Raw genomic sequence first — 143,271 nt, 5'->3', positions numbered from 1 at the left:
GCACAGATTACACCATATTTTTGGGTTAAGAGAATTTGCTCTCCTAATATATTTATTGCAGGGCAATTTTTACAGTGTAGTAATATTTTCATGCCACTTTTTTTTTTCTAAAGTGCAGATTTTGAAGTGTAGGTATGATTTACAGGCTTGATTGTATTCTAGTGAAATAAAAATGGCACTCTCATATGAATGGTGCTGCAGGAAAAATACCTACATGTAAGTTCTCACATAACTTTCCACAAGTGCCCTCCACCCATACTGCAGCAGGTGGAGGGTGATATCCCAAGCAACATTAGTTAAAACACCTTAGGCTGACCTTGTAATCTCTTAACAATTTTCGCGGCATAAAAATCCAAACAAACTCTTCACATTCTACTTAAAAAAAATAGTTGAAGTCAGGAGCCTGTCTTTCTAGATATAACCAAACATGCTTGCTTTTCTCTACTTGGGCATTGTTCATATAACTTCAGGTAAGTGAGGACAGGGACTTTCTGAACAACACATTTAATGTTATGTGAAGATCAGTGGTGATGTGCAAACTCTGGAATTTCTCTTCTATGTGTTCTTGACCTTTCATAAACCAATATTACTGAATTCTTGCAATGGATATAATTCAATAATTTTTCTTACAACAATATAAGAATAAAAATAATGCCACAGACAATTTAAATACAACAATTCAACACCCTTTAAATAAAATTTCCAGCCAATAAAACACAAAGCAGAAATAAGAATCTTCCAGTTGATCACTTTCTCCTTGGACAATTTCTAAAACAAATATTAAGGTCAGCATTCAGCTGCTTGAATCTTTTCGCAAATATTCACAGTAATCATTCTAGTGATGCTAAGTCTCTTGTAAAGCTATGACAGGACATCCAGTAATGAGTAATCCCTAAAACTGACATTTAATAATCCACTAAAGAAGCTAAAACATTTGCAGTTGTCACATGCCACACCTCAATGTCCTTTTTATTTCTTTTAAACCTGATAGAATAAGCCATAAGAAGAATGATTTTTATGAAGTTGCAATAGGAGTCTCCATACTCATGAAAACAAAACCATTGTAAGTACCTGGTCCCATTTACTTCAATACCTAAACCAAACCTTCACTGCCAGCCTTTGATTACTGTCCTGCATGTCACCAAAAGAAACAGAGTAATTGTTCTCAAATACTACCAGGCAGGTGAAGTGAGCATGGACAATTGTAGTGTCAGAGAGATGACATATATTTGGATACTTTTAGGAATAAATGATAAATGAAAATTATAGCGCAGTATGTTGAAATACTCTGACATAAACCCCGGAGTTTATGGAGGAACGTTTCATCTTTAGAATGTGTCTGTGATGTGCTAGCCTGATTTTGACCTCAAACTATCTGACTGTAGACACTCTGTTCAACACATCCAGATCTGCTGATCCTCAAACCCCTGAGTGGATTTGTTGGTGGTTACATCTCATTACTTCTGATTTTCAGCCACCCAGAGAGAAGCAAATACCTGACACCTTCCAAGGGAGCTTTTCCATGTAAGCAGTAGCTCCCCTGGTTATCATGGAATGGTTTAGCCCAGGATGGATAGAAGGCAGGGCTTGCCTTTGAGGCCACATGTGTAAGTAGTCCAGTGAGGTTCAGTGGACCTTTTTGAGGGAATAGGGTGAGGATCAAGTCCTTGAATGGTATCATTCCTGCCATCCCACTCTCAGACTGGGTTCTGCCCTGCTGGGTCAGCACTATGGCAGACAATACTGTGAACATGAAGACCTTCAGGAGCAGCAACCTTTGCTCCATTGCCTGCTGAGATGAGACTCAGTCAGGGCAGAAGGGGCAGATGTGACAATAGCCTTCCTGTTAGTCATTTCTCATCTCCCTGTCAGCCCCCAGGCCTCTCCTGGCTGGGTCTGTCTGTGCCATCTGCCCTGGGCAAGGGAGAGAGGGTGGCTGCTGGCATCTCCTCAATATCAGCCACATCAGCCTCCATGACTGTCTCTCTAAAGGTGATCCTAATCCTCTGTTGCCCACTGGAAATGTTTTGATACAAGACCAAAGGTAGAATTTTATTACCATATCAGTGGTCAGGTTTTTGATTTTTACCTTAAGCTATTAAAAGCATGTTTTTTGGTACCTTGCCAGGTTGCATCAGTAAGCCTGACACTGGTCTCCTGGTCACTCCCACAGCTGTACATTTAGGGAAGCCCAGTCCTTAAGTTTACGTCCATCCAATCTGGAGAGATTATGGAGAAAAATATTACACAACCCAAAATGCATGGTAAGCAGGAACAATGCCAGGAAGGGCTTTACACTGAATAAGCTCTGCATGACAAATGCTCAAGAAATGTCTGCAAGGTCAACCACCCGTGGCCATGGTGCAAACTGTGGGCAATAAATAGGTGGGTGTGCAAGCCTGCCTTTGAGGGAAGGCTTTAATCACAGGTAAAGGTGCTTTGCTTAGTGTTATCAGTGACATCTGGTGGTAAGAGACAGTAAATGAATTTCAAATATTTTTAAGATTGAGTATGAGTTTAAATGGCTTATCCCAAACGAAGTATTTTATAAGGATGTATTTCCCAAAGTGTATTTCTTTCTGACAAAACCATATGGTGACCGTGCTCCATGTCAGGAGCAAACACTAAGCAGGTCTGTATATTGCATGGGATATTTGGTGGTGGGAAACACTGGAACCAAGGAAGCCACCAAAATATTTAGTGTGCCTAAAAAGCAGTTGATAAATACCTGTTCTTTGTTACTGTTAGTTACATGTAGCCTTGTAGGTGTTCCAAATCTCATAGTCCTTCTGAATTAATGAACATGGCAACAATTCAAGAGGTGCGGGTGGGGGAGCAGTGTCAGCTAAGGCAGAGAGAATCATGAGTGCTGCTGGGGGCTAAGTGGTGAGTGGCTTGGGGTGAGACACCACATGCCCTCCCACAGCCCCTGTGGGGACTGCCAGGGAGAAGCTGGGCACTCAACTGGACCCTATTTCTGTGTTCCCAGTCCCTTCTTGGGCTGGACATGTTTTGTAAGGGATAGCATTTCTCAGCACTGTAGCTCTTAGCTGAAGGCAGCAGAAACAGTGCACATGGAGACACATCATCCTTAATTTTGCAATTCACGGTGTACAGTGAAGACTTTTGTGTTTCAATGCCTTCTGTGAGGAGAAGTTCCTTTCTGATTTTGCCCCAGTTTTGCATCAGAAGCTTGTTTCATATAGGAGACTTGTTTTGATAGTGGCTTGGGAACCGCACCTCCCCTTTACCTATTTGCATGGCCACATGTACTCATTATTCTTCTTGGGTAAAAAATGGAGAGGGTTGTCTGTCCAGAAGGGCACCTTTCTCACTCTCTGTGTGCCCCTCTGTTGCTGCTCTTCTGAATGCAGCTCTAGAAAGAAAAACTGCAGGACTTTTCTGTGATTTTTAAACCTGACAATTCAGTAAGGTAAACATTGTCCAATAAATGAACAGTAAAATGAAACAAAACCCCCAAACTCAAAAAGCAACTAAAAACACATCATGCATCTGTGCATGCTGTAATGTCATGTTCTCTGTAAAGTGTTCTGCTCTTTGAAAACGGTTCTTGAGAGGACGTTTCACACCACAGATTTCTGAAGCCAGCATTGAAACCTTCAAGTTTCATCTCACCTCGAAGAACAAACAGTTCTTGAAGCAGTTAACTTTGATAAGGCAAGTGCAAAAAAAGGACATAGATAGGGTATCAGCTATGCTGAAAATGTGTCTTTTCATAGCCTGTTTCTCCTGAGAAGCAGTGACAAAATAAAGACCTCTGTTAGGCTGGGAGAATGATGTTCTCTTTTAAGCCTGTCAGAAAGATCCTTGAAGTCTCAGCACATCTGTGGCAAAATGCAAAATATGCTTGAATCAGATGTTTAACATTGGGATTTAATTCTGTTTTATAAGTGTTGTAAGTTTGAACTTCTGGAAGGTGTTCCTGTAGAGAAACATGTTATTAGCATACTGAACTGTCAGCACCTCTATGTTTCCACATATATATTCACATAACAAATGCAATAATTTATACCAGCAGCCCCAGTCCGTGACATCCCCAGTCCATTCTCATACCTGTGGAGCTGTCTGTGTGCTCTGGTGACTCCTCAGCCAAGGCACAGGTAGGGAAGGCAGTGTCCTCCTCAAATATTTCTGAGCAGCTGTTTATGAGGAACTCCACCAACACTGTCACCTGCACACAGAAAACAGCCCATTTCAGTCAAGAGGGATGAAAACATATTGAAGACTCTTTCCTGCCCCTGGCTGGTGTCTTTGTAGGAAGGACAGCAGAGAGCAGCCACAGCTCTGGCCTTGCTGCCCAAGGGCCCACAGGTGACAATGCCCATGGATGCCCCTTGCCCTCCCCATGCAGAGTCTGCAGGAGCTGTGCTGTGACTAGGGGAACTGTGGGGCAGCTGCTGCTTTTGCTCAGAGGAGGCAGGCAAAGGGCAGCCTGGCCCATCCCGTGGCAGGCTGAGGGACACCTGAGCTGAGGGGTACCCCAATGTGCAGGGGTGCTGTTCTGTGCAGCCTTTGCCACGGCACTGGGATCCCTAAGGATGGCTCTAAATCAGCCCAGAGGGAGTGGCTGCTTGGTGAGTTCAACACACCTTGTCATTCATCTCCTTCTGCACTTCCAGTGGGAGCACATTGTCCGTCCCTGGGCTCAGCATGTTTGGGCCAATGCAGATGGCCAGGTTGCTGGAGTCCATCCTGTTGGTCTCAGCATTTTGGCTGATGTGGTGGAGCAGGGAGAGCAAGTGCTTGAGCAAGACGAGGTTTGGTCTTGGCAGCTTGTCAGCCACCCTGCACAAACACAAACAAAATGTGACATTAATTGATAGTGCAGTGGCCTCTGCTGCTTTATTTGAGCAAGTCTGTGCTCAAATAAACTCTTTCTTCAGAAAGGGCCATGTTTGTGCTCATTGTATGTTCCAGAAATCCCCAGCTGCCCCTGAGGGTGTGGTTAATTATGAGACCTTGAATTATAAGGTCTTGACTGAAAGGCATCATTGCAGAAGCTCATGTCCTGGAGTAGATGGGATGACATCAGCAGATGTCACTGGAGGCTTCCCAATGCCTGTTGTTGTTCTGTGGGGTTCTCAAAGCACTCCCAGTCAGCCTCCACACCTACTCTTCCTAAAGTGCAAGACACAGTGGTGGTGTGCATGTGCCCAGCTTCAGCTCCAGCAGATGTGAAGGCTCTGTGTCAGTGCCTGTCCCACAGCACTGTGACTGCGTTAGCTAAGACACTGCAGCCTCTGCCCTCTTCCTGCACCAGTCATTTGGTAGGGCAGCCACCAGCAGGGTCTGTCCTGGACAAAATGGAGTGACTGTTGAAGGTGTTTTCCCATCCTCACCAGTCAGAGGCTCTCTGGGAGGATTACAAAGGACTCAGAGTAATGTAAGTAAAGCAGAACATTGTGAGCCAGAGGACAAGAATAGGGAGAGGGATAGGGATATCCTCTTCAGAAAGTCTGTGGGCTGCCACCACTAAGCCTGAAATAAAAAAAAATCATTCAGACCCTCAAGATGCTTTAGAAAAACAGACTGTGATGATGTGATCCATCACGCCAGAGCTGAGGAGACACAGAAATGAAGGTAGGTGGTTGGGTGTGGGTCTTGGTTTCTGGAGGGGCTGCTGTTCCCCAGGGCACGGGGTCTGGCACAGAGCCCCTGTCTGCACATGGGTCTGCACAGCCAGGCATAGGTGCCACAGGTTGCCTGGCTGCTGCAGAAGTTGTCAACTGCAGGTTTTCTTGAGCACTGAGGAAAATTGCAGCCCTGGATGTGTCAGCTGGAAAGAAACAGCTTGGACTTTGTGTTTGATCAGAAGCCTTTAACTTTACCACAGAGCTTCTCCTCCAGTTTGGCTCTGCACTCAGCATTGCACGGGGGAGGCTCCAGGGGTTTCCAGCTCCTGTTCCCTGCTCAGAGCCGCAGCATCATCCATTGAGTGTGAGTGTGCGTGAGCACAGGGAAGCGGAGAGAGGACAGAGGGAGCTGGAGCTGCAGGCGCTAGAGGGCAGGACAGCCCACGGCAATCCGGCTGCCCTCTACTCAGTCCACACTACGATTTTGGGTTTCAGGGCTTTTTGACTGCATGTGCTGAATGTTTCCACACCACACCTCAGCTTTCAAAAATTTCAGCACAGTTGTTTCAGTCTATCCTTTGAGTGAGGAAAAAATACTTTGCCCTGCCTATATTCAACCATCTTTTTGGATGTCTCAGTAAGTAGCCCTTGTCACCTCCTTGCCAGAATTTTGTGCTTTAGCTTTCCATTACCATTATGAGGTGACTCAGCTGACGGTGGGAGAAGTTGTGCACCATAGCTCCAGCACACTTTGTGAGAGTGAAGTAGAGGCTTCAGCACACAGATAGGCAGGATGCTGGATTTCTGCTTTTTTGTTTGTGGTTGTCACAGAAATCTTTCTGCAATATTCATGTAGAAAAAGGATGTGGCACAAGGAAACCACTGAAAATCAGAAGTTATTCTCTGGAGCAAATCTTCCAAAAAGTGTGTATCCCACATGGGCTGCAAAAAAAACCCTGGGGAAATATTCAGAAGAACTTAGGCTCCTGGCTGTTTTGAAAATATATCCAGAGACATTGTCCATGTGGAAATCTAGTCCCACATCTCAGTGGAAATGACAGGACCCCTTCTTTCTACTGTTTAACTTCTGAAATCAAATACATAGCCACAAACCCCAATTACATGTAGAGCATGCTGTATAAAACCAAGTGAAACACTCAACAGCCACCTGAAAAATGCATGCTGTACCTCAAAAAGCCCAGATTATTGTGGGCTCATTACCAAACCCTGTGCAGGGAGCAGCCTTGTTCTGTTTGCACACTGCATTAAACTCATTTAGTCTGCAGTCCCAGAGCTGTCACTGGTGATTCATTTCCTCCAACATCTCTGGCTGCTTTCCCAAGAGCAGAGCTCCCTGCACAGACCCTTGACAGTGCTCCTACCCCAGTCCCCAGTTAAGTAGCTGCCTGCATAAAACTAACATTTTCTCCTCATGGAGACCTGGAGGGAGAGCTCAGCAAGCATTATGAGATACACTTGTAGCAGTGTTTCCAATAGGAATGCATCCCTGCTGTCTTGCTCCTCAGGATCCACCAGCAATTCCTATGGTGCTCTTTGGCCTCAAGGGACAAATTCTGCCTCTTGCCATTCTTGCTGCCTGATGCCTGTTTTCCTCCAGACCATGAGGGATTGGACTGTCTGCTTTTGCAAACAGCTCTTGACAGTCAGGGCTGGCAATAAGAAAAGGATGCAGATGTTCTTCTTTTCCAAAATGTACAAACCCTTCAAGATACAGTTCCTGAGTAGTTGTCATGGAACGTCCTGGCATATGTAGATCCAAATCGCTTGCAGTGCCTGACCTATGCTCAGCATAGGTATGATCCATGGTATCTGGGTATGATCCATAACATGCCTCCACCTTGTTAGCTGACCTGAGCAGAAAAGTTAATCTGGGGATGACATAAACTCTGGACTTGGAAATAAACACCAGAAGAGTCCCTCAAGAACAACTGGGCAGCTGAACAAACCAACCTAGGCACAGAGGTTGCTCACCCACACTGCAAGGTGCTGGCCACCAGCACTGCAGTGAGCATTTCCCCTAGGTGTAAAGTGTCCATGTGGCCCAATGCAAGAGTCAGGTGCTCCCCATTGCTGAATCTCCTTCTGAGCAGAGACCCATTGGGCTGCAGAGGCACACCCTGGCCCTCAGCACACACATGAAGTTAGAGTCTCCTTTACTGCATGGTCCCTGCCAAGGGCTCAGTAGCTCACACTTCCCAGCCCTCTGATCCGACCCACAGAGCAAACGGCACACAAAGGAGAGGTTGCACATCTCTTTTAATCAAAGCTCAGGGAAAGAAGGATTATGGTGTTTGTTTTACCAAGCCACCATTATGTGTGCTGAGGCTCTGCTTCCCAGGGACTGGTTAGACATCTGCCTGCTGATGGGAAGCAGGGAACAAATTCCTCTTTTTGCTTTGGTCGCATGCACAGCCTTTGCTTTTTTTATTAAACTGTCTTTGACCCTTGACGGTTTTTTAAATCTTATTTTCTCTCCTGTCTTATTGAGGGGAAGTGGGGGTTTGAGAAAGCATCCAGGTGGATGTCTGGCAGGCAGCCAAGATTAACCCACCAGTCCTTTTTCTTGGGCACGAGATAACACCAGTTTTGATCTGGGCGTATTATAGCTGTGGTAGCTGATAACTGGCAGGCTTCTGCGTGGCTCCCAGGGCTTGCTTGATTTACAGTGTAACAGAGCCTAGGGCTCTGCAGTGGCTGCTTTCAGCTCCTGTCTTTGCTGCAGCGCTTATCTCTGTGCTTTCCTGTGCCTGGAAATATTCTGATAAAAGCAGCAGTCCTGCACTTGGCCCTGGCACGGGCACTGCTCCTGTGCCAGGAGGGCTGTCCTGTGGAGAGATGAGGGATCACACCTCTCTCTTCCCATCTGGGACTGATGTGTCTGCCTTCCTTTGCAGAGGTCCTCACCACATCCTTATCTAAGCTGCTTGACTATGTCATCTCTTTGTCATTTGCATAGAAACTAGTTTTGGTCTGGTGTTAAGAGGAAAGAGTTTGCCAATGAGGTGACAAGGAAATGTGCCCTTAGGCCATCGATCTCTGGGTGCCTGCATGGAATGTGGGAGGACTTGGGCGGGTGCCTGGCATGGTTATCACCTCCCACAGCCTGTGATCTTGCACCTCTTCAGGCGTGTAATACCATTGAACTGGCACAATTGATGGAAGGGTGCCTTGCCTGCTCCAGTGAAACACAGCAGCTCTTGGGGCTTTCCTTGTGCTTCTTGAGCCTTCCTTCAGCACCATCAGGGTTGAGACAGGGATCCAAAACACATCTGGGAACACCACGGATAAGATAGGATCCAAGCCCCAACTACAGTTATTGCCTTAGCAGTCAAAAAGAATCACTGGATGCAAAGGTCAATGGGTCCTTACCATCAGCTAGTACAGGACCAGGAAGAGGAAGAATCTGATCAGGCAGCTGGTCCTTCAGCAAGGAAGCAAGAGGAGGAAGTGAGACAAATGACCAGTCCTGAAACTTGGACAGACTTCAAAATATGCCGAAACATTATAGCCACCAGCCAGGCAAGCAGATTGCTGCCACTACCACTGAAGAAGGCATCCAATGTCTGAAACAGCTAGCAGTGCTGGAAAGTCTTCCATAGTGACCTGGATGACAACCATGTCTCCAAAGATTTGGATGACCACTGCACATGGGCAAGTGCAGACGGGTTGTTCAAAATTCACCAGCATTATATTCCATCTGCCTGGATGTGATGGACTGACCAGACTTGAATATATCAGCTGTGGAGAGAGCATCCCACTGACTCTGATTCAGAGAAGTTATTGATTCAGAGAATTTTAAATATCTGCATGCCTTGCCCAGCATCCTGGAGGACCCCTGTGTTGTGGGAGTGCTGCATGTCAAAGAACAGGAGGTGCCTGTGGCTGCCACAGTGGTGCTCCATTGGCAATATGCATCACCCAAGGCTCCCTGGTTCCCATCCATGATCCATCAGCTGGAGAGCCAAGGATTGATTAGGAAGACTCACAAAGTTTTCTTTTAAATCTGCTTTTGTCCCCCTGTCCTTTTCAGGAGGGAAAATGAGAAAGCATCTGGGTGGGCTTCTGGCAGCCAGCAAAGGTTAACCCACCACACTGCTGTGCACATACAAGCTCACAGGGGTACAGATGCTCATATACCAGAACATATATATGTTCTCCTCGGAGCTAATTCACTTAGTACCATCAGACAAAGAAGACCGAGTCAGCTTCAGATGGTGCAAATAAATGTGAGAGAAACTCCAGGTTGGAGAATTTACATGAATTTTAAAAAATAATAATAATAATAAAAAAATAATGCTGTATTGCATAGAACTTCCAGGGAGTGAGAGCAAGCAGTGTTGAGTGAATGTCAATGAAATGCTGTCCCAGTTGCAAGGAAAACCTGAGGGCTGGCACAGGTCCTGCACTGTTCAGGTGGTCCGAGCAGTGCTGTTGGGGACACCTGAGGGGACCTGTCAGCACAAGTGATGGCAGCAGAGCCTGGGTCTTAGTATGTACAAGACGTGGCAGATGGAGTGCAAAAGCAATCGGGCTGGGGAGCAGCAGGCACTTTGGTAATGAAGAGTCACAGGAGCTCGCAGGCTCCTCTCTGATTTTACTGGGCTGTGTTCCAAAGTGCGTCTTCACCTTTTTTTCCCTTAAGTATCTGCAAATGAAAACCTGCTAAGCTCTTGGATGTCTCTTTAACTTCTCAGTCTCCTATGAATTTCAAATAGCATTTTTTTATTATCTTAACTGGTGACTGCTTGTTTTAATTAGGCATCCCAGTTAACCTTACACTGCTAAAACATATGAGGCTTTGTGCAGATCAAAACGGTTTCTTTTTTTAGCATAAGCATCAAAAGAAATATGAATTCTAAGAAGTAAGATGACCATGTTTGCAATTCTGATTTCTCTCACTGTAATCTTCAGTTGTTGCCTTTAAATTATCCAGTATTTTACATGCAGAAAGGTCCTGGCCAAGATGTTGTGAGCTTAGGAGAAATTTCTTCCCTTTGCAGCAATACATAAAATGTTTCTGATTTAAACAGCAAAGCAACAGTCTGTCTCACTTCTCTGGAGGTCTCTTATCTGTCCAGTTTGAGCTAATGTAAAATAATAAACACGCTTGTAAATTTAGAAATCAATCACTACTGATCGTGCTGTCCAGGAACATATTGCAACTTCCTGAAAAGCTGGCATGCATTCATGTCCTGGAGGGCTGAACTGAGCCTTCACAATAGTTGCAGTGATGATGCCAAATCTCATGTAACTTCCCTGTTGGTTTTTTGCAGACTGCCAGAGGATGTCACAGTGAGAACCCAGCAGCTTGGAACCAAGTTTTGTTAATATTTTATACAAGGGATGTGCTCAGTAATAAAGCTGAAAAAATACAAGAGGAGAAAACCCAAACAAACCAAAAAGCCCTCCAGAAATCCCTGGATCACACAGAGCCAGTCAAGGGGGGAAAGTGCTGGGAGAGCCAGGTGGCTGATTGGCAGCAGCTGCTTTCATTCAAGGCAACTTATGTGGGTGTCTGTATCTACCTGTCCTTTCAAGGGTCTGAGTGATTTTGAAAGGTGCTACATTTTGCTGTTTTGTTTGCTTTTTTTCCCCCTAAGGGATGCCTTGTGGACCTTCAGAAGCATGAAAATTCATCCCTCCCCCTCCTCAAGGACAAACCAGAGCTCTCATTAACCAGCCCACATTTGACAGGACATTTGTCCTTCTCATGGGAAAGAGCAGTTCCTATGCTTTTTTTCCTAATGAAAATGCCATAATTCAGACTGCAAGAGCAAGTGTCCCATCTGGAGACAATTCATCATTACTTGAAACTAATCCTTCAACTTTATCTCTAGCTGCCAAGCCACACAACTCAGAGAGAGCAGGTCACTTGTAAAATGTGATGGTTAAGCACAGGCAAGCCTGTAGAAGAAATAATCCACTTTGAACTGATAAGGCTTCCCAGTGCTTGGGTCACTTAGATTTCAATAAGAAGATTGAGAGTGTTGTGTAGTCCCAGTTGCTTAGGAGCTCTGTGCAATTCTTACCAGAATTAAAAGGGTGATTCCCCAAACCTGTGCCCAGGAGGATGCTGAGAATATGTTTTCCAGACCTAAGTGGACATTTGTATGGATGACGAGTGCATTACAGAGTCTTTGCATCCAGGCCACTGGTGACACAGACCCCTATCCCTTATGCCACTTGGTCCCATCCCTCATTCCTTCCTGCCTTATGGGAGCAAATTTGGGCTGCAGGTTGCCCGGCCCTGGTGCTGGTTATTTGTGACACCCTGCGGTGTTACATTCATACCTGCCACGCTGCCTCAGCAATAATCCTGGCAGGGAGAGCTTGGCTGTGAAGGGCTGGCTGTGAAAATCCCGTGAAGGGTTTTCTCTTTGTAAGTCACTTTTCACTTTTCAGTTCATTTCTCCCTATGTCTATTGATTTTTGCCTCCCGTTTGCAAGCCCTGCCCGCGGCCCGCTCGGCATCCCTGCGGACCCCCGGGGTTTGCTGCGGGAGGGAGCAGCTCCTCCCTCGGCGGGGAGGGCCGGGGGCGGCCGGCGCTGGGGTCTCCCTCCGCTCACTCGCTCCGGCTCGGCTCCCGCGGCGGACCCGCACCCAGACCCGCACCCGGACCCGCACCCGGACCCGGATCCGCACCCAGACCCGCACCCGGACCCGCACCCGGACCCGGACCCGGACCCGGGCCCGGCGCTCCCCCGGCCGCCTCCCTGCGCGATGCCGGGGCCGCGGGCAGGCGGCAGAGGATTCCCCGCGCCCGAGGCGGTGAGTGAGGGGCGCGGCGGGGCGGGAGCGGCGCGGCGCAGGGCCGCGTGGGAGCGCGGGGCAACCCCTTGCAGGGTGTTAGAGGGGATGCGGCTGCTGCTGCCCAGGGTGGCTCGGGTGTAGGGATCTGCCGGGAGTCTGAGCCTGGTGCTGAGTCTGGTGGCAAACCCCAGGACTTGCCGCGCACAGCTCTGGAGATGCGCTCCCAGGGCACCGGGCCAGTCATGGGCTGCTGGGCTCCGCGGGTTCGTGGCCCAGCCCGGCACGGCAGAGCTCTCCTTATCCCGACACAGGGACCACGGGAGCCGGGTGGAGTCAGGATCAGATGGGCAGGGGCCAGGTCGACGTGCAGTCCCTCACTTCTTGCCAGAGATGGAATTTAAAGAGACTGCTTGATGTTATCACTGAACTGTCAAACTGCTCTGGCACCGTGTTAGGGCAGCAGAGTCTTGAAAAACAGAACAAACAGAACCCTCAGCCACGAGTAAATGGACCTTGGTTAAAATAAAAGTGGAAGGTTTCTTGGCTATATTTATGTGAGGGGAAGAGTTTAAGATTTTGTTGTTGTTGTGGAGAGGTTTAACATCATTGCAAGAAACACGTTTGACGTTAGTGCATGCTGTGAACTCTGTCCCTTAGCACCTGGCAGTGTCCTGGTGTGAGCCCAGCACCAAAGCCTGGTCCCCGGGGAGGTCTCAGCTGCAGCGAACACTCCTGTCAGCAGGGAGAGGAGCCCCGGCCACCAGCCCATCGATTGGGAGGCCAGAAGGGAGCGTTACATCATTTAGTCTGACCTCAGACAGGAGCGAGGTGCTGGCTGGGAAACAAAAAGAAAATTGCCGAGGACTGAGTCTCTGCACGGAAACGTGACATTTCTTTATGACATTGTCAACTCAGACAAATAGACTTTCCTGCAAAAAATGAGGGGCTCTCTGCATGGTCCCCTTACACAGAGATGCATGGGTCATAAGTGGTAGCTTCAATGCTTCCAGATATAAAGCCTGGAAGAGTATTTTACGTGACAACGGATCTGGTTTTCCATTGTTCCTCCTGCTCTTCAAAACGAGGGCTGCTAGCAGAAATGGACTATTTTCCAGTAAGAGAGAGTTTACGTTTAAAAAACAAACCAAAACCAAAAGGAGTTAAGAGGGAAAAAGAGGACCAACTAATAGTTACATTTTCTTCAAAGTTGTCTGTAGCAACATTGTAAAAAAAACCCGAAAATTTCAGATATGCATGTATTTCTCTCTCTTCTTCCCATTTCTTTCTTTTTAACTGCTCTTTATTTTTCTGTTTCTGGTGAGAAAGTAGAGAAGATATAAAAAGAAAAGAATAGGTGATTATTTAGCAGAGAATGTTGGGATGCTGGCACCCCCATGCAATTTTTATGTAACTTTGTTTAAAAGTAACCTTTCAGTATACATTGAAAAAAATTGCTACTTTCTTTAGACAGAAGACATCCCCAGTGCTTGCATTCATAGTACAGGGGTGGATCCATCTTACTACACTGTGACGCTTCTCTCCTAGTTTTGTTGATCTATTTTAACTGAGCCTGATGCTTTTTTAGAGTACCAGCAGTCTCTGAAAATGGGCAATGGAACAAGACAGTACCAAATAAAGCTGTACACTTTACCTCCCACTTCGTTCAGCATTTACAATGTCCACAAATCCCTTGCAGTGGCACGGGAATGGCGAGTCACAAGGAGCTGTGCTGGGACATGATCCCAAGAGGCAAGGAGGGTGACTAGCCTCCCCAGCCCTGTGCATCCATCAGTCCAGTGCACCATCTGCCGCAGACCTGTGGGTCCTCCTGGGAGCTCGAGAAATGTGTATCTGCTGCCGATAGTCATGGATGTCTGGCTTGCATGGTGTGGCAGGAAAAGGGACGACAGTGTTTGCGGTTAATGAGGTCCAGTGCAAAGCTGCTTCCCACAGTAATTTATTACCTTGGAAAGCAGGGGTGTGATGCCAGACAAATAACTGGCCCCGTGAGAGGTCAGGACACCAGGAAGGCAGGATCAGGAGGTTGGGAAGATGAGGGGGAGGATCAAGGTCCCTCCAGCTGCAGTGCCCAGCAGAACCTGGAGGGGGTTGCACAGCTGGGTATTGGAGAGCCTTCAGCAAGGCCCCTGTGGAGACTCTAAATCACACTGATTGCACAGTCAATAAAGGAAATCTCATCAGTCCCCATAACCAGGCTGTCAGCTTTTAAACCTATTTAGATAAAAATCTGTTTATTGCTGTGTTGTTAGAAGTCCAGAGTAACTGCACTGACTTGAGTGATGATAGTGGCACAAAATAGCTTTGGAAAAGAGTTTTACTGTAGACTACATCAAGGCAAATTTCAGTCTGGTTTATTTTCTATAAGCCTGGACCCACACCTTGGGATGGCTAGTTTAAATTGGGTGCTGCTGCTTATTTCAGAGGGACCATTCTGCCCACACTGATACAACCAAGACCAGAAATCTTCCTCTTGCATGTATTTGTAAGTTCCTTCCCAGTCTGCTTGACTGAGCCAAACCAATTCCTAAGGGAACATCTGAAGGGCAGCTCTCATGGGTACTGCTGGGGGCAGTGAGGCAGCAGAGCACCCACCAGATCCCAGGGGATACAGAGGTGTCCTGGTCCATGAAGGACAAAGGAACCAGACAGTGCCACATATCCGTGTGCCACTGAGAAATACTCACAGAGGGCTTCCTATCTGAAATGTCAGCTAGTGTGACTGGCTGCAGAAATGGCCAGGACATACACCAGTCAGGGTTTATCTGCAGACAATAGATCAAGAAGCACGTGGGAGTGCTCCCTGGCACTGCAGCATAATTATCTAAAATCAGTATAAATTATAATATCACACATAAACTGTTAAAAAGCCAACCTTGAACGTTGGTCCATGCCCACTAGCACTGCCATGCTCAACCCTTGCCCTCTTCGAGGCAGCACTGTCCTGGGATGTTCTCAGTGGGAGCAGAGCCCTGCCTCAGGATGGGCAGCACTAACCACAAGCACAGCCTGAGCCATGAAACCAGCAGCATATGCAAGTGGTTTGGTTTGGCAGTGCAGCACTGCCTTCTAGAGTGTCTGGATGGCACCCCTACACCTCTTGTTACCTCCTTGCTAGTGACCTCAGGTGAGAGACAAAACTGGGAAGAGGTCCAGGCAAAAGCTCATCTAAAGGACTCATTGATTTCAGGAGCCCCTTCTCCTCCCCTTTCTGGCAGCCTCATGTGCTGGGGGTGGTCACAACTGCCCCTGCCCCAGCCTCCTGTGCATGTGCATGACAGGAAAGTCCCTGGGAAAACCTGGTCAAGGAAAGGCAGGTTTATCTGCCACCACATATTCTAGAAATCCTCTGGGCTCTCCTCTCTTCTTCTGCTTCTGATGTCTTATGGGCTTTGGTTTAGGTGACCTCTTAATGTGAGCTGTGTTTCTGCCAGTGGTGGATTCTTTCAGGAGCAGAAGAAAGGACATGAGTTTGCTGTTTTCACAAGGACCCTCACCTGGTGTGGTTGAAGGGAGTAAAGAGGCCTTTGGTTTTTCCTTAAGGACTGTAGAAATATGTTAGTAGATGCGGGGGCATTTCTGAAAGTCATGATGAAACAGAAGTCCAAGGTTTTAGAAATGGAATTGGTTTTCAGCTAGTGCCACTTATTACTTGCTGAAGAATCTGGCTGCCCAGAAATCTCTTCAGATGGCAAAATCATGTCCCTCTATACACACTTTGAAGGTTTTCTAAATGAGTAAAGACAAGCAATTTATTTGCACCTATAAACCAGTAGAATGTGGTTAGCTCATCTGAGGAAGAATGACTGAGCTCTGGATTTTCAGGGTTTTTGGTGGAGAGCGTTGAGATAATAAAAGATATTTGATTTTTGTGCCAGTTTCAAAAAGGAAATAATTTGGTGCCAGCATTGTTCAGCACCCTCAGTAACTTATATCCCACCACAACATGCAGAGCACTGAGAGCACTTTCCCTCCTGTTTTTCTGCTTATGGTTGAGTCTTCAGGCAGCTCTCCTTGTGCCTTGGTGCCTGGCGTGGAGTCCTTGCCTGGGGTGAAGCCCTTTCTTGGTGCATGTAGGTGATTTCCTGGAGCCAATGGCTCCCAGTGAGTGCTCCTGAAATTCTGCCATCTGCAGATGCTATCCTTGCATTATCTGTGCCTTGGAATGAAAGCAGGTCACAGGCTGGAGTAAGAAGGGCTGGAGTTAAACTTGTGGCAGAAACTGTGATATCCTCCATGAAGTAAAAAAAGATTTCTGTTAAGTGGAGGAAAACCCCTGAAGAGAGAAAGTATGATGTAACTGATAGTGAATACTGACATAACTGTATTCAAATTCTCCCAGGTCTTGGAACACAGGGCGAAGTTAATTTGTCCTCTCTGCACCTGCTGCAGTCTTTCAGTAAAAATCATGTGTTGGTTTTTTTCCACCAAAATAGCAGCAACACTAGGGAATAAAGTTTTTCTTTGTGACATGACATTATCTTGTTCAATAAATCAAATAATAAGTCCCTTGTATTTGGAGTGAGGGAAGGAACATGAGGCCCGATATTTTCACTTGTGTCAAAATGGGCATGTGTGCAAATATATCACTTCGAATATACAGCCTATTTAATCTTTGCTATGTGCATTTGGTAGATGAAATTGTGGCAACTCCAGAACAACAGGAATAACAGTAACAGAAATAATTTGCTTTACACTGATTTGGTGAGAGGAACAAAACTCTTCTTCCCCACCGTGCAGTGCTCTTTCCTTGCTGTCCTGGTGACACATTGATCCAGACACCCTGAGCATCCTGCTGCCACCAGCTGTAACCACCATGTCCACCCTGGGCAGATGCCAGGAGGGCTGCATTTCCCTGAGCATTCCTGGTCTGCTCTGCAGAGACTGTGCCTCTGGCTGGTCCCAGGTGGGTTCAAAAAAGAGCCCTGGCCAACCTCTTGGCTGTTGCACCAGATTAAGAAACTCCCAAGTGTATCTTGTCTGGGAGTCTGCACTGAGCAGTCCTTGTGGGTTTAAATAGAGGTGGGATGACAGACAGCACTGACAGTGTTGTAAAGTGGTGTGGTCAGAGCTCAGGATACAAGGAAAAAAGCTGGGGAGAAAATGGGCCTCTGCCTGGGTCAGGGGACAGTCTCACTTCCTTTGCAGGGTGCAGCTATTTCCATTGCACTATCCCTAGGCTGGTGTTTTATCCTGATACTGCAAAACCAGTGATGGATAAATCATGCCTTTCATGTATTTTAAACTGGAGCTAGGGGACTATCCCCAGCAAGAGTCCCAGTGGGCTCAAGCATGAAAACAACATCTTACAGCATCTTAGGATGATCTTAGAAGAATAACCTTTCCCCAAAACACATTTAAATCTGTGAGCTCTACAGTGACTGCTGTGAGGGCAACACAGGCTTTATCATGTACTGACCTTTTGTTGAGCAGCAGAATGCAGAAGAATTTCTGGTAATGAGTCAATACTTAGAAAAGACCTTCTGCTATGATAACAGACACATGTATATAATTAGCAATTTCAGTGTTCATTTCTTTGACTTCAGATTACATATATTTAGGTATTTGTCAGAGGTAGGCGGCAAAAAGGGCAATGATAGTACAGGCACAGGAACAAACATTCCCTTCAGAAATGAGCTGCTTTGCATGAAGCAGTGTCACCTACTCCTGTCACACAAGGTCCCACACACAGAGAGGCCACTGGATTAAATATACCAGTGTCGTGGTATAAACCAGGAGTAAATATACAAAGTAATTCCTGCCTTTCACTGTTCTTAGCAGAAGGTGGTTTGCTAGTATCCCACTGCAGAGCTGCTGCAGCTTCATGACCATGCATGTTTTACCTGCAGCTGGAGCAAGGTGACTTCTGCTGCTGCTGCTTTACTTTTTTTTTCTGCTGAAAATAATGGGGAACATCACCCGTGTCCTTTGGGAAACTGCATTTACTTTGGATTACATGGGCCATGGCATCATGGGGTGGTCTCAGCCAACTTGATTCCCCACCACCCTTCTCAGGGCTTGGTGTCAGACACCTTCAGGGAGCACACAGTGCCTCCAGCTCTGCTCCATGTAGTGCAAGTGTCTGCCCTTTGTGCTGGGTTGATTTGCACTGACTTGGTGAGATCTTGGTGGAGAAGGTCTGCAGACACCACCAGCAGGGTTTGTTTGCCATTTGTAAACTGCATGGGGTGGTATGCTGCTAACATACTTTCAGGAGTAAAAATCAAGAGTTATAGATTAAATCTAATGAAATTCTGATAATTTGTAACAAAGTTCAATAAAAAGCAGATGGTGTTTTTAATAATTCTTTTTCCACTCAGTTAATGAGGCCAAATGTTCAGAAAGTTCTCAGTAAATATATCACCCTGCTTTTCAAGTATCTCAAAAAATTACTGTAAATACAACTTTAATAAGACAGGCATCCTCCCAAAGGGCGGTAACCTGCCCTTTATTGGCCTCATGTCAACACTTGGCAACAAGGAGCCATTTCTTGCCTCTGATACTCCTCTGTTGTGTCACTTGTTCCTAAAATAGCCTCGTTCCTTAGCACTCATTGCTTGTGTTCAGATGGCGTGCAGCCACACAGAACCTGCTGTCCCAAAGCACAGATTGCACAGATTTTAGATCTTCAAGAGGCAGGGAAGTTCCCTGTGAATTTGGAGGAAGCAGCTTACCCACCTCTAATTGAAACCAGCTTGGTTGCCTCTGTATGCTCACCAAGAACAGCCTCCTCTCACTCTGCATTACAGCATGTGGAGGTCTATATCTAACCCTGTTGCTCCAGGGGCCTTTTACAGTCAGCACAGAGAAGTAGGCACTTCTGGGAAAGGACATGGCTCCTGCTCTCCAAAGCCAGCTGCAGAAGTGGGGAGGGAAGAATGGTGCCCTGCAGGTGTCCATGTCTCCCCACTGCCCGTAAAAGGAGCTTGGGATGAGCAGCACCTGTGCAGACACTGGTGGTTGCCCCAAGTTGAGCAGACACTTGCCAGGGTGCCTTGGATGGTGGCCCCAGGGCTTTGCCTACAGTGCTGTGGCTCTGCACCAGCCTTGACCAGTGCTGCTGACCCCAGCTGGCCCTGTGTGACAGCAGCTGTTGTGCTGACCACTGTGGGGCTTGGAGCCTTGAAACTTGAGGGGGAAATTGGCAGCATCCAGGAGTTAGGAGCACAAACACATTTTATTCTGCTCCCAAACATGGGAGTCATTTGTAGCAATGACTCCCATACATGCTCAAATCCCTCACCTTTGTGGGAGCTTTGCTGGAGGATGGAAACGGATAACAAACTTATTCTTGTTTTCAGCCCCTCAAGACTGTTCCTTCCCGCCGGTGTTCAGCACCATCACTCTTATTCAGCAAAGGTTTGAGCAAGCCATGGTTGCCTTCAGCCAGGTACGTACATCGAGTGGCTGCACAGATGTTTGATGGCCAGGAGCAAGGCGATACACCTTGGCTAGCCTGTGCACATGTCATGTGGCACTGCTGTCAGTGTCCTGCACTAGAGGACCCCAGGCTAGTCCCAGGTGTGGGAGTGTACATGTGGTGCCTGGGGTGGCTTAGCTGGCAGAGTCATGGGTGCAGTGGGGGCTGCTGGTGTAGACAGGATGGACAGGAGAGGTGGTGGGAACTGCACTTCATGGTGTTGCACCCAGCTGCTCTTCTCACCCTCTCACCAGGCCTGTGTGAGCCTAGCAGCAGATGAGCCTCTTCTCGCCATCTCTCCTACCCCATGCCAAGGGCTACCAGTGCTGGCTCCTTGTTCATATTAGTTTCTGCTAGTGCTGTTGAGAAGCCTCCATTAAGAGTTTCCCCTGTGGTGCATTCTGATTGTTTTCCTGTTGCTTTTCTTTCTTTTGGATAGCAAAGCCTCCAAAATGGGCAGAAGAGTTGGCTGTGATAGCATTTGCTGCCTTATTTTGCTATAGGTCATGGCTTACCTAGACAAACCAATGGGAAATACCTGCTGATATTAGTGGCAGTGCCCCCTTCCTTTATTAAACTATTTCCAAAAAGCAGATCACTGTTATTTGAACTGCAGCTATTTCACTGCAATGCCCTGATTTCCCCTCTAATAAACCCAGTGCAGTTAGTCAAACAGGGCACGGTGGTGTTGCAAGTAGGCTCCTTATCTGTTACAAAAAAATCTTTCAGGGGAAAGGCAGAAATGGCAGTAATATCTCGGGTCTTCAGCTTATAAAAGTCTGAGGCCTTGAGCACCCCTTGCATGGGGAATGGGGCAAGTTGGGCTATATGACCACTTATTAATTATTTGTCAGTTAAGTCTCTCTTCAGAGAGAGCATTTTTTTCTGCATTCATTTCTTGACATGAACATCAGGAGCTGTCAGACTGTGAGAACGGCTGAGTTTAACACTTTTTTTTTGCTGGAAACATTCCTGATTGAAGTCTGTGAAGCGGCTCTGTGTGACACCTCCTGGCTTGCCATACGGCTCCATCTCAGAGCCCAGAATCATCCTACAGCCTAGGAGGACAGGAGGAACTCAAATACTGAACAAGTGCCTAGGACTAACTGCTCTGTTTTCATTGATGCCATAATTTGGGAGGTGTTACAAGTGAAAAATATTATCACAAACCCAACCCCACCCTCCTCCCCACAATAGCTACAAACTCCAGACGTCTGCAGGAAAAAGGGACTGTTGATGTCACTATAGGAAGGAGACAGCAGCATCCCTGTGTGTTAGCTGGTGATGGGGGTGATCAGCTGGAGGGGCAGTTGTGCCTCTTGTCCAGCCCTGAGTTCCTCCCTTCTTCAGCCTGGGGCTTTGGTTTTGGGACCTCTGTCCATGAGAACAGACCGTGCTTGATGAGAAAGTGGGCCTAGTGCCTCATCCCCACTTCATGCTCAGTATGGGCCATCTCTCCCATTTCTGCAGGAGGCAGCATTTACCAAGAGCTCCTGCAGAGCTTTCTCAGTGGTCTAATCCATATTGTTGCTGGTGCCATCAGCTAATTTGCTGCTTGTGCCAGCACCTAATTTTGCTGCTCCAAGCAGCTGCTCTGCAGTAGCTGGTGTCTCCCTTTGCCCCGAGCCTTGCCTACACATCACTCTCCAGGCAGTGTGGGCAGGAGACCTGTGACGTTTTTCACACTCTGCTCCTGTGGGTGGCTGCTGCTTAGCCTATCCCACGAGCTGTGCTAATCCCAGTAGCCTGGATGAGCCCCAGCTTCTCCAGTGGCACCTTCCTCGCAGCACGAATGGCCATCAAGGCTTTGAATCAGCTCATCTTAAAAAAGAAGTATTGTTTCTACTGAATGCATTGGAGTCAATGAATGCACAAAACCTCTGAGGTGCAGAAGAGGCTGTTGTGAAAGTCAGGTCAGACCCAGCTTCCTTTGTGCTGCACACAGAGTCCCTCCCCGAGACCTCACAGCCTCGTGACCAAGCCAGTGGTGGTTTTACCGTGACATGAAGCAATGGAGAAGGCTCACAAAGCCCTATGGAAACTGATTTTTGAGTGTCTGCAATCAGCACAACCTAATCAGCCTTTCAGTGAATAATGTCATGTGTGTTCCAAAAAATGCTGCTCTCTTGGGCAATACTCCTGCAGACTTGCTGTCTGCAGATATAGCCAAAAGCCTCTGCACCTATAGAAGCATAAAAAAACTCTATTGCACTTCTTAGCAGGAAGGTAGAATAGTTACAAGTAACCCACGTTCATAAAGCTGTCACCTTTCAGGATGAAGAGCAGTCACAGATTAAATATCCCCTGATTTTTTTTCTGTGCAGTAAGCTACACCAGCACCATGGAGCACTTACTGGAACATATCCTGCACAGCCACTATACACTGAGGATGAATTTCACATGGCAGCGATAGCCTTTGTGAGTTGGTTGCCAAACTGTGAACCATCCACTCCTGACTGTTTTCTGTATAAATGTGATTTTGCCTTTCCCCTACAGAAATTCACAGACAACCAGACTGGGTTAATGCAGGTGATTGTTGGGACTGAACCATAAGTAGTATTCTGAAAAATGATGAATTTATTCATCCTGCATTCAATTGTCTAGAAAGTGGTTCCTTCCAGCTCTCAAACCAATTCCTTGTTGCAGTAGCTTACAGGTAATATTGTATACAACTAATACAGGTTTGAAGACATTGCGTGAAGAGTTGGCTTGTGAGATAAAAGTCACTGAAGCATCTGGTTTCTCAATCTATTGAGCAATTATCAGTAGCATTAGAAAAAGGTAACATAGGCATAATCCTGTGCTTACTTTCTGGTTATTAACCAACAGGCCAATCAGAAATCCTTTGGATTTACGTTGGAAAACTACCAATGACAAACAGCAGGAAGTAAGTAGGGCAAACCTTTTGCTTTGAAGCACAGACCCTCCACGGCAAACTGAGACCCTGAAAAAACTTATTCCTTAGAATGTTGTCTAGTGGACATTTTCTGACAATTGATGTTTATTTTTGTGCCAGGCATCTTCTGTCCCTCTGCAGCTGAGTTTGCATGTTGCTCATTAGGTGCTAACTCCATTGCTCACTCCTGGCAGGGAAGACATTGAACAAGGTGTATCCTCTTCAAATATTCATGGGGACAGGATTCCTACCCCACAGGTTTTTCATTGAATTTTTCACTGATACCATTTTGGAGAAGTCAGTGGACGCAGACCAACTCTTGCTGTGACTGCAGATGCAATTGCAGGAGCTGAGAGGAGCAGTGTACTGACGACAACACTCAGCTGGGTTTCAGGGAGTGAAGCAAGTCTGATTGCAGCCCTTAGTGTGACATTTAGGAAAGCTATCTAAGTAATCACTCTCTTGATATCCAACCTGATAATGAAACAAGCACTGCATTTCCTTGTGGAGGGAAACATCAGTTTGGGGGGTTCTTCACACTGAAAGAACAAGAGATGGGGGAGATTGGGCTCTGTGTGGTCTTTTCTGTGTTACCCTGGCTCCTTCTCCTGCCCAGGCAGCCAGGCCTGAGCAGGGAGGCACAGCATGTACTGAGCTCTCCTACAGAGATGCTGGATCCCATCCCAAAACTGAAGATCTGATTCCTGTCATCATGCAACCACATTTATCTGCCTTTTTATTCTTGCCCTACCGAGCTGAGAAAGGCCAGGAAAGTGTCTGCAGAGATGCAGAGGGAGCAGAGATGCAGAGGGTGTGAGTCCTGCTGAGCCTGAGGGCTGACAGCAGAGACCCTTGTGTGGAAGGCTGTGGTTAAGGGAGGTAGGAGGGTTTCTGGCTGGCCACAGGACTGAAGTGGGCAGGTGTCAATGAGTCAAGTGAAGGTTACTGCAAAACACAATCTCTGAAGGTGAAATCAGTGAGGTTGCTGGTAACACCACGGAGTTTTGTGGGTCAGCTTGAAGCTTCAATTTCCTTTCCATATCCTCCTACGACTTCTTGGCAGCCATACTGCTCCTGCCCATCACTTTTTCTCTTCATTTGCTTCTACTGTCTTCCATTTTCCACCCTTTGTGTGCTTGTACTAGCTAAATGTTTTAGCTCCCTTGAGTAACCAGCTGATGATAGTACTGTGAGTTCTCTTTCACAGGCTGTCTGATGGGAAATTAAAGAACAAAAATGTAATACTACCACAGCAGCAACTGAATGGAAGCATAGCAGGCAGGGTGCTGCTTTTCAGGGGAAGAGTGGGCATCCACCCCTGCTCTGGTTCAGACAACCTGCAGCAGGACATTTCACCTCTGCACCACAAGTCCCCACCTGTGACACAGGGTTAATAATGCTGCCTTTCCTCATAAAGATAAAGATATGGTGAAGAAAGGAGCCATTAAGAACTCAATAGAGTTATGGGGCTGATTAATTTGGAGGTTTAATTATAAGGCAATCAGGAACTGCAGAGACCTGAAGCAAACCCAAAAGATGAGACTTTTTCAGGGTAAGACTTGTCTGTTTATTAACTCTTAGCATAAAAGGACTCTGATCTATACAAGATACCCCTCTTTTTACAATACAAGTAATAAGTAAGTTAAGAGCAATTTCCTTGAGAAAGAGTTTTATGAACACAGATCCATTAATAAACACAGAATAATGTATCCAGCTTGTGTGGGTTGGTTCAAAACAATTCATAGAAATTGTTCTGATGAGAAACTCAGAGGCTGGTTGACATTATTATAGAAGGTGTCTTCTTTCTTTGGAAAAGTTACTTTTGTGTTGAAAAAAAGCAATGCTGAAAATATCACCCAAACTAAAAAGCTTCTCAGTGGGAAAAATATGTCATTGTGGTTGGTAGAGACCTTAGAACTTTCATTCTACCTATGATCTAACTTTAATGTGGGCTTTAGAAACTTGGCCTGTGTGATTCCTCATTGTGCTTTTGATAAATTACAGTTTCATGGAAGCTGCAACCCAAACATAATCAATAAACTCCAAAAACATGGAAAGAAAATATATTTTGAACAATATTGCCCTGAGACTGGTTGATGTTGCCACAAACATATCTGTGACTCCACGATCAGTCCCTGTGGGCTCTGATCAGATGAGTCAATGGGGTGAATTGGGAATGTGTCCCACACAGGGATCAGCCTGCAGCAGGATGCCTGCAGAGTCCATGCAGCTGTGTGACAAGGGATGTCCATGGTGTAGTGGACCATCAAGGCATCCATGCAGCTTTAAAATGGCTGGAGGGTATTCAGGTGTTACTGCCCTGTTGCCATGTAACACCATTCCCTACCTTGAAGTTATAAACAGCAGCAAGAGCTGGTGGGTGCTCTTGTACCAATTCTGCTACTTCTGTATTACAATGCTGCATGATGGGGTTTGAAGTAAGCTGGAGATTTCCCACTGGAGAAGACCTGGGAGCACTCACTTGCTCTGTTTCACCTGCAGACAGGTGGGAGCAGAGTGCTCATGACAAGTCACATCCAGCTGCTGAGCAGCAGATGCTGACCTGAACAGCTATTCCATGCAGGGCAGAATCTTTACTTCCACCAACACATCTTGTTTAAAACAGTAAAACTTTTATTATGTATCCAAGCCTCAGTCATAACCAGCTCATCTCTAAACAGCTAATAATTTCATTTTACTTCTAAATGAAACTCTGAGGCAAGCCAGAAAAGGTTTTCATGACCTTTCTGCATACACACAGCTATTCCCATCTATGTGCCTCAAGGAACGTGCAGCAGCATGTGCAATGTTGCCTAGGATTTATCTGAGTCCATCAGCACTGCAGGCATTTGGACAAACTCCAGAAATGGCCTGTGGTGCTCATGGGATGCTTGTAGAATACAGGATTCTTCATTAAAAAAAAAAAAGTTGCACCTAGAGAAGACCTGAGAGGGATGGGGGCTTCAGTGCTGTGACCCTGTTAAAAGCTGGGTGTGAGAAGAGAGAGTCTCAAACCGAAAGATGTGCTGATGAAAATTAGGAGCATCACATTGTGGGCTCATTAGCATCCGTGACAGCTAACATCCTGTCTGCTGCTGGAAAGGAAACATGCTGTGGGTGGCCCGAGGCTGACACTCATGCCTGCCATTTCGCCTGTGTTGCTGCTGCAGGGTGGGCAGCACAGCCGGCAGTGTGCCAGACATGCAGACCACTGGCACCATGGGCACTCCAGAGCCTCCATCCAGGACCCTTCCATGCTTGGCAGTGTCAGGCAGCCCCAGAGGTCTCCTGGGGCTTGCCAAGGCACCTGCTCTGCTAGCAAACAAGGTGCTGTCAAGAACTTTCCCCATCACTGGCACAGGATTGTCCCTCTCAGAAATTTTTCAGGTGTTCCCAGCACAGCTCTGCCCAGACCAGCCTGCCCTTGCCAGCAGCATCTTGGCACGATCTGGAAACTGGCAGAAGCTGGGCATCCCCAGCAGGCAGTTTGGATAAGATCTCCTTTGCTTGGCAGGGTGATAGCCTTGGACAACAAAAATGTGGACTGCCCCATGCCAGGTCACCACAGAACCAGGCCCATGCCAGTATTGCCATGGTCCGTGTGTGACATCTCCCCAGCCATCAGGTGAGGACACTATGAAAGAGCACACTCTGCCCTGAGCCCAGGGTATGGGCAGGGCCCAGACGTGCCAGCAGTGCAGCTCTGGTCTCTTTAGCACCTTTCTCCACTTCCAGCCATGGAAGGATATTGCTAATCTGCACGGACACACCCCAGTGCCCCAAGCTGATCTAGGTGGGACTCCAAGCTAAAGCCCAAGCAAAGCCACACTAAATGTTTCAGGCTTAGGAAAGTTCGGTGTTTTCGTTTTCCACATTACTTCTAGTCCCACATGATTTCCTGCATGCCCAGAGGAAGCTCACTTTGTCATCCTCCTCAGCATTCTCCCAGGGAGGAATACTGAGATTTATGGGCTAGTGAAAAGCAGATGAGAGTTGAATCCTGTTGTTATTGCAATGCAAAGACAGTGTCTTTGGACATGTGGCATGTCCTTGTGCAGCTCACTTGTGACAGTGACAGTGGGCACCTTTGAGATCAGGAAAGATCATGGGTTCCAGGGCCATCCCAGTCCTGTGAAAAGCCCCAAGACTGAGCTGAGACATGTAACACTCATCCTCCCCTTGCTCAGGTGTGCCTGAAGCAGTGTCCATCCCCTGGCAGGGAGTTTTTGGTGCTCACTGAAGCTAGGAGAGCCAGATAAGCCTCATCTCATTGGGGTGAGATGGCTGCAGGTTTGTTTGGAGATCAGCTTCAAATTATGCCATGTGTCAGCTTGTGTGGGATGTTTCAGCCACCAGCATGAACGGAAACAGAGGTTTTCATCCCACTCCCTGCCTGTGCTCTCACATTTGGAAGGGATTTTAAGCCCAGTCATGCAGTTATCCAGTGCCTCTACTGCCAGGCAACCTCCTGCTAGCCATGCCTAGGAATACTTAGCTCCCAGGCTTAACCAAACATGGGTGCCTGCAGTCTCATGTGGCTGCGAGGGACCCAGAAGGGCTCTGTCCTTATACAGCCAAGGTCAAAATGGGAAAACACTCTCAGACAGCTCTTACTGCATGACACCTGCTACTCCTACTCTTTCTCCTTTCCACACATCACCTCCCACAAGCAACACCTTTTCCTTCAGTCTCCACAAAACTGGTTAATAGTTAAATGTCAACCAAAGCAGCAAAACCTTTGCAGTTCTCCACAGCCCTGAGCTCTGTGCTAGCACTCAGCTGGCACAGCAAGCAAGGGCTTGGGAGGATGCAGTGTGTATGTGGGTGTGCTCTTGTTGCACGAGACAAGGGTGTTACTGGAGCATCATTTGTGTTTTTCATTCTACATGTCACCCTGTCACCTGCCCTGCGGAGGAAGAGTGAGCTAGGCAGGCAACAAGCAGATGAAGCTGCAGCTGGCTGATGAAGGAGAACCCTCACCTCACACCTCGAAGGCATACTCCACTCTGTACTGCTCTGACTGCTCTCTTTGAGGCGCCTGAAGGTTTGAGTGTCACCTGGTATGGGAACCTGGTGTAAATGAGATAGAAAATACATCTGCACTTCTTAACCCTACATGAGGGAGGGCAGACTGGAAAGCACAAGATCCTGAGATGGTCTCTCAGCCCAGCTCACTGGATGATTTGCAGCCATGGAGGGACACACAGCTTGCCAGAGGCAAATGTCCTTTTTTCTGTTCAGGACAAGTGCAGGCATCTGGAGGCCACCCAAGCCAATGGAAAGCCCTGGTGTACTGCAGACAGGCCCACGTGTTTGGGTTTTATGTGGCAACACAACCCAACTGCTGGACTTGTTACAGTCTCAAACTCCATCCTCTTCTCCTCTCCTGTCCCAGGCAGCAGTCCCTTCCTGTTGTCCACCCACTGGGAAACTGACTAGGCAGGTCCCTAGCCTCCAATAAGATCTTTTAAAACTCAGGCATTGAAGGAACCAGGGCTGGGGTGCAGTCTCAGTAATTCCACTGCTCCACAAATATTGGTAGATTGGTAAGAGGTGACATGGGCATGGAAATTAGCCCCATGAAGGTGCAGCCTGAGAAAATACCACTGCTTTTGGAACATGAAAGAAATAGCAGTTGCTTAGATTTCAAGGATCCAGTGAAAAGCAAGGGACTCGAGGAGCCCACTGTGGAGGACAAAGTATGTCTTTGGTGCTTCCTATGCAATACCCATCCTTTGGTGGATGGACTATTTAATTTTGAATCAGTTATAGCCACAAAAGCAAAATTCCACTTACTTTAATATCAGAATGAAGTCTCACTGAGTTGCCCACCTCTGGCTAAGAGGAGAGGTTTTAGCCAAACTCATTGTATCTATTTCTTACTAAACAATAGAATCCAGAAAAAAAAAATGTATACAGTCAGCTGTTGTATTTCTAAGCCTCTTGTACTCAGTTGGACCCCACAAAACTCACTCAGGAAAACATCTTAATCCTGTTCTCACTACACACCAACTGTGTGCAAGCTCATCTTAGAAATGCTCTTGATTGAAAAGAGTCATCTACTCTATGAGTCCATCTCTACACTCTGTAACTGTATACAGGAGTTTTATCAACATTATTCTGCCTGGGTATGAATTTGGGTTTCCATGAGACTGCAGTTGTGAAGCTGCTGGGGGACCTGGCATCCTCAGAGTCATGGGAAAGCTTTCCCCAGCTCCCCTGCAGCCAAAGGTCCACAGCATCTCTGGACAGACCTGTCCACCAGTGTCTGCATGGCCCATGGTACCTGGCCTCAGCTTTCCTAAGGAATAGCATAGCTCTTTAATCCTCTCTGTGTCCATGGTCCATATCCAGCTTTAATTCAGGTAGATGATGGAAAGTGGAACAGGTAACTTGTTTTAAAGCATCTTTCAGGTGTTTATTAGCAAAACAATCACTTGTAAGGAAGCTTTTATATACTCAAAGCTTGATGTGACCTCTGGGTATGTATAAAGCAATTAGCAGAAATTAGTAGATTAATTTTAGGCTAGAAAAGTGTTTGAAACAGTGGAACTGAAGGATGTCTGACACGTTGGTGTCTTTATTTTTTAAAGGATTTGAAAATTTGATGAAACTGCAGAAAGATCCCGTAAAAACTGCTGAAGAGTTTGAGAAAGCTCTGCAGAGCAAATCTGAAGGATATCAGCCCAGATAACATAGTAAAAGGAAGATCATGAGATGACTCAGGGTATGTGTGGATTTGTTGATGTAGGGGAAACAGCTGCAAGAAAGGAGCTCTTGGAAGTAGGTGAAATTGGTGTTGGGAGAGGAGGTAGCTGTGCAAACTGGGAAAAATAAAATATGGAAATAACCACACTGTTAATAAGCCATTGTGAGAGTATGAACAATGGTGAAAAAAAATCGAGGTAAATATAGGTCTCCACTGAGATCACCAGGTCAAAAGGAAGAGCCTTTTGGGGCATGGAGGGGACGTGAATGTTTTCACTAAAAGCAGAAGCATTTTAGTCAGACACACATTGCTGGCTGGGTTCTCTCCAAGACTAACCAAATGAAATTCCAGTGTGGACATGCAGCCAGACTAGATGATTTCATGGACTATTTCCTGGCTTTGTGGATGAACCTATGTGTTCATGCTACCTGTTTTCCTAATGAAAAAAGAAAAACATGTATCTTCTGATTGTCATTTCCTCATCCTGCAGTCCTCACCTTGGCTCTTCTCCCAGCTCAGATCATGGATCAGATATGTCACTTCCACAGCTTCATTGCAAAAATTAGGGCTTGGTTGCAGAATGGCAAAAGAATAAGCATCTAAAGGGACCAAACACATCCAGGCGCATCTAGAGAGACAATTCCTCACTTTCTTGTGCAAGCAGGAGTATTTAACTACAGCCAGCCACACTTTGCTCTTTTCCACACCATAAGGTTTGACCCATGGTGATGTTGGATCACAGCTTTCCCACCCAGCATTGAGAAACCATCTCCCCTTAGCTAACAGCAATAAGCCTACTGATTATGTCTCACAAATATAAAGTAAAATGGATTTTCTTACTTCTTGTATTTACTTTTCTTCATATATCTAAAAATAATCCCTGAAACCCCCTGCCTTAAGTGTTTTTTGAAAAATAACAAAAAACCCCAAGAAGCTCTATAGTCAGTTATAAACAGACAATGGGAAAACCCTACACTTGACTAATTGTCGTACTGTGGCTGGGCTTTGTCTCTGGGGATTTCTCAAAGTTCAAGTTTGGCGTGAGTGAGCTCAGAGCCAAACTGAAAGTAAAAGTCTCTGCTTGGAGTCATGCTGAGCCAATCAGAGGTGAGCTGGGTAAATCTGCTACTCTGCTTCTACTGTGGTCTTTCCTTACAATCAAACAGGTATTTTTGGTGCTGGCTTGAAGAAGAAACTTGAAAGGAGCTTGATTTCTTAAGAACAGCTGCTTAAAATCTTATTTTTGGCAGGGTGCTGGGAACTGTGTTCCTAAAAGTGGAAGAAATGCAAGAAGTTGTCTCACATTTCAAATAGTTGGTGTTCAGCTGAAGAAATGTTATTTTTTTCAGTTTAAATCATTTTATGTTCAGTTAAACTTTTCATGATGCAGAAGTAATTTCTGAAATAGTTTCAATCTTTATTTTGCAAAAAGACAAATCTCACCTGGTTATCGTCAACAAATTTACCAATTTGGCCCTGCCAGGGTCTCACCGTATAGATTGCTGGGGGTAGCAGCACAGTCAAGCAGCCCCAGCTGCCTTCTCAGCACTTGTCTCATCAACCTGGACCTGCTAATGGGTTTGTCACTGCCCCCAGGGAAATCTGCCACATCCTAACTTCAGAGAGCCTGCTCACGCCACAACCCTCCAGAGTGTTGTACTTTGGATATAAAAATATTTCCCAGGAAATTGGTAATAGGTTCTTAATTTGAAAAGGATTACCAGATTCCTTCAAGCTGGTAACCTTCTCCTCACATAGACCCCAGGTATCTGCTGTGTCCAGGTTATACCCTGCTCAGGCAGAAAGCTGGTCCCTGTGTCACCTGTGGGGCCCTGATTTGGCTGAGCCCCAGGCACTGTGCTATAATAAGCAAGGTCAATAATAATCATGCTGATGGCGAGATCAACAACAGCAGAGTCAATCAAGTGTGCCCAACCTCGGACCATAAACCCAGCCTTTCTGTATACATATAAAACATACTGACATTGTAACTCTTCCTTATCAAAACAGTCAATTGACTCTCTGTAGAATCAAAGAATCATTTAGGTTGCAAAATACCTCTAAGATCATTGAGTCCAACCCTTAACCTGATACTGCTAAGCCCACCACTAAACCCTGTTCTCCACATCTACACATCTTTTAAATACCTCTAGGGATGAGGACTCCACCACTTCTCTGGGCAGCCTGTTGCAGTGATTGCTAACACTTTCAGTGAATCTAGCACTTAAACCTTCATCCCTGAGTTTCAAATAAGCCATCTGATGTTTCCTGATATATGTAAAGATGCAAGCTTTCACTTCAGAAGAATGACTTGCATAAAGTCTGTGCTCACCTTGAGGAAATCATTGATATCCACTGCTGTTCCACACTGGGCTTCAGCCACAGGCAGCTCTCCTCCTCCTCCTCCAGCTCTCCGTTTCTGGCTGGATTTCTCCATTCAGACCCTGTTAGTACAGTCTCTGGTTCAGATGTTATCTAATGAGCAGATCCTTCAAAACAAGTGGAAGTGAGAGTGCCAGCGTCTCTCTTTAATTGAAGAAACTTTGAAATATGATCATTCAAGAGAATACTAAAGGTAAAAAGGGAATTTCCATGGACAGTCTTAGTGTGAGGGGGACTGCTAGCATAGTTACAGGGAAGTCCACATCACAAAAAAGATGAAGTCAAACATTTAAATGCATTTCATCTGCCTCATGTATCATAAATGTTTCTCTAGCCTCTTTACTGGGTAAAGTGCTAATTTCAGGATTCTACGTCTTGTTTGTCGTAAGCTTGGCAGATAGAGGAAAATGAAGGACACCAGGCAGTCAGAGGGGGACTATGCTTTTAAAGATCTACATTGTCACAAAAAAATGCATCAGGAATCTAGGACACTGTAGACCATTATTCAGAAAACACTGCCACTGTAAACAGGTGCCAGCTGGATGCATTGCCATCTAGTATGTAAATCAAGCTGACTAGCAACTCTAAGCAAAACTTTTGCCCAGCGGACCAGGACAGGTATCTTGTAGCAACAGAAGGAAAAGTTTTCTGTACCCTAGCAGACACAGAATGGGCTATGAAGTATGATGTTCCTGGCATCTGCTGTTTGTTTTTTACTTGGGTTTTGGGGTTATTTTTTTTTCTCTAACTGTTTTGCATGCATGCATCTAAAATCTGTGTAGCTCATACATGTAGTCAAAAATAATAGCATCCTCCTCCTGTGTCCTTTTCAGGTAACTGTGCTTCATATTTAGAAAAGCATCACAAATCAGACTAATTTTTCTTTTCCTGTCAGCTATAGAGAAAGGGACTTTGAGCATTCTCCAGAGCCCAAAGAATATGGTTTGGTTTTCAGGAATACCCTTCCCTTGGGTAAAATTATCAGCCCAAGCTCTAAATTCTTGGCAAAGAAAATGTACCAGCTTTTCTGAAAGACTTTCTGCCATAGTCCTAAACAGCAAAGACCCCTGAACACCTTTTCTTTTCACAGAGGCAAACATCCAGCCCACGCACAGGTCAGCCAGGCCACCACACTTCACTGACTTCTTGCTTTCCTCCTACACTCAAACAAGTTGGTACTTCATACTTTTTAAATTACTCAGGGGATGAATTAATTTGTCAGCCTGAAGTTGTGGGAAATAACATAGGCTGCACCTACTGATTCAGCCTCAATTGCAGTATTTGTCTTACTAAAGGACAAAGAGCATCTTCTGTTTCCCATAAATGCTATTTATGCCTGCTGAGAAGTGACTTAGAAAGAGATAACTGAAAAAGAACAGAAAAACATAAATGTATTATTATTAAATTCTTCTTATAGCCAGTTCAAATGTAGTTTTTCATTTCCATTGTTAGGAGTAATTTTAAAAGTTTCAATTATCATTTAGTTATTGTATTAGTGTACTAGATATACTTCCCATCAGAAATTCCCCTAGGAGGTACTTATAGGCAGAATTTCTAAAAGCAATAAATCAATTTGCAATGTCACCTTTGTGATACCATGATATAGGCTTGTGGGTTTTTTGCCTGTTGAAAAGCACAAGGAAGAGCAGCAGTCTTTCCTGGGTATTATGTGGTTCAGGAGCCTGATTCAACCTCTAATGGCAAATGAGGCTACCTCCTTCAGAAATAGTTGCAATTCTCATAACTTTTTGAGAAGCTTTTTCTTCCAAGCCTCTAGTTTACTAGTTTTATTTACTTTTGAGAAAAGCATATAGGAGTAGGCTGATTTAGTTTCTTATTTCATTAAAGACTGCTTCCCTAGAAAAAGCTGGAATAATAATGTATTGGTAACTGCTAATTTCCTACATTCCTATGTTTTATGTACACTAGCTTTCCCCAACAAAATGGCCCACGCTGAAAATTCAACTGTGTTCAAGGCTTCCATGAGCTGCTGAGTATTTGGGCACAGAGGTGTGCTGTGGTCATCAGTAGGGGCTTACCACCACCACACATCTTCACAGATCTTGGTTTCAATTACAACTACAAGCAGAAGTTCCAAAATAGCCCAAGAAAGGAAATTCCCCAAGTGGTTTTTAAAATCAGGAAGCAGAAGGATGCTACTAAGACTCCAGAACTGATATCAATGCTGGTGTCATTCACAGGGTATGCCATTCTTATTGAGTGCTTCTGTAACTCGGATTTTTCGGGTTTCCCCATCCTTGAGAATGTTTTAAAGACAATGTAATGAGACTGTGCTTGGCTGTTCAGAAAACCACAGCCCCTGAGGATCAGACTGCAACAAAGAAGCCTTCAGATGAAGTGTTGCCCGGTGATTAGCTCTGTAGACACCTCAACACAATCAGCATGGGGAAAGGGTAGGGTAGTCCCCTTAAATGGACATTGTATTGCTCAGAACTAATATTGATGTGAATTATAAATATAGTCTGCAAATCTGCCCTGGATGTCCACACTTCTTTTGCCAAGCAAAAATGACAGAATCATATAAGCACCCAAATGCTGCCTGTGTATATGGATGTCTGCATTTATTGGGATTGATGCTGTAAGTTTTTTCCTTACACAGTGCACTTTCATAATCAAGCAAAGGTAACAATACTCAGAGAGACTGTGGCCAGCTTCCTCAAAATCTATGTTTTCTTGTTCAATTTGGAATAAATAGATAGAGTAAAAAGAGCTTGTTTAGTAAAATATAATCACGCACTCCAGAAGCAGAATTCTGATTTATCACCATCAGCTCAGAGCAGTGGCCAGGAGGTTGTCTGTTACAGTGGCTGTGAATCCAGTGCTGCCTGATAGCCATGGAAGGCCTTCCTAAGTCTGGTTGCACTGTCTGCACTTCCCAGCACAGAGTACACAGGCTGATGGCAGCTGGTCACTTGAGAACCAGTTACAACTCCCTGACCTTCCTCCTTGCCCTGGGGTTTGGGGGTCTGGCTTCAATGTCCTCCAGGTTAGAAAATATTTGCAAAAGGTTAGGTTTCTTACTCTGAAAAGAATACTTGTTTGTCTGATTTGTTTGTATGTGTGTTTTCTTGTTTCTGAAGGTCTCCAAAGGGTTGAAGTAATCTGTGAAAGCCCCAGATGAATCTGTTAAAACCCCCAAGTGAAAAACGTCAAAAAAAAAATAGCTTGGAGTCACCCACAGGTGGTGTTGACAAACAAGTGTTTCCCAGGGGTCCAAGAGAACTTTCGCCTTGGTTTGGGCTGACTGCATGCTGCTTGGTGAGGCATGAATGTGACAACCATTCTTCTCTCTTTTACCAAATAATCTGAAACCTTTTTCTGACTTTTTCAAGTTCATTGTAGTTTGTAATCACTAAGTCAGTCAGCTACTGTGAGGATGACACATGCGATGGTCATCTCAGCTCTGGGGGAAGACCCAGTGAGGAAATGATGACCAACATATCCCAGAAAACAGAGAATTCTAGTCATGGGAATGAGCAATTCAGCAAATTTCTCAAAGAACAAAAGGCACAGAGTTGCTTTCAAAAGAAAAACACAAGCCAAGCTAAGTCACTTGATTGGCAAAAAAGTGAAGAGCTCATTTAAAAGAGCCAAGTGTATCTGAGTTGTAGAAAACTTTCATGCTTGCGCAATAAGCCGCTAGGCACCGAGGCAAGACATCTTATGAGGCTGTCAGTCATGTGAACCAGGTTTGCAGAGAAAATCTCTCTGATGTGTCTTTTAGGCAGTTACTCAGCAGATCAGCTTCCATGGCCCTGGTGGAAGGCTTTCTATGCCCCCCATGTTGTATCATTCTGTATACTCAGACCTTTGTTCTCAGGAGTCCTTAGCAGCTTAATGAGAGAAATGGGCAAAGTCCCCCAGTCTCAGCAAGGTGAAAGTGAGCAAACTTTTACCTTTCTGTACTCCCTTGCAGATTGTTGTAAGTCTAAAAGTTACTACAGCTGGTCAGATCAAAGGGACTGTTTCTTCCCTGCTTCCTTGTTTAGTTTGTCACATGGAAGCAGACCACACTTCTAGTTTTATCAGCCTCCCACACACAAACAAAACGTGTAACCCCTCAGAACCTGCCAGTTCCTCTCTGAGGAGGAGGATGGCATGAAGAAATGTCACCAGCAATTACTGTCTGAGTGCACAGTGGGCTGGAACATCCTCTCACTGGCACCTGCTATTATCTAGCCTTCACAGGAGGCCCTTGCTAACATGTGCAATCCCATCTGCTGATCTGCCTCTGCTCTCGTTCCTTTTTTGCCTGCTTTCTGCTTGTTCTGGAGGCATAAACCCAGCTGCTATCCTGGGAGTATTTCACACTCTCTGCCCTGGGCAAATCTGAGGAGGACCCAGCTTAGAGCATCCCCAGTGGCACGGCAGGCACCTAGTGCAGCTATTACAAAACCATCAGGAGAAACGAGACATGGGAATCCCAGGCTTCTTTTGTCATAAGGGAGGCATGCAAGTGGTACAGACTCATGCTGCTGAAGGGAACCTAGGCAGGTAAATGAGATGCACTTCAGGGCACAAAAGAGCAGAGTGAGAACTTCTGCTGGGAAGAACAGTTTAAGAGCAAGGTGCTACTGTTAAATACTGCGAGCAGAATGGGTGGAATGAGAATGGTGGTGCTGCTTCCTTGCTGTTTCCTAATTGTCTTTGACAATGTTTGGTACTTTCTACCTCCCCAAAAGCTGAGTGGGCTTGAAGGAAATAATGCAAGGGTATTTGTATCACTCTGTCTTTAGCCCCCTTCTACAGAGAGCTACAGTCAGCAGGTACATTGGAGGTTTGTTACTAGCTGCTCTTAAATTGAAGTGTAACCATTCCTGGAGGTGTTGAGAGAAGTGTGAACATATATGTACTCTGGCATAGGACAGCTGGTTAATAGAAATCAGGTTGGCCAGCATTAACAGGATGATGCCCAGTGACAACTGGGGAGTCTATAGTACAAATCAGCTATGACATGTGCTAGTGCTGCTATCCATAATCAGCTGATACAGTAGGATGGCTTCTTGGTTTTCTCTACACCTTTGTTATTGTTGCAAATTGTATGGGAAGAGCCAAACTCCTCCTGAATTCCTGCAAGACCTTAGCGTGATTGGTATCTTACACTTTGCATTATAACACTTTTCATGAAAGAAAATTATTCCTTCCTCATTTTCCTGTGGTCAAACGCATCTCTTTTAATGCCTCAGATTTGTAGAGGAGGAATAGTTTTAGCCTGTGCACAAAATTATTAGCATGCCAAAGTCCTGTTAAAGGCTTATACACATGGTACCATGGTGAGGATGTGCCACAGGATATCAGTGATCCAGTGCCCACTTACAGTAAAGGACATTCCACTAAAGAAACATGTCACTGTGGCCCTATAAGCTAGTCCAAGGCAGAGTTCATTCAGAGCAGATTTCCACTAGGGACACAATGAAATCTCTTCATTCATAAGATTTTGGCTGGAACTAGATCTTTGAATCATACTCATTTTTTTAGAGACGAGTCATTGACTAAAACTTGATTCAAGCACTATTTAGAGCAATTCATCTCTGAATCCCAGCTTTGCAACGTTCTTGTGCAATATTTCTGTGACAACTCAAATCAAAACCTAGATGCTGTGCCACATCCCTTTTCTCTCTGTGTCCCCAGACCTAGAATTCCAGGCAAGCACCCTGATATTAAATCCATCCTCTGTATTATCAGATGCAGTCTAGGTCACGATTTTATGATTTTACCATCTACTTTCTAGAGATGATTTGGGGGCTGATCAGGTAGACTCCCTGTACATCCTTTCACTGGTACTGAAAATAAAAGGGATCATGAAAAGCACTGCCTAAGTGGAGATTAATTTTTTCTCAGCCATGTTTAGTGCACAGCAGTCATGAAGAAGAACAAACTGAAAGGAGTTACACCTCAAGCTGCTGGAGCCTGCCTGCCCTCTCCCTGACATTGACTTCACCCAAAATTTACCAAGGCAGTTATGTTCTCAGCTCCTGTTTAAATTCAGAGTGAGCAGGAGATTAAAAGGCAATAAGTCCCTAAGTATCTTTGAGGGTCTGGTCCTTGGCTCCACTTCTTCACCAGAGCCCTCAGTGTTAACTCCCCAGCACCAGGACGCCCACAGCTGCCAAGGCCAGCTCCAGCCTCCTCCTGCTGAGACAGTGCAGAAGTTGTGGCAAAGGAGATCAAATCCCACCAGTGGGCACATGTGGTTTGCATCCCCTCTTCTCTTCCAAGGAACAGGGACTAGGATGATACCCTGACCATATAAAGAAGAGCCATCATACATGTGTATCATTGTGAAACCCCCATGTCTGTGGTTTCTAATGGAAATTCCCCATTTTGGGGACCGAAATTTTAACTGAAAGTGGCAAAATATTTAATAACAGCAGGCTTTTATAAGTATTCTCTTGTAAAGCCACAATCCAAAAACAAAGGCCTGGGACTTTTTCCCCATTTTCTGTTGCAACTGATCCCTGTTTAATTTTCACCACCACATAGAGAGAATTGTGGTATTTTATACCTGGGGTGCCCAGAGAGCCAGGCTGCAGGAGTGGGACTCTATTTGGTTATCCCTACATGGATACAGAAACAGCCACACAAACCACTGTGAGGGAAGGCATTTTTTGGCGGGAAAATTCATTCTGCAAGACTGGTGTTATCTTGCACACTGAGAAAAAGAGAACGAACAAAAACTGAATTTTGAGGAACTAGAACTAGGATCTGCTAAACAATAGTAAAGAATAAAAAAGAGAAGGAAGAGAAGAGCACAACCACAGTGTCTGGCTGTAATTTCCTTTTAATGAATTACCTCTGTATAAGAAATTGAGCAACTGCTTTCAAGATTATGAAACTTTTTCTTTTTTTTTTTCCAAGAAGTACAACATTTATAAACTAAGCTGGAAAATACAGGCATCCTTTCCCCCCTTATTTTCTCATTAAAATCAGCTTATCTACATAGAATACTGGCCAAACCCCAACCAAAATTCTCTAAGAAAAAATCACTGGTTGACCAAAGAGAGCATGTTGTTCTCATTGGTTATTGGATTCTTCCCCTTCTCTTAAAAAAAAGTAATCTTTGGGTTATAAAATGGGCCTTTGTCTCTCAACCAAGTACTACAGTGTACTGAAAGAGCAGAATTTCAAGCTCCGAAGTGATACATAACTCCAAATTCCATTGATTTTCATTTGCTCATGATGACAGTAGAGGAAAGGGACAGACCTATTAATTACAAGCATAAAGCAGTGATTTCTGCCTTGGTACCAAACTAGCTCAACATGTTCAACTAAGCACTTGTCTGTTCACTTTGCTGAAAATTGATGAACTGAATCAAATACTTTGGCACACTGAACCTCTCTACATTCACACAGATGGGGTCGCAGTGGTGGAAAAGAGTGTTCACTGGCTTGTTATTGGGATATAGAACAAGTAATCAACCTCCATACACACATCCCTCCAGTCACTGTTCCAGTGATTTTTTTTTAAGATTAAATATGAAATTTATTAAACTGGCAGCTACCTTCAGCACTTCTTCTATGATTAAATACAAGGCAAGGACCTGCTTGGGAGGCTGAAGGTACACAGCAGGTGCAATTCCTTCAGTGCCATGCAGCCCTTCCCAAGCTCACTTTGAAGGAAGTGACTCCTCTTAGACCATGTAGACATTGAGTGACTCCATTTCCCACTATTGGCCTGATGATTAAAGAACAGCCTCTGCTGTGACCATGCTGGAGTCCCTGTGTCTGATCTCTTCCCAAAAGTCAGGCAAAGGGAGGGGAGTTCATGCTCAGAAATGTTTTTGTTACACAATCTGGATAAAAAGACTGGTTCAGTCACCGTATTGAATGGATATTTCATTGTCACATTATCATATCCTATCCTGACAATGAGCTGCATGCCTAAAATAAATGTGTATGTGACATGGCCAGACAGTGACTGCTGTATTCCGATGTAGTAAGTAGAACTGCAAAGACCTTGGAGGGACAAAAATAATATCCTGAAAAATAACTTATTTTTCTCATGGGTAATGCACTTAAAAACATACTTTCATTCGTCAAAGATTTGCCAGGAGGGCTAAAATTAAGGTCTTCTCTTTGCTATGCAGCACATAGGAGACAGGAGAGGCAACATCTTCTGAACTCTTTACAGGGTTCTCCTGTATGGACCAGTTTTCAACAAAAGATACCAAAGCACCTTACACAATGTAGTGATCTTTTATTTTCAGCACATTATTCATGAAAAACTGAGGCAGAAAGAAGGCAGGCTACCTTTCAGATGTTGCATGGAAAACCAAAGGGCAAACTGAAGCATTCCCTGGAGTTCACCCACAAAATCCCAACACAAAGATGCAAATACAGTCTTTGGTCAGCCTGAAAATTCCCTAATAGGGGAATTACTGTGTTGTAGCTTGTTTACATTCACGGGTTGATTACTGAGCACCAAGTAACCCTGTTCAATTGTTAAAGTAATGATTTTTTCCATGCTTGTGATGTTCATTAGGACTGTTCCTTTAAGGCCAGAATGAAAATATTATCTGCATTGTTTATTCATGTCAGTCTCACAGTTATGACAGGTTTACATTGCAGCACACTCTCATCCAAAGAAAACTGTGGGAATATTTGGTTCTGGAAGCAAAAAGAAATATTGCAGGGAGGAGGGACAACCACTGGGACATAAGGAAGGCCTCTCAAACGCCTCTTCCAGCAGTCTGGCTCTCCTAAAACAGCACAAACAGGAGTCAATTACTTTGATATGTTGTATCTTTAAACCTTGTTTTGCTGAGTATAGCATTGGAAGTGACAAACTTAGACCAATAATAATTCCAGTGGGTTAAATTTGAAAGATAAACTCTGGGGAATCTGTGTATGATGCAATAAGAATAGCCACTTTGCCTTATTACATACTAAATGGAAGTAGGACCCCCTTACACATGTACCAGCATCTTAAGTTTGGCATAACTTACAGGATAATGAGTGTTCATGTTTACTCTCTGAATACTAAGTTCAATTAAGTTAGACAAGGAAAAGGTTGGTTCGCAGTGTCACACAAGCAGTACTAAAACTCTGTAGCAAATGTGGTCTTTGGTTTTCACAAGTGTTACAGCAGTTGCTGAACTGTGTATCTTTTGGCCTAGCATTTTTAGGTCTTATGGTGCCTAAAGGAAAGAGGATTCCATCTCTCTTTGAAAAGACCCATCTTGAGGTACTTCTGGGGTATCTAATATTATCTTAACAAATGACCATGTAACCGATAAATGGATCTAGTAAAATTCAGAGCATTTCTTCTCAACTTGTCCTGAGAGTGAAGACATACATTTCTTTTCTGGTCTGAGGAAGGGTTTGGTACCTGTAGCTATCAGCCTGGTTAAATATATATCTTCCCCTCGCAAACTTTCTTGCCAATTCTGAATAAGGCAGTTTGTGACTGTAACCACACACACAGATACTATTTTCAGAGAAAAAAATCCCCAAGAAACATACTCTGATAAATGGGAGAAAAGGTAAAGTTCAAACAAACACAAACAGACCTTTAGAAGGAAGTGGAAATGGAGAAAAATTCTTCTTTTCAAGGCTCAGGCATCACTGAACAGGGAAATGGACACTGGGCATGCAGGGTACCTTCTCTGCATACTCCTTAGAGTCAGTGACTGCAGGACTGAAAGCAAATGCAGGGCTCAGATGAAGGCACACACAGGTGGAATAAGTAAAGGCAGCCATAACAGCACCTGGTCTGCATGTCAGCAGCATAAATTAATGGCCAACTTTGCAGGAACGCAGTCCTGAAGGGAACAACCTGGCCTTCAAGCTGAGCCCTCTCCAGCAATGTGTCAAATAGCCAAACTCAAACTCAAAAACATTTTTTCTTCCTCTGATCCCACTCTCAAAAGGGAGAGATCCCAGCTCCTGCTTGGCCTCCAGGGTGGGAATTCCTCTCTTTTTTCCTGGGCTGAAAGTGTCACCATGCTTTTGCAAACAGGAAGGTGAGGACCTGGCTGCCCTGGCTCTGGGTGTGGCAGCCCTCGGTGCCCTCCAGTTGTGCCAGTGAGAGCTGATGCCCGAGGCCAGCCTGGCCTGCCCTGTGGCACCTCTACTCTCTGCATGTCCTTTCCTCCCAGACACCTCGTGATGCCCTGTGGTGGGAGGCAGAGCCCATGCCACGAGAAGCATTTGCTTTCAGAAATCCTCATAAGGTAGTCATGCTTTAAAATGGGATAGCAGCACAGAAGTGGAGTGTTTATATAAAACACTAACAGGGCAGCTGTTGCTGGTAGCAACAATATGGCAATCACCAGCTAATATGGAGATGTTTGTTTCGAATTTATCATCTTGATTTTGATGGGTGGCCAAAACTTCACAGGAGAACATTTTATTTTGCAGTGTGTGGATATGAATGTGCATGCACAAGCACAGCACATGACAACAAATAACCCTCCCAAAGCATGGGGTCAAATGTTTTCAGGGGAGTTCAGCTGTATTCAGCAGAGTTGTCCCTGGAAAGATTTGCTTTGCCTGACACTGCTTTTGCCTGGAGAATGGAGTATAGATCCGTGGTCATAAAAGTTCCTATTCTTGGTTAATTTAGTGGTGTTGAGGACCTGGTTACTGGCAGTTCTGCTTATGAAGCAGGTACAACAGAGGAATGACAAACTCACAAGGGCAACACAATGATGAAGAGTTTGGGGATGTTCCCATCATACCACTGGGGCTTGGAGGAAGACAACAAGAGAGAAATGACAAGGAAAGTCCAACTACTTCTGGTTGTTCCTCCTGGGCACCTATGGTGACAGCTGTGTGGTGCTTGCTATGCCCAGAGCAGCTCCCATGCTACCAGGGCAGTGCTAAGGTCTTGCCATTCTTGAGCCTGCCTTTCTTTTCCAGATTTTGTATCAATGGGACACACATAAAATGAAACCCCAAATTACTCTTGAGCCAAGTTTTCTTGGTCCTATTCCAGACTGGCTGCTAGGCCAGTGCCAGTCCGCAGATCGTATTTTATGTGAAAGCTAGATGACTTATGTCTGAAAATCACATGCAAGTTAGAATTCAATGTGAAATCCAGATTCTCTCTGGTTTCCCCTCATTCACATTTTGAGATCTGAGATAATTTTGATGCTGAAATTCAAAGCAAAACACAAGGTGCAGAAACAAGAGAAATACAAGCCTACATTTAAAAAAAAATCTAAAAGAAAACATTCATATTAATCCTGAAAAGCAAAATCAAGGTTCACACCTCTCTGTATTCGGTAAGAAGCATAATCTGTCCCTGATAGAAAATGAGCTTGGCAAAAAGTTCCAGCTCAGTTTCTGATTTGTGAATGATCCACATAAAGAAGCAAATTAAGTGAAAAACCTGCTGGAGTAACAAAAAAAGTAAGCATATCACCTTTCAATATTGTTTGAGTACCTTCAACCAGGAATCTTGAAAAGAATAGATTTCAGACTGAATTACGCACAATCTCTACTATCTTTATGTAAGCAAGTGAAAGTTTAGATCTGCATCTGCTCAGTCAGAAATGATGGGCAACTTCAATTCCCCAATTCCTTTGTGCTAGCCATCTCAGGGAACCCAAGGAATGAGTAATACCCAAGTGTCACAGAGATACAATAGCAGGATTAATTCAGACACAGCTGAACAGCAGCACAGACCCTTTGGAAAAATGGCCCATTTACACATGCCCCCCACAATTAAAAAAGCACCCACTGGAACCAGTCACCTGAGGGTGAGTAAAAATCTTTAGAGCTGCCAACTTAGTCTCAGGGCAAGCACCCGTGAAAGCATAAACAAACCATCCTGCAAAGCAAATGCAACCAAAATGGTGCCATGGGAAGGGCATAGTTTACACCTTGGGCTGTATTATAGTGTTATTTTTGATTTGTATCTTTTTCCTGTTTAATAGTAGCCCAGTGTGTTGAAGGGTGGTGCAATCTAACCACACTGCAATCTAACCTTGATATCTAATTCAGTATAGAAATCAGCTGAACGGATCTGGGAAAAACTGACAGTGGGTTTCACTTTCCAAAGGCAGGTTTAGCATGAGCCCAGATTTTACCTGACTAAACCTACCTGCAGGAATTCAGCACCAGCTGAGTGATGGATCTCATTCTGAACTGTTACAGGTGGGAAGTAGGGACTGGTCTGATCAAAGGCTCTTTTCTGTGATCAAACCCTGAACCATCCCTGTATGTCCCACAACACACTCTGGAGAGTGGTAGGAAATCAGAGCTGCCTTCAGAAGGCATCTATAAATGTGGCCTGTTTCCAGGAACCCACTTGCTACCTTGTTCTTTGAGTTCATGGACAGATTGTACAGAGCTTTCCCTTCCAAAAAGCAACCCAACAGCTCTCTGACTTTGGCATAACTGCTTTCCTTATTTTGGTAAATGCTCCTATTGTTCCCTGGGGAGACTGCAGCTGTGGCAGTGAAGACAAAACTGGAATACAATCCCTTTTCCACATGGAGAGGCACTGATGAAGGTTCTTTTTGCTCTATATGGGCTTGAAAGGATTCCTGCTCCAGGCGCATTCTGCTGTGCCCTTCTCACAGCTCTGTTGCTGCTGTCTCCTTCCTGGTATGATAACAGGGCGAAGGCGAGTTTCAGGATTCTTTCACACACCCTCCTTTCTAAAAGCCACGGTGTCAAACATTTGCAAATATAACAGAACTAAAAAAAAGTGAACTATGGCTGGGGTTTTCCCATTTGTGATTTGATGAGGAAAGAAGAAAACAGACACTCTCCAGTCACAGCAGATTTATTCTTTTGTTCTTTTTTTTACTGTAAACTCCTGACTTCTTTCTCATGCCAGTTGATGTTGCTCTTTCATTGCTATGGTCTAGAGTCCTTCACAGAGTCACAGTGTAAGAGGAGAAAACAGGAGAAAATACCTAGCTTGACTGGAGCTCACACAAAGGGGAAAATCACTCTTTGGTCCATGTTGGCAGCAAGTGCTATATAAGCCCTCTCTCTAAACATTGGCTGGGAAAAGGGCTTGGGAGTGGACCACAAAAGCAGCCATGATCTGGGAAGGGAAAGGGACTGGCAGGGACCAGGGTGAAGCAGAGGAATCCAACTCATATCTGGACCTCTACAAAGAAAATGCTTCACATCTCAAGGGGCAAACCCAGTCCTGAGAGGGCTGGATCCACCCAGACTTGGCTGCTCTGCAGGACCTCCCTGTTCCTGCTTTCTCCAGTGGATGTAAAACACTTCAGCTGCCATACTACAGGGGAAGAGCTTCTACACAGGTTAATCCTACAAAACCCTTGCAAGTCCACCCCCTCTCCCTCACCCTGATTTTTGTGTAAACATCCAGTGTCTTTGAAGGACAGTGCATTCATTTAGCCAGGGATGGACTGGGAGAAACACACCACCTGCAAATAGCTCCAGGTGTGCCCAAGTCACCTGCCATCTATCCTGCTTGCCCCAGGGCAATGGCTGTGGTACAACAAACACACTGCTCTCATGCATCATGGTGTAAGATCCGTACCAAATGGAGGGAGGAGCAAACCAGAGCAAAGGTTTCAAGTCTGCAAGGAGAGAAGTTGTTCATGTGAGGGAAATGAATTGTAAATGACAGGCGTTTTCCGTTAATATTCAGTGTGGAGACTGACTTTGGGCACTACATGTGTGTTACCTTTTCCACAATGATGGGGAAAACTGTGAAGCTGCTCTGGCTGGTAGGTGTGAGAGCAGTTCTTCTGACCCTGGAAGCCTGGACACATGTCTGCAGTGTTAGGCAGGATCAACATATGCTTGCTTGGTTTTTTTTTATAAAAACAGGCACAATTCCCTCTGTGTTGTCAAACAATTACTGTGCCAAACCATAGCATTTTAGGATGTCTGTTATTAAGATGGGGCATGACTGTTTGCAATAAAATAAGCTGCTTTGAAGTAATTTTGGCATGATTTAAGTGTTTGGGATACACACCATAAAAAAGCTATTAAATAAAGAATTATATGAGGAGGGTAAAAAAAACCAAAATGTTTTTCATATGGGCAGGCAGGCATTTACACACACCTTCCACATACAATGGCCATTATACCCCCACAACTTTTAATTGATGAGAACTAATTGGATAGAGATACAGCAATGTGTGATAGTGGACACTCTGGTGAGGTGCTATTAATACACGACCCATTACTGTATCTTCTCCTGGGAAACTCAAAGCATTGTGCCTTGTGTACAGCTGGTGCCTGAACTGTAATCTAAGCTTCTGGCCTGGCTAATCACCACCCATTAAGCTCACTTTTTATGCACAAGTCACACATTTTCCAGATCAAACCCTGTGTCTTAATCATGAAAGAGACTTAGCTCAGAAATACATCTATGAACAGTGCTGGAAGTGAGGACAAGGCAGAATTGAACTGCCTCCCTAAGCCTCTGAGTTACTTAACAGACAGGTATGCTTGGATATACACTTAACAGATGCAGTGAAAAATATATGCTTCTTGTTGAGGAGTCCTGCTGAAACTATCAGCAGTGGTGCTGCAGCTGCCAAGGAGACTCAGTAAAAATTCTCAGGAGAAAGTGGTGTAGGATGACAAAATTTCTGCAAGCATGTGCATCAGCCCATGAAATTTAGTAGGGAAATTACAAATGTCATGGGATTGATCATTAACAAAAAATCAGTTACAGCAATAAGTAAAAGATCAGTGGTAAATGCATAGGGCTGCAGACTAATTGATCGAGATTGCTGTAAGTTTCATCCCTAAACAAGTCTACAGACCAGTGTCACTACAGGAGCATGGAAATGATGGGCCTCAGGAGAACTTAAAAGGTGACCTACAGCAACTCCCTCTGCAAAAGCAGGGCAGGTCCCCATTTGCTCTTTTGAGCACATCTCTATTGAACCAAAAGTGAATTGTGCACTTTGGATTCCTGCCAGAGTCAAGCAGAGATCACCTTTCTGTTTCACATGAAACAAGGTCAGTACTGCACTGGCCGAGTCTGATGTGGTTACACAAAAATGGCTTTGAGGGTGAATTCAGCAGTGGACGTAGTCATTACATGGATCTGCAAAGAGCTGGGCTGAGACACAGCCCCATCCTCTGCACATGTGAAACAGAGCATCCACGAGAGAAGCAGCAGAAAGACCACAGTTTTACAAGTGCTCTTTTTCACCTCAGTCCTCTACTGAAAAATCCCCAGCCCTGTCCCTCAGGCTTAACTCCCCTTTTTCACAAGATCAGCAGACTGGCACAGAGAACACAGTTGTGATTTGCCTCAGCTGATAAATCAACAGAAATAATATTGTGTATTTAACATCAAACATTAATGAATTTTCACAATGGCCTGGTAGAGTGAGCATTATACTCTTGATATGCCCAAGTTGGGGGGCAGACAGCAACAGAAGGGTACAGGTCAAGCAGAGGTAGATTTTCCCTGGATTTTTTAATCTCTTCTGTTGATGCAATATGTGGAAGCAAAGTTCTTATTAAAATATATTCTAAGCAACACTTTTAAATCACATATTGTTCATATTGTCATACATTAGTAAATTACTACATTATACCACTTAATTTATAGAAGTCCAGTGCCTAGATTCTCAAGAGCTACTTAACACTGACAAAATGTGTCTACATCTGCTTGTAGACAGTAAATTGCTGCATTTAGCTTTTAAAAAGTTATACAGAAACATTTCTCTGAATCTTGTCTATTCCACCTCCTTGTTGTTTTTACTCTTCTTAGTGTAACTTGGTCTGGTGGTTCATCTTTAAACTGCCAAATCTAATGTCTCTGAGAAGGCAAAGGACAGACTGTACCCACTGCCCTTTAATGGTAAAGAGAAGCTGCCCACACTGCAGCCCCCTCTGCACATCTCACCTCATGCTGGTGATGATAGCTGGAACCTTTACCTGGCAAGCGTCTCATCTTTTCCATCCAAAACAGCTACCAGAATTTTTTTTTTCTTTAAGGGAAAAAAATAGTAACTTCTCTAAAAGGAAAGAGGAAGCCAGATATTTGGTAGCGTCTTGGTCCTGCCCCATGATGCTTCTTCCTTCCTGTGAATTTCCACCTGCCCCTTCTGCATTTATAAGGCAGCACACGTGGTATACACTGTTTAGTCGCTTGCCTCCGTCCAAGGGATTAGTAGCAGTGGGGAATGATGCTGTTTCTCCTTTCCTCTGCAGTTCATGGGATGTGAAAGAGCTCTGGCTGGACTCACTCCTTGGGTAAGGACTGCCTTTGATAAAATCTGTGGCATCATGGTTGAAGTCAGTGGAGAGCTTCAGAGGCAGTGGTACAGAGAAGTACAAAAGGACAGATGGGGAAGAGGTGCACCCACTGCTAAGCTGAGCTTCTGGGCAGAGCTGAGTCGCTCAGCCTCGGGTGTGCAGATTAATGACCATATGTAGCTGTCACCACTTGCTCACTTTTTGCATGGATTAAAAATGGAAAGCTGCTTTTGTTTTGTTTTAATCAGGAGGCAGATAGGGCAGCAGGGCTGAATGCCCTTCCAGAGAAGGGCTTTATGGTTTACTTGTGTGGCAGATAATGCTGCTTCTGGATCATACAGGCTAGATTGGCTTGCAGAGGAGAAAGACAAGAAGGGTGCAGTTTTACGAGACTCTTTTTTTGTCCATTCCCTGTTCAATAAACAGGCAAACAAAAGGATTGAAGGAAACCAGGGTGTCCAGAGCTCCTCCGATCAAGCTCCTAATGAAAGTGTTAAGCAGCTGTAACACTGTGAGTATTTTAATTATTTCAGCTCTGTCAATATAGTGATTTTGAAAAGCTCTGATTTCTAAAGCATAGCTCACACTGTGTCTTTGTTTTCTTGCCTAGTCAAAGACACTAAATGCTGGGAACATGGAGAGTCTGATTGAGTGCCAGACAGAGGTAAGCAGCCCTTCCATTTTCCTGGATCCTTCTTAGGTACTGGTGTGAGATATCTTAGCCAAGTGGGGATGGCTCCTCCAGTAGCTGCCAGCTGCCTACCCTCACCCAGGAGTGGGCAGAGCTCTTCAAAGGCAGCTCTGTGCTGCACTGAGTAGAGGGATCTGGGCATTGCTGTGTGCAGTCCATGCATTTCTCTGGCTCCCAAACAGCTTTGCTCGGGAATCTTGCAGCCTTGAAAGCCATGAAGGCTCCTTGGAGGAGTCTGGGAGGAAATTTCCAATGCTGGGGAGGATGCAAAAAGGGAAGCTGTGTCCAGCTGTGGCTTCTCTGGATCAAAAGAGAAGCCTGAAACAGCACAGGGTTGTGACCCGCCAGGCATGACTGGGGTGTCTGGATGCAGGTTTACCCCAGACCTCTCTACTAGGCAGCAGAACAGTGTCAGTCCTGGGCCAAGGCACCTCTTCAGCAGGTGTTGGGCTTGTCTGGTTATTTGCCAGAGTATCCCACAGATTTCTGAGGTGCTGCAGCATCTTGCTGGCAGCCCTCACTACTGTGGCAGCTCTGTAACCCCAAAATGCTTTTTGCAGGCTGATGCCAAGAAATGTCCCCTGTCAGTCCCAGCAGATAATGAAGATGGACTTTGCCTCTCAAATGGTGAGTTTCAAAAACAAACTGAGTAACTGCCTTCTTATATAATGCTTGCAAGCTGTCACTTGTGCAAAACCATCTGAAACTGCCTGCTTCCCCTCCCTGAGAGCAAGCCACAGGCATCATCCAGGAGAGGGCTTCAGCCCTGGACTGCCACTCACTTGCAAACTACTTCTTTCCCATATGCTCAGTGGCAGAGGTGACAGTGCTAAGTGCCAGAGATCTTGTATTCCCATTCCCTGGTCCTCAGAGTCATATTTCATTGAGTTTCTCATTAGTAATGGGAAGTAAATGTGTTTCTTTCTCACTCGAGCACCCCCACTGAGGTGTGGCACTGCAAGCAAGTACCAAGTACTAGCTGTTGCACGCTAGAACAAATAAACCCTCTTGGCAGCAGCAACAGCACTTGTTTTTTCTCACCATGAAAAACCTCAGCACCTGCAAACAACCCAGAGGAGACCATTAACAGGGCAGGGTCAGACCATCATATCAGACCAGCTTTCAGAAGTATGAGAAGCAAATATTGTATATTACACCATAATGTTAGGTGACTTTCTCAAATTTTTTTAACCCCTACCTACCAAGAGCTTGTGCTAAGTAACAAAGAGAGGTCCTGAGAACTTCTGAACTGTGTAAGACAACTTCATTTTGGAGTAGAAGGCGTGACATATATTGCAAATTTGCAGAAGGCAAATCCTTTAGAAAGCTTTCTAGCAAAAGCATCCTTCTCTTGTTGTTTCTAAAAGCAAAAAAAAAAAAAAAGGCTCACCCCACCCAAATCCAGCTATCACCTTCAATTTCCTAGCCCTCCTCTTTATGAAGCAGATGCAAAACCCATTCTAAGAGATTTCTAACCCTGAAGCCAGTGAGGCCCTACTGTGATGCTCCCATCCTCTGGAGCAAGTATCACCTTCCACTGGCTGGCTGGCAAGGGGCAAGCACTATCTCTAGAAGGAGCATTGTCAGAGCTGGCTCCAGAGCTGGCAGAGCTGGAGCTGTGTGTTTTCATTTCAGGCTGTGAAAGAGACCAAAAAGTAGGAGCCCCTAGTTCCACTCTTGCCCTAAGGCTGGGGCACAGTCAGACAACATAGTGAAAATTGTTGTCATTGCCAGCTGCCCAAGCGGCATATCTGCCTCAGAGTTATCACAGCAACTACTGCAATATCAAAAATCTCTATAAATGTTGTTATTTCTGTGCCTTGTATGTTCCCACTGTCTAAGAAGAAACAGTAACTAGAATGTAAAAAACACCCAACCCAAAACAGGAAAGGTGGTGGCCTTAGGGGGATGGCCACAGTTTTACAGTTTGGGCAACTGTTTCCCTAGTAACCACTTAGTTGTCTCTCAGTTTCTCCCCATTTGGTTTGAGTTGTTTCAACATACATCTCTGTGCTACACACAGATGAAAGACCACAAAATGCTTGTTTTTTTTATTTTAAATCAATCTTTTGTGTTCCTTTTACTTGCAGCAGATGGAACAAAGAAAAGAAAGAAGGTGATATCGCAGTCATTTACTCTGAGACGAAGCCTTACCAAAAGAAATTCCTCAGGACAGCTAGACTCGGGTGCCAAAATCACTCTGTTTGGCCAGCCTCTGGCACTTATCTGTGGGGAAGATGACACACTGCCCCAGCCACTCCAGGTAAGGAGGTACAGTTGTAGAGGAACTGTTTACAAGGGCCTGGAGTCAGAACAAGGGGGAAATGGCTTCACACTGGCAGAGAGAAGGGTTAGAGTTGACACTGGGAAGAAATTCTTGGCTGTGAGAGAAGTGAGGTCACCCAGAGAAGCTGTGGTTGCCCCATCCCTAGAAGTGTTCCAGGCCAGATTGGGTAGGACTTGGAGCAACCTGGTCTAGTGGAAGGCGTCCCTGCCCATGGCAGGGGCTGGAATGAGATGATCTTTAAAGTCCCTTTCAGCCCAAACCATTCTACGATTCGGTGGTACCTTTGACTTCAGTGTGAGGCAGGATCCCCAGCACTTCTGCTGCATCACCCAGGAGATGAGTGATTTTGGTCTTTCCCCTCCACACACACTCCTGATGAGTTTCCTTCTGGCAGTAAGCAAGGATGACTCCACTGAAGTTCGTGGAAAAATGAAGGTGAATTAAGGAAAAAGTCAGACTATTTCCCATGCAATCTACTTGGAGCAAGAACTAGATACTGAACTAATCATAGCACAGTGTACCTCCAGACAATTTATATTCTCCTTCTAAAGAAATACTCATCTGCAAAAGGACCTTCCTTCATCCAAATAACTGTTCTTCCATTCCTGTCTGGCTTTTTTCCCTGCAGGATCTCCTAGCTGTACTGTATATGAAGGGACCTTCTACTGAAGGGATATTCAGAAAAGCTGCCAATGAGAAAGCACGAAAGGAGTTGAAGGAGGACCTAAACAAAGGCGGGAATGTTGATTTGAAAAGCAAATCTGTGCATCTCCTGGCAGTGGTTTTGAAGGTGAGTCATTCTGAGCTGCACTGGTAGGAGAACATTGCTTGCATGCACAGGCCCAATCCAGCTCTCTGAGCTGACCTATGTGGGACTCTTGGCTAAGGTCAGAACAAAGCCAGGCTAAATGTTTCAGGCTTAGGAATGTTTGGCCTTTTCCACATGAATTTCAGTCCCACTTGTTAGGCTGCTAATTTCCTGCATGCCCACAGGAAACTCACTTTGTGCTCTTGCTCAGTATCCTCCCAGGGAGCAATAGTGAGATTTATGGGTGAAGGAAAGGATGAAATGTGAGTTCTGTTACTGCACAAGTGCAAGTGCATTTGTGTGTTGCACTGCTCTGTCAGTACTGATGGTCAAGTAGCTCAAGTCAACCTGCCTCCTAGAGAGCTCATGTGGCAGTAATGCTCCCTCTGAGCTCAGGGGTAGTCTCAAAGCTTCATCCAAATCTCTTGGCCTTGCAGGACTTTCTCCGAAATATTCCCTCCAAACTCCTGTCAGCTGACCTTTTTGAGAAATGGATGCAAGCTCTAGAGAAGCCAAGCAAGCAAGAAAAAATCGAAGAATTGAAAGAGTAAGTTTTTCAAACAGGAAATTTTGTAACAATCTCCAGTGTAATGGATTGGCTGGTAGAGGTCAACAATGTCTTTCGAAATCAAGAATCTCGTTTAAAAGCCTGTCGCTTATATCAGCTTCCTATTCTTCCAGGGGGTTTGGTTTAGAGGGCTCCAGCAGCACTTCCTGAAGTTACTTGATATTGCTCTATGAAACCACCAATGCAGGAAGAGGGCAGAGGCTGCAGTGTCTCAGCTAACGCAGTCAGCTGTGGGACAGGCACTGACACAGAGCCTTCACATCTGCTGGAGCTGAAGCTGGGCACATGCACACCACCACTGTGTCTTGCACTTTAGGAAGAGTAGGTGTGGAGGCTGACTGGGAGTGCTTTGAGAACTCCACAGAACAACCACAGGCATTGGGAAGCCTCCAGTGACATCTGCTGATGTCATCCCATCTACTCCAGGACATGAGCTTCTGCAATGCTGCCTTTCAGTCAAGACCTTATAATTCAAGGTCTCATAATTAACCACACCCTAAGGGGCAGCTGGGGATTTCTGGAACATACAATGAGCACAAACATGGCCCTTTCTGGAGAAAGAGTTGTCTCTCTGAGACTTGCTCAAATAAAGCAGCAGAGGCCACTGCACTATCAATTAATGTCACATTTTGTTTGTGTTTGTGCAGGGTGGCTGACAAGCTGCCAAGACCAAACCTCGTCTTGCTCAAGCACTTGCTCTCCCTGCTCCACCACATCAGCCAAAATGCTGAGACCAACAGGATGGACTCCAGCAACCTGGCCATCTGCATTGGCCCAAACATGCTGAGCCCAGGGACGGACAATGTGCTCCCACTGGAAGTGCAGAAGGAGATGAATGACAAGGTGTGTTGAACTCACCAAGCAGCCACTCCCTCTGGGCTGATTTAGAGCCATCCTTAGGGATCCCAGTGCCGTGGCAAAGGCTGCACAGAACAGCACCCCTGCACATTGGGGTACCCCTCAGCTCAGGTGTCCCTCAGCCTGCCACGGGATGGGCCAGGCTGCCCTTTGCCTGCCTCCTCTGAGCAAAAGCAGCAGCTGCCCCACAGTTCCCCTAGTCACAGCACAGCTCCTGCAGACTCTGCATGGGGAGGGCAAGGGGCATCCATGGGCATTGTCACCTGTGGGCCCTTGGTGGCCACAGAGGCCAGAGCTGTGGCTGCGCTGTGGCTGCTCTCTGCTGTCCTTCCTACAAAGACACCAGCCAGGGGCAGGAAAGAGTCTTCAATATGTTTTCATCCCTCTTGACTGAAATGGGCTGTTTTCTGTGTGCAGGTGACAGTGTTGGTGGAGTTCCTCATAAACAACTGCTCAGAAATATTTGAGGAGGACACTGCCTTCCCTACCTGTGCCTTGGCTGAGGAGTCACCAGAGCACACAGACAGCTCCACAGGTATGAGAATGGACTGGGGATATCATGGACTGGGGCTGCTGGGACAAATTATTGCATTTGTTATGTGAATATATCTGTGGAAACACAGAAGGTTCAAGACTGTTGAAGTGCTCTTCTGCAGGAACTCTCTCCATGTAGTTCTCTTTCATCCTCAGCTGATCACTGATAACTAGTGTCTTTTTTCTGCCCGCAGAACAACTCTGTGCAGCTCATCAGAATGACTCTGCCTATGACAGCCCAGATGCTGAAGCAGAAGGCAGCCCCGATACCTCTCCGATGGAGCAGGCCAAAGGGAGGAGCGCTACTGTGAGCAGAAGATATCCAACACACATCTCTGCCCCTTCACTGACTAATTTCAGAAATGATATCAGCACAATGGACAGGAGGTACTCAGAGTCAGACCTGTCCTTCCAGAACCACCATGATGACACAATAAGGAAACAAAAGCTAAACAAAAGTGAGGACAGTTTTCCAGTCCAGCAGAAACAACTATGGTTGGAGGCACTGGAGAAACGTCTTGCAGTCTTACCTTCACAATTATCAACTGACTCTCTACCAAAAACATCCTCCAGTTGCTCCCTGGAGAGCTCTGATGGCTCGGTTTTCACCAGCTCCCCTGTAGTTTCACCCTCTAGTCCCAAAATAACCTTTTTAAGTAGGCCTCAGTCCTTTTCCACCAAGGCCACTGAAGACTGCAGTATATCTAGCAGAGAGATTAAAAAACATTCCATGTCATTCTCTTTTGCAAACCGCAGGAAAACACTAATCAAAACCCAGAGTTGGGGGCCTGGAAAGCCCATGTTTTTTCAGAGGGACAGTTTCACAAGGAAAGAAGATCAGTTTTCCTGCAGAATTGTCCAGGAGGACAGTCATAATGATGACAAACCATTGCATGTGGAGTATCAACAAAGGCTCCGTTTCAGGTCAGTTGATGAAGTGTTCAGAGAGGTAGACCAGAGGAATCCTGGAAGACCACCCTCCTATGAAGAGGCTGTTAAAAACTGCCTGGCCACTAAAGTTTCCTCCCATGATCTCACAGTTCAAACTATGAGATTAGCAGTGTCAAACCAGGATGTTTTGCTGCTTCATCCATGCAGCCACAGTGCACAGGACACAGCATATATGGACCAAAAGGATCTACCCAGTGACAGAGTTTCTGCAACAAAGGATTCCAGCATGGGAACTGAAACTTTCAGCATCACTGTGGGAGTAAACTCCCGTGTGAGTTTACCTGTGACCCCAGGAGTTTACCGGATGAGAGCCATGTCTGAGTCCTGTCAAAAGAACAAACTCCAGTATGTGGCTCAGAGATGCAGCCAGCCAGTTTTTGAGGTAGAGCAGATCCAGTATGCTAAGGAGTCCTACGTTTAAAAAGCCTATCTGTCCTCTTTGCAGTGTACAAAGTAAATATTGTAAAAATGGACATCTTGCTAGTCATTTGTAGGATTTTACTTTCAAGAGAAAAAGAATAAGCTAGTTCTGCATGAACTTTTTTTTCTGAAGTGTCTGTCAGCTTGACATATCACATCCTTTCACCACAAGGGTAGTTGCTGGTGAAGACCTGTATATAATTTTGTAAAAATGTGAGTATGCTGTACATAACCTGTTGTGTGGGAAGAGTAGGTAGCAGATGATAAACAGTGTTGTATTTGTATTCCTGAAATGACAATTAAATAGTTGGCAGGTCCAAAACCTGTCTCACCTTCTTTTGTTTTCTGTATGGTCACAGACCCTGTCCATTTGTCATGTGTGTGTGCCAGGCTGATGCAGTACTTTGCTGATTTTCTGCATTAAAAAGTGGGCTGGCAGTTACCTTAATGGGGGAAGAGCTGCTCCATCATCTAGGCCACTTCAGTACTCTTCCATAAACCCCCTGTACCTGCTGCCATTCCATCATCCTGCTTGCTGGTGATGAGAATGATCTGGCCACTGATCAGCATTAGTGTTGTACACTGAGCCTGGGCTTAGAGCTCTATGAGGTCATTATGGGAATGTATCAAGTAACCCCCATGTGTGCTGAGGTGCTTTTGGACTAAATAAATTGTCAGGTGAAGACAGACAGACAGACAGACAGAAAGAAAGAAAGAAAGAAAGAAGAGAAAATATTCAGGTTTGTTTATATGAAGAGAACAACAAAACAAACAACAAAAACTCCTTTAAGGAAATAATCTGGATTCCCGCTTTAAATAATTAAATCTCATTACAAAAAAAGACAAAAAAGAAATTACTAGGTAGTGTCCTTATAACCTTGTAAAAATGACTGGAAGTGCAATGTGTTTTTATGGCTCAGCACAGCCTTGAACAAGAAGCAGGGAGACCTTCTTCTCCTATGTAACTTCACTACAATAAAACATTTTTCTGCATGAGTGTTTAAGTGTCCATCATCTGTTTTTAAAACATCCAGGCCCTACACGTACTGTACCTTCTTTTATACTATTCTAAAGGTACTGCAGGTCTGCTTGAATTATGTAGCATATCTGAGTAGCATGAAGCAAAGTAAATGACCAGCAGTATCACTGCTATTTTTGTAAGAAGCTGCAGGCTACAAATCCCCCTCTGTCAAGAAAACAACTTATACTGCCATGTAACAGCAGTTACACGGCAAAGAGGTGATGCTACTCCAAAAGTGAAGCACATTAAAAAGGGCAAACCATCTTCTCAGGAATGATGTTTTCCAGGTGTAGGTGTTCCCAGGACACAGAAAAGGGAAAGAGGGTGCCTGACCTGACAGGAGCAATGATATGAGAAGGACCATATCAGTAGGCTGCAACTAGAGAAAATGTCACTTCTCCCAGCTTCACAAACAGTGGCACTCTGCTTCCAAGCAAGCTGAATCAGAGGGCTCTGATGCAAAAGGTGTTTACCTTTTTCTGGAATCTGCATGTCCTGGGTCACAGAATCAGTGAGACTTGAAGTCCTCCTGTCCAACCCCACTGCCCAAGCAGGGCCAGATAAAACAGGTTGCCCCGGATCACGTCCAGACAGTTTTTGAATACTTCCACAGATGGAGGCTCTGTAGCATCTCTGGGCAATCTGTTCCTGTGTTTGACCAGCCTCACACTGAATTCCATGCATTCGGATGGAATTTGATTGTATTTTAATTTGTGCCTATTGCTTCTTGTTCTGTGTTAAGTGGAATTACATTTTTCTTGTGTAAAAAACACAGGCCTCTTGTCCTTGTGGCAGAACAAGTGTGAAGAGATAATCCATGTGCAGTGAAAAGGCTCAGAAACCCCAAAACAGAAAACATGAACCTCAAAATGTAATCAAAAAACAATACAGCTCCTTCTTTGTTAAGTGACTCGTTCTTTTTGACTGTGAGAAGACTAAGTCTCCCAAGAAGATTCCTGCCTTGTAACCACACAAGAAAAGCCGGGGTGAAAAAGCATGGTCACTTCACCAGAGACAAGGAAAGTCTCTCTTTAGGTCTAAGGTGTCCTAAGGCATATATGACAACCCCACTTAGAAAGCTTACCTGGGCTTAAATATTCAATATAGATGAGTCTAAATCTTCCAGCTCCTGGATAAGAAAGACCATTTGGAAAAGACCATTTTCAGTTTGAGGATAAAAAGGAATAGAGAGGAGGTCTACACATTGTTAACAAACAAGGGGTAAGGTGAAGGATTTGCATGAAAGTGTGGCCCAGTCCCCCTCACCCTGCTCTTGCATTTCTTCAAGTCCAGGAAACACCATGATTAAAGAAAATCTGAATGCAAACAGACCCCAGAAGATATTTACCTCCTCACTGACAGATAAGTTTTGACTTCCTTCATCACTTCAGTGTTGACTCTTTAGTCAGCATTATTTTCATGTCATATCTCTCCACAGAAGTGATTTTTCTTCTCTACAGGCAGATAAGAGACCTCAAAAGAATAGAAAGACTCAGGAAGTAGAGAACTTTGCTTTAGCATTTACTTGTCTGCCTTTGGCTCAGAAAATAATTTCACCATGCTACCATGCTATCATTCCACCCTACCACATCCTAAGGTCTTAAGGTCCAGACCAACTATCCTGGATTCCAAGAGTATTGCCAATACTGCAGTCTTGCCAATACTGCCTTTGACTCCTCAGCCAGAGAGATCTAGCATTCATTTACAGCTTGGTTGTTTGGAGATGGATTTTGACACAAGAGTTGAATGATGACAGTAAGCCTTCCACTCTCCAAAAGCTACTCCATCATCAGTATTGCACCACTTGCTTCACAGACATGGTTTTGTAATTTAATTTCATGAAGACTCCAAACATACAGGGCATGCAGGACCAGAAGAGGGAAAAAAAGCAATATTAAAGTAGAAAATCCAAACCATTGACTCGTAAGGCAATGCTGGAATTAAGGCTGGTGTTGCAGCTTGAATTAAGTTCCTTATGTTTGCATCCTGCTATTGTTTTCAAACACAGGGCATACTCTGCTCTTCCACTCAGGATGCACCTACACTGGTAAGGAACCAAGGTTGTCCAGCAAAGGAAAATAATTTAATTCTGGCATTCCCCAGAATAGCTTGCCTAGCAGGAATCCAGGTTTTGGACACACATCTATGTCTCATTTGCTAGGATTTGAAAGAGCAAACAGAAGAACAAAGGAGTTCCTCATGGAGTGCCTCCTTTCTTAACCATATTGTGCACCAAGAAATTGCAAACTTGTTCTCTGCCACTTGAATTAGGATGGCAACTTACAGAAAAAGGATATTGTCATCAACTCTATGGACAAACATTAGTGAAGACTGAGAAAAACATCATGCCTGCAGGTTTCACAAACATTCCGACTGCAGATATTGAAACACTCAAGTGCAGACTGCAGATATAGACATATACATTTATTTATCTGTATGCAAGCTTTTATGTAAGGTTATTATCTTCTGCACAGTCTACAGAAAATGAGGCAGAGCCTCTCTGTGTCTCATTTCTCTGGGCTCCTGGGATTGAACGGTGCAGGTGGAAAGAAGTTGCCTGAAAGAAGGTGTCTCTTCATGTCATTTGGATATCTTAAGGCCATGGGAATTTTCTAAGGCATCAAAAGTGAATACAGTTCCAGATATTTGGGTTGTTAAATCCTTCCCCAAAATCTTCTCTGACTGTGTTGTAAGCTTAGACTCCCACCTCACACATACAAGCTACACTTACATACCTTGAATGTAGGTCTCTATAATCTAGGGCTGACATTTTTACTGCCACCACCGAAACAGTAAAACTAGGGATTCTAGACACCATCTAAACCTTTTAGGTGCCACCTAAGCCTTCAAAAAAAAGCATTCATGTACAGGTACAGGACCTCGTGATTTTCCCCTTCAGAGTTTGGTGCTTTCTGCATCATTTCACCACAGAAAACCCTGACTGTGACCTTTACCTTCTCCACCCCGACTTCTTACTTCTGCCTCATTTTCATTCCCTCTCCATTCCCAGCCTCCATTCCTGACCTCATCCAGCTATTTCTCTGTGAATTGAACAAGATCCAACCTTAGACTTGCTCTCAAAGTCCCAATTTCATTTCCTCTTCATCCCTAGATCCACTTCTCTCAGTCAGCCAGTTTCAGTTCTCCCCATCCAATACTTTCACATTTCCCCCTCTTATCTGCACTGGTTCTTATTGCAATAAGCCCCATCAAAATTCATCTAGTCTCAGTCCCACCCACATGCTCCACCTGGTTTTGGTCTCTGCAAATACAGAGAACTAGAATAAGAGAAGGAAACTCTCTGGAAGCTACAAGAAAAAAAAATACAGGATTCATAAAGTCTGCTGATTACCTCAATTCACAGCTATAACCATGGAAAGCCTCAGGATGAACTTTTCATGGACAGAGGTCCTTGAATTTTTGGGATTTCAGCAAGCAGTCTGCACATCCCTTGTGTGGAAATATGGGCTGTCAGCTATGATGGAAGGAAATTCGGAGTTGGTTAAGGTGAAATAATGAGTCAAAGTAAGCCATTTTCCCTGTGCCTTTTGAAAGCAATTCACAAGCTATGATGTAAGGGATATTTTCAGTAATTTGCTCATGTTCTCTGACAAAAGGCATTGTCAGTAAAATTTTTCTGCCTCTGCAAGCGAGTTCCTGGGGGAGAAGCCCTCTCGCCCGTCTGACCTCAAAGCTGTTATCTGAAGGGCACTTATTTCTGGGAACTGTGAAAACTAAAGAGCTAATGAATTCACACCTGAGGATGAACAACTTCTGGCCACTTAGCAATGATGCACAAGAGAACTGTTACTGCTGTGGTCACTTTCTGTGATAGCTGCCTCAACATAACCCAAAAAAGTCCTCCACTGGACACAGTCACAGAATAGAACCGCTGCTCTATGTAAGATCTTTCTTCTGTATCTTCCTCCCATGATTTCTACCTGTGTACCCCTGGCACAAGATGCAACACTGACATTGCTGGTACAAACCCATGGTAAAAATATTACTGGATGGAATTACACCAACTTTGCCGCCCACATTTTGTATTTCACATTTACCTCTTTACAACACAGACAGCCAGATTTTCCTTCTCTGTGTGTGCATTTGGCTCTTCTGAGTTCCTTATACTATATCCAGTTTTATGAAATAGGTTTGAAATCCTCTTCTTTGGATATTATGCAACTGTTGGACAAGACAGCATATCCTGCATTGACAGGTAGTATTAGGGAAGGTAAAACATCCTGTTGGTCATCCATTTCTCTTTCTTTTGGGACTGAGCCAACAGAAACAGAAAACAGATGAGTCTAGTCTCTTACTCTGCAAGTTTAGCACAGCTAAACAACTGCCCTCAATACAAGGAGATGGAAAATAAGGCAGAGCTTCCTGGGGCAAAAAGATGGAGTGGGAGAGCCCTGTTCATCCTGTAGGATGTGACTGTGCTCCACAATTCTGATGCTTAAAGCCAAGAACTTGGGAGTTTTTTTGTAATGGGATTGTATCTCTTCAGCCTTTTTCTTAGAACTATATCCCTAATTTCTTGTAACACTAAAGCCAAACTGGAGAGTTTGGGGATTCTGCTTGGGTTATATATACTTTAATGTTAAAAACTAATACTGATGTTAAAAGCTAATAATAAAATTAGCGTTTCATAGCTCAGTTACATGTTATAGGGAGTTCCACACAGATGGTTTTACATAATGTTTCCTCTTGTAATATTGCTATCAAATGTCTCCAATTACAGCAGGAAGAAGTATCATAGCTGACAGCCATCCCATCTGTGTTGGTTTTACTCTGGGAATAGGAGTTCTTATTTCTTCTACTGCCTGTTCTGGTTTTGGTGCTGATACATCACAGGAGACCAGGAGCATTGCTGCAGCACTACGCCAGCACTGCTTATTCCCAGGTTGACTCATTCCACATTCATAAACTGCAAGTGACAATTTCAGTTTCCCACTGTGCCCAGGCAGGTCTCTTGACCTGCAGAACATTATTTTGTACCACAGTGAGGCCACTTGGCTATCACAGGGTGAGCTCTGAACTAATAAGAACATGATGCTACTCTGGTAGCATGAGTCAGACCACAGTTAGTGTGGCTATTATGCATTTCCACGAGGACAAATTCTGATTACAGGAAAAGGAAACCCACCTTGGGTAGGCGTTCTGGTTATATTTTTCTCTGAATTTTGTTAGCAATCAGTCCTTATCACATGCGCCATCAGAACAGAGTGAAAGCTTCAGAGGAACTTTTGAAGGCTAAAAATTCAGAAGAGGGAGAAATTTTTAAATAAAAAGTCTGACAGTGATAGAGAGGAAGATCCATGGGAAAAGGGCAACCACTGTTGGAGAAGTTATATAATCCTTATATGGACAGCCAACTATCAAATACGTAGCTGTCTGCAAGTCTCTGTGGATGCCAGGTAAACAATTTTTTCTGCCTCTCTGTTATTCAGAGGTGCTACCTATTAATTTTTTTTTTCTATAAATACCTCATTTTTATTGTTTCAATCACTTTATCATTCACTGTGATAAATACTTCAATTTCAATCTCACTTCTGAGCGAAAATCCTTCCAAATTTTACATGTTCTTCTACAAGGGGAGATGAAACCACAGATTATTTTCTGTTTCTAACCTGAGGTGTCAGCACATAAGTCTGAACAAATGGTTCACAAATTCTAAACATGGTTGACTTCGTTGAGCTCTGCTTCCTCTGCCAGGTAATAATATGAAAAGGTTTCTATGAAGGATTTCACACTTTCTAAACAAAACATGCTCTTCAGCCAACAAGCTATTTACAGAACTGATCCAACGGCTGCTCAAAACTCTTCCTTCCTACAACCCACAAACCTCCTACCGACTTCCTCGACAGATGCAACAGTCCATATTCAAACCCTGCACCCTCAGTATCCCACAGGCTGTGCTGAAAATTATAAAGCTGTGTTTAAAAAATTGTATTAAAAAAAAATTAAAGCCAAATCCAAGCAGTTTCCAAGTCGGATGATAAGAGCAGGTGTTCTTACAATAGAGATAAGGGATTTTTCTGTTTTTCCCCATGCTTGCTGCACAATCTCGGGCCATGCAATCCTCTCTTGATCATAAAGCTGTGACTTCACACAGCAAGTGCACCTGTGAAGTTGTACCCGCAATGAACCAACCAGATTTCTTCAGCACAACTGGTGACCAGGTGAGAAAGCAATCACAGTATCATTCAAGAACTTTGCAGAGTGCTTTACTCTGAGGAGTACACAATGTTACATGATATAATACAGAGATACACACTGATCTTGTGAGCTACAGGCACAGAAGATATGCCATTTGAGAATTTCTTGGGTGTGAGAAAGAGCAGAGCACCCACTAGTTCTCCATAGGTCACCAGGGAGGATGATCTTGAGATCAAGACCAGAGACTCGTAATTAGGTTGTTCAACATCCAGGTCTGCTTTTTCCAAAAGGCCTCCTGCCCAGTGAAATTTTTGGACTGTGCAGTTTATCTCAAATAAAGCACTGGTGATACTGTTCTGTCTCCCAGAGATGTGATAAAGGGCAATTTATATCGAGATGGACAAGCACCAAGACTACAGTGAAGGATAAACAGAAGCAGACAAGTCTTGTTTCTTACTCTGCAAGTTTAGTCAAGTTGAACAACTGCCCTCAGGGAGATGGAAAATAAGGCAGAGCTTCCTGGGGCAAAAATATGGAGTGGGACACCCCTGTTGAAGGAAGGGAGAGGTAAGAGGGGGCTGGAGCAGGAGAGCAGCACAAAGCCTATTTGAGCTTAAATAGGAAGGTCACCTACAACTGATTTTCCATTTGGCAGTGTAATGAATGATAGTTTAAAATTAAGTGTGCACTGCTCCACCCTCTAAAGTGCTTTATCACCCCTCCACAATTCTTTCTAGTCACTGTCTCTGAAAGCACATAGTGGCATCAGGCAAGAATGCAAGCCCCAAGTGCAGGTTTGTACCACTGAAAAACAAAGCTTGTGGGGAACATGGAGGGAAGGGAACCTAGGGAAAATAGTCCTGAGAGTCAGAGGTGAAGTGGTAGGGGGAAACATCACTGTAAATTTTGGCTGGAAACCATGATTAGTAAATTCTGTTTTTCAGTAATGCTGGTGAAATGAAGGTCTTGAGAACTGAACTTTCCAGTCCTGCCCAACCCCACAAACTCAGAACTGGAGTGAAGAGGAAGCTGTGCTGCTACACAGAAAAGGAAGTTAATAATTTGGGTTGAAGATATGAGTGATAGGATTTGTATCTTCTTCTGTTCATGTTTACATATTGTTATTAACAACCCTTGTTTAAAAAATATTGATGTCACCAGCAGAATTCAAGTTTAGCTCTGGTATTTATTTTTCCTTCTATGTCTCTCCTCTGTCAAAACCATCAGGTTGGCACATTATACTTTTCAAAGTACCCCCCTTTTAGGACCAGGCCTTTATATAGGCAATGTCTGTTTATCTCTGAGCCCAGTGCCTACTAACAGCAGCAAAGGCACCATCTGGGCGTTGGCAGACACCAGTGATAAAATACTGACACAGTATTGCTAATTCTGTTTGATCACATCACTGCAGCAAGTTAAAACAGGTTTCAGGGAACTTCTGTTGTTCTCTCACAGCATCAAGACAAACAGTACAAATACACCTCACCTGGGCTCTGTGATTCTTTCATCCTCGCAGTCACACTGATGGCTCTCCATGTCTGTACTGTGTTTTTGTATTTCCATCAGACATTTCAGGGCACTGATTAGCAGCAGCATGATGATTTCTGGGCTTTGCAAGGCTACTCCAAGCATCTCCATCCCTGGAGATTTTCAAAAGCTGTCAGGATAAGACCTTGACCAATCTGATCTATCTTTGAATTTGTCCTGCCTTAGGCAAGAGGGTTATGCTAGAGACCTCCAGAGGCTATTTTGGTCTAGAGTGCTCTGTGATTCTTTGATGTCTGTTTGAGAAAAATGGTATTTTGGCCTCAAACAGAGTTACTTTCAAGACTGAGAGATCCATTCCTTTAACTGCAGGCCCAAGAGGGTAAGAATCGAAGATTAAAATTTAATCTCAGGACCATGAAGAACCAAATCTAACACAAATTTCATATAATTACACAGTGTTACATGAGGGAAGCATTCCTGTGATTATATAAGCAGCCATGGTACTCCAGCAAGAAGACAAAGCTCTAGGAAGGCATTATGTCTCTCCCTGTCCTTCCTTGACAATTAACCCTGTAAGCATTGCCTATATCCACAATCCCCCTCCCTTTTTGAATTATTAAATGCTGCAGGAAGTTAAGATGGTGGGAACTGGACTCAGCTAGTCTGCTCAGCATTGTATTGTGTAATGCACTGCAGCACAAGCTCTCCCAATCTAGCAATATCCAAGCCAGGGCCCCAGGAAGACCCAGGGGATCAACACTGTAGATCCCTTATCTTGTATTTCAAGGTGTCATTCACTACTTGCAGAATGCATCCCAAGTGCTGCAGGAAATAGCGGGTGTACATCTTCTGTTACTATACACTGACACCTTCACATTTGCTTTGCTGTGAATTAAACTTGTTTCACATCCAAAAAAAGAAAGCCAAGGGCATGCCATAAGGCATGGTGCAATGCCAGGAAATTCTCATGAAAACAAACAAAAAACCAAGCATCTTCAAGGCCTTTCAACAGACCCACAGCAAAGCCCTTGTTCTGTAGCTTTCAAGTCATCTGAAGGTATTTCAAAAGACCTTTCTTAGCTGCTGTGTGGGAGATGGGCTAATTCATTCCTTGCTAGGCAGGCCCATTTCCCAGGCAGTACTTCTGGCACTGCTATTGTGCAGGTCCAAGAAAATCCTCCAAAGAATATGTGAAACAGCCATTGCTACTGTAAGATCTAGAGAGCAACTAACAGCAGCTATCTGATCACAATCAATATGCTTTTGGATCCTGCTCCACTCAGTCTTGTGATGATGCAAATTGTTCCAGAACTCACCAGGTATTTTTAGCAAAAAAAAAAAAACCAACCAAAAAACCCACCAAAAAAAAATCCCAAGCAAACAAACAAACAAACAAACAAACATGCAAACAAAAAAAAACAAACCCAAAAACAACAAAAAAACCCCCACAACATAAAAGGGGGCAAGGAAGAAAAGCTGAAGTTTTTCCTGGGCATGGCTTTGTCACTTATAAACCTGCAGAGACCTTCGTCTCTCACACATGATATTTACAAAGTTTTTGCGCTGAACTGGTAATTCAGGAGCCAGCAGTGTTTCACAGAGGGTAGGAGAAGAATTGCTGCCCTTCAACCAGAGCACATATTAAAAGAATGAGAAATTCTCCCAAAAAGTGAGACACCAGGCCAGGGCCAGCTTAACAAAATGAACCTATGATGCAACACTTTCATCTTCACAAGACTTGTGGACAATAGGCGACAGGCAGCTCCTCAGGAATCCTTGCTCTAGTGGTTACAGGTCATCTGCTCATTGTCTTCCTATCCAGTCCATTCCAGCCAAATTTCTAGGGTTGTTCGGCAACTACACTCTGTTTCTTACTGGACTTGTATAGACTGACTTTTTTAAGGCTATGCTGCACCTATTTTTCATGTGGACAGAAACATCAGATCCCTAACAATCCTGGAAAGGTCTACCCAGATATCAAATCCCCAATCCAAAAGCAGTATAACCAACTGTATAGTCAAACTCAAATTTTCAGAAAATATTAGTCAGGTCTTCAAAATCAAAGGATTGTATTGGGTCTGGTCAAATTTAAGGACCATAATGTTGTGGCTTGGCTGGACCAAGAACCCACTCATTAACTTTGCTTGCCCAGACACAAGCAAATATTGAAGGACAGCTCTCCCCTCATAGCCTGGTGGCACTTGCAGCACTATACTCTGGCAGCCCAAATATCCACTTGTACCACCCAGCTTACAAGTGTAGTCAACACAATTCTCATTCCTCTATTGACTTCGCAAGCTACCCATTACTGAATTACAAAAACATTCCTTTTTTTCCCTTGCCTCCTGCACTTGGCTTTTTGGTCATGTCTTTGTTTTGTTTGGTTGGTTGGGGGTTTTTTGTTGGTTTGTTTTGTTTGTTTTTTGTTTGTGTTTGTTTGTTTGCTTGCTTGTTTGGGGTGGGTTTTTTAAACTTGTTTCTTTAATTGTTTCTCTTGCTCCAAAGCTTCCCACATCCTTTTGAGGCCTCTTATGAAGCATTCTCTGTTATTTGCAATTTCTTGTCCAAGACTGTCTACTTGGGGCTGTGGTGGAGCACAGATGTCTGCAGCAGCAACATAACTGAGCTGAAATAAATAGACTTTCACACATTAATTATATTTAAACCAAACATTTCAAAAACAAAGGACATGGGCTGTTTTATATGCTAAGTCTTGCTAAAATAATCAAGGCATATCCTTACCCACATAGGTTAAAAAAACCGCTATCACTGTATCAGTAATGATTCAATGCTTTTATATTTCTCTTAGTGGAAATTTTTCACGGAATCTGAAAATACATCCCCTTGATTGCCCTGGCAGGGAGTGGAGCTCACCGCGGATGGGATGGCATACTGAGGGCTCACCTAATTTCCTATCTCCCATCATGGGACACCTCTACAGTATCCAAATCTCCAGCTTGTGTGGAAAACACAAGCTTGGAGTGCAGCTGCTCGAGCCGGTTGTTCCAAGACACCGCTCCTGCAGCCACCAGCACGCCATCCAACAGGGTTTCGCGACCGAAGCCAACCTTGGCACGCCAGTGCCAGCGCAGATCGGGTTAAGCCACCTTGCGTTTCCCTGGGAAGCTGCGAGTCGCTGAGGAGCTTGTCCCGGGACGGCAGGAGGACGGTGACACCTCGCGGTGCGACCGCCTCAGTGCCTGGGCCAGGGCGGGCCCCGCAGCGCTGCCGGGCACCAACCGGCTGTGGCTTGCGGTGGATGCTTTCCCAGCGCCGGGCGGGCCTGGCGCGTCCCGAGGCTGTGGTTCCCGGCAGGAACAGCTCCGTGACGGGAAGGACACGAACCCCCGCCGCGCACAGCGAAGGGAAGCTCCGGGGTGACCTGACCGCGGCATCCCAGCACCTGAAGGGAGCCGACAAGAGAGATGGAGAGGGGCTTTTTACAAGGGCATGAAGTGACAGGACAAGGGACAGTGGATTCAAACTGGAAGAGGGTAGATTTAGATTACGTATTAGGATGAATTTATTTGCTGGGAGGGTGTAGCAGGTTGCCCAGAGAAGCTGTGGATTCCCCATCCCCGAAAGTGTTCAAGGTCGGGCTGGATGGGGCTTTGAGCCCTTTTGGTCTAGCGCTGCCCAGGGATGATCCTCAAGGCGCTTCCCAGCCCGAGCCATGCCCTGATCGCCCGAGCTGCCCGCCGCCCGCCCGCGCATGCGCCGCGCGTTGCCCGGGAGACGGACGCCGTTAGCGCTCCCTCAGGGCGCGCCCGCCACTCACGGAGCGGAGCCGCCGCAGGGAGCCCACCATGGCGTCCGTCCGAGTGCCCGAGCTGTCCCTGTCCCTGCCCCACGACGAACCCTACAGCTTCTGCAGCAAGCCCCACTCCCTGACCGACCGCCCCAAGTACCGATCGCAGAGCAATGCCGCCGAGACGTGAGTGCCGGTGTCCGGCGGGCCGCGCCACCCGCCCCGGGCCGCTGCCCCGCTGCCCCCAGCACCTTTCCCCTCGGTGCAGCTCCTTGTCCGCCCTTCCCGGGGAGCGCAGCTCCCGCCGCCCTGCCGCTGGGTCCCTCCTGGGGAAGCCGCACGGCGCGGCTCGGAGCCCGTGTCCGCCGTGCGGAGCCGCACCCAGCGCTGTCTGTGCTGTGCCGCAGGGAGAAGGTGCCGGTGCGCTACCCCAACATCATGATCGACCCGAGAGTGGTGCGCGGAAAGGCTTTGTCCCTTCGCCTCCTGCCGCAGGTATGGGGGTGCTTTGAAGTGTATCATGCAGCTTTGTTGGAAGGTCATGGGTGGGGCAGCAAAGCTGTTCCTCATTTATAATTTTAACTACCGAAGCTGTACTTTTACTTATAAAGTTTCACACAGTCACAGACTCTCCAGTTGAACTAGCTTTTGTTTCCAGCTCTTCTTTAAAGCACTTGGTTTCATCTGAACTTCTGCAGTTCATTAAGTACTTGATTCCTTTGTTTTCCTTCTCCATTTCTTTAGTGTAATGATCCTGAGCAGAAGTCATTACTGTTATCATATCTGTTATCATATGCGAGGTGTCATTAGGGCGAATTGCAGCTCCTGGGAAACTGAGTCGTGGGATGCACTTTGGTTTATCCTACCATAGAAGCAGAGCTAAATGGTCCAGCTGTACACAAAAAACTGCTTGTGAGGATGCAAAAGTATTTGGTTTGTATTGTTGCTATATCCTGATTTAATAGTAAGTCATAGACTTTTAGAGTTATTTGGGTTGAAAGGGATGTTAAAGATCTTCTAGTTCCGACGCCCTGCCAAGGGCAGGGACACCTGCCACTGGTCCAGGTTGCTCAGAGTCCCACCCAAATGTGATACGTTTTCAGAGAATATTTCTACATAGATAATTTGATCATATGTGAATTTAAATCAGTCTGTATTTTTAAAAGCAACTGTTTGAAAATAGATTTGTGTTGTTCAGTAGCCCTTTCTTAGGCTGAATTTCACTTAAGTTTTGTTTAAGAAGTTCAAAACGGATGTATCTCTCAATCCATAAGCAGAGTACTGAATTTAAAAGCTATTGTGAGTTTCTTTTGTTTCATCAGCAACAACTGGTCCTATAATTTTTATCTAACAAACAGTTCTGTTCATGATAGGATAACTGGACATAAGTCCATCTGACCTCTCAAAATTTGAAAACTCACTTGGCAGAAAAAACATACCATTTTAATATACTTTATCTCACAAAGCTAAGTTCTGTATGCAACAATCACTTTCAAATAACAAATTAATTTATTACTCTTAGTGTGAGACGCCATTAGTAAATGCCTGTAGGCAGCTAGCATAATTTACTAATTTCATGCCATACAGTCTTTAAGCCAAATGAAAATTTAGGGTCAGTACCAGGAAAGTAAATCGAAAATACTAGATAGCTGGCATTAAAATCAAACAGCAATCTTCATTTTTCTGTAAAAGGAATGGAGTATCATTTGCAAGTACAAAGTGTATTCTGTTTTGTGGGTTTTCTTCACCCCTGCTCAGAGTGCCCAGCCCAGTGTCCCTGAGACTAAAAAGCAGAAGAATGCACAGAAAAAGGTATCAGCCACAAAGCTCTCAGAGGAGGAAATCCAACCAGGAACGCCAGAGCCTGTGGAAGGCAGAGTACATGTTTATGTGCAGACAGGTAAAAGGCTGCATTTTTTTTATATCTGTCTGAAAACAAAAGCTTGCTGATCTATATTCACTTGCCAAATTGGTGATGAAGTTGGGAGAATGACACAGGGATAAGTTTAAAATCATAGAATGCTGGAATCAGAGGTTCTAAACTTGTCTAATTAGTGACATTTTTCCAGAAGATCTGTTTTTCAGTGTACATTCTTGAACACTAGTCAAGACTTCTTCATTTATTCTTTCTATTTTCCATATAATCAGAGAAGTTTCATATATGCTTAAAATTGGGGTATTTAGAACTTTTGCATAAGGTGAACTACCCTTTTGGGAATCACTTCCATGAAGTCCACCTGACATTACAGAGAACACAGCATCAGTTGGCCTATGCAGCAAACTGACCTATGTTTTGAGAGGCCTTTTTTAAAACTTTATGAAAACATTTTATTGCACTCTTTGGATGTAATTCAGAATGCAGAGTCATAAAAAACAATTGAGAGATAAAATAAAAAGAATCCCACTTTGAGTATTCATTGTGCTTTTGTTTCTAGAACTGTATTTGGAAGAGATTACTGACCTGATAATAGAGGTTGATGGAGAGTGTCAAACAGATGAATTTTTGGACAGACCAACCACTCCACTCTTCATACCAGCCAAAACAGGAAAAGACGTGGCTACACAAATAGAAGAAGGAGAGGTAGGAAGTCAGGTCTACAAGTGCTGTCAAAAGACATCTCCCATACAAAACACATTTCTTATGCAAAATTGAAGTAGAAACAGAAAGGAGCTAATCCTCACAGAACATGAGAACAAAACCCAAACCCAGCTCTCTAATGTCTGCTTTGAAGTTAAGTTCAAAATTAAGGAAGATGTGTCTCCATGTGCACTGGTTCTGCTGCTTTCAGCTCAGAACTACAGTGTTGAGAAATGCTCTCTTCTGGAAAATGTGTCCAGCCCAAGAAGGGACTGGGAGCGCAGAAATAAGGGTCCAGGTGAGAGCTCAGCTTCTCCTTGGCAGTCCCCACAGGGGCTGTGGGAAGAACATGTGAATCACTCCAGCCTGCTCACCACTTAGCCCCCAGCAGCATTCATGATTCTCTCTGCCTCAGCTGACACTGCTCCCCCACCTGCACTTGTCCAGCCTGACTTCAGCACAAAGGCTTTGTTCATCCTCCTTTTCTCCTTGCCAATCCTTGTTAAGAGTAATTGTGATCAAGGGACATTTATCTCTGTTTCTCTGACTCCCATCCTCAGTTGTTTGACTTTGACATTGAAGTTAAGCCAATCCTGGAAGTGTTGATTGGGAAAACAGTTGAGCAGGCTTTGCTGGAAGTCATGGAGGAAGAAGAGCTGGCCCAGCTGTTGGCACATCAGCGTGCCTTCAAAGAGCTGCGTGATGCAGAGTTTGCTGAATTGCAGCGCCTGGAAGAGCAGGACAGGCGAATCAGAGAGGAGAAGGTAGGACTTCCTAAGGGCAAAACAGTACTGTCAAGAAGAGTACTCAAGAAGAGAGAAAAACATTTCCAGTACTGAACAACATGCTGTGATATAAACTGGGTATGCCTAAAAGGGTACTGTCAGCTTTGACATTCCTTAAAGCATTTTGGTGACATACAGCTACACTCTGCTACTTACTCTCATACAACAGCAGCACACAGTTGTGTTTATTTGGAGCAGTCATGCTTGAGTGACCTGGTATACTTGGACACCTATCAAAAGGCCAAACCCGTCAGCATTTTCTTTTGTACCTGGTGCAGCTGTTTCTTAAGCCTTTTCATTATAAAAGCTGCTAAACAAATAGAGTGCTTGGAAGTGAGACACCTCCTAGTCTTTCACACCCAATACATGCACTACTTTGTGTGCATACATACCTACAGCTAAAGATCATCAAGTATTATGCTATATTAGTAATATTTAGTAAATAGGAATAAACAGAAAAGGCAAGTCTTAATTACTTACTATTCACTGGCTTTGCAGAATGGTGTTTTCTAATGTTTTCCTGAACCAATTTGAGTTTTAATCTTTTTGTACATGAAATAGGATATAATATTGGAAGAGAAAATGTTCAGAAAATATTTATCCAACTTCATCGTATTCCAAGGCCAACAACCAGCTTGATCTACAATAATAAAGCAAAAAGTCGTGAGATTCGTGTATACTTAGGCATCAGAGAAGGGTTTCATTTGGCCAGCTGTAATGTCTTTATTTTACAGACTTGCCAAAATCAGAAAAGGAATACTACAGAAAAGTGTCTCCCTGTAATTTGGGGGTATTTTAATACTCCATAGATTAAGTAAAAGCTTGCTTTCAAGCACTCTTTGATATATGGAGTTTTAGTGAGAGGCTGCAAATACCTGGTAGTGATCATGATTATCTGTACTTTTGACTATCTTTGCTATTTTTGAGACACACACTGTGATAATTCTTCAAAGTCTAGATCAAAGGAGTCACAGCTAAAGGCCTCCAAGTTTTACATGCATAATTGCCTTGACAGGAACGTCGGAGACTTGAGCACCAGGAAAAGCTGCGGAAACAGAAAGAGACCGCAGAGAAAATCGCAGCTCGGGCATTTGCTCAGCGTTACCTGGCTGATCTTATTCCCTCAGTCTTCAACAATCTTCATGAGAGTGGATTTTTTTATGACCCTATAGAAAGAGGTTAGTTTTGTTTTTTTCTTAAATATGTGGGCTAAGTAATAGGAAGCTCAAAACAAGCATGAAACATAGGATATTGTCCTATTATTTAGAACAATGTCGTAAGACTTTATTCTTTTACATTTATGGCTGAACTCATAGTTTTGAGACAAACAAATGTAATTAGTCATCCATACAAATAATCAAGAATAAGCAAGAGCTGACAGTGTGGCAGTGAGAAAAGTTTCTTTAGAATTGGAGAGAAATAAATGGGTGGCTAGGACTGGTAGAGCAGAGAGAGAGATCCAAATGGAAATACATGTATTAGGATAGACCAAGAAATCAGTATGTCATTCTGAAATTTTTTTAATAATCATCAGAGCAAGGGAGAAATGAGTCAATTAGAATTAAGCCCTGAAAATAATTTTGGAGTTCTACATCAGTGACTTCCAAGCCCTTAGAATCAGCAGCATTTCTTATGAGTTACCTTGCTGCACCCCACTTCACCAGGCTCCACATGGACACAGATCACAGCTTGGGAAAGGTACACTCTCTCTAGGCTAAGTAATGGTGTTAATGCAGAAATGGAGTGTTTTGCAACCAGGGCAGGCTGTGAGACCACAGTGTACAAATGGTATCATTTGAGAAATACATGGGTAAGCAAGGGCTCTTTAGTCACAGAGAACAAATGCTTTGAGCAGACCAGAAGCCAAATGTCTTTGAAAAGCAAGGCAGGAAATGCTATTCTCCTGACTTGTTTGGGATAGTTATTTGAATCTCACTAGAACATGACTGTGTGTCTCATCTGTTCTAAGCCCTTCAAGGGTGCCAGACCTCTTTGAAAATAACGGCAGCTGAGAGGACTCTGCTCTGAGTCTATAATGATGATGAGTCTCAGTAAGAGAGGTTAGAGATAAGAAACCAAACATCTGAGAGATTTCATCTGACTCTAACGGAGGAAGTGCCTTTTGGCAGGGGGTGTTCATCCCTTAATTGTCATAGCAAATAAAAACAGCCATCAAGTCCTGTTGGTCATCCTTTATAAAGTGACATTTTCCCTTTGTTTCTTCCTGCAAAATTCTTACAGCTATTGAGACAGAATTCCTTCCATGGCTGATGTCAGAAGTGGAAGAAACACTACAGAAGAAGGTTCTGGGAAGGATTATGCTTGACTGTAAGTTACCAAATCCTGGAATGTAATCTGGGCTGCCTGATGTTCTTGATTGTTTTTTTTGCTGGTCAGAACCGATGTCACATTTATATGGTCACCGGGGGTTAAGGTAGGAGGTGTTGGTTTAGGAAAATCTCCAAGTGCCCATGGCTGTTTGTGTGGGGGTTTTGTTTGTGTTTGTTTGTTGGTTTGGTGTTTTTACTATATTAACATGTATTAATGTTGGAAAACTACTATATACAACTATGTAACTGATTATCAGCTGAAACAATGGAAGTGTCAGTCATGCTGCACTATCCACTCTCTTCTGGCTTTATACTATTTGAGATGTATTAATGCTGGGAGATACAACACTTGTGTAAGCTCACTTGTGTAAGCTCTCCTACATGAAAGGAGGAGAATATTCTCCTACATGGTTGACTGAGAAGTGAGGTGACCAGTATTTTTCATCAAAACAAGGACTTCTCTCCTTATCGGTCAATAATCATGTCCTTGGTTTTGAAATATTAGTCTTCTTGTGGGCTAGTTCAAGCTAAATATTTGGGCTCTTTTATTAGTTCAGAGGCTGTAGTTGAAACACCTGGACAATCTGGATTCAGTCTTGTGTAGAAACACTAAAGTAAGGAGTATGTGTGCCCAGCAGCGTGCTCCTAGATCAAACCACTTTTTACACTTCCATTACATCTTCATTCCTATAATTTTTCTCTTGCTGGGATTTTGGGTTTGTATGACAATTGTGTTTGCTTCCTTTGGGTTTATTTTTAGTTTAACCAGGACTTTTTTTGTTACGGTATAGTATGATTTGGACAATTACAGCTGGTCTGTTAGGTATTTTATCCTAATATATGTTCCAGTTTATACACTCAAGGATCACTTCTTCATGTAGCTCTTCAGAAGGAAGAGAAATTTCTCTTCTTTTAAGAAAAAATATTGTATGTGACTACTGAATAAACATCCTAAGGACAATGTTGCTGCAGGATACACTATTGATGAGAACATCTATCACATTCCAGTTAAATCTGTTTAAGTTTTTAACCAGATATCATTGACTTGCTCCAGACTTAAGACATACAGAGCACCTGGGGCGGCCCAGTAAATAATGTCTGCAGCCCATTTTGCTATTTTTCATCTGAATTTCCTGACTTATACCCAGTCATCTGCTGTTGAGGACACATCATCTCTGCAAAAGTAACTGCTAATCACATTTCCCAAATTTTATAAAGGATAGGTAGTGGCTTCTTTCCCCTCTTATGCAGAAACATAGGGAAAGTCTCTAAGGATCCATTTTTAACGTGCTTGAGGAATGCCCAAAACATCATCCTGTGTGTAACCTGAGTAGTTGTTCATGGTGGGGTCACCTGTGCTGGGAGTGAGAAGCAACTGTGAGGAAATCAACAAAAATATCCAAGTGCACTATTTCAAATCACTGCTGTCAGTGTAAACCAATCATTTGGCTATAGCAGCTCAGATGTTTTTTTTCACTTAGGTATTCCTTCATTTTTAGAGTTACTTCAGGGTTCTTTCCCTATTTAAGGATTTATAGGTCAGTAATATATAAAAAAATCTCAAATTATAGGGTTTTCCATCCATGTTTGTTAATGGTGTCTCTGTTTCAGCCTTGATTCGTACGGTGGTTGAAAAACGCATGGATGAATTTAGCCATCCACCTCCATCTGATTAGACAGAGGCACCTGCTGAAGAGCCCAAGCCAACAGATGCAGCTCCTGTCTCAGTTTAGAGACAAGTTTTGGGAGAAAACACCCTGGAATGAGTGTTTCCTCTAAGAAAAGGAGTTTTAGCAATCCCTTCCTGCCTACATGAAATAAATATTGATTGGTGAAAGTGAAAAAAAAAAAAAGAAAAAAGTTTATTTGACAAAATGCCCACACAACACAAAAGAAATTAATAACTGTTAGCTATTGAACCTTCAGAACCTTACCCACACACATACCCCCACCCACAGCAGAACAAAAACCCCAGAAATGCCAGGGGAATGGAAAAAACTCCACCGGCCATGTGCTAGGAAAAACAAGATGGCCAACGGGTTTGTCTCCTGTGAGGGAAGAAGAGTCCACACAGCACGTCGGGGACTAGAAGAAAACAGATGGGAACCTGGTGAACTCCAATGTTGTTGGTCTCCTCTTTGCTGCAGATGAAACTGGTAGATTTTTAAAGCCCCTTCTTTCACTAGCTCAGCTTTTCCCAAATTCTGGCCGAGATGGGATGTCCCCACGGCTTCCCCACCGGTTGGCGCTGGCCGACAGTAAGATCTCGGACAAAAGCTAAGCTGAAGAGTTCCAGAAGAAACCACAGCAGCTGCCAGAGGATACTGTTGCAGTCTAGGGAAAAACTTGCCTCAGTCCACCAAAGGAGCAAGCTAAGAAAGCTGCTGGAGTTCCTGTGGCTCCTGCCCCACCCCTGGTCTCAAAGTGACAGGACCCATTTCTGGGCATAAAGCAGACAATCAGGAATAGAATGTCATCATAAAATCACCCCAAGACAACTCCCCAGGTGTCTGGTGAGACAGATGCTGCTGACCAACAAGTTGCAGAGAAAGAAGAGACTGACCCACCTGTTGCTGAGGAACAGCCTTCAGATTCCATCTCTTCTCAGTTAGAAAAATCAGGTCAAGCAGGAACAGCACATTTGGAAACTGGGTAACAAACAGGCAAGTTATCATGCAAATGGAGACCAATGGCTTAAAAATAAGGAATTAATTCCTGTCTATTTACAGGTATTGTGCCCTAGGCATGCTGAAAGATGAACCTAAGCAACAGTAGAGCATTAAAATGTTTTCCACATGCTGGAATTGCTGATTTCAGGCTATAAGAATCAAGAGAGAAGTTACTTGTGCAATGAATGGCAGGAAAATTCTGTCCCCTTTTACACAATCCAATCCATCAAAAACCTGGGAGGTTTACGGTTGAAAAGTAATGCTATCCCACACCCTGTGCTAGAAAGTCATGAGAAGGATGTTGAGAACATCATAATAACCTTTGCAAGTGCTTTGGTAATGTTCTTGGAACATTCCTTACTTATCCTATTTTGAAAGGTTGTTACTACAGCAATTAAATAAATTGCTTTTTACTCATGTTAGTCTTTCCTTTCCTCACAAACTTGAATGAACATCTCAGCAGGTAATAGAGCGAAAACAGCTTTTCCTCAGGCTTGTCAGGTTCAAAGAGTTACCTGTCCCTGACAATTTCTGCCAGCACAAAATCCTCCTCAGCATCCTGTCTCGGAGTCCCTCCTGGATGTGAGGGGCTGGAGCTACACACTAAGTCCAGTCTCGGTTTTCTTTGTAATCGTCCTTTCCTGATGGTTTACTAGGAACCATACAAGACATGATTGACAAAATGTGCCTTCACTGCCACGTGTAGTTGTCTGTCCATAGGCCAGTTCCCTCAAGTGGGGCAGTCCCCCTCACAGAAGTACGTCTGTGCTACATTGCAGCAACACCGTTTCCTCGTTGGGCCAATGTTCCCAGCAGCAGCTGTCCCCAGCAGGCAGGTAGGGCCGCAGGTTGGGCAGCTCTGCACCCACGGTAGCACGGGGTGAGCACGGGGGCTGCAGCGCCTGGGTGGGAGTGTGCCGACGGCAGCGGAGAGAGGACAGAGGGAGCTGGAGCTGCAGGCACTAGAGGGCAGGACAGCCCACGGCAATCCGGCTGGAGAAACGGGGTGAGGGGAAAGACACTGCTGGTGTCACCTATTGCACATTACACACCCTGCACTAGTGACACCCATCTGAACTTCCCTCCTCTGCTAAACCCCAGCAGTGTCGAACTGTTGCAAAATTTACTCATTTATAACATGAGGAACCCACACTTAAATCACCCAATGCAATCCACACTGGCTCAGAGAATGACAGAGTATGGGTTGGAAGAAGCCTTACAGATAATCTAGTCCACCCCCACCCCTGCCATGGCCAGGGACATCTTTCACTAGGTCAGGTTGCTCAAAGTCCCACCCAGCTTGATGGTAACGTAGAAGGTGGAATCTTCTCCCCAGAGATGACCCCTGACAGTACAAGAAACTGCCACTCGTCTCTTCAGGGGATGTGCACACGCTGCCTTCCCCTCCGGCCCGCCGGGATACGAGTCTGCAACAGAACTCCCAAGTCAAGGGAGCAAAACCGCGACGTGGGTGCAGGACCTTGTAAATGCAGTGAGGTGCGTCTTGGCAAGTTATTAACCACCAAGAGCGCAGGTGAGGGAGTTCTGTGGATCCTCACAAGTACGGACAACTCCGCGGTCACGGCAGAGGCAGTGTCGGCGGCCGGACAACCGCGGCAGTCGCACTCCGCTGAGAACAAGTTTGGCGGCAGCGCCGTCGCAGAGCGAGCGCTCGGCCATCACCGGCGGTGGAGCTGCATCCCCGGGCCGCCTCCGCTTTCTGCTCGGGGCTCGCCCCCCGCCCCGCGCTGCCCGGCTCCTCAGAGGCGGAGCGGGGAGAGGGGGCGGTGCGGCCGCCCCTCGGCCCGGCCCTCTCCCGGCCCGCCCGCCGCCGCCCCGCCGCCAGGCGTCTCCTCGGGGCCGGGCACCGCCGCGGGGACGGGAGGAGTCGACGCCGCCGCTGCGCTCCCCGGCCCGGCGCTGGGTGAGCGGGCGGCGCCCGCGGAGCTGGGCCATGAGGTGAGCGGGACGGGCGTGCGGGTTCGGGCCGGGGGCGCTCCGCTGTCCCGCGGAGGTGCCGGGACGCTCGGGGGGCGGGGGACGCGCTCCGGGCGGAGCGCTGCGGGGCGGGCGCCGAGCACCGGGGCTGTCGGACCGGGCCCACCGCCGCAGGGCGACGAATTGTGCCACAAAGTGTCCGCTTTCAGGAGGAGAGTTTCGTCTTTACTTATTTTCTGCTTCTCTCCGTCTACTTTCCCCACGCCCCGGCCGCCGCGCAGGCTCTCCCGCTTGTCCGCCCGCAGCGCCGCGCACCGGAGCCCCGGGATGGGCGCCCGCCCCGGCCCCTCTTGCCTCTGGGCACGGAAAGGCCGCAGGACCGGGGATTTGGGGGAGGAGGGGACACCTCATCTCTCCTTCGTGGTTCTCTCCAGCCTCACGGGGCTTTCAGGGCAGAGCAAGGGGCAGCGGGCGGTGCTGTGACCCGCGTCCGGCGGTGGCACCCCCGTGACAAGGGACTCGGGTCGCGGTCCGAAAGGTTTGTTCCCACGTGGGAAAACCTCTGCGGCCCCAAAGGTGCTCCCGCTGCTCGCGCACGGCACTCGACGGCTGCATCAAAACCCCGCCGACAGATGCAGCTGCAGCACGGTTTACACAGATTTCCATCTCTCTTCAGCAGGCTGACAGCTTGCTGAGGTCAAGCCTTGAGCTGTCATTGACTCCTACGGGACTCACGACTTTTTTTTTTTTTCCTGTGGGGAAGAGGAATTTACCACATTTTAGGATTTGTTTTTTTTTTTTTTTTCCTTAAAGTGCCTAACTTGGTTAAAATTTAACTTTCAGTTGTTTTTTATATCTCCGTGAAAAGTTTCTGTCCCTTAGTCAAATGACAGTTCATTTTTTAGAAAGGTGAATTTGAGACAGCCAAACTTCTCTGAGGGCTGTTGCTTCCCTGGTCTCACTTTAGCATAAGGGTGTTCCTTCTTACAATGGATGGCCAGTAAGGCAAACTGCTTTTGTAGAAGATATTTACAGTAGTTTATGAAGAGTGCAAAGTAGTAGCTTTCTCTAAAATGTGAGTTTAAACATAATCTTCCCACCTCAGATGATATTTTTAATTTATGAGGGACTACATAGCTTTGGTTTTGGGTACATGATATATCTGCATACGTATTTGTCTGTGACCACTTCGTCTAACATGATGAGGATCTTCACGAAGAGATACAAATGATACATACATTCTCTTTCCAGGAAGCAGTAGGAGAGGATGTGCCTGGCGTTATTACCAGGAGATTAGCAAACCCAGCTCTGACAGAACGGGGAAGAGGTTCCCGATCTGAGCATTCACATCTCAGTACTGCAGTTGTAAAATTAACATCAGCAGGTACGACCTGATTCTTGGTTGTCCCAATGCTTAGCAGAAAATCTGGATGTTTGAGTCTGAGATACCTATTTGCATACGGCAGCACACGGTGTCAAGCAGTCCTGTCCCTTCTTGGCAGCTTCTCTTTCAAGAGCGTCCCTTTTTTGTTGTGAGTCTGCAGTCTGCCAGGTGACCCTGCAACCTGCAACATCTCTGTTGTGCCCTGACCCTTCACTGGGGAGAAATAAAGATGCTGTCATTGGGAATTTCCCTTCACTGGTCCTTCCTGTCCCTGTTGTTGGTTTGGAGAAGCGGCGCACGGAGCCCCGCTCCGCCTCTGCATGGGGAGTGGTCACACTGCAGTACACAAAATGGGGCTGTGCGGGGCAGGTGGCTCTGGGTGGAACACAGGGAGTTCTGCTAAACAGAAGTACAGGTACAGTGACAGAATCGGTGGCAAAGTGTGTGATTATTACTTGATATTGTGTGTGCTTGCTGCTGTGGTGCCACTGTATGTGCGGGATGTTTTCCACTATTAGTGTGCTCTTACTTGCCCTGAATTGTAAGGCAAAGCAGTCAAAATCTCATTTGCAAACCTAATGGGAGCTGGTATAGATCCTGGAGTACTGTAACTGTGTAATAGGCTGACCACCACTGCTTTTTGAATTGTTCAGTGCTCTGACATGGAAATAAGACCTGGTTGTTCTGATCATGCAGATCCTGAAAATTGATGGTAATTTGTGTAAGAAGCAGAAGCTGGGATGAGCAGGAATAAAAAAGAGAAATAAGAGTAGAAGGACTGTACCAGTTCCTCTGGACCTGCATATCAGAGTGAGAACAGTAGTGGGAGGTTTGGAGAGTTTGATACAAAAAATCACATAAATACAAGAAAATAAATAATTACTTCCTAAAGGGGGCCATTAAATCATGTAGTTTATTCTCTGAGTTTAAGCAGGGCAGGTCACAAATTCATGCTCTCTAACTAAAGGCAATAACTCCTGATTTCCTCTGATTTCTATAATTATCTTTGCATTGAGAATCGCATTGTGAAGTTCTGTGAGCACTCGCATGTCATCTCTCCCTGCCTACCCTTCTGCCAGGACTAGGTGAAAAGGAAGTGTTGTAAGTTAATTCCCGCCCCGCCCCATGAATATTGAGACACATTTAAACTACAGTGTATTGCCAGGGCTGGGACCTGAGCTGCTATCCCTCTCCCTCAAATTCCTAATTTCTTGACTGATGATTAAGACCCAAAAAACATCAACCCCCACCCTGCCCATTAGTGAACACATGAGCTATACTTAAGGCAGGCATTAAATTTTGATGTGTTTGAGCACTTGACATTACACCTAATTTTACAAATCTACATCATCCCCTTCAGTAAGAGCAATCTGTCTCACAAGATGTTTTCAAAACTAGAGTATTGCCAACTAGTTCCCTACTGGCCCTGCTGAGCTTTTATTTTAAGATGTTCCTGCTTTCAAAGATAAGCGTGAGGCAAACAAGACTCCAAACACCAAGGGAAAAGCAGTCACACACTTCTGCTTTAGCTCGTGCCACCATACAAGTGGCTGCATCATTTAATTGTCACTAAACCCAGAAGAAACTGTTTGTTCTTTTCTTGCATGTGTGGAAAAAAGTAGGAAATCTCTTTGAATGATGCCAAGGATACTGCTATTTTGTGATAACTAGCAGGAAATAACAAGAGTTAGGACAGAAAGAAGGTCAGTTGACTTGAATTCTGTATGGGAAAATCTTGAAAGTTGGTCATAAAATTTAATTCCACACATACCCTGGGTATAATCAAATACATATTTTTCCTTTAGTTTTGCTTTTTTTGCTGACTTGTCTCTGTCTTCCAATGCATTCTTATGTATATGGGCTATTTGCAATTTGCTATGAAAGAATATTTTGGGTTCCAGGTGTTTCTGACATGACAATCTAGAAACAACAGTTCTTTCCAGCAGCCTTTACTGTCTCTATGTTTCTCATATTTCCTCTTTTCAATTGCTTTTTCTGCTTGTACTGATTGATCTATTTAAAAATGGCATGAGTTGCAGTGCTAAATCAGGATCAAGGATGCCTTTGTAAACTAGTTCTGTCTTGGAGGATAGAGTATATCTGCTTTTATCTTTCTCCTTCTTGCACCTGGAACACTACTTTAGGAGAAGCTGTTACACAAACAACTTGAGATAGAAAAATATAAGCTTCTCAAATAGCATTAGCTACTCATCATTGCAAGCTGGAATCATGAGAAAACAGAGATGGTACCATAAGGCATTGATTTCTTTGTTCTAATGAGTTGGAGAGATACCTTGATCACATTGCTTACCTTGAAGTTTTTTCTTCCATTCAGATTCTGTAATATTTCAAAGTGTATCCCTGAAGATGGACACTGTATATTCCCTTGCTTAAACCTTCAAAAACTGCAGTTGGAATAAGATACAGAAGAGCATGCATTTCTAGTCCTTGTGGTGGGTCATAAAAGGGTTTAAATTAAGCTCAGTCATGCAGAATTGGTAACAAAACATTCTTGTTTGTTGTAATTTTTTTCTTCTGGAAAGCCTCAGGTTTCAGGTGTAAAAAAATTAATCTAAAAAATTCTTGAAGATATTAGAAATAAAGACAGATATAAATAAAAACTGTAGTTCTTGTCAGTATGTGTGAAAATACTGAAAAAGTAGCTGTGGAGAATAACCGTGTGCGTTTCATCTTCTGTTCTTAACTTAGTAGTATAGAAAAAGATGTAGGGAATATTTCAATATCAACATGGAATATCAACATGGTCTGCTGTGAGTGGCACTCTTCAATGATTTAGTAATAGGGAAGAAGACCTTCCAGCTCTGTCTGACCCACAGGGGTCAGACAGTAAATGCTGATGTTCATCCCAGCCCAGCTGCTGGGAGGCAGTCCTTTGTGAAATGTAGGAGTCCCTCTCTCAGTTGTTGCCTCCTCTGTGTCTTCCTCCCCTGCTCTAAGAGAGAAGGAAAAGGGTCTGTTCCAGGAGCCTATTTTCTCTGTATCTTGGGATGGGGGCGCTGGAGTTGTCTCTTTTGTGTGTTGGGATACAACAGAAAATTGTTCATCTCTTAGGTATCAGGAGTGTTAGTATTCCTTTTTCTTGAGTGGGGCAGGGGGGCTTCTCACAGGGAAACCTGTGCTCATGTTTAAGGTCATTCAGCTGATGGCTGCCCAGACCTGGATGTTGCACTTAGAGGTGTTTCAGTGCTAAATGTCAGCTCTGTGTGCTGAGGGGTGTTGCAGATGGCCCAGACAAACCTTGTGGAATGGCTCACCACGTTCATTGTGCAGAAGGCACCGTGCTTTGTCTTCACAGTGACACTAACTGTGCTGGAGGAAGTTGTGTTGTGCCACTTTGGGAACTCTAGTCACACTAGAATGGCAAGATTCATCCACAGATTAGTAAATTTTCTGGGCTTATCCTGTTGTGAGGCACTGTCCCATGTCAAAGTTAGATCATCAGAAGATCATCTGAAGAACTATAGCAAAAAATGCATTGGCAGCAAATGCAGAATAGCAGCTGATAGACTGCACTTAGGAAAATACTGATGTAGCAGTATCTAACTTGTGCTAACTTTTACAACAGCAAGCAAATGTAGTGCATTGAGCAATATTAGACTTTGCTCCTTCACTTAGCCTCTTGTTTCCAGCTTCCTGTTGCTGTGAATGGTGTTGAGGCACTCTTGAGGAGAAGCAAGGATGTCTTCTGCAAGACTGTCACATGTATCTTTTGGAGAGAATGGCAACAGCAAGGGTCCCATGTAATTATTTGGTTATAAACTGTCACTGCAATTTTTTTGGTGTACTTTAGCTAGAATGTTACTTCAATCACTGCAGCTGTATGATGTGCTTGACAGCTTTGGTTTGTCCTGTCCTGCAGAAATAAGTAACTTTAGATTCAATGTGGCTTTTTTAAAGATTACAATAAAACTGCTGTAAAACTGAGAAATAAACAATTTTTTTATATAGCATTAAAGTTCTATTTTGCCAGTGCCTTGACAGGTTGATACCCAAAGAAGACACCAAGTGTCTAATCATTATATTGTCCTGCAGTAGTAAGCAGTGGAAGGACCAGTGAAGAACGTAATAAAGACATAGCTAAACTGGTTCAAATGCTTATTTTGTCCCCAGAGAGGTAGCTATGCCTTCTTTTCCAGGTGGGATTATCTCTAGGGTCATCATCACAGGTACAGCATGCGGAGAACCAAGAGGAGTTTGAAAGGAAGGAAATAGTGATGCTGAACAAAGATCTGGAAAGAGGCAGTAAACAAAAGGCAATGGAAAGGTAGTAAAATGCTGGAACTTATTAGCTAAAAGAAAGAAGTTACTAAAAACATAACTGAAGTTGGATTGACATAACAAAAGAGAAACTCTTATGTAGGAGTTAAAAAACCCCAGAGATTTGGTTTGTAATCGTAAGTTCTATTTTAATTCAATTTTCATTTAGTCTTAGCAACCTTAGCTCAAGTTTCTGTGCAGAGAGGCAACCTTTGTAATGTTCCAGAAATGTTCCATATATGGCCCAGGATGCTTTCTGGCTTCTGATTTTTTCCGTTTTTATGTGCTGGGAGCTATGGCTCACCTGCATCATTGAGTCCAGAAAAGGCATTAAACCCTTTTAAAGTGATTAAGACAAATCAAGAACATGTAATGTAATCTTTTTCTGCTTCAAATGCACTTAGGTATCTCAGCAATCACCCAGATTAATTAGGCAAGTGACTTAATTATCTCTCACAGTGAGAAGGAGCAGCAGGTGATTTGCCTGCTGAAAGACTATGTGTTTGTATTCTCAGGGCTCATCCAAGAAAAGACCAGGGCTGCTGGCCAGAATGAGTCCAAATGCCCTCTGACAAAACCACACCTCCCTCTTTCAGTGGAAGAGAAATTTGAAAACTAGCACTTGAGGTATCCTGCGTAGATGCAGCATTTGCTTCCTGTGAACCTGGCAGCCAGATAGCCCTTCCTCATCCCAGTGGTGCCAGACACTGGAAAGAGATCACTCAGTGTTGGTCCTCAGTAGTAGATGCCATTGAAAGTGAGAAAAAATGTGTCAGGTGAGGATTTCCCCAGTTAGGCTGTTAGACCCCAGATGAAGTGAATGAAACAACTTCTCTTGCCCAGAGACAGGCAGCAAAGCTGGTCACGGGCCTGGAGCACAAGTCTTACAAGGAGCAGCCAAGGGAGCTGGGGGTGTTTAGTCTGGAGAAAAGGAGGCTCAAGGAAGAATTTATCAATCTCCATAACTGCCTGGAAGGAGGGTTTAGCCAGGTGAGGGTTGGTCTCTTCTCCCAGGTAACCAGTGACAGGACAAGAGGACGTTGTCTTAAGCTGTGCCAGGGGAGTTTTAGGCTGGACATTAGGAAGAAGTTCTTCACAGAAAAGGTGATTAGTCATTGGCATGGGCTGCCAAGGAAGGTGTTCATTAAACACCTCCACCATGCCTGGAGGTGTTTAATGAAAGGCTGGATGTGGCATTTAATGCCATGGTCTAGTTGACAAGGTGGTGACTGGTCATGTTGGACTCAATGATCAGAGGTCTTTTCCAACTTGATTGATTCTGTGATTGTGTAACTACCAATTTCAGCAAAACGTAACACAGCCTATAGCACTGATTCATCACAAGCCAGTGAAACTGATACAAGTCTGCAAAATGTTTTGGTTTCAGTTAACTCAGGGTATTCAGGCAAAAATAAGTTTACTGGAAATATTTTGACTAGTTCATGACTCACTTGTTTTTACAAACCTAACACTCCTTTCCTCACAAAGCAAGTAAATATGTAGGCAAAGCAAACACATTTACTATAAAATCTGTGATACTGAAATTCTGTTGTTCTGAAAGGTATTCTCAGCTTGCCCTTATTCAAAACCATTTGGGGGGGTGGGGGGTCAGGGAGGTGTTCATGTGATGACACTCACTATGTCCTGGCTTGGAAACCTGTTGCTTTGGATTTGTAGTTTTGCTTGGAACAAAAGATTGCTGAGGCATTTTGCATCTCTCGGGGGTTGCAGATGGATCGTAATGATATTCTCATCACTGGTCGTGCCCAGCAAGGCTTCTGGACCTTATTACTTCTCACATAGCAGCTGCCAGGGACAAGAATAATTTTCACGCTTGGAAATCATCTTTACTTGACTTGTGCACATTTACATGCTGTTCTTCTCTCTCAAATGCTTTTAGTGTAAGTGATAGAAGGAATTGTCTCCCTTTTTAATCATCGAATTTGCTATACAGATTTTTCACTGAGTCTGTGGAGGGTTTTGGCTAATAAAAATGTATCCTCGTTTTCAAGCATTTATTGAATGAAAAGAAGAAAGTCTGCTCTGGCCAAACAAGACAGAAGACAAAACAGGGATAAATAGGAGAGTAAATTGCTTTCCAGCCTTTGTCTTACTCTAAAAGAAAAGATAAGGCTTGAAATTATTTTTTTTCCTTTGTTTATTGTTTCAGTGATTTGTCCATATTGATGCCTGAATCTCAGAGCACTTCAAGTTTTTGCAGGACTTTTCCAGGACTTATAAAGCCAAGTATTTACAGATTTCTAGATCTCTAGCAAAGGCGAAATACTGAGTTACAGAGTGTATGTGAGGATGTTAGAGGTCATCAGAGTGACCTGATTGAGAAGGTGTTGTGGTCTCAGTCCTTTAAAAATTAAAATTATCAGGTTTTTGCTCAGTTTTTCATACTACTTTTATCAACATCAAAAATCTCAACATTATAAAATAATTTTAAAATAAGACATTACAAAAATGAGCATAGACTTCTTAAACTAATAGAAAACAGAAAATATAAGTAAAATTATTTTAAATATTTTTACCCAAATCAAAAAAGCACTTCAGAGAATAGTGGAATCCAATGTAGAATGAGTGTCTTTTTTTGATCTGTAAAAATACTAGCAGGATATATTATTTTGAAAATTTTTACTTGTCAAATTAATGAAGTTTTTTAGACTGTATATGTCTCTGAATTATTTTTGTGGTCAGTAATTTGCACTGATAACTTTATAAATTTATTAAATAATCATCTAATTTAGAAAGAACACAGGTTATAATTTAAAATATTGAATTACAGTTTGATAGCAAAAATTGTCACACATCTACTTAGGTGTTATGGTTGCTATCATGCTTCGAATAATATATTTGGGTCCTAGAGTCCAAAATTGCATTAAATTTTAATTTTAATATCATGTATTTTGACAAGGATATTCTTCAAAATTTGAATCCATGGAGATTACAGAACAATTTAAGACAGCATCCTTGTGGAGAGTGTGACCTGTGCCTTCGGTTTGTCCCAGCAAAGCACTGACTCTTGAATCATATGGATTCTCCCAATGAGGATCTGGTTAGCAAGTCATTAGTGACCATTCATTAAAAATCTGTTAGTTTTTTATCAAGATTGTAGTAGATGTTGGAGATAGAATGTCATGGTGCAACAAGTAAAATACACTTTGGTAGCTGTTGACTGAAACCATCCAAGTATTTGATTGTGGGCACTTTTAGATAACCCTAAGTTCTTCCACTTGCAGAGCTCACATCCCATATAAACCTCTGACAGAATATGTTCATTTAGGTTTTTATAAATTACTAAACTAGCCTTCTGGCAACTTGGGGTGCAGGTGCCAAACATCTGAGTTGTTTCAGGTTATTTTTCATTAACTCACAGAACCATAATGAAGGGATGTTTCAAAAGTCAGAGTTGGAGTTGGAGAGATCATGCAACTGGGTGAAGAAATAAGGACAAGTGACCTCGTGGTGAATTTTAATAAAAGGTTAGAGATTGCTTAGATTGTTTTATGTACGTTATTGTAACTTTTCTATGTCAGGATCACTTTAAAATTAAGAAATGGTGTTCTTTGTTGCTAGAGACCATGGAGAAGTTAATCAGGTTCCAAGGCTGTCTCTGAAAAATTGGCATACAGACCAGTGACTGCAATAAAAATGCCAAACTGCTGAAATACATCTGCTTGCACTTGGCATTCATTAATCCATGGTGCACCATATTCCAAGCTCTTTATTTGATATTGATTGGGGAATTAATGGTCACTTAATTTTAAGCTATTTTTGCCATTCTGTGGAGTTAGTGGCCAAACTCTACCAGTCTCTACAGGGCTCTTCAGCATTGGCCTTATTAATCTGGTTTCATAATTCCTTTCGTTTTCTCTTTCACTGAAAAAAGGAAGCTTATGTAGAGAAGAGACAGTCTCTAATTTATTCAGGTTTCAGTTTTGCTGGAGAAAACAGTAGAACAACTTTGCCCTGCAAATTTTAAACAAGTATGTAACGTTGCATTTTTTTGGCTTCTTGTTTGAGTAATGCGCAAGAAATGGCACAGAATCCCCGAAAGGTTTGTGCACCATGCAATTCCAGTCCAGAGCTCTGAAAGGCAGGAGTCCAGTTATGACTCTTTGTTAAAAGCTCTCAGTATGGGAGAACAAGAGGTTCAAATTATCTTTAGTTGACAGTAGAGAGCAACATTTTATCTCTCTTTTAGCTGAGAAACAGGTTGCCATGCTGAATATGAATAGTCTGCATCTATATCTGCTTTTATTGAACAATAATCTGTGAGCCAAAATTTGCAGATTTTTTGAGTCATTAAATGGTTTGATAACGAAAGGGAAAACTAAGGGAATGGCTAAGTAATATTTGAGAATATGTAGCTTTCATTATTCAAGCATATATGCACCATTTGGAGGATTTGGATGTTTTTAGAGCTGTGCACCATGGGCATTCTAGGCACTACTATGAAAATATAACCCCTAAAAATAGCATACCTTTAAGAAAAGGCAATAAGAAATCACTCCTCAAGTTACAGTTTAGTTCCAACAGAATCAGTCCCTGTCAATTAACATGATGGGTAATTTTGGTAAATTAATTCTAATAATTATCCCTTGCCTCTGCACCATATGAAGTGGTAGGTTGCATTTTTTATAGAGTATCCTGCTCCGGCCAGTCCACATTTGTGAACAGGAGGGAAAGGATGTGGGTGGCATTGCTGCCAAGTTTGCCACTGACAGGTCCAGCTGCTGTCCGACGAAAATCTGAGTGTGCAGGTTGAAGCAAACAAATAGAGGAGTGTGACAGGCAGCTGTTAGCCAGTATTCATCTTGTAGTATTAATTAAAACAAATCAGCTCCTGCTGTCTCTCTGCCTTGAGTATTAAGTTCTTAGTGAAAACTCTTTGGTTATGCTTTAGAGTTATGAGGATGTATTCATATTATCATTGCTTACTTTAGGCAGCTCAAGCAAATCTTTTAAGTATGAGGCTTTTAGGAGTGGAGGAAAAAAGAAAACATTCCCACTAGCCAAGAAGCTGTTAACAAACAGCGAGGCATATTATGGAAGAGGATTAATTATGCTTTGATACTTAATTTATGTATAGAGACATCCAGCTTTTATGAAGCAACTAAAGGGACCAAGCTGCTAAATCTGTTGGAATCACCATTAAGACCACTTGGTATCTAAAGTAACTGAAAAATACCAATATTCTTCACCAAAAATCCTTTTTCAGGTAAAACTTCTTCATTTTTACAAGTTTCTAAATGAAGTAGTGATTTCACAGCATTGAAATTTAAAACTGCTTAAAAAGTATGAGTATTTATTTGATAAAATAATTTGAATGTACATATACATATACATATATACATAGTATAGCAGCAACATTACACACTGCATCACATTATTGCAATAGCGCTTAGGATGCATCTGAGTGATGTTGTAGATATGTGCAAGTTTGTGAGCATTTTGAGGTTTTACATAATCTAAGCAAGATGTGTGAGGTAAGGTGTTGGCTTCCAGATGACAAATCTGTTTTTATGATTTCCTGAAATTTACTGACATTGCTGAAGTACTGGCTAAATGTGTATCCCTTTCTCTGGTCACGGGAGTGACTGTTGCACCATGTGGGAACTTGACTGTTTGTCTGTCTCCACTGTGGGTTTTGCTCACCACATTTGGAAGGTTTTCAGCTGCTAGTGTGTGTTATTTGTATCAAGCTTATGAAAGGAGTGAGTGTTAAAGCCCAGGTTTTTGTCAGACCTTTTTTTGAAGCCAAAGATTTGTTGACTCTTTGGGGTCAGCTGTTTGAGGATGATGAAGGAAAGGGACAGGAAATCTCCCTGCTGACCAGTCTGTCCAGCAGAGAGGAGTGGCAGTGTCCTTCTTGAAATGAGTGTTGAGATGCAAGCCTGAAGTGATGAAAAAGAGTTTAGCCAAGGTATTAAGGGAGAACAGGAAAAAGTGCTTTTTCACGTGACCTCATACAAGTGGGTTTGGTGTTTATTTTATGCTAGGGTTCAGTCCTGAGTTTCAGCCAGTAGACCAGAGTCCTCTCCACAGGCTCATTGAAATGGAAATGGTTTTGCCCTGCCGCTGTGGAATGCAAATTATTTTAGGAATGTTCCTGGGTCTTGAGGCTTTCTAAAGCTCACACTTACAAGATTTATTTTTTTAGCTCATTTTATCCAATTCTCATAAGAAAACAAGCATCTAGAAATACGATTGGTGCCTTGATCCTGACCCAGCAAAATATGAAGTGTAGGTTTATCTTCATGTGTACAAATAGTTCCCTGCAAGTCAGTGGTGGAAAAACATGGGAAATGCAGAATTGCTTGGCTGGATCGCAGTCAAAATGCTGAGTGCTTTGCAAAGCCAAACAACAAGAGCAGCCCTCAGTAAGGCAGGCTGGCATGAGATGCCATTTGGTATCATTCCCTAGGAATTTTCTCACTTTTGTTACTGTCTGTTTTTAAAATACTATTTAATAGCATTTCTTGTTATCAGGGCACTGGATTGTGTGGGCAAAGACTTGTGTTTGATGCCTTTTCTACCACAGGTCTTATGCTGAGCAAAGTAGACCAGTATCAAGTGGTACAGGCTGGGAAAATGATGGTGAGAGACAGTGCCATATTTCAGAACAGGAAGAACTTGCTTGAAACATAGAGTGGGATTTGTTGGTCTTAGTGTTTCTGGTATCAGGACATAGGATATAAAATATATTTACTTTTAATGAAAATTGGGGTTTTTTTGCTTTAAACTGAAAACAGAGTTGGATAGATTAGTTGCCTGTGTATGGACCATATTTAATGATGCTACATGTTGAAGTGATCATAGTGTTAGAGTAGTGATTGTTTTGTGGAGGGAATGGTATGGCAGCACTTTTTTGTGTATCCAAATTTAACGTTCAGTATAGCAAAATATTAGCCAAGGGTCCAAAAATTATCAATAAATCTCTGGAAACTAATAGGGCTCTTGGTTGCTTACATACCAAGGCATTTAATCTGTAGAGATGTGTGTATAGTTACAAAATTTCCTTCAGCAACAGGACCAGCTTACATATTTGTATAGTGTTTGTGTGTGTGTAAACACAATTTAAAACATTATCATGAAGGTGTACAAAATATCCTTAGTAAATGCATTAGAGAAGACATCCTTGAGTGCATGACTTTTGTCCTCCCACAGTCTGCCTTATGATTTTGTACAGTTCTTTTACCTCTGCATAGTCCTTGGTTAAAGAGAGAGATGTCACATTTATAATTTTGGGTTTTCTTTATTTTTTACATTCACAAATAAGACTTACCTAGGGAACTTCTGCAATATTAGTGAGCCAGATTTCTGGATTGGGGGCACAAGCTTTTATGTGTTGCACTGCTCAAGTTTTTTGTTTAATCAAAGGAAAGATGCAGAATCCTGTACATAAAGAATAACATGATGGCAAAACAGTTATTCTGGTTTATAATTATAAAATAATTCCATGGCTCGAAAAAAACCCCAAACCCCAAATAATTGTAAAAGTACAAATTATCCTATTTATATTATTAAAAAAGTGATTTATAATCTCATGTTTTTCACCAGTGAGGGACTCTACATGCGGTAGGTTAAAAAATCTACAGAATATCACTGTTGGACATTTTTGATGAGTTGTTCTTAGCATGCATCAAATCCTGATGTGGAGATACATGTGGGACTAACACAAACTTCAGAAAATCTACATAGGTTTCACTAATGGAGATTTTGGCCCTGCATATTCATTTTTCCCTGTTAGTACTCTGTTAAGCTTAAATAATATCTATATAATTATGATTTTCTTTCATGTCCATGAATCTGGGAGAAGAGAAACTATGTCAGCAGTTAGACCAGCACAGCACTAGCAGTAGCCAAAAGAATTCAAGTAAGGACACTAGTAGAATGGTAATGATGTGTGATAGATACGTTGTTTCCTGAAGGTGTTTTCTTCTGATGAATGCAACCTGAGTCATAAGGTGTGCTGAAAGTTAAACCCCAGCAACCGATTTCTGTGGTGGGGGAAAGAGAGTCCTTCCTGATTTAATCTCAGTGTAACTAGGTTAAGTGTGGTTTTCCTGTTACGTCTTTGCTTGTGTATTTTAGGCATCTGTGACAGTAGTACTTACCATAGATGTCTTGAAAAAATACATTTACTTGTGTTTTACCTTTACTCAGTTAAAATACGATAAAAGGTATTTAAATAACAATGTCACTTACATGAGACTGTTTTGAATCTAAAAATGAGTTGTGCTGGGCATTCTCCTGAGTATCCAGGGTATAGCAGTGTCCCTTTCCAGCTGCACAAGTAAGGTGGACAGATGACTTCACGTCATTAGAAGAGTCTTCTGATGACTGGTTAACTAATGTGCCTCTTTGGTGGGCAGCATGAAACTGAGATGCATTTGAGGGCTGAATAATGTCAGATCACCACAAAGAGTATGTCTGTGTTGACAGTTGTCATTGTTTTTGTGTGGAAAGCAATGTAAGGAATTCTGTAATAACCTCTGAGGACTTGGTGGGGGGCAGAAGCTGACTGATTGAGAACAGTCATGTTGCCACTCACAGTGGGTTCACAATTCCAAAGCTCTGATCCAGGTCTTTGTCTCTGCATGGCATAGGTCTCTTTTGCAGGCAGGGTGTTCTCTTGTTGTCTACATATGGCATCGTGATGCAAGCATAAAGGTATCATAACCCACAGTGTGAAAGCTTTTCCTGTTGCTGCCTCTTATGTCTCTACCCACATCTGTGCCTGCTTTTCCTCAAGCCTTCTGTGGTGTGATGCCAGGGAAGATAGATGTACATCTTCTGAGAGAGGTCAGTGAAGAGCTCTGTCACATGAACCCACATGAGAATCCTTGGGTGTTACATGCAGGGTAGCTGTCTTGATCAACAAGTTCTAGTCTTACATCGCAGACATTGCACAGGCCCCTCACAGAGCAGTTTCCAGCTTCCCTTGCCATCAAGTTTGTTGTCTCTGGGAAAGGTGAGCTTCAAGGCCAGTGGAAAAAGTACTGCTTGATTCAAACCTTGTTGTCATCCTAGAAATCTGCAGCAACCTCCAGTGGCTGTGGAAGGTGGGGTCTTAGCTGCCCTTCTTGCTGCCTCCCAGTGCGAACCACTGGTAATCAAGGAAGTTATCAAGGCCATTGCTGGCAGCCTTCATGGATGTCTCGTGCATCATGAACAGCCCCTGTGCAGGCTGGTTTCCCTTGCTGTGCATTTCCTTATGGGAGTCACCTTTCCTCTGGTGCAGCAGTGACCTTGATCCTCGCTGTAGGTCCTCCTCATGATCCATACCTGGAAACTGCTGCCTGATTTCATTACTTCCACGTCTTCTGCACCACAACAGGACAGGTAACAGGCATTGCCTTTCTTACTGTGGACTCTAGATATCCCAGGGCAGTCCCACCACCATCATGTGTATCTGTCCTGAATCACACATGCCCATGGTGTGCCCACTACAGTCATTTATAAAACACAAAATGCATAGTCTGTGAATTTTTGGCAATGGTAGAGCAATTAAAAATAACCCAAATCCTAAAATCCTGGCTCTTACACAAAATACACTGTGGCATGTCCTTCTAGTCAGTAGAGAATCCATCCCCACTTCCGCTAATGAGTGCAAACCACTTTCCACCACCACAAAGCATTGAACTTTTCATAATCCAAAGTGTCTGTAATCACTGCTTTGCTATCTCTTGACTGTTAATCTATATAAAATCTAGTCTATATGTAATATATTTTACTTAACCCATCAAGTCCTACTCAAAATAAATTAACAAGCTATTTTCCTGATACCTGAAATCCTGTAAGAAAGGATTTCATTAGGCTTTGCCTCACATTTTCAAGACTGCAATTTTCATGTATGGGAAACATCCCTACTCTGCTTCTCCTCCACTTCTGCCCATTCATTGATGAGGGAGGATGATACTTAAGAGCAACTGCCACTGCTTTTGAGCATGTGGGTAGCACAGGAAATTTGGCCAATGTACCTACAACACTTTTCTAAAGGTCAGTGTGGTTTACAAGGAGCGAAAACACGGAAGATTGGCTGATGTTAAACTGAGGCTAGCATGGCCACTGGCTATGCCTTATGTTCATCTAAACCACCTGAGTTTAGATGGACAAGTGACCAATGTGGCCAGAAACTGCTAGGTACTGTGCCTGGTTGGTACAGCATATGTGACTGCCACAGCTCTTCCTGTGTTGGAGCCCCCTTGGTTAGGGGGCAATACAAGGGGTGCCCTCACATCCTTGAAGAAAGAGAGGGATTTATGGTGTGGTTTTGTGCTGCTGGGGCAACAGGCAGTTCTGGGTCCCTGTTGAGGATAAGTGCAGGATAACTGCTGGCATAGCTTATGAAGGAGCTTGTAGTTCTACTCAGACTCCCTTGCCGCTGCAAATACACTGCTGTACTTATCCTCACCCTGTCAGAGATAATGTCTGAACCAGCTGCTGGAAGAGGAGCAGTTCCTTGTGATGGTGCACCTGCTGCTCTGCTGTTGTGCAGGTGGGTTGAGTTGCAGTGACTGAGATGCCCTCATACAGGTGCTTCTCTTGGTCTGTAGTTTCTGGACTTCCCAAGCACTGGACTTGAGCACTTTGGGGTTGCTGCTGCTGCTGCTAATAGTGCTTCATCAGAGGACTGCAGAGGGGGAAGAAGCTTCTCAGGCTTCAGTGGCCTGTGGAGAAAAACACTTTGGTGATTTACCTCCAAAGTGACACCACAGAACAACTCAACCAAACCTTAATTGGCGTATCCATGGAGCACAGTGTCACTGCAACATGGCTGGATGGAAGATGTGTTGGGGTCAGGGAGGGCATGGACTGAGGCTGCATTTTTTTGTGACAGGAGACTGCTGCAGACCCGATGTGGCAGGATGAAGGTATACTAATGACTCAAACCATAGCGGAGGGAAGAGCTTGTTGTGTTGTGCTGGTTTACCATGTAGTTGCCCGGCAAATTGAATGCTCGCACAATTAAATAATTTTGTCTAGTTATTCAGTGGGGAAAATGAAATCTTTATTAGTTGGTGGCACTGCTTTGACAGTGACAACATGTAGCCTGCTGTTTCTGGGGATGACAAAGGCTGGTGTGTGTACGGTCACAAATGGATGCCATTAAAGTCCACTGTTCCCTCTGCAAGGCCTAAACTTTTAGAAAATTAGTACCACAGACAAGAATCTTGCTCTCAGCCAGAATGGAGTCAAACTGCAGAGTAGATTTTTTTCAGAAATAAAGTATTTTTTGGATTATGGAAATCTGACTAGGACACTTGCTGCTTAGGAAGCCTGCTCTCAACATGCCTGCTTTGATCTGAAAAGAGAACTCATTGATGTCCTTCTTGCATGTGGGACCCTTTACTGCTGTATTCTTACAGCACAACTCAGTTCTTGCAACCAGCTCCAATTAATTTGGAAGTATTTTACTAATAATCATTGTATTTTTAAAATTGAAGGTGTTTTCTTTGACCCATTTCAGTCAGCAGCAAAGTACTGTTGTCTTCATCAGAGTCAAGTTTCCATAGAATCATAATATAGTTTAGGCTGGAAAAGACCCTTCAGATCATCGGTCCAACCATTAACACAGCACTGCCATGTCCACCACTAAACCATGTCCGTAAGCACCACATCTACATGCTTTTTAAATATCCACAGGAATGGGGACACTTCCCATGGCAGCTTGTTCCAGTGCTTGACAACTCTTTCAGTGAAAACTTTTTTTCTAATATACAACCTAAACCTCTACATTTCCTCTTGTCCTGTCAGTTGTTACTTGGGAGAAGAGACTCATCCCAACCTCCTTTCAGGTTGTTGTCCAGAGTCATAAGGTCCCACCTGAGCTTCCTTTTCTCCAGCCCAAAACATTGCCAGTTCCCTCAGCTGCTCCTCATCAGAATTGTGCTCCAGATCCTTCCCCAACTCTGTTGCCCTTTCCTGGACTTGCTCCAGCATCTCAGTGTCTTGTAGTGAGGTGCCCAGAACTGGACACAAGATTTGAGGTGTGGCCTCACCAATGTCAGGTTCGGGGGGATAATCATTGCCCTGGTCCTGCTGGCCACACTATTCCTGATCCAGGCCAGGATGCCATTGGCCTTCTTGGCCAGCTAGACACACACTGGGTCATGTTCAGCTGCTGTGGATCAGCAGTCAGCACCCCCAGGTCCTTTTCTGCCAGGCCATTTTCCAGCCACTCTTCCCCAGGTCTGTAGTGCTGCCTGGGATTGTTGTGACCCAAGTGCAAGACCTAGCACTTCACCTTGTTGAACATCTTTCATTCACCCTAGTTCATGTACACACATACACACCTTTAAACACTGCCTGAATTTTTCAAGGGCATAAAATGGCATACACTGATGTTATTTGTACTGTTATTTGTGTGTCCCCTTATTATTACATGGATTACTATTTCTGTAGCTCCAAGTGGCCTTATTCAGTCATTGGGATACCCATGTGTTGGGGATTGCTCAGACAACTACAGGAAACTCAGACTCTGCTCCTATGTGCTTAGAGTAAAATTTCAGTGAAAAATCAGCAGATGAGTGGGAATGGAACAAGATGAATGAGTTCAGCAGAAAACCAGAAGTCTTTCAAGAGAGGAAATAAAATGTCCTATATTTGGTTAATATTCTCTTTGATTCTGCAAGGGCCAGGACTGTTAGTATGAATACCAGAAATATCAGGCTTAAACACAGAATGGCATGCAATGGAGTAAAATACATGATGCTTGAAAATTCTGTTGTAATAATAAATGTTGATGAAGATATGGAATTCAGTGAACTGCTCTTAATTAAAATGTATTACATTAATATTGTCAGTTCACATTGTCTGTGAAATGCAGTGGAATCAGTTTTTCTTGTCCTTTTCCTCTACAAGTTGAAATTCTTCCTTGTTAGAGATTTCTGTAGATGTGTTCTCCTTATTTCCTAAACAACTAAAAGACTGTGCATATGATTACTAGCATGAGATTTAAACATGAATACTGCTAGTTCAGAAAACTGATAATTCTTTTTTAATTTATTTTATGTAGGTTTCCTTTGCCTGATCTGTAAACATGTCCACAGACCTGCTCTGTAAGTACATTTCCATCATCCCACAGTGATATTTTGTACCATATGTTTTTATCGGATTCCCAGATGTACCATGGTTGATGTCTTTTATCTGAAGTATAAAGTCTGCTTTTACATTTGCGTTTCTTCTGAGACATCTGTGGAACAATATTACCATTATAATCAACGGGATTATTCTTGGAGTGAAGCATGACTTAATATGAGTAAAATTGTAAAAATCTGGCCCAAGTATAAGAACAGACTGGTTCATTGAGACTTAAAATTGCAATTCTGTCTAAAATGTTTTATCTGTCTTTGGCACAAATACCATCCCAGATTATTATAGAGTGATGTGCTCGGGGTTTTTAAATAATTTTGTGAATTTAACTCCTGTGCTTCCAAGGCATCATTATCCCAGTCACATCCCAATCTCGTGCCTTATCACTATTACAGGTCCTTCTTTTTAACAGACAAGAATATACAAGTGGCATATCCTCATACTTTGCTGTCATAACCACCACAAAATGCTGCTGCTCACGTTTTCCTGATACTTGCATTCTCTCGCTCCAACTTAATTTATCTGAAGCATTAAGCACATTTTTTATGCTTATTGATCTGATCTATATGGTTTCTTTTGGAATCCCTCCAGTGCCTCAGCTGCCATTTTTTGTCATTGCTGGGCTGCCCAGCTGCACACTTTGCAATATAAGAGAAGGAAATGTCAGACACACATTTTATCATTCTTCAATACTTCTTCAGAGGAACAAAGAAAACAGATTGTTCGGTTGTTTTTTTTTAATTTCATTAATAACTGTAATCAGTTAATAAATATAAAACCATCAGTGGCTTAATGGCAGATAGCAACCATCTGTGGAGATGATATATGTACTTCAAGATCAAGTTATTTGTGAAAATGAATTTTTTAAATTTTATCTGTGAACTGGCAATTTTGGGGGCATGCTTAAATGCCATTTAGATACGGGGAGAACTCTAAAATAAGGAATGTAATATGTCTGACTGTATTGTATACAACAGACAAAACTGTTATCAGGAGTGATATTTTCAAGCAGAGAGGGCAGGGTGTCTTGCACAGGGTTCATGGTCAAGACCTCAACCATAGTCAGATGTCTGTCTGTTTTAGCAATTTTCTGCCCTAGAAGTTTCATTTTCCATTTTTTCAGCTCAGCAACAGTACCTCTCTCATGTTCCCCCTGATGATCAGTGTGTTAGAGAAGTTGGCACCTGAGTAGAGGCTGAAGGGGCTGGGAATGTTCTGCTCAAAGAAGAGAAGGCTCAACGGGATCTAATCATGGTCTTTTAGTACAAAAATGGTGGTTATGGAGAAGGAGTTGGAAACATGCTTTCTCCCAAGCATGCACTGTGACAGGACAAGAGGCAATGGCCACAAGTTGCTTCAGGGGAGATGCCTGTGGGTGCAAGGGGCATTTTCATTGGGAAATTGATTAATCATTGGAATAGGCTGCCCAGGGAAGTGGGGGAGTTGCCCTCACTGAAAGTATTTGAGATACAGCTTGACAAGGCCCTGGGTAATGCTACTAAAGGGCCTGCATTCAGCAAGAGGGTGGGCTAGTTGATCATCACAGGTCTCTTGCGACTTCAGTGATTCTGCAGTTCTGTATCTCCTTGTGTGCTTGACTACCTTCTGAGCCATGAGCAGTCATCCCTGCCACCTGTCCCTGCTCTTCACGGTATTGTACTGCTTATGCTGTGCCAGGTCCTGTGATACTTGCTCATGTCAGCAGGATAGACATTTGCCTTCTCACTTGGAGACATGTGAATGACCCAAAGGCAGTACCATTGCTGAGGGAACTTTCCAGGTTCCAGCTGGTGGGAGTACACATGCATGTGGTGTTTGTGGCAATAGTGTAGTAGATAGTAGTGTAGAGAGTAGCACCAGGTAGTGCCTTGGTGAGAAGTCAGTGCACAGGAGAATGCTAAAGAATGAAATAGCAAATCTGTACAGGTGTGAATTGACTTTACATCTTTATGTCTGTACATGTTTATGTCTGTACGTATACAAATAAATATTTCAGGGTGAGCCTGCGAGCTCAGTACTACCCTATACTAACAAGCAACAAACACTAGGGTGTTTGAGGGATAATTTCTACCAGACTGTGCTCCAAGTAAGGAATTTGGATATAACCAAACTGTTTGTGGAGGAAAAGAGAAGGAGATGAGGAGGATTTAGACACGTGGAGCCAGGTGGGCTCAGCACCAGGTCTCTGGCTCTTACTGTGTAGCAGTAGACATGTAGCGTAATCATCAGTCCTTCATCTTGACCACAGCATCATCTTTTGATAATGCTTGGTTCAATACAAGGCCAAATTCTAGCATTAAAAGTCTTGTTCCAGGTTGCATTAATGAAGACAAGATGTATAATTAAAAAAGCAAAAATTCTAACCAAGCTAAAACAAACCCCCTTAGATTCCTTAGAAAAAAACCCACTGCAGTCTGGGGCAATTTGCACAAAGAATATGTCATGGTTGCACAATACAAGGGCTGCTGCAGCTGGACCTCAAACTCCAGCAGCTAAGTCTTCAAGCTTGTGGAAATAAATTTTAAAAAGCCAACATTCCAGAGAGGTTTCAGCACAATGAATTTGAGGTAGCAAGTGTTTCTCTGGTTTAGATGGAGAAGCTAAGAAAAAAAAATAAGTTTATGAAAAGTCTGTCAGCAACGGAGGCTCGGCTGGTCGGGGAAGCAGCAGACTTCCCTTGGAGCTTGTTTTTCTTTTTATCCTTGGATGAACTAGTGTGCAGTATATTATGCTGCCTGAATGTAGGGGTTTGTCACGGTTAATGCCGGGGGCTGTCCCGGGAATGCAGGAAGGCAGTGGGCGTGAATGGAGCATGCAGTGGTCGGTGGGGATAGAGCTCACTCTTCGGGAAACCTGTTGCTGCTCCTCTCAGCCCAGCCGGCCAAAGCCAGGCAGGAAAGGAGGTGGGTCTTTGATCTCTTTGTTGTAGCTGCTCCCTGGGAATTTGCTGAAATCAATGCCCTGTTTTCCTGAAGAAATGAATGGCTATGCCTAACTAGCTCTGTGAAGCGCTGGGGAATTCACTGCTTCTGTTTATTGACAGCTGAAAAGGAGCACATGGACCTGAATAGGTCCTCCTGGGGAAACGAAACAGAGTGGAGTTAGACTTAGTTGAACACAGGGGCATTTGGAAAAGTCTGCCAAAGGAGGACGGATGTCATAGCTCCTTCCACCCTGTACTAGCATAGCCTGACTTTTTACTAAAATTGCCATTTTAAATAAGGTAAGGTTTGTTTTGATTTCCCATACATAGTGCGATTATGAAATGTTTGCATTTCTGTTCTTGAGTGCAAAACCAATGTTTGAGTTGTATTCTGTCATGGGAAACACCTAAGTGACTCTTGTGCTGTTTCTAGCCTCTGTGTATTCATTTGCTCTTTATCTAATGGTGATTAATGAAAAGTAATAGAAAATAATTCAGTATTTGGGTCTTCCAGTCAAGTCCTGAACATCAGTCATTTATGTAGGCATTTATGCAATTTTTTATGCCTTTGAGAATCAGCTGAGCTGCGTCAGATGATTTCTTGACGGGTACAGACTGCTGTGTTAATACTTACACACAAGGCAGTGACTAATGAGCAGGCCTGTCTGGCAGAAAATCTGGGAATCCTAAAGTCCTTTGAAATGCAAGGAAAATGCAAGCCTGTTTCCTTGCATGTACTCAAAGCGAGAGTTGGACATACCACTACACTTGCTGCCGGCTTTAGGTGTACAGGGTTTCTTTAAAGACAGCAAAGAAGAGCAAAAGGAGGATGATAATGAAGAAGCAGTATTTTCATCGTGCGAGTCCAGAACTGTTTATTAGACCAAAGGAATTCAGTGTGTAATTCATATGTAAATTTTCTACTGAAAACAGGAGAACAAATCACCAGAGTTTCTATATTAGTTTCTCTGGTGACTGGAAGAAAAGATTTCTGGGCTCATGCAGCTACAGTTTTCAGGTGTGGCCCACTTATGATTGCAGAAAAAAGAGTTAAGTAATGTCATTTCTTCCTTTGTTATTTTAAGTGTAAGGGCAAGCTCAGAACAAAGTAATTGCCACTATACAGCCTTGTTCTTACATGGCAGTAGGAATTGCTCTGTTTTTGCAAACCCGATTAAAAGTGTCTGTGCATGTGTGCAGTAGTTTGAAAACTCTCAAGCAGTCCCCTTGTTTTGAGAGAAGTGCTTGGGAACTTTCATGTTTTGTTGGAATACTTTGTGTTCCTCAGTCTGGCATTTTTTCTTTGAGTGATTTTGAGCTAGTAATCTTACTAGTTTTGTCTCATTTTGCACTTTTCCCAGCAGATAACTTATCTGTTTTTCTTGGAAGAATTTGGGCTCCATATGCAAACATGCTTTCTTCAGATTACTTTGTGATCCTTAAAATGAAAATATGTTGCTTAACTGTAGAGCATCAACATGTTTGCTTGTGGCTTCTGCTGTTAAGTTTCCAAGATTTTCAGAGAGAAAAAATAAAAAAAGCAAATGCATTTATAATTTTGACAAAGACGTGAAAACACTGAACTCAAGCAGACAGATATCACAGTTTGTGGGCTCTGTTGTCATTATTGTTATCCAAATGTGTCAAGACTGGTTTTTGACCTCACTTAAGTGGATTTATGCATGATAGGCATTGGAAGCCATTAAAATGTGAAGCTAAAGCTAATATAAAGTTAACATTTGAGTTGGACAGGAGATGTATTTTTAGTGCTGTAATCTAGATGTGTTATGAAAATGTTGACCAGTGAGGGTTCCTGAGTACTTGTAATGGTGCAAATAGAAAAGAGTCATGATCGAGGAAAGCTCAGTTGATCAGGGCTTTTTTTATTTGGTATAATGGAGAAGAAAGTAGATGATTCATGTGTGACACGGAAGGTGGCACTTGTTCTCTGTTCCTTGGGCGATAAGACAAGGCAGAGTGTGTTATGTTTAACTTACTGGACTGCAAGGTGCTTAGCCAGATATGAGTGGGGAGGTGCATAGGGATGTTCTGGCAGGACAGTTGTCCCTTTGCATCTTCTAACATCTTTATAAAATGTGAAATTGTTTTGACCTATTGGCAGTGTTGAAGTGGAAGAAGTGTAAAATATTTGATTTCTAACCAAAAGAGTAAAATATACCAAATACAAGGTCAGATAAGGCACAGCTCTAAGTCAATATGCACGTTAAAGAACCAGAGTTATACAAATACATATCTGAGGCATGGTGCATTTCCCCCAAGGTGATGCCTTTACCATCTGTTGATCTTGTTCCTCGAGCTCGGAAAGTATGAAAACAGGAACAAATTCTTTGCAATTTTACATGGCAAGATTACTTCTTAGATTCTAGTTATAGAGACTACTGTTGTTTTTGTGTGTGTGTGACTTCTGGAAATAAGTTAAAGAAACTACAGATTAATCAGAAATGTGGAAAGTGTTTGAATTTTATTTGATCTCAAACTGAGATGACTGTCAGCAGAATAAATAGAGCTGTATGGAAATACTTTACAATCTGAGTTGGGAGCCTCATTTATAGAAAAAATCTGCATTTTTTTTAAAGCCACAGATTTTTGCAACTCTCATGCAATTCTCCTATAATAATCTATAATCATGTACTTTATATTTCTGTGTCTTGCAGGGCTGTCCTTATGCCTCAGGAGAATAGTAATTGTAAAGAAAATGTGTTATCCTGCTGTCTAATTTGTTGCTGCTCAAATTTTATTATCCTTTCTTAACTGATTTGTTAAAGAAGCTCAGGTAGTCATAATTTCTTTAGTACAATATCAGTCAAGACATTAGCTAATTATCTTATGGTTCCCTTTAAAAATCTTTGATGTAGAAAAAAAAAAGAAGTAAATGTTAGCTCTTAGGAAAAAGAAAACAAGTAAATAGAAACACAGGTATGATACTTGCTTATGTATTTTTTTCCACAGAAATACATTTTTGTGTTTGTTTAGCAGAGCTTCCCAATGCCAATGTGTTTTTTTTAAATGAAATCACTTCGTGCCTTAAAATAAGAGAATAATTTAAACAGGGTCATAAAGGCTAAGAGTCTCCTACCCATTTTGTTTCCAGAGAAGCTGGGAATCAAGCATGCTTTTCCTGTTGGAAATGAAGGAAGGAATAACAGGAATTGTCTGTTACAAAGTGGATGCATAGAAAGAACTAAAGCTATTCTGCTAAGCTGTTAATGACCCTTCATTTACAAAAGCCAATGCTTTAAAAGGAAGAGTCCTTCAGAATTTTAAATATATGCTTTAGTGTTCATTGATCAAAAAAAGAATTAACTTTTTTTTCCTCTTGGGTGAGTTGAAATATCAGTAAGAAGTTTGGATAGCTCACTGAGGAAGTTAACTCATTTTCCAGTTTTATTAATAGTTTCCACTGACTGTAATATAGACTGGAGTGTTCTTTCAGGACTGGCCCTCCAAGGTATCAGCCCTGACCAGTACTAAGTGTCCATGTATTCACTTCTCCATGTGGACTTCCTTCTTCATAATGTGGCTACTCACATGTCAGTGGAGCCAAGTGCACAGACTGACACCTGCAGAAGTGGGTCCTGTGTTTGAAACACTGCACTTTGATTCCCTGTAGCTGCAGCTCTCTTCATGTTGTTATATGTGCCTCTAAAGACATCAAGTTCTGCAGCCACAGGATGAGTACAGTATCTCTTCGGTCTGCATGCCATGCTTCCTCCTTGCATCCTACAGTAAACTCATATTTCCTTCTCCAAAACATGTCCACCTGCCTGGATCTTTCTTCCAGTAAGCAGCTGGAACTATATCCCAGTGTTAGTGTCTTTACTGGTGAAGTGTCCAAAAGTCCATGTTGAAAGCTGTATCATCAGTGGAAAATCAAGTATCGATTTGGACTGGTTTCCTTAGGAGAGGTAGCTTTTGTCACCAAGCTTTCCACCAGTTTCTCCCACACAACATCTGGACTCGTTGGTCAGTAACAATTAAGTTTAATGAAGGAGCAAGAGACCCAGTCTGAGGTTCCCTTTTAAGGGAATGTTGCAAGGCTTGGAAGTATTTCAACTAATCGATACTAAGCTTTAGTCATTATAATTGCTGCACTTCATTTATCAGAATTGAAACCATGGTGTTGACCTGCCATCAGTAAAACTGTTGACTGTATTAATGCAGTTAATGTGGTGTGTGTGTGTATTTATACATATGTGCATTCAGGAAGATGTATGTGCCTGGGGTTTTCTCCTGCTAGAACAAAGATGGAAGATTCTGGTGTCTGTGTTGAACTGCCACAGTAGCATTCACATTTTCCACTAAAACATCTGACAGTAAAATAAATCAACTGTCCTGCCAAAAATATCTCCAAAAGTGCTTGGGAAATAGAAATGTTTCTGCTGTGGTAGGTGGAATCTGTGGTGTGGGAGATGCAGATTAGGGGGTCCAACATGTGGCCCAGGAGCCACAGGATGCTTATGAGCAGTTTGAATATGACTCTCTTGGTGGCTGTCTGTGTTTCTCTGAACAGGGGGATTTTAGTCATGCTGTCTGCAGTATAGAAGCAGCACAGTTTGGACAGTGTAAGTGAAGACCTAAAGCAAGGAGGTGTCACAGCCAAGGAGCCATAGCCTTGCACCAGGTCAAACAGCTGCTGGGCAAGATGGGCAGAGTGCAACAGGAAGACTTCCCTCTCAGGAATCCTTTGCTGGGCATTTCATAGGACCATGCTATGCTGACTCAGGTTCTTTCTCGTAAAAAATAGTAGTTGTTTCTGTGAGTTTGCTGTTAACCTTCTTCCCTGATTCTGGATCTAATTTTGAATGACTTCATGCCAAGACAGTGAAGGGAGAGGGAGAGAAGGAAAAAAAAGCCTGGAAAGTCCAACTGCATTTTTCAATATGATTGTTTGAAATGTGTTGAGCTTTCAGCAATGAGAGGAGTCTCTTTGTTTGCACTGATTAGAAGCTATTAGATGTAAACTGTGGGAGGTGACTTCACTTGAACTGTGCTCATTTATGTATATGGGTTCTGATAACAGCCAAACCCCATGCGGTGTACTGGAAATGTAACATGTATGTTTTATCCCAAGAATAGCCAGAAAAAGATTATTTTTTAAATTAGCTTTCAATCAATCAATGAGTTTTTTGACCTCAGGTCATTTTTAGATGAATGAACGTACCAAGAACTTTGATAAACCAGTTGATCAGACTGCAGTGAAGTTAAAGTTGGTAAACACACCCACATACTTTCCCTCCTGCTTGGTTTATTGGGTTTTTTTTTGTACTGTGGGTTTATTGGTTTCTTCTTTTCTCCTTTAATTTTGCAGGAAAGATGTGTAAGTTACTGCCTTTTCAGGGGTTCAAACAGCAAAGGTAACTTCTTTTACTCCTAGCTGTGGAGTTTGTAAGATACAGTAGAGCACAACTATGCTTTTGCTGCACAGCCTTCATGGAAACACACTGAAACTGCTGAATATCACAGCCCAGCTGTGCTCCTTGAGGTTTTTCTAACTGTTTTGCTTCTAAGATTTGCTAGACAGAGCAAACACAGTAGAAAGCCTCATTAGGATTGGTGTGAGACTGACTTTTTATGGAAAGCTGTTTAAATTCCTTCTGGCTATGCCTGTTGTACTTCATGGCTACCAGGTGAAAAACTCACTGTTCCCAGATGTGCTCGACTGTCATCATGATGACTCCCTGTTAGGAACTAGTAATGAATCACAGTTGTTGTTATCCTGTATATGTTTGTATAACAAATAGTTTTGGAGTTTGGAAGAATTTACATCTTGGAACTTGTATCTGCCAGGAAAATGCACACATGCTTTCTGTTAGGTTTCTTTACCGTCAGATAAGTGCTGAGCCTCCCTTCTAGAGGCATTCTTCCATAAGAACAGCTGGTCAGTATCATACTGTAGTGAGGAAGGAGCAGTTCCCTTGACTGATGATTTCCCACTATGGAAACCCAAGGGTATATTCTCCCTCCAAATCTTCATTCTTCTTGGCAAAAAAGACAGGCACAGGGAGGATGGAGGTGAGGTAAGGGAAGACCTGCAGATCAGTGGCTGGGTCAGGGTGCCTGAGGGCTGGGTTCACCTCCCATGCTGGGTCCCAGTTTTAGGGAATTAGCTTGACCTGCTGGTCTGACTGAATGTATGGGGTGGGGTGGCAGTAAGGCATGTTTGCTGTTCTCTTTCTCTGTTTCTGTCTCCAAATATAGTAACTCATTTTTAAAGTTTTACATTTTAGTAGAGTGAGGTCATGTTCCCATGAATATGTTTAATGTTCAGAAGGATTTCTGGGATGTTTGCAAACCACCTACAGTTCTCCTTCCCAGGGAGGGGGCCCCAAGAGGAGTTGGCATTTATTTGCAGGGTGCTGCTCACCTCTGCACAGGACCAGAACTCCTCCTCACCCTTCATCTGTGTCTCAGGAGCTCCTGTTCACTCACCAGAAAGCCTGAACATGGCAGCACAAGGTCTTGGTGAGGGGCCAATATTGTCCCAGCAGCATGTCCACAGTTCCTGTGCTGGTGCCACCAGGTAGAGACTGCGAGGCTTCAGGGCTTCTTGTGTGTCAAAGACATGGGAACTCACTGCTTGAAATCTAAAGTTTCCCTCTCAAGAACAAGGGAGTAAGTCTGCCTTTGTTTTCCCCCTTTCTTGTGAGGGTGGTGTTATTTTGTGTGCAAGGTTATGGAAAACACAGCACCTGCTTCCCAAATAATACACTGTGTCATGCACAGAAGTGAAAGTTTTCAGTCTTTATCGAGGTGAGCAATTAGGATTGCAAAGTCAACCTGGAGTGTGGTTTCTTGATTTATTTTTCCTTTCTTTCCATGCAGAGCTGAGCAGTTGTATGCCTGCTACTTCAAGGTTTTGGTGTATGACATAGAAGAGACATGAAAAAGAGACACTGAGGAAGTGTTCACCTATTTTGATGCTGGGCTAGGGATCAGTTATTACAGTTAACAAGTAAAGATCTATCAGTAGACAATTTAGCATAACAAAATACCAGAAGTTAATGGAATTTGAATAAAATGATTCTGAATTTTGGTGATTATAACAAGTTCTATTTTACTTTAATATAAATAGAATAGATTATTAATCAGTTAAAAGCTTCATATTGCACATCCAACTTAGGATATGAGGTTTCTTTCATAAACATTTTTTACAGAGAGAATGTGTGTCAGTGGCCCACAATAATGGGAAAATAACTTGTGATTAACTGTTTGCTAATTGAGTACTTTTAATTTTTTGCCAAATAAATTGTAGACCAAGCATTTGAAGCCTTTCCAGCACAGAGTGCTGCAGAACAAACCTCAGGGCAGGAAAGCTTCATGCACCTTTGGGTAAGAAGAACCAAGTCTGGCACGTGCAATGTACCTCGGACAGAAAATATCCAGAAGGTATTTTTGCAGTGCTCCTCTATGTGAAAGCGGAACAAGGCTAACGGAGCACTACAGTTTTGCTCTGGGATAAATTACTGTTGTTTGCTATGCAAATCTTATGATTGTAATTAGGCTAGGATTTGGGCTGCTGTGTACACTGATCTTTGTTCCCTCTGCGCACGGGAGCTAAATCTAATGCTACAAAAACAGCGCAGCAAATGCCGAGGTCAGCTCAGCCGCTGAGCGTTTCTCACGGGGTGCATTTGATTGAAGTGGACAATTGAAAAGGAGTGATTTACCTCTGCCTTCACAGGGGATGTAATCACATCAAGGGCACCTTGTGGGCCACTGAAGAGTTCAGGTACTGTAAAGTCTCACTTGAAAGCAGCGGTTGGAGAAAACGCAGGAAGGAGGTCCTGATAGGCATCTAGTTTTTAGCAAACTGGTTTCAAAAAGTGATGTTCTGCTGCTGATTGGTTAAGGATCTGGTTGCATGTGTGAGCTATCACGACAGTGATTGCAGTTCCTAGTATGGCTATGTATAGCTCCCGTTATCTGTGCAGCAGGGCTCTGTGTAACTGCAGCCAGTGGCTCCTTGCCCACACTAATGAGCTCTCCTCAAGGCCGGGCTTGTGCCTGGGGGGGTGGCACAGTGCTCCAACCGTGCTGCTGTTCTGGAAACCAGTTTGTTGACTGTGCTCAAGTCCAGCTTGCCCAAGCTGCCGTGCCAGCTTGGCTACTGTTGGCTCGGGAGCTTGTCCCAGTGCAGCGTGGCTGGCCCCAGAGCTGTCTGGACAACGAGGCAGGCTGGCAACTGAGGCTGCCAGGCTCTATAGTCTGCAGCAAAGGAGAGCTGTCACCTAGACCTGGACTGGGGGGAAGCACCAGCATGGTGAGGACAGTACAGGTGAGCCACACTCACAGCCCATTCTCCTTCCTGGCTACCAGTGTCGGGTCAGCTCATATGGTGGGGGTGCATCCTGCAGGCAGCGGGTCTCAGTTTTCTGATGACCCAAAGAACAAGGGAAAGCCATGGCTGCTGCCAACCATGCCTCCATTATCTGGGAGAAGTGGGAGCAGAGGCATTCAGGCGCAGGGGTACCAGCTGGGGGTCTAGGGGGGATGTACCCTTCTCTTAGCCCCTCCAGCAGTGGTTGGAAGGGAGTGAGCACCTCGTCCTTGTGATTGAGCTGGTGGCTGCACACCCACAACCTGGTCAGAGCCTGCACCTGCACCAGGGCTGGGCTCTTCTGTATGCCTGCCTCCCCACTGCTGCAGCAGAATCCAGCAAAATAAAAATCTTAACAGCAACAAGATCTATTAGCTTGTGCAGTTTTATCTACAGATAGATAAAAAGGCATTATTTGGAATTTTTTCAGAATCATTGCAAAGTCAGAGGCAGAATGAAGAAATACCCTCTAGGGGACAATATAGCATTGTTTTTATAAAGATACAGTAAATGACACGATATGGTTTTTAACAGCTTGTAACTCCTGTAAATCTTGTTTATTTCATTTTGTTGCCTACTCATATAAATCACAGCAAAGTAGAGGAATGGTGGCAGTTTTACTTTTTCTTGCAGGCTTGCACATGACCTCGAATCCATTCATTTTGTATGTGTAAATACAATTTAAGGGAGCACAGAAACTGAAAAAGCATCGAGGTACTGAGGTGCCTAACAAAAAGCCAAAGAAATCTTTGTGGGAAGTCATTTTTCCAACCAAGTGTATTTTAATTTCTAGTGCTAATATGACAAAAGGTATGCTGTTTCTATAGTTGGATGCACCCTATTTTGGAACAGGTTAGAGTGTATTCTGAGGCTGTTGTTTAAAAAATACGTTTTACTTAATTATCTAAGTTAAAAAGGGGCATAAAATCTGTGTGAGCTTTGCAAACTGTGTGCTGTAGCTCTGTGTACATTCCTTTGCCAATCGGATCTGTAATTTAGCATTGAAATACAAAGGATCATGACTTGGCCTGTAATTATCTCTGAGAAAGAATGTGAGCTTGACAGTTTTGCACTCTTCTTTTTGGGGAGAGAAATTACAAAGATCCCTGTTCCCTATGGTAGCCCCTAAAGTTATTCTATTTGCAGTGCTCCAGTGCTGTTGTTCTGGTACACCTGGCAATTTTTAGAGTACAATAAATTTGCAGTCAGGGTACTAAACAGGTTGGTGTGGGGTCAGAAATACTGTGTAGTGAATGTAATTCCAGTATGCCTGTTATTAAATAATGTAAGTCATTGTAGTTATCTTCATGATCCATATAATGAAACATAGAAAATCTTAGAACTGGTGTTGGACAGCTCTGAGTATTTCACAGAATCACAGAATATTCTGAGTTGGAAGGGACTGACAAGGGTGATCAAGTCAAACTCTTAAGTGTACAGGGGCTGAACCCACAACCTTGGTGTTATTAGCACCGTGCTCTAACCGCCTCAGCTAATCTCATATTTCAAGGTGTTGGGCAGCCATGCCAGGTCGAAATCCCAAGCCACACTAGCCTGGGGGCTTAGAAATGCTTCCAGCTGTGCTGCCTGGGGAGCTGTCTATGGGGCTGCTCAGCTTGGAGGCCCTTGCTCAACACTGGGTCAGATGCAAAGCAGTCCCTGATTTTAGAGGAGAGCCTCCCCCATACCCTTCTGTGAATAATTTCAGACCTTATGTTTTGGATCCGGAGGACCAAGGAGAGTTAGCTAATAGAGTGCTACTGCAGAATTTGGAGGCTGATTCAAGAGATACCTTTTTCCCCTTCTTTCTCTTTCCAGCCTCCCTGTAAGCTGCCCACCCTGGTGCCTTGGAGGTGGGCACTGCCCCAGGGAGGCTGCAAGGTTTGCTCAGGAGCTTGCTAGTGATGAATCACAGAGGTATGGCATGGATTGATAAGGTCGTGTACTTTATGATTAGACACATCCTTCCTCTAACAGTGGTTGTTTGTCTCCATTTTGCTTTTAGTAATGTGTTTCGGCCGTTTGCATACAATGACTCTCCAAGCAGGAGCTTTTTGACTTGAGACAAAGTCACTATTATTCTAGGAAAGCTCAGGAAGCCCTCATAATTTTGTTGCCCTCAAAAGGGTGAATTTATTTAAAAGCCAATTAAGTTAAATCACCAAGGAAATATTTACTTTTTCTTGAAGCCTAGCTGTAAAGAACTTTTGGGTACATAAACAAGTGTATAACAAGAAAAATCTGCCTGGCAGCTGTATTGTTGGGGGTTTTGTGCATTTTAAATGATGGCTGTAGAGGGGCATGTTCTTTAGCTGTAGCACTAGCAAAAAAAAAGTAATGTTTTTCAGCTATTCGCAGTGTAGGTAGGCAGCCTGGGAGCCATGGCAAAAGAAAACTTACATGGTCCAGCAGTTATTGAAAAATACTGACTATTGTAGTGCCTGCATCTTGACCAACACACAAGCCTATCTCCTCAGTTAGAGTTGATGGAGAGCCCAAAAAACTCGGCAGGAATACTTCAGGCTTATCTGGGAAGATTTTGGACTAGACTCTCAAGGTGTGTGATTTAGTCAAGCACCTGCTTGTGTTTATGAACAGAAACCTTTCTGAGGTGCCCTGAATATGACATTTATGGCACTGCTGTCCTTTTTCAACAACCATCTCTGATATCTCCCCAGGCAGTGTCTCCTGAGCCCATTATGCTCCTCGGTTATGAGCCCCTGTCTGTGGTGAAGCCTCACCTCTCCTGCCCCAGTCTCTGCTACAGTGTCCTGTTACTCCCTTGGACTCCCTTGGCTGTTCTGGCTCCTCTCCTCTGCTCTGTATTGTCACTTACTGAATAGACTTGCTCAGCAGAGTTTTCAGACGGAAAACAAAATGAGGTAGTCATGGATGACCAGTATCAGCTTTTCCTTTTAATTCAGTTGTAAAGCATTGTTGGCTCACTGGTTTGGTTTCTACTGTCTATAAAAAGGTTTTGTGCAAGAAGTCCCCTTTTTCCCATCGCCCTGTGTGACACTAGTGCTGAGATGACCTTCTGCTGGAAAGTCTCATTGCTCAGTTTTGTCACTGCTCTGTATGAGTTTCCCTGGCAACCAGTTTGAGCTGCACTGAACCAAAAATATCTCACTGTGCTGGGGGAAAGTCAGTTTGCAGACATGTATTTCTCTTTAATGAGTTCTCTGGATGGTCTGTGTGTTCAGCCTGCAGATGTCATTACTGGGAACCAACAGCTGGGAGGTGTGGTGTGCCCCTTTTCCTTACTTCCACAGCCTACGAGGAGGCTGCCCTTGCATGATTGTCAACTGAGCTGTGACTGTAACACCCATCATACTCATTTCTCATGGTGCTCTGAGGGTCTTGTCTTCTACTGAGAATGGTCTGCGCAGCAGACACAAAGTCTTTCTTGGATTCCTTGGATCTCTGCAAATTTCAGAATTTCATAATCACAGAATGGGTAAGGTTGGAAGGGACCAATGTTACCTAGGTTATTGCTAACAACTTTGTCCACATTTCTGTATAAATATATGCACCTTGCTTTGTAGCTGGGCATGCAGTGAGGTCTGGTTTTGCTGACGTCCTAGACTTGAAAGGCACAGTTTGTGGCACCTCCAAATGAGTATGTGTGTAAATCTTTGAAGGTCAGGACCCACCAATTTGCACAGGAGAGAATGCACAAACTGGAGGTGTTACTTCAAACCTCCCCATTTCAGTTTTGACTTGCAAATAATCTTATCACTACCTAATGAATAACACTGATTTGAAGAAAAGCATTTGTAATTCCAGATGTGTTCTCAAGACGACAGAATTAGAAGAGACTAAATTGGAAAGCAGTATGTCATTTTAAGTAACAGGTTCCCTTTTCTGGATTTGTAGGGTGTGAGGATTGCGGTAAAAGCCTTCTAGGAGAATGCAAACTCCACGGACCACTCATCAGGGCTAAGGACAGGGTTATTCCCAGCCGAGCCCGTCTCACCCTACCTCACTACCTCACTTTGCGAGTGTTGGAGCTGCGAGCTGGAAACCAGCAGAGTAAGTATTTTAGCTCTTTTTTCCATATTTGAGAAAGAGGAGACAAAACCACTGGCTTGTTTTCATGAGTAACTGAAGGCATAATCATTGGGTATTAGCATTATGAAGACTGTTTTCAGCTGAGCACAGCTAAAGCTCACAGTCAGCTACTGTTTTTTATGACTGATTTCTAGTAACAGATGCACAGACTGATGGCAGGACATTAGCCAGAGCTGGTGTGACATTTAGCTGTGAGCAACCAGTTAGCTCTGTTCAGTCAATCCAAGCTTAATGAATGTTGAATTTGTATCTAATAATAACAGCCATGCACTACTACTTTTTTTCTCTTTTCCCCAAGCATGCAAAACAGGAAAGAGTATTCAATGAGAGGTCAGAAACAAAATGGTAAATGACATCCCTTATCCACCCCCCACAAACTCAAAATATCACAGTGGGGTAATTTACCTTTTCCAGCAGTTTCAGTTCATATTATATAAAGACTGTTATTTCCTTCTGAAAGCAAGGCAATTTGAATGCCCAAACATGAACAAGGGAATTATGTCCTTAGTGTGCAAGTTTTCCACAGCTGCCTGTGTAAAATTAATCCTGCCTAGATTGCTTTTCAGAAGGAGAATGACAAGATGCCTACACTGTCACTCCATTGATATGGCAGCGGAATAACTGGAATGATTAAGAAGGCTAATACTGTGTGTTTATAGATTCTCTCCAGTCATATTAGGAGAGAACAACCTCCTAGATTATGCCAAAAAGCAGAGGATTGTGATGTCATCAGTTTGTAGATAGAGGAGTATCAACACATTTGTGTTGCATACTCAGTTTAACATCCTGTCACGGATTTTTGGCACTTTTGTATTTGATGTAGTTCCCATTAAAAAAAAATCAGTACCTATTTACATCCTTTTTAGTTTCTTCACCTTAGAATTATTTACAGGGCTTATTAGTCTAGAAAAAGAATCCACGTGTTCTGCACTATTTTGTTCATCTCCATTTTCACAACTTTAAGTATATAAGAAATAGTTTGTGATATCTATGTTAATATTAGACTGGTCTTTGTTTTGTTCACAGTCCTTGGTGTATTTGCAAAGAAAGTAATACAGAAGAGAACACAATTTGGTCCTTATGTTGGTCAACTGTCTACAAAACTGACCTGCTATGATGAGAGCAGGCTAGTCCTGCAGGTAAAAACTCACTGACTTTCTATGAAGTGCATCTGTTGTCTTTAGCAGTTCATGCGTATTTAGGTATTTTAATCTGTTAATTTGCCATCTGATCTAGTTCATTAATTGTACTTCTGGTCCGTAAGCATGAATGTACATCACATTATTAGGCAGTACAGCATAACCTGAAGTACCAAAATGTTCCTGTATATTGTGTTTTCTGGAAGCTTGCTTTCCTGCTTTCTAGTTTTACCATTTCCAGGATGTTAGGCCTATCAGTCTAATAGCTCTTCATAAACTTTTCACATAGCATGGCTACTGAGCTTTCTTCCCAGATAATACAAAAGGATTTGTGCTTTACGCCATACCACTGGGAGGTTAGAGTTTGTGCACTGAGTTTGCAAAAGTGACAGAAATATGCACTAAGGCACTGTCTTAGTAGGGAGAAACAGTGTAGGAATAGAGAAACACTTCTTAATTCTAATTGTTATTGTTACTAATTAATAATAACTGTTGATTTATATATAGACTTTGACACAGTGCACTAGCTCAGTTTATTTAATCAGATTGTTATTTAGGGCTAGTACTTTCTGTTGCTGCACATGTAGGTACTGATTGTCTCACCTGGACTGTGGCACTACTATTTGTACTTAATCCTGTAAAAATTGTGGCCTCTCAGGACTAGCCCAGCTTAGATAAATCTGCACGCACATCCTTTCCTACAGGAATTCCTTGGGAGTGAGAGCTAATCGCAATCCTCTGGGCCCATTCTTCACATTTTGCTGTCAGGGTCATGGCTGAGCACAGCTCTGTGTCATACAGTGAGTCCATGCTCAAGCCACAGCCTCTGTCAGGACTTCCCAACAGGTCATGGTTCTTCCAGAGTTTGAATTTTGTATCAGGCCCTCTCACCTCCTAATAGAGAGGCACCAGCAGCAGCTGTTCTGTGACACACTCTGCGTCTTCATTTGAGCTTTCTTCTGAAACTTGGAACTGGAAAACACTGTGTGTTGTGAGGAAATACTTCTGAACTTTTGTTTGAGAGCAAAAGTAATAGCTTCAATAGTCGCTGTAAATTTCATTTGCACATGGAAGTCATGGGAATCATCTGCCAGGAAAATAACACAGTCCATCTATGGGATTTTCATGGCATGTGGACACCAGAAAGGATTTGTTCTTCTCTATAACTAAATTTCTTCAGTCTTTATATTATCCACTATTACAAATGCAGAAAATGTACTCCTCTAACAATGGATGGATGAGCTAAGCACCCAGTTCCTTCCTCTTCACCAAGCCATTATAAACCACACCCTATCCTCTATCAGTCAGCACCGTTTGCTTAAAAGTATACAGTGATAAGCACAGCTCTGGCTGATGAAGATGAATGGACTGTTTCTTCACAAGAGGAGATTAGAGTCCCAGATTTCCTACATGAGAGCAGTAGCTGCCTTGACTTCTCCCTAGCCTAAGTATGTGACCAAACTTGTCCAACAGGCAGGTGCTTTCATCGGAAACGTGATGAAGTTAGATAAAATAGTTCCCAGAAGCAATGAAAATGCAACTTTTTTTTTTTTTCTTTTTGCAATTACTTGCTCAGTTACGTGGTTAGTAGAACAAATACATGCTGTACTGACATCTGTTGTGCAGCTTTGTCCATGTTGGAGACACTTGCAGAAAAGCAGCTGTCTTGTTTGAGGTCGGTAGCTTTTGCCTCATAGGGGCATTCTCCGGGAAAGAAATATGGGAAGAATGAAGCAAAGAAAAAAGAAAAAGATCTTTCTGGCACAGTTGTTCATTTGTATTGACTTTTGCATTGTTAAGGGGAAAAATAGAAGACTGTTAAAATGTCATTATGTTGTGTGTTACCTCTCTGGACTTACTAACACAAGTTATACAATTGTTCCATGCAAAACATAGCAACACTGAAGCTTGAGATTAGCAAGTGCTCAGGAAGTAGATTAAGGCATAAATCTTATCTTTTTACCTGCCTGCACTTAGTTCTTGTAATATTATCTTTATATAACAGAAAAATGATGAAATATAAACTGGAAATGCATACAAAGGCCTGCAGTTATTTTAGTAGTGGGGTGCTCAGCAGGTATTCGTTCTTCACTTTCTTTTGCACTCTGTATTCATCAAGAGTGATCTATTTCAAAACAACCATGATTTCAAGGGACACATGACCAAGACAAGGCAGATAACTGATAGCTATGATTACAAATTAAAGAAAACTAATGTGCCCCTGTACAGGACTTGGTTTTATCATGTTCTTTCTCCTGCTCTCCCCCTTTGTTTCAGGTACTGAAAGATGGAGGAAAGTACTTTCTGGACACTCCCAATGAGGACTGTGGAAACTGGATGATGTTTGTCCGGCTAGCCCGGAACCAAGAAGAACAGACCCTTGTGGCTTATCAGCACTGTGGAGAAGTCTACTTCACAACAGTTAAGGTAGTTAAACCTACATTGCTTCATCTATCATCCAGAAGGAAATTTATAGACAAAGGTTGTGAAAGACACTTTCACAGATGAAAGGTTGATTATATTCTGCCAGCTGGGTCATTACATACATGCCACCTTTAATATAATTTAATCTGTAGTAAAGCAAGGAGTGTATGGGGTTTGTCAGGAAAAGGTGCTGTGTACTTGCTGTTGTGGGTAGTGAAGAAACTGAGCAGAGGGAAAAAGAAAAATCATTCACAATGATTGTATTTAAACTGAATGCCCTTGAGTCCTAGGTAGGCATATGGTGAGATTATTTGGCATTATTATATTCAGCAATACTTCATTCTAGAAAAAACAAAACAATTCCTCTCTTTTTTTACATTTCTGGACACATGTTGTTTTCTGAGCACTTTACCCTCTGCTCAGGAACAGGGCATTGAGTGAACCTTTATGTACAATTTTCCATGCTCATTAAATCTGAAGACTTAACTGCATAATTTAGAATACTGCAATGTTGCCATGAAATGATCAGTTTATGTTAAAGACTCTTGACTTCATCTTTGAAGAGAGCGAACAAGGTACTCTGTGTTTATAAATGAAACTAGAACATACAGTTTTGGTTTTTATTGTTTTGGCCTCTTTATTAGGCAGTGTTTGTTTTAATCAGAAATAACTCTTTTGCACACTTGGGAAACTGAAAATTATCTGTTGAACATAATGCTTCTGTGTCATTGTGGTCAACATTAAAATTTAAAAAAAATATTAGTCAAAAAAAGTTACTATTAATTAAAATCCTGCATTTCAGTTTCATTTCCAAGACTGGCATATATTTCTGTGGCATAGTAGTATTTACAATTTTTCCTCCAGTTTTGTTTCTCCACCTGCACAGTGAGAAAAATATTTACTGTATATTGATGATGAGAGAATAGCATTTCACACTCTTAAAATCTCTTATAACAGTATGGAATATAGTTGGTTTTGGGATTAATATTAAAATAATTATTAAGAAAAGAAAAATGTGAAACAGTATATGCTACTCTGAGACATACTTAGGCTGTGTTTGAGATTCTCATGCAGTCTGTATCATTTGAGATTTCGATTTGATATGAAATGCATGCTATGCTTGTAAAATTGACAGGATTACTAATACTATATTTGGGAAACATGAACTTTTCCAATAAGTAGCTGTTATAAACTGGTAACTTACAATTTGCAGTCTAATTTAAATTATACTGAACGAGCTCTCTGCTGAGTTCAGCAGAACTCTGCTCATTGGCATTAATGGAGAGCTGCATCCTATATACTGACACAAAGAGTGTCCTAGGATGACACACGTGTCTTGGAACCTTTGCTGTGCTGTATGACATAGGGCATTTCTTGGGTTTTATTTCTCTTAAGTCCCAGTATCATGCAGGGTACTGTGGCATCCTGCGGATTTTGTCCTGGTCACTGAAAGTGATGGCCTTGTGCTACACTTAGGCACACCCTGCTGGTCACGCTGTGAGGCTGGTTTAGGGCTGATTAGGAAGATACTTTCTCAAGACATTTTTAATAAAGTGTATAAAGATGGGAGTGGGATATGGGAGTAGGATTGGTTCCTTCCCCCCTGTTTTTACAAAGAAATGGGATTTCAGTGACATGAAAGCAGACGTGTAACTGGCATACTGACACCACCATTAGCTTACTTGCTGACCTAATGGCTGCAATCCTTAGAAATAAGTGCTTTAAAAGGTATAGAATTGTGAGGAAATAAAAATCATCCATGGTTGCTGTGTGATCCCAGGAGAGTTTCATGTGGGCGCTACAGTTCTCTTATTGTCACTGGTGGCACAGTGTAAAAGATAACTTGTAGTGGATTTGGGTACTGATATTTAATGTCAGTTTTACTGAGATTAGAGCTTTTGAATTACTTCACTGTTTCACACACTGATGCACTTGCTCTGCCTCCAAAGTCACATTGACCAGGTCTCAGCTTCCCATAAAGGAGATGGCTGCTGGTCCAGGAATGCTGGGCAGAAAGTCATGACAATGTCATGCTGTGCAGTTGTTTGTGGGTACCAGTCTCGGGTGTCACAGCCAAGGTCCCAAGACATCCTCGAATATTTGTCTTGCAATGCTTGATGAGCCTCCTAGTTAATGACTCTGCCTCATGTCCTTAACTGAGGACATGGAACTCAGTCCTTAACTCAAGGTTCCTCTCCTGAGTGGAGAAATCAGGATGGACCATTTCTGTTTAGGCCAGGTGTTATCAGAATGTACACCCAACCCACACTGTTTGTAGTTAGCAGGCAGGCTTGTGCTTGGGAGTTCAAAAATTCAGTTTTCAGCATTAACGCCACAATTACCCCTCACCTGTCTGCATTCAGAATCTGAGTTGTCTTTCCCCTACCATGCTAGTCTCAGATGTAACACCGATGTTAGTAACACTAGTAACACTGATGTTACAAAATAAGTGGATTTTATGATGTCACATTTTCTGGAATAAGACTCAGCTGCTCTCTTTCCAGGCTAGTTTGGTTTTTTTCAGTGGCATGGGTTCATCTTAGTTAAAATAAAACTACAAGTGCAGTTTGGCTCTACCCCTGTTGCAACAATGTTGTTTTTTTTATAGATGAAGAAAATTGTGTACAGGGTCAGGGAGTCATATAAATCATGACCCCAAAGTTTAGTTTTCTCCTTTGCATTTAAAGAACTGACAGATCTTTAGCCAGTGAGTGTAATCGCTCCTCTCTTTTTCTATTTGCTGTATAATTGACTGAAAATATTTGTCAGAAGAGGTCATAGTCCAGTCCAAGGAGAGATTTGGGCAAGTACGACTGGATGGGAGACTGTAGATTACGGGCTGCCTTAATCCTGTGGGGGAAGGCTTCAGTGGAAGGAGGGCAGAGTTACAATAAAGCACGCTCACAGCAAACCTGACACATCAGAGCCAGCACATGAAAAGGTGCCAGTTTGACTTGCAGTCCACATATTTATCAGCTCTGCACCCATGCTCAGTGTGACATATCCAGGAGGCATCCGAGCTCTCGTGCATTCATGATGCATTTTTCCTTTGTCTGTACCCTATAGTAAAGGGTTGTGTCCAGCGGGCTTCCAGACATCAAGGAATGGGCATGGGATATTGCTTGGAAAGGCTGCTGGATGTCTGAATATCACAGACAAATGCATCTCACTGAGCGAAGGTCATGAGGATTGAGGCATCCCTCCTGTGACTGCCCACCCCCCCTCCCCAGTCTCTATGCATACAAAATTTTACTTTCAGAAACAGAAAATGTCAAGCCCTAGTGGGTAGTAATGCACAAAAAGTGCTTGAATCCTGAAACTAAGTTACCAATAATTTGAACAAAGTCAAAAATGCAATTTGGGTAAGGACAAAACACTGCACACTCCTGCCCCTCCTCTCTTTCTTGTTTGGTTGAGGAAAATTGACACAAGTAAACATGTGCTGCTTTTTCCCATTCACAGCCAATTGAACCCCACACAGAATTGAAAGTATGGTATGCTGCCGATTACGCCAAATTTATGGAAGCTTCTGCAGTCTTCATTAAAGAAGAATCAGATGTCTGTCCTTTGCCTTCAGTAGCAGTAAGTACCCCTACTCTGCATTCAAGCCATCACTAGACATGGTAAATTATGGTTTATTTACATGTTTTCTCTGTTTGTGTAACTCTAGTAATGCAAGCATAGGCCACAGAGTATTTGGCTAACACAAAGCCAAGAGCAATTTTAGCCAAAAGACTATTCAGAGAAAGATTGTTCTTCCTCTCCCATGTTTGTAATCCAGTGGAGCCATCAGATGTAGTCAGAAGTAAGTGGCACCACTTGATGTATTGGAAAGACTTCAGACTGGCATTATTTTGTGGATAACCAAGCTGTTCAACTTCATACTTCTTTCGCTGATTCCACTTGTTTTGCTCTGAGTGACTGTCCAGAGTACCCACTAATTATGTCAGTCTTTCCTGTTCAATAACTCTTCTCTTCTAATTCAAATACCTTCCCCTGTGTAACACAGAAGAAATCCTTAAACTGATTGGAAAGGTTTGTGAAGTGTGGAAAACGTGGCTGTGAAAACCAATAATTACTCTGTCAGGAAATGTGAAACAGGGAATACAAATGAACCAGGAATTCATGCTCCAAGGAGGCTTATGAGGCCTTCAGAGTATACCCCAGAAGGAAAGTGTAGAAGAGCCACAGCATCAGACATGAGTCTCAGCGGAGAGGAGGGCTCAGTCTGGAAATAAAGATGGAGTGGACACAGCCTCACCATGCTCTCTGGAGCAAGCTAGCCCAAGAGCAAGGGAAAAGAAAGACAGTTTATGAGAAGCTTACATAAAAGGTAGATGAAGTTGAGGAAGTACATGGTCATGTATTAATTGGAAGTACATCTTGTCAATGACTGGATTTTTTTTGGTAATTGTCTCTCATTGGAATTTTTATAATATCAGTATTTAAAGTGAATTCAACTGAATCTAGTAGAGCTTTTATTTTTCCTGTGTGGTAAAGCAAGACACAAGGAAATCTGTATGGCTAAAATACATTTTTGTGCAGAAACCCATCTCATTTTTGTGTGGCTGCAATAGCAGATAAACTATGTCAATCTAAGGATAAAGTACTAATTACAACTGCTTTTATGAGTAATTTCATAAATGCAAAAAATGTAGAGACTTTGAAATTCAATAAGCACAGATAAACAAAGGTGAAGGACTCAGGACTGTTACAGTAAATGTTAAACAAAAACATGTAAATCAGTATTTAGCCAATGTTACTTTTCCTTTGATTTTGTACTCAGAGAGAATCTGTTGCCAGTTGAAAAACTGGGTGGTAGTACATGGAAGTAAGTATCACCAAAGACATTGGGAAAGCCCAGGATGGATCTTGGGAAAGCCCAGGAGAAGATCAGTGATAAGATTATGACCTTTCCTTAGAATGGCTAGTAAGAAAGACCTGTCTCTGTTCTCATTGCAGAAAGAGCCCGTAGACCCTTGGATATGCTCCAGCTGTGGAAGCACTTTTGGAACTTTTGCTCTGCTGGAATCTCACCAGTGCATCCATAAAGACCGAGTCCTTCCTACGAGGTTCAGACCACCAAATAAATTGGGACCTGTAAAAGCAAAAAGCAAACTCAAAGGGAAACTGAGAGGAGCGTCATTAGGCAAAAGCATTACTCAATGCTTTGGGACCATTTCCTGTTCCTCTGCTGCAAAGTTCAGCTCAGGAAGCACTTGTGATGCTCTTGTAAGGTTTATACCTAAATGGAGAAACGGTCGGTCTTCACTGCTGAAGGGAAAAGAAGTGAAGCAGCCAGATAGTTGTCCCTGCCGACTCTGTGGGAAGATATTTGATTCCATTGACAAGCTCACGGTCCACACTTACGCGCACAAAGGGGAGCGTCCCTACAAGTGCTCACAGCACGGATGCACAAAAGCCTTCATTTCCAAATATAAACTGCTCAGGTACAGCTCTGAACGCATTCCTTTTCTGCTGGGTGTATGGGGGGAAAAAAAAAGACATCTTTTTCCTTTGGGGTGTTTTAGTGATTGTTAATCCCTGAGGTCCAGTTTTTATTATTCTTGTTATTGACAGAAGTGGAGAAAACTAATCTCCCTTAATTATGATGCCTATTCAAAAAGACAATGTTGAGCCGTTTTAATCTACTCTATACTTCATGATTAACAACTTCCTCCCCCCCAAAATATTTAGGCTTTTACTAATAATCTGAGAAGCTGTGAAAATATCTTCCTTCAAGAGTTCCAGTGTTTTCAAGTTTTGAGGCTGCAAGAGTAAATGTACTAGAATAAATATAAACACAAATAACTTTTTTGTGTGTGTTTTGTTTTCTTGTAGGCACTCAGCCACTCATTCTCCACAGAAATCTCACCAGTGTGGCTACTGTGAAAAGACCTTTCACAGGAAGGACCATCTAAAGAATCACCTTCAGACTCATGACCCTAACAAGATGGCCTTCAAGTGTGAAGAGTGTGGCAAGAAGTACAACACCAAGCTAGGCTATAAGAGACATTTGGCTCTTCATGCTGCCACCAGCGGGGACCTTACCTGCAGAGTGTGTGCCCAGGAGTTTGGCGGTACTGAGGTTCTGTTGGAACACCTCAAAAGTCATGCAGGGAAACCAACTGGCAACATGAAGGAGAAGAAACATAAGTGTGACCACTGTGAGCGTCACTTCTATACCCGTAAGGATGTGCGACGTCACATGGTGGTTCACACAGGCTGCAAAGACTTCCTGTGCCAGTTCTGTGCCCAAAGGTTTGGGCGGAAGGATCACTTGACGCGCCACACTAGGAAGACACATCCGCAAGAGTTACTGAAGAGCAGGTTGCAGAATGGTGACTCAGTGGGTCTCCTCGACCAGCTCTTTTCATACAGACTGAAGGAAGATGCCAGCATGCTGTCCCCTCTTCCTGAAAGGGTCTCTGTGCAGAATGGGATTGTGAATAGTTCAGAAACACAGGAATACAACTGTTCGCATCTTCATTCCCAGCCAAGCTTGCAAACTGCTCTTCCTCTTGAGTCTTCTCCTCACTTGCAAAGGATGGGCTGTGCAGACAGCCTTCCGGCTGTCCCTCCCTCACCATGTTCAGCAGCTGTCCCTAGCAACCTGAACCTTCATCAGCCTAACAAATATGACCTTAGTTCTACCTCATTTGCAGCAGGATCCCTCAAGAATCTACCGATTAAAGTGGATGTTAAAGGTTACAATGTTCATCTTCTTGAGGACCTGCCATTACCAGAACCTCAGTCTCTCCACAAAATCAGTATGGAAGAAGCTTCCTCAGGGCCTGCAGGGGATACTGACAAGTACCCAGTGCACAAAGAGACAGAGGCAGCAGTTGAAACTGCAAGCCTGCCTTTCATGGATCTCACTCATGTGATGAGTTTCTGGCAGCTCCCTCCAGGTGACAGCCAGAACACTACTGGGGACATCACAATGCCATTTGGCTCAGAGGAGCCATCACACAGGCTGAATGGCCTTGGCCAACAGCAAGGTCTTCAGCTAGCAACTGGTGGGATGGCCATAAACCAGCTGCATCATCTTCCTCGCTCCTTTCCATCCACTACAAATTCTGTAACGTTGCCTCACTTTCACCATGCCTTCAAGTAACCATCACCCTGTGTGGGTTTTTTCCCTTTTGTTTTTTTAAAGACTGTGCTTCTTAAATCTGTTAGGATGGGGTGGTTTTGTTTTTGTTTTGTTTTTAAGAAAAGCTGCCCAAGATGTTTTCAAAGCACGTTATGAACATGGTAGTTAAATTCAGGGTGTTAATAAACAAGAAGCTCTATTTTTCATACTATTAGTTTTTTAGCATAACAACAGTAGAGCTAACATATTTCCCTCAGCTCCCTCTATATTTTTGTTTCTTACTTTTCATGCAAACAAATAAATAACTATCTTCAATGACAGCAAAGTATCATAACAGGCACAAGAAAACTGTGGCGGCTGTAATAGGAGAAATATGGTTAGGGTGAATGGGAAGAAAGAGGAAATCACAAAGAAATCAATTTAATGAGCCATAAATCAGAGCAAATTTGTACACATGGCAAATGAAACAAACGATTTGTCAGCATCCCATAGATTTCTGTTAAGCACTTAATTAATGAACTTTATTAATCCTTAATTTAAGTCAGAATCATTCCAAAAGAAAATCTTATGTCCTCATTTCACTTTCCTCAAATGAAGATCATCACTATTATGATTATGTTAAACAAGATTTTGTTTTATTATGGGCAGTTCAGCTCTGAGCCTCTCCTGCATCTTTCGTAAGGTCTGGAAATAACTACCACTTCTAAACAGCTGTGTAAGAGCTGCTTTCTTGGATATATACAGTTCTCAGAATGGGAAGGGAATTGTCTCAAATGTTAGAGCAAAACATTAATTTTCATTTAAAGCTGGATCTGTCAAGACATCAGACACTGCTCTCTCTCTCTCTCTATCTCTCTAGTAAAGCACTTAAGCATTTGCCTAAATTTAAGCTTATGTTATCCCATTGGGTCAACAGCTTGATTAATTTAACACTTAATAAAAAATAATGCATCCTACCTAAGGGGCATTTATTCACCTTTTGTTGATAAAAATGGCCTTTGTTGAGTCTGGGAAATGGTTATTAATTGTAACCATCCAAAATGTGGGCTTTCACAGTAAGCCAACCCTGGCCCAGGGGAGGCTGTGCCCAAGCAGGACCGGTGGGGATTCAGGGGCAGCGCCATGTACGGAAGGGCTGCGGTGGTGAGCTGACACTGAGCCCTGCTCAAAACCAGGTTCTGAACCTGCCTGACAAGTGCCGACTGAAATTAGTGGGTGTGATAATGGTTGAGGCTGTTTTACTCACAGGAGTACTGCTTAGAACCACTGGGGCTGCTGCAGTTGGACTCCAGCCTTTGTTTCTTGCAGACTAGAACCATGAGGACTTCCATTTGTTTCCTGGGGTCAATTGTCTGTAAACAGTTCCAGTTGACAATGTGTTGGTGTGACAGTCCTATCACCTGAGGCATGAACAAGCAGAAACTGCAGAAGTTACATTTTCCAGTAGATAACATTATTAAACAAACAAACAAACAAACAAACAATTCACAATTTACTTTGTCACCTAACCCACAGTTATAAAAAATAATTGCGGTTTTAGTAGATAGGGCAGTTACTAAAGGATTCTGTTGCAGGTAAAACAGACAGAATTTCTGAATCTGAGTAAATTCTCAAAATCCAAGAACTACTCTTCCATTAAATCCCAAGAGAGTTCATAATACCCAATGATCATTACAAATACGGTGTGAAGCAAACATATTCTCTGCTCCCTCATTAATCACAGGGAAATTTCCAGAGAGCTTAAAAAAAAAAAAAAGATTGCTGTTATGCTGTTTCTGAGCTATGGGTCATTGTAGTTGTACAATGTAATTGAATATTCTTACAAGTTGATCAGTACTTGGATCAAGGAAAGGTCTTATTGCAGTTCATGAGAGAATATGTTCTGCAGATGCAGTGCTGAGGGATATTTTTTGTTATGAAGATTTTTGGCATAAGACCAAATGAAAACCAAAATGAATTTTAAGATAATTTCTGTAATGACAACAGCAGGAGTAAGAACAGGTACTGCACAGTCATGTCCAGTGATTAGTTATTTAAATTGCAAATTCCAGAATAGGGAAAAGGTTGCAAACAATGTTATATGTACGTTCCACAGCCAGGCTAGTATTTTCATCTGGATTTGGAAAAGTGTGTGTGTGTACTCACTTAACTGTGTTTTTTCCCTTGTTTGTGCAAATTGTATTCACTTGGCTTCATCCAAGCTTTTGTACTTGTAAAAAAAACCCAAAAAACTAACCTACAACAAAAAAAACTTAGCTACAAAAAAAAATTTGTAGCACTGCCTGATCATACACATTTTGTCATTCTGGTTTGTGCTTTTATAAGAGGTGTCAGTCATTACTGAAACACTTGTCCTTGAATTTAAATGTGATATTAAGAAGAAAACATTATGCAAACACCGAGCATGTTCTTTCAGCTGCTGTTTCAGCCCCTGTAGCAGGGTGCCTGATCCTGGGCTGCCAAGAGAGGTGCTGCTGCCTGATCTCAGCCTCTTCTGAAATACAGAAAGATGATAAGCATTTCTCACCAATGCATATATAACTACAGGTTAAAGACCAAGTCTCATTCAAATAAAAAGAATATAACCACTTTTTAATGCATTGTAAAGTACTTAAAATAGGATAGGCCATGGTGCAGCAACTAAGAGATGGGGCAGAAAGATCTGGGTGATCTTAAGGTATTTTACATTGCATTCAAATAGAGATAAAAATACTCTTTTATCTGAACTCTGCTTGAAAACCTGTAGAAGCAGATGTGATGAATAAACAACAGAATTACTAAAATCAAGTGATACTGTAAAATAACAAAATTTATTAAACATTTGGTCTCATACAAAAAAAAAGAATTCTTTTTATGAAAGAAAAAAATACAAACCTGCTGAAATAATGTCAAGAAGCTAAAATTATACTACATGAAACAAAAGACTGCATCCTCTATTTAAACACTAGTAGTTCTATTGCTAAGTTCACATCCTCCATCTAAAACCAAGCTCATTCTTTTTCCTTCAGTTTTATTTGCCAACTTTTCCTGTTGGAACTTTCTGTTTTCTTAATGAGTTGCTGTTAACTTCAGAGAGTTTTTCATAGCCAGTCTGAAATGGTATGGTACATTCCATATATAAATGATTAGTTCTTTTTTTGCTAGTAAAATTTTTTAAATGCTGTTCCTCAATACACCATTCCTGGCCTTACATTTTTTTGTAAGATACTGGAAACTAAGCTGTGAAATCCTACACTTCTATACACAGACAGAAAATAATGGGGACATACACACAACAACAAATACAGTAAAACTTGCTCTGACTGTTGAGGATTCATTTACTTTGTTGTTAAAGAAAGCAACTGTGGTAACATTGCACAGGATAGTATGGAATGGGTTTGGGGTATTTTTCCCTCTTCTCCCTGGATTGAAAGAAAAGCTAAGAAGCATCTCTTTAATATACTGGGGCTACTGTCATGCCCACTTTTTCTAGTTCTAGGAGTTACAGTTGCTTCAGTGTCATCCTTTCTGTATTCATCTAATCATTATTATCTAGAGCCTAAGTATTTTAATTAAACTCTTCAAAATCTGGTATTTATTACTGCTATATCCAACTACTTTTCATCTTCATTTACTTCATGAGCATTTAATAAGATTTTAATTGAAAGCCTTAATCAAAATTAATTGGGCTGAAAAGCTCCTACATGTTGCATCACTGAAAGCTTATACAACCTGATCCAAGGCTGACAGTGGATCTTGTGACCTAAAAAATAAGAAGGGATATACCTCCACAACATTTATGTCTTGTTAATCAATTTCTAAAAGCAAAGTGTTTAATGCAAGAATGAGATTTGGTTTTAGTCTGAACTCAAAGTGCTTTGAAGAAGATGCACAGCATACATGGCCATTTATCACGTATCAATCACTATCATTTATTGTTTACTGGAAGATTTTATTAAATATTCACATGAAATTCCACAATGTTCACTTGTCTTGTTCAATATATCAAAGCATTCGGGGGAAGAAAAAGAAAATCACATGGTACTGGATCTTCCTACATTGTGTTAGAACCACTGAATGAATTGGTGGTAATGTCCATCCCCTGTGGGCAATCATTTAATTAAATCTTAGCAAGGGATACAAATAATCTCACAACTTTAAAAAGGACAGCATTATAAGATTTGTAGCCTAGAGAGAAAAAAACCCAACCAAACCTAAGCCAATGAATTTTAGTTCAATGAGTGTGCTTATTTTATTGGTAGCTGTAGCACTTCCCGTGGAAGTCGTCCTGGAAAATTGTGTTGCTTGAGACCTTCCATAATGTAGCAGAAGAAAGCCTTAACACATCCATGATGGCCAGCCACTCTAATCTTCTGCCATCCATTCGTGGTCTAAAAGCAGCAACAAGCCATATACTTGCTATTTGTTATAGAAACAGCTTTTATATTTTACTCTACTTTATTTAAGAAGATCAAACCTGTATTCATAGGAAGGTTATGGAGCAGCTCATCCTGGAAACCATTTCCAGGCACATAAAGGATAAGACCATTTATTTGCACCACTCAAAGCCAGTTTCTCACATCTGCTTTCTCAGCTAAGAAGTGCTCTTGGGTAGCACTGAAACTGATCTCTTACCTGCCTGTAAATGCTCTGTAAAGCACCTGGCAAAGCTCAAGTTTTACAGAAGATGCTGCAGCAGTAGCCAACAGCCCAGCATGAGATGTCTGTTACAGCAGAGCACAAACACTGCCTACTTGGGACAGGACTCTTCCAAATCAAAAAACATTTAACACCAAATGAGTATTCTCAGCAGCCTATACTGGGGGCCTGAGGAGCTCTGCAAAAGTTTTCAGTGAAATTGATTGCTTCAATTAATACAAATGAGCTCATATTGCAAACACCACGACAGGATATTGTAAATACCAATAGCAAACAAGGTCTTTATAGTGTTGAAATAAAAAAAATAGTAATGATTTCTTACCTAATCTTTCCTGAAGAATTTTTCCTAGTAGATACACCCAAAGATTTTCCTGTTTTCTTCAGTATTTCTGAAGACGTCTCTGCAGATCATTATTTTAAAAATTTACTTGCCATAAAACATGATAACCTACATAAACTCATAAACCCCAGAAATATAGGCATCAAAGATACTGATAGAAGTAGCAGTATGCATTATACAGGTTATACTACAAATAACCTTTAAAATAACTTTAAAAAACATCTTCTAAACATAGACTGATATGTGTCGTGATTACCAGCAGCAATGGGTTCTAGAAAACCCATTATATGGTATCCTGCTTATAGAGAATTGTTTTAGGGAAGTGGTGGTGTTAATTTTAAGGCTGAATCAACAAGGGCATTTGGAACAAACAACACTCAAAGCTTCACACCTCATCTAAATATACTTAAGGTAAAAATAATGGAATACATCTTCAAATTGAAGATTTAAGGTTATGGAAGTCTTTATGGGCAAAAGGAACCACAAAGACAGACTGTATATTTCAGATCTATATGGACACTTCTGTTTGAGGTCCTCTAACTGAGAATGCTGAATCCCACCTGAGGACCTAAGTGAAAACCTGTGTGCATGCAATCCACACAATGGATCAAGATAATGACCAGGAAAGCCATTCACTATCAACAACGTCTAACAACATTCAGGGCCAACACAGTCTCATTCAGCCATCACACTGCCCTTCATGTTCTCAGACCCTTCCTCCTGGTCCAGTGCCTTTTACAAAAGCAGTCCAAGTATCCTTACCCTAATACTAAAGATATCACATATTTACAAATTATTTGTCTTGGTAAAAATACAGAAAAGATGGCCCAAGCAGCCTCCAAAAGCCTTCTCCAGACCAGTAGTGTGGGCAAAATGGTTCTGAACACAGGGCAGATACCTGGCTTCAGGAGTCTGGCAGGGACACCTGGAACTTCAGCAGAGAATAGGGAGTTTTGGGCTCTGTTTGGAGGAGGATGAGACAAAATGGGAATCTTTCTCTCTCCTTCCCACAATCCATGTACTTTCTCACCACTGCTGTAGTACAGGATATACAGTCCTGTAGTATAGGATGTACATCCTTCACAAGGCCACTCAGCAATTTGTCCTTCCTAAAAAGCAATTATCTAATTCCTTTCTCCACAGCTACCACTGCTCTTGCATGACTTGGTTTCCTCTAAGAGCGAGAAGGAAAGGCGGGGTCTGCTCTTAGAGCTGGTAAAGTAAGACCAGAAATAACAGTCATTAAAGAACTCAGCAGTGGAAATTCAGAAGAGCTTGACCCCAATCAAGGAAGGAAAATGTGTCCTGCTGCTTATACTGCATCGTTGTCATCTGGGGGAAGAGAGAGCCTGGAATCACGGCAGCTGCTTTTGCTATCAGTCACGAATTCCTGCTCTGGAAGTGAGCCCAGAGAGCCCCCCCTTCTCCCTTCTGCTCTCTGCCTTCTTAATACAGGCAGGACTTTACTGAGACCCTTTTCAAGATTGCTCCTATGTTTTATAAGTTCCACTATCATGAGATATTGTCTGTATGTGCATCTTTTTGGATCTGTATCTTCTGACATGGGGAGCTTTGTGCAGAGGCTGAACCTACTATTAGTAGTGAACCAGACCTGTCTTTTACTAAATGCCTTTCCCTGTCTGCAAAGCTGGGTGGAGAAGTGGAAGAGCCATGCCATGGGAGTGGGGAAGCCTGTGTACACTAGAGTTATTTTGAATAGGGAGAGAATGTATTTTACCCTGTTATACGATAGTACAGATATCCTGACTCCTCCTGAAGTGTTAATATCAGACCCCAAACTTGCTGCCTTCAAGTTTAAAATGTATGGTTAGTTTTCTTCCCTATTGCCTCTGCCTTGCATACCTACTCAATTCAGGCCAAAAAATAGAGCTGAAAATCAGAGCGTATGGAGGGAATTAATGTTCACATTCTGTTGTGCCAGGGCTGCAAAACAGAAGCCCATCTGTGGTTAGTAAGATGTCACTGCCTTACCAAAGATCAGTACAAGAACAGCAGTAAGATAAAGCAGACCACAAATCTGGATCGGTGCTTGGTGGGGGAGAAGGTGGGAGAGGGTGGCCCTCCTTCACAGCTTTTGTAACCTGCTTGACTGAATACTATTAAGAAAATACTCCCAATGCTCCTTCCAGTTAGATTAATTCCCTGGCTATTTCTGTAATGGAAATAAGAGAAGACACTAACTTTAAATAAATAAGCACATATGTGAGACTCATTCACAGCATCCAGACTTTGTCCTTGGAGGAAACAATAGCGTCAATGGATGAAAGACTTCATATGAGATTACACACACACATCAGTTTTAACTATACCTTTTGCAGGGGCTGCTTCTTCACAGTGGTGGTTTCTGTTGTCTGTAGTCTCTGTTTCAAGATGCTGAGGGACTTGCACTTCCCACTGAAGGCTTTCTTGCCACATTGGATCAGCTGGGATGCAAAGAAAACCAGTTGTTTAGGGGTCGGAGTCATGCTTTGTTAATGATGCTTCTTACCCAGGCTTTAAAATTGCTTATATCCAGGAGCAGGGAGCTGCAGCAGTATTTATTTTGGGCTCAGTTCAACTCCTGACAGACTTCATCAAAACATTTTAAAGTTGTCCTAGTACAGCTATGGTTCAACACAAATAAGAAATAGAAACCATTTCCAGTTTGTTCTGCTCAGGGACATGATGGAGGCCAGTCCAAATAATGACATGAAGAGAAGAACAGATTCGATCTGTGAAAGAGCTGTTCCATTGGACTTTCCCCAGACACACACCTGATTTTCTTTCTTGGTTAAGAGGGAGAACAGTCTGATCCTGTTCAAGGGGCCAATATTTTCATTATTAGTTCTCTGGGTTTAGATGTATTTTGGAGCAGGATCTTCCCTGACAAACAGCAGTGCTGTCCATCCCACCAACAGCACCGAAACAGCCCCAGGCTGAATGGGAGCAGCTGCTTACCAGTACCTGTAACCTGTCAACACAGAAGGAAAACTAGGGACAGCACCTACAGCTGAAAGCACAGGGAAATTTAAGATAGATACAATATCCAGTGCCAAATTTGTGGAAGAGCCATGCCACAAAACAAATGAGGTTTTAAGATTCAAAGTGTCAGATTTTAGCACCGCTCTCACTCTTCTGCAACAGGATGGGCAATCCTCTTTGTGAGGAGCACCATGGAAGCAAGGACTAAACTACAGCCTCTTTCCTGTACTTCAAATTGCATGAGTCTATCTGCAGCTGGTAAATTAAAGAACCTCTTTCTATCTTTGCTTACTCACCCTTTCTAGTTCTCAGTTATTCTCTTGATCTTCTCATTAATTTCTCTATGCTGTCCACTCTACATAGGAATTAAATAGATGCCTAAGCAAGAATTTTGGTTACAGCTCAATTGGATTAAACCCACCTCATTCTACTCAAACCCACATTTCTAAATCCTCATTTCCCTTTGAACCTTCTATTCATATGATTCAGGTCCTTACCTTCTGTTTCTAGACATTTTTGACAGCAAACTTGAGTGGAATATTCCTCTGCAGTACCAGAAGAGCAGCAGGTATCTGTGTCTTGCTCACTGAGGAGCACACCAGGCCTGCATCATCAGGACACAACACAGAGAGACATTGTTGAATATAGTATCTCACACAAGTCACAGCAATACGAAACTTCTCACCTCTCTCAAAACATAGATCTCTCTCTTTTCAAACTACTTTGCTGGATAAAACCATTGGGCTTTCATGTGTCTTGAGATACCAAACATGGAACTACTAATGCAAACTCATTGCACCTTTGTGTTGGTTCTTACAGTCACTCAGTGTATTCTTGTTTTGTTTAGTTTGTTTTGAGGGTTTTTTTTCCCTTGCCAAATCAGTTTTTAGGACTATTTCAGGGCTGATCTGATCTACCTCAGAGACAGAGGATCAGTAACACAAACTGAGGATCAGTAACACAAACTGAGGAGCAGTAACACAAACTTCAGCAGGCTTTGGAACAGAGCCTGGTGCCCACATTATGCTGTCAAAGGGACTATGTATCAGATGGTTTATTAGTCTACTTTTCTCCAAGACTGAAATAACAAATTCAGCTTAAAACCCTTGAACAAAAAAAGGAAGCTGCAAGTTAGTAATGTATGCCTCAACAAGAGAAAATACATTCTTTTAAATTCAGAGTATAGTAAATATGGTTTTGGACAAGCAGGTAAATTAAGATAGTGCAAGACTGAGGATGAATTCACAGTATTTCTGTGTACATTCATTAATTCTCCAATCAAATTCACTAAGAAAGCAGTTACTAGATAATTTGCTGTTTTAAACATGTTCAACCCACTTCTCTACTAGCAGTCGTCTCCTTCTCCAGTGCTCATTACCCATTTCAGCTAAATGCATTGACATTCCCCTTAAAAACGTTTTTCTCCAGAACATCTTATGCAAAATGTTTTCCACAGTTGTAGAAGGGGCCAGACCTTGACTTCAGGCAGCTGTGCAAAATGCAAACCATGCAAGAGTCTTGGTTACACAGTACAGAATGCCTTGATTGCAGTAGTCAGCACTGGGACAGGGCCCTTGCTGGAACAGTACTTCACTGCCAGGAAGGCACATCTCCATAGAATCACAGAATATCCTGAACTGGACTTGTCAAATCCAGCCCTCCAGCTGCATGCCAGGGTTCCCTTTTGCACAACTCCCTCCTTATTTATCCTGTTCCAACAAGGCACAAGCTCTCCTTTGCTATGACAGGCAGCATTGTTTTCCACATGGCTGCTTAGGTATGTGCTTTTCCCTTGACATCACGGTTGGCTGAGGAGATGGTGGAACAATCCCTAAGTTCATCACTACTGACCTCCACCCAGATTTATTGTGTTTGGAAGTCAGCAGGAGCTAGTGATACCCAGCAATGGCTCAGGTAGAAAATGTCATGCAAAGTGGGACATGATCTTCATTATTAAGATGGAACATTTCCATGACATGCTAAACCACATTCCAAGATGATCTTACTTTGTAGATGGCAAATTTGTTGAGATTTGTGTTTAAATCACCATTTTTTTGGAAAAAAATAGGTGTTTAAGTCACATGGAAAGTAGTTACAGCCCTTCTAACTCCAAAGGCAGTCACACACTCAGAGCAGAGACATGAGGGACATGACTTCTATTAAACAAAAACAGCCATTAAGAAAACTTGAAAGAGTCCTTTTCATTTGACTTATAGCCTACAGAGGAGTTAATTCTCTGAATTAACTTCTGTAAGGACTTCCCATGTAAGTGTTCCTTACCGACTCTTACTAAAACAAAAGAAATCCTTGTCTTGCTAAGCAGATGAGTGACTGCTTTTGTTTCTTACCTTTTCCTTTGGATCTTACCACACTCCAAAGCACAGCGTTAAGGTTACTACACTGTTTCACTGATTACAAGTGCAGAGGAACAAAGCAATTCTGTAATGTTTTTGACTCTTTTCCTATTGTCTTTGTTTAAATGTCTTTCCTTTTTTGTTTCCAACAAAGAGCTGTTTCTGTCCTTATTCTGGACTATACTCTTCCTTTCAAGTGTCTTCCTCTGCCTACCCCATCTCTTTATTATTTTTTCATCCCCTCAAGGTTTTTTTTCTTTTGTTTTTATTTTAAAGGACTTCAGGTATAAGCACAGTATCACTGAATCAGTGATGAGAAATCTAGCAAAGAACACATGCACTGTCTTTAGTAAAAGATTGTCCATTTTGGTAAACCACAAAACAATATTCCACCCCAAAGCACTGAACAGCATCTGTTACTTACTTGTTCCATTTAACTTGTTTCCTGGTATTTGACTCATCTCAACAGAATTGCTTCTCAGATTTCCTCTTCTGTGGTGTTGTCAGGAGTCATGAGTACTGGGTGGTCAGTATTCAAGTTACCACAGAATCAGTGATTATGCAATTAGCAATTATGACACAGGCAGACCCTGCTTAAGCTTTTGAAGCACATGAAAACTAGTACAGGTATTAACTAAAAAAAACTCTGCAAGTTTTCCTCATCTTACGGGTTATTTCTATTAATTCTGTTAACAAACAATTTTTGAAAATGAAGGCTTAATCTAGATATGTATACTGTATTGACACTTTAGTTTTCTGAGTGATGATCAAGACTTGTCGACTCAAAATGCCTCTTTATTTCCTTCTCCAAAATCATGTTACTTTACTAATTAAAATGTATTATAAAAGCCTTCTTCCAATAAAAACAAGTACTTTGAATTGTTTCCGTACATTAAAAAGCTCCATCAGTCCCTGTTAGCTTGTCTCCATTGAGTATTCACAAAACTATTGAAGGAATATTGAAGATGCTTTGAATTCAACAGTAGTCAAGCCACTCCACTGATGTGTTGGTTAGTGTGTCCCTTACAGTAAAAAAGTTAACTTTTCACATAAAGGCAGAAGATTGCTCAGTCTGTAACCTAAAGACCTAAACCTGAGGGTTTCTTATGAATACAGGATTCAGGACTGACTACAAATCCTATTCATTGCATTCACATGTTATGGACCAATCACTATCAAAATAATTCATGTTCACAGTACAAACATTTAAGTTCACCTCCAAACTAGAGATTTTGGCCCTCAGCTCATCTTTAGGAAGTCTTTATAACAACTGTAATGGGTAATAAGTTTGTATTCAAATAAAACTAAATTTAATGCAAGACCTGAGGAAGAGTATGCAAAAAAAACCAAGACAGTGACTATCTGTAACTTACACTATTTATCCAAGTATCTGCTGTTTGTTTGCCATACTACTCAGACTGAGTACTTCCAGTACAGCCAATTCCAACAGCAACATTAAGGGTCACCTGACTACTGTAACTGCAACATTCCTTGCAACAGATTTAACTTGCAAGGAAATGTAAAACTCAGGTCAGGTAACAGAGATGTCTAGCTACACAACAGCTTTTCAGATACCTCTGTTTACAAAAGGTAATTCTACAGCTTCCATCATAGTACCAAAACAATAATCTACCCAAAAAAAGAACCACGGAGGAGTGGGTGAAAACAACTTACAAAACTGTATCACAGCAAGGCACTATATTCAACCAACAGTATAACAGAAGACATAAATGAAAATACTGTTTTGTAAACTGAAATAATTTAATAGAAGAATCTAATCAGATAAAATCTGCAGGATTCTGCTGATTTGTTGAATACATTCAACAAATATCTATATAACTCTGTTTGGTAATAACTTGTAAGAAAAATATTTGTAATTTTAATACATTTCTATTGTAATGAAACTATGCAATTGCCATGTCACTCATGATAGAACAGACATCACCAAGACATTGTTTTATATATAATTTCATTTCAGAGAAAATGGTAAGTTACTGGGTCTTGTTACAGTGAGATTTGAACAACTCCCTTTCAGCAGGACTGGCAAAGCTGAATTAGCACTTCCCTTCTCAATACAAATGAAAAATTAAGGATGTTTCCACAGTAAGTTTCTCAGTTTCATCAGGACAGCTTCAGACCTTGTACATTTTGTTTCAGATTGAGCAATTCTTTTTCTTGTCTTGTTTTCTCCAATTTGAAGGCCAGCTTGTTGGCTTTCTTCTCCATTCTGCGCTCCTGTGCATAGGAGGAACAATGAGCAATTTACAAAATAGGAATTAACATGCAAAATCAAACCACTTCAATTAACTCTTCTAGATCATGAAAACCACAGCAATCTGGACACTAATATTTTTTATGGCACTAATTATTAGTAGTCAAATTAATATGTGTACCACCAGGATAAACCTCTTTAGTCAGCAGAAGCTTTGAACATGCTGGCAATTTCTGTTCCTAAGTAAAACAGCTAGGATTTCATTGTGGCCAATTAGGATTTTCCATGTTACTTTCAGGTATTTTTCACTTCGTGTAACCTGACACATCACAACTATTTCCTTTGCTACTCTGGATTGTAAGGACATATGAAAATCCTTTCACAGTTGTATTTGCAGTAGTGGCCACAATAACAGAGCCAAAATTTTGATATTAAAAATCACTACGACAAAATTACGATGTTACCTTTCTTTCCAGTACATCTTTTTTAAAGAAGCAATAATTAGTCTTTTGAGACCATCAAGTTTTTCACAGTATTTTCAGACACGAGAAGTGAGTTTTAAAAAAAGTTTGTAAGACAAAATTCAGATAACATAAAATGCTTTGCAAGCTTTTATTTCCAGTCAGGCATACCTTTCGCTCCTCTTTTATTGCCTGTTTTCTGGCTTTGCGATCCTCTTTGCTCTCATCCTTGGAACGAGGCTGTGTTGATACTTTTGGCAGGTCACTGCCATTAATCATTTGCATGCGTTCCACCTGCTTAGCAGTGAGACCTTTCTGAGGCAAGACATGTAGGGGAATTCCAGTCTTCTGAGAAATTTTTATTGGCTTGGGCTAAAACAGTAAGTGCACATGGTTTAGTGGCCCCTAGCTTTCTCTCCAAGAAGTGCACATGGCACTGCCTTACCAGTGTAAAAACATTAGATCCAGATTTAACAGTAATCAACATTAAGTGTCCTCATACTATTTTATTCCCTCACAAAAAGACACACTAATCCCAAAGCAAGATATCAAGAATCTGGCCTTCCAGAAAATGAAAAAAAAATTTCCATTTTATTTAAACATTACTGAAAAAATAAAGAACTTAAGTAGGCACTTAATATTTCTTTATAAACTTGCAAGAAAAAGGTTTCACTTCAAATTTAGGAATATCAAGCTGTGCTCTAATGATGGGGAACATATTGAAGGCCAAATAACTCGAATAAATTGTTTCAAACCATAGGGAAAAAAAAATGCACACAAATAATGTGGCTGTGAGACACAGATTACACAAAGGTATATCACAGATAACAACAAAGGAAATTCCTTGTTCTCTGTGTTCCTGCCTAGCTATTACAGAAATTGTGAACTGACTCAGTTTTCCTTCTAATAGAAGAAATATATCCAACCCCTTCTTTAGTGAAGGAATAATACCAGAGGCTAGCACTATCCCCAACACTCATTTCTGCTCCCTGTCTTTAAAAACAGATACCCATTGAGAAAACAAACACATTTGCCTCAAGTTTTCCCAGTGTTACTCATCAGAGTAAGTTTAATAATTTTACCTTTGATGGCTCCTTAATAAGTGTTGGGTGATTATATAAGTTTGAATATGTACCTAGGTCACAAAGAAAAAAGAAAGTAGTCAAGAAAGGCTTGCAAATAGAAATGAGGTAAATGTATTATGAATTGGACTACTACTTTGGTTTTGGAAATTCCTCCTATTGTGCTCAGAGCATAAACTGTTTTACTTGAAGCACTGTCTGAAAAGTTCTGAAATCACCTATCATTTACTTTGAAATCCTAGGAAGAAATAAGCAAACTCCAAAATACTTACTCAAAATGGATTCGCAATCCCACTTTTCTTTTGGCTCCTCAATAACTACAGTTACAATTTCTTCCTTTTCTTCCTCACTATCTTCATTTGCAGGAGAGTCCAAATCTTCACTGGGTTCAAGAGTATCCAATTTCACACAACTTTGAAAAAGTTCAGAGAAGAAAAAAATATGGTTTATCTTTTGTTGAAAAATATGTACATTATGTAAATCCAGACTCCCTTCAGTAAAACCCCAGACCCAAGAAAGCTATTTTCAATGAAATTTGCATCAAAAGTGGAGTTTCCTTAAGTAAGCCTCCACCAAATAAACTAAAAACATTAGGACAAAGACACAGTCAACAAAAGAAGTATTTCTGCATTTCAAGAGACCAAATGCCTCTAGATACTACATTAAGTTCAATACAGTATACAAAACAAGCATAACCTCACTCAAATCAACAAAATTCCTCCACCTAATTTTATCATATGAATGGATAATACTCATATGCAGCTGCTTTTACTGTGGGATGCAAACTTTGAGTATATGAACTTGAAGCAACATGCCCAAAATTTCATTATAAACAGAGGATTACATAACTACTTATGTGAAGCAGAACTTCTGGGAATACATACTTCTTTGCTTTCTCTTTGTAGTAATCATCCAGGACTTCCTGCAACCGAGCATTGTCTGTGTTGATATAACCTTCTAACTCCACATTATCTAAGGCTCCAATTTCATCTTCATCAAATTGTTCATAAAACTAAAATAAAGAAGTGGATATCTATAATTAGATTACATTTGTCATGCAACTTCTTGATAGCTTTTTGACACGTTTTTTATCTTTTTCCCCTCCCCTCTCATTTGCTGAACAACTGCCAAACACACCTGCTGTAGGATTTTCTCCTTATTGTCAGTATTCTTTCAGCATGGGAGTCAGAAAGTTATCTTATATTAATAATACATAAATCAGCTTCTAGAAAACCTTTCTTATTCTGATGCATTATTTCAATCTGTGCCTTAAGAAGCCTGCTCAGAACAAAAGCTACACCCTATTTCCACTGCTCTGACAACATTTCATGAATGTATACTTTACCAGGTACCTGTACATGGTTTGCTGTGTTGAACTGAGCTTTTCATACAAAAGTGTAACACTAATTATGAATGCTCATATAGTCATTGGAGTAATTTTAACTCTATCAGTGCTAGGCCTTTCAATACTAATTAACACCATAACCTAGATAACACAAGCCTCTTAATGTACCCAGTATTAAACATGGAATACATGCAAAGGGCAGTGGTTTGCTGCCCTGACTGCTAAAAGCATTAAAATCTGTGTGCGTATAGAGAACACCACTTGATGAAATGAACCAACAGATGAAGAAGCATTTAACACCCTTCACAGTTACACTCTTGAGCTGCCTCACCTTCTCAAATCTGTCATCCAACAGGGTTAACTGCTCATTCCGCCTTATTACTGAAGACGTCATAGAATATTCCGTGAAACGACTCTTGGTTTCTTCTTGCATAAAAAGGAATTCTTTTGTTCGTCCATTAACCTCATCATCTGATAAAGGACCTTCTGAATCATAGTCTTTATCACTACTGCAGCTATCCTTTTCATCACTATCATCTTCCATATCTTCCCATTCATCTTCATCCTCAGCACCTGATCCCCTGAACAGAAGGATAAAATAGTTTTAGAACAATACACGGACCTGTCCATAGCTCTTACCACTGCTGGGTTATCTGAAACAATTTAGCAGTAACAGATTTAAATCTTGAAAGAGAAAAATAAAGAGTGAGACTTTTGCCTCAAAGCTGAAATAATTTCTAGTTGGATCACACATCTGTGCATTGAGAGCGAAGTTATGTTTATATTCAACTGTACATGTCAATGCAGAAAAACACCAGCTGCATTCTTGAACATTAAAATGAGCAAACCTTCTAATTGTTCTTTAAATTATGAGAATGATACCAAAACTAACTAAATAAAATGCAGTGGGGTATCACATGAAACATTTGTAAAGGCTGCAGAAACACCCATTAGCCTTCATCAATACTATTCCTGATGTATTTTACATGCGATAGATGACAATGTTTTAAGAAGTTGAAGAACACTATTATTCCAAACATTGCCTATAATCCATGAGCTCCAAGTGCCAAATGAAACCCATCTCTTGGATAACACAAGAAAATTTGATTTTGCAGTCTACCATCCAAATAACAAGAGGTAATGCTTTTTTTGCTTTTAAGCCACCAAAGTATTCAATTTGAAATCTGAAACCATTGTGGCTTTCTACATCACCACATGAAATAGCAAACAGCATCTCTCCTATTACATATGGCAAACATTTCAACAAAGCTCTGTCTACCGCTTCTGTGGTTGATTTGCTTGTAGAACAAAATCATCTTCCAGGATATTTTCTGGATTGTCAAAGTCAAAATCATCATCAAGAGCTGCAACAATATCTGGGTCAAAATCTAGCCGTGGTCCTAGAAAGTTAAAAATACAAAACAAGCATTTAAACTTCTCTGACATTATAAAGCTACCTTCCTGGATAAAACCCAATCCAGCTGGACTGTTAGTTTGCAGCAAGGAAAGCTTAAATCAAAGAATCACAGAAATCCTCAAGAATATTTGTAGATTTGATACAAGCCAGGGCAACTCACTAGTGTCTTGTCAATTTCTGTAATTCAGAAAAAAACATTTCCCAGAGGTCTTAAGCTTCCATAAATGCATTTTAATATAGAATATTGTAAAAGAAAAAATAATCAGGTTAAAGTACCACATGATCAACAACCAACAATAGCTCCAACCCTAAAATTCCCTACATTACAGAAGGTTAGAAAGTGTTTCTCTACTGAAATTAAGGGAAGTGTCTTTAGCATCCTTCTGTCAGGACAGAGAGAACAGCTATAATTCCTTTCTGTTACGAAATATGGAGATAGCTGTAGAGTCAATGTTCAGTGCAAACATGGATACATAACAAAAGCCTACCCACAGCCTGTAACACTGAAATAATACTAATGAAGGAATGTAAACACTGCTCCGCATTTGAAAATAAACTGAGTGAAAATCCAGTTCCAGACTCGGATTCAAACAGAGTGAATTATAAATTAATAGTACTATCTACAGTTTTTCCCTGTTATTAGTTTGTATTTGCAACACAATAGTGAGAGCTCATGTATTCCACCTATCCAAGCAAAGCTAAAAAACTCTTACTAGTGAATCACAGAAAAAAGTCCCAAATTGAAATATGGGTCTCCCACAGATCATTCCTTATGTGTGCTATTGAGCCTGTTCTAAGCCAAAGAAAAGATACCACAACTGAAGCTATAATTACCATCTAGTTCCTAGATGGCAACTCACTTTACAGAAAGGTAAAAAGTACCTGAAACAGGAGCAGCTTTATTTAACAAGCCCACATCCTCTTCAAACTCTGTGGCAAATACTGAGGAAGGCAACTTAATAGATGGAGCCTTAGAAAAATAAACAGAAAAACATGATCAGAATATATTTGTTCCTGGTTTCTCATCTGAGTTTACACTAACAAAAACATGCAGGTACTACTGTGACGAGAAGAAACTCTGTGAATGCTACTTAAATGTTACAGCAAGCTCTACTTTATCAGTGGCAAATTTTCAAAGTTATACAATGACAACTACATGAAGTACTGGCAGCATTAATTCTCATGTCAATTTTCTATATATATAAAATCACAGTCACAGTAACACTTGCTGAATACAGTTAACATGTCTGCAGGATGTTAAGGCTCCAAAGAACAGCATTATCATTAGCAAAAATACTACTTACTGAAATTCTCTGAATTTCATCTTCTATGTGCCCCTCACTTGTGATAACAATTCTGCTTTGCTGTCCACGCACAGATGGGACAAGCTCAGAGGGACCAGAGGCTTCTTTGAGATGCTGCAGATAGTCATAGTCATCATCAAAGAAGACACCATACTTCCGCTGCTCTTCCCTTCTTTGCTCCTCATGCCCCTAAGAAGGATGGCGGGAGGGAGGGAAAAATTTTTTTAGAAAAGTATGTAGTTAATGTACAACAAATAAATGCATAAAAATAATAAAAAGGCATACATTTAGCTACTTAAGGCCATTTAAAACTTACTAGCAAAAAGACTAGTAACACTTCTACTGAGAGTGCCTGAATGTTAAAGTCCTTGCAGTCCTCTTTCCACTCCTTACCCTAATGCACAGCTAATTAGAACATTATGATAAGCTGGTGCTATGTTCAGGTGCTGTCTGAGCAGGACCTTGAACAACTCTTTCCATCAGCAACGTAACCAACAATGCCTGTTTTACCATGGTGAGTCACACAAGTTTTTTTGTTTTTAAAATACATTTACACCCCAAATGCTAGTTAAGTCATCCTTCAACCATCAAGCAGTAGCTCACAAATACGAAATTCTCTACATCATTCCCTTCCTTTTAACAAGCTGGACTAAAAACTACCTTTTTTCAAGCTATGTTTTTAATTGTACAATTGCATACCAAGTTTTTCTCTCTCCATGGTGTTTCTTATCTGAATGAAGCTCAATATTAAAAGTGAGTATTTACTTTCTGTGTAGGCAGCAGAACTCTCTGGGGTGCAGTATCGTCAGCAGCAAGTGGATCCCTCTGACTTCTGTGCACTAAATGAAATGTCACTGCTTTCTTCTTCTCTATGAACGGTTTCTTTTTCTTGTGGGGCTGCAAAAAGAAATTTGGTTAACTATTAACAAAAATTGAAATATTAAATGCACCTAAAGAGAACCATTTTCTGGAGTGTGCTGCTGTATTTCTTCTAAGGCAATGACTTATAAACATATGCTTGGAGACAAAGCACTGAGACCAGTGTTAGCTTAACTCATCTCCCCACACGCACAATAGTAATTTCATATGTTCTAACAGCAAACGCAGCTTATTCAGCTGCAAAATGGCAATACATCATACAATAAATATCTCATAATTGCACATTAAGTTTAACATACAGCCCTAGAAAGGAATTCCTAAGAAACTACAACACATTTCATCCAAGAAACACATGAAACTAACACAAGGAAATTAATCTAGACACATCTTGCTTCTTTGAGAGTTGTTCAGACAGCAGTTCCTGCAGCAGCAAGTCAACACCAGCCATGAGGACTATCCGCAGCGCTAACATCGAAATACACGAGTTCTGGATCGAAAAAAACTCCAAGTGTTCTCAGCTAGGTGAAAGCCTTTCCTACCGGTTAGCACACCTGACCTGGGAAAACCCTTCCACCGAGGCTGCCAGCTTCACTTACCTAGCAAAACGTGTCAGAGCAGATACAGGCAACCCAGGGGCTACTCTCTTGCTCTGCCCTGCCCTCTTCCCCCGGCAGCTGCGAGCGCAGAGCCCGGCACACTCACCATGGCGCTGTCCCCGGGCCGCTCCCGGCTCTCCCGGTGTCCCCGGGCCGCTCCCGGCTCTCCCGCTGTCCCCGGGCCGCTCCCGGCTCTCCCGCTGTCCCCGGGCCGCTCCCGGCTCTCCCGCTGTCCCCAACCCCGCTCGCTCCACGCGCGCCAGGCCTCAGTGCCACCCGGCTCTGCCCTCCATCTTGGGATAGACCAGTGGCCAGCGGGGGGAAGGCGATGGGCTGCCAGGCCGGGCAGGTTAGTGGGTTTTTGTTTCTCAGTTAAAAAAAAACGAAACAAACGAGAGTGTTCTCAGAACAGAATAATATTTTAATAAAAGAGAGGCTCTGCGGACGGAAGAAGAGTGCTTCGTGCCGCCCACCAGAGGCACATTATCCCAGTTCTCCCCTCGAAATAGTGAAGAATGGTTCGGGCCGCCAGCGCCCTCCATGGCAAGGGGCGGTGCAGGCGGCCAAGGGGCAGCGCGCATGCGCAGCAGCCGGGCCGGGCCGGGCCGGGCGCGCTGAGGGGCGGGCGGGTTGTGCGGGTTGTGCGGGCTGAGTCTGGAGGGTTGGGAGTGAGCAACGCGTGGTGGTATTAACAGTGTTCTGCTGTGCTTGAGTTCTTTTTTCTGACGAGCAATGGCTGGGGGATGTGGGCCTCTTCAGAGGAGAGACGACTAAGGGAGGACCTCATCAATGTCTAAGAGTTTCTGGAGGGAGGGTGTAAGGAGTTTGGATCCAGGCTCTGCTCGGAGCTGCTGGGCAGTAGCACAAGAAGCAGCAGACAGAAGCTGATGCACAGGAAGTTCCACCTGAGTACGAGGACGAGCCTCTTTACTGTGTGGGTGACTGTGCACTGGAACAGTTGCCCCACAGAAGTTGTGCAGTCTGTGTAGATACCAAAGAGCCACCTGGACTCAGTCCTGTGCCATGTGCTCTAGGATGACCCTGCTTGAGCAGCGAGGTTGGACCAGATGACCCACTGTGGTCCCTTGAACCTGACCC

The 143,271-nt window shown here is 42.8% G+C and overlaps 4 protein-coding genes and 1 long non-coding RNA gene across 12 annotated transcripts; 3 read left to right on the top strand and 2 right to left on the bottom strand.

Moving 5' to 3' along the window:
• Positions 1-47,765: 47,765 nt before the first annotated feature.
• TAGAP (T cell activation RhoGTPase activating protein) lies at positions 47,766-56,083 on the top strand. Of its 2 annotated transcripts, none has more exons than XM_085055748.1 (10): positions 47,766-47,967; positions 48,397-48,481; positions 48,581-48,634; positions 49,222-49,288; positions 50,752-50,924; positions 51,577-51,738; positions 52,194-52,303; positions 52,972-53,167; positions 53,600-53,717; positions 53,911-56,083. In XM_085055748.1, the coding sequence occupies exons 1-10, from the start codon at positions 47,780-47,782 to the stop codon at positions 55,086-55,088; spliced, it is 2,331 nt and encodes a 776-aa protein (XP_084911874.1). In that variant the 5' UTR covers positions 47,766-47,779; the 3' UTR covers positions 55,089-56,083. The 2 variants fall into 2 exon arrangements, with proteins under 2 accessions (XP_084911874.1, XP_084911876.1); XM_085055750.1 differs by having other exon boundaries at positions 47,869-47,967; positions 50,755-50,924.
• Positions 56,084-67,486: 11,403 nt separating this feature from the next.
• On the top strand, positions 67,487-75,858 carry RSPH3 (radial spoke head 3). The gene is made up of 8 exons (XM_085055747.1): positions 67,487-67,689; positions 67,911-67,998; positions 69,262-69,403; positions 69,939-70,084; positions 70,642-70,845; positions 71,882-72,044; positions 73,108-73,194; positions 74,808-75,858. The coding sequence occupies exons 1-8, from the start codon at positions 67,562-67,564 to the stop codon at positions 74,870-74,872; spliced, it is 1,023 nt and encodes a 340-aa protein (XP_084911873.1). The 5' UTR covers positions 67,487-67,561; the 3' UTR covers positions 74,873-75,858.
• A 1,831-nt stretch (positions 75,859-77,689) lies between these two features.
• On the top strand, positions 77,690-126,523 carry PLAGL1 (PLAG1 like zinc finger 1). Of its 7 annotated transcripts, none has more exons than XM_085055738.1 (8): positions 77,690-77,824; positions 96,496-96,538; positions 111,710-111,865; positions 112,931-113,043; positions 115,321-115,470; positions 118,930-119,049; positions 120,430-120,917; positions 121,309-126,523. In XM_085055738.1, exons 2-8 carry the CDS (start codon positions 96,520-96,522, stop codon positions 122,582-122,584), a joined length of 2,322 nt encoding a protein of 773 aa, XP_084911864.1. In that variant the 5' UTR covers positions 77,690-77,824; positions 96,496-96,519; the 3' UTR covers positions 122,585-126,523. The 7 variants fall into 7 exon arrangements, with proteins under 7 accessions (XP_084911864.1, XP_084911869.1, XP_084911865.1 ...); XM_085055739.1 differs by lacking the exon at positions 77,690-77,824 and adding an exon at positions 79,053-79,187; XM_085055742.1 differs by lacking the exon at positions 77,690-77,824 and adding an exon at positions 86,879-86,953.
• LOC146439692 (uncharacterized) lies at positions 122,611-131,014 on the bottom strand. Its single transcript, XR_014850878.1, has 4 exons — positions 129,872-131,014; positions 127,524-127,602; positions 125,250-125,303; positions 122,611-123,963 (listed from the first exon to the last, which is right to left on the bottom strand). It is a non-coding gene; the product is annotated as an uncharacterized LOC146439692 (long non-coding RNA).
• A 3,605-nt stretch (positions 131,015-134,619) lies between these two features.
• On the bottom strand, positions 134,620-142,511 carry LTV1 (LTV1 ribosome biogenesis factor). Its single transcript, XM_085055746.1, has 12 exons — positions 142,411-142,511; positions 142,280-142,323; positions 141,464-141,595; positions 140,699-140,887; positions 140,277-140,364; positions 139,257-139,377; positions 138,309-138,558; positions 137,517-137,644; positions 136,905-137,044; positions 136,633-136,685; positions 135,722-135,922; positions 134,620-135,112 (listed from the first exon to the last, which is right to left on the bottom strand). Exons 2-12 carry the CDS (start codon positions 142,280-142,282, stop codon positions 134,999-135,001), a joined length of 1,419 nt encoding a protein of 472 aa, XP_084911872.1. The 5' UTR covers positions 142,283-142,323; positions 142,411-142,511; the 3' UTR covers positions 134,620-134,998.
• Positions 142,512-143,271: the final 760 nt, after the last annotated feature.

This window comes from Lichenostomus cassidix, chromosome 3 (genome assembly GCF_008360975.1).
Source record: "Lichenostomus cassidix isolate B80296 chromosome 3, HeHo_3.0, whole genome shotgun sequence".
Classification (NCBI taxonomy): domain Eukaryota; kingdom Metazoa; phylum Chordata; class Aves; order Passeriformes; family Meliphagidae; genus Lichenostomus; species Lichenostomus cassidix.
The sequence above is the reverse complement of the archived record's forward strand: the minus strand, read 5'-3'. Positions and strand labels throughout refer to the sequence as shown.

Excerpts from the sequence above, each read along its gene's own strand:
- TAGAP (XM_085055748.1), top strand. The coding sequence starts at position 47,780 with ATGATGCTTCTTCCTTCCTGTGAATTTCCACCTGCCCCTTCTGCATTT. Across the intron at positions 48,635-49,221 it reads TGATTGAGTGCCAGACAGAG|GCTGATGCCAAGAAATGTCC; the intron begins GTAAGCAGCCCT and ends TGCTTTTTGCAG. Across the intron at positions 53,718-53,910 it reads GCACACAGACAGCTCCACAG|AACAACTCTGTGCAGCTCAT; the intron begins GTATGAGAATGG and ends TTCTGCCCGCAG.
- RSPH3 (XM_085055747.1), top strand. The coding sequence starts at position 67,562 with ATGGCGTCCGTCCGAGTGCCCGAGCTGTCCCTGTCCCTGCCCCACGAC. Across the intron at positions 69,404-69,938 it reads ACATGTTTATGTGCAGACAG|AACTGTATTTGGAAGAGATT; the intron begins GTAAAAGGCTGC and ends TTTTGTTTCTAG. Across the intron at positions 73,195-74,807 it reads GGGAAGGATTATGCTTGACT|CCTTGATTCGTACGGTGGTT; the intron begins GTAAGTTACCAA and ends TCTCTGTTTCAG.
- PLAGL1 (XM_085055738.1), top strand. Across the intron at positions 113,044-115,320 it reads AGAGCAGGCTAGTCCTGCAG|GTACTGAAAGATGGAGGAAA; the intron begins GTAAAAACTCAC and ends CCTTTGTTTCAG. Across the intron at positions 115,471-118,929 it reads TCTACTTCACAACAGTTAAG|CCAATTGAACCCCACACAGA; the intron begins GTAGTTAAACCT and ends TCCCATTCACAG.
- LTV1 (XM_085055746.1), bottom strand. Across the intron at positions 140,888-141,463 it reads TTCTGCTGCCTACACAGAAA|GGGCATGAGGAGCAAAGAAG; the intron begins GTAAATACTCAC and ends CATCCTTCTTAG. Across the intron at positions 137,045-137,516 it reads TACAAAGAGAAAGCAAAGAA|TTGTGTGAAATTGGATACTC; the intron begins GTATGTATTCCC and ends ACTTTTTCAAAG.